The sequence below is a fragment of the Magnolia sinica genome, chromosome 4, assembly GCF_029962835.1.
Source record: "Magnolia sinica isolate HGM2019 chromosome 4, MsV1, whole genome shotgun sequence".
Taxonomy (NCBI): domain Eukaryota; kingdom Viridiplantae; phylum Streptophyta; class Magnoliopsida; order Magnoliales; family Magnoliaceae; genus Magnolia; species Magnolia sinica.
In genome coordinates this window covers 74,456,560-74,600,738 of record NC_080576.1, presented here as the reverse complement: position 1 = coordinate 74,600,738, position 144,179 = coordinate 74,456,560, and the positions used below count along the sequence as shown (strand labels likewise).

The following is a 144,179-nucleotide window of genomic DNA, read 5'->3' as shown; positions in this document are numbered from 1 at the left end:
TCGGTGCGGTCCACCTGAAATTCGGATTTGCCCCTCGTCTAAAATAATCTGGCAAAATAAATGAACGGTGTGGATGAAACATATACACCATGGGAAGCGGATTGGCTGGTGTACCATACATCAGCTATATAGCTGGTGTAGGTACGCGTCGTGCGGAGACGAGCGCAGACGCTCCTCGACCTCCGAGTTGTACGAACGATTCAAAGGAGATCAAAATTACATGGCCCCGTAATGATATAATTATTATATCCGCACCGTTCATCCATTCTTTGAGATCATTTTAGAGTACTACCGTAAAAATGAATCATATCTAAAGATCAATTGGACCACACCACAAATAGCAGCACAGATAATGATTTTCACCGTTAAAAATTCGTAGGGCCCACCATAGCGTTTATTTTCCATCCAATCTGTTCGTAACGTCACAAAGACGTGGATGAAGAGGAAAAACAAATTTCATACTGATTCAAAACTTCTATGAACCCAAAGGGTTTCAAAGGTAGACGTTCAATCTCCCACTGTTTTTTCAGTGTGTGGTCCACTTGATTGTTAGATCTGTTTTATTTTTAGTTTAAAGCCTCTCGAAGAGCTAGCAAAATGGATGGACGGTTTGGATATAACACATACCTCGTAATAGGACCCATAACTTGCTGACATCAATACACCAGCTATATAGCTGATGTGTGGTACACCAGCCAATCCGCTTCCTACACCATGGTGGGTAACACAAGTGGGCCCACTCCACGCTCAAGAAGGGTGTCCACCATCTGGAATCGGATTGCGTAATGAGTTACTCAGTACACTGTTATCTTACTGGGTAAACTCTGTTGGGCCCACCGTGAATGTACATGGTTTGTCCCCGTCAATCCTTTTTTTTTTTCCTACGCATTTAAGGGATTGAGTCCCAAAATTTAAGCATATAAAAACCTCAAGTGGAGCATACCACAAGGAAACAGTGGGAATAATGATTTTCACCGTTAAAACCTCTATAACCCTACAGTGATGTTTACTCGCCATCCAAACTATTCATAAGATAATACATATATGGATAAAAGGAAAACAAAAATACAATCTTGTTACAAAACTTCTATGGCCCCAAAGAAATTTTCAACTGTGGACATTCAATTCACACTAATTCTTGTGGTGTAGTTCATTTAAGCTTTAGATATGCTTTATTTTTGGGTTCAAGTACTAAAATTATTCTAAAATAAAATAGAAGAAATTCCTACAACAATAAGAAATCGAGAATTAAAAAGAGAGAATTAGAAAGAGGTTACCAAATTAGAAGGTTATATGTTAAGATCCTACAAAAGAAGAAGGAAAGTAAATTAGATTTTAAAAATAGAAATAGAAAGTTGAGTTAGTTTCTAAAAACAAATCTAGAAAGTTTCTATATATATAAAAAAAAAAAAAAAGCAACATAGTTTCAAAAAACAAAAAAAGAAAATTTCTAAAAACAAATTAGTAAAGTTTCTAAAAAAAAAAAAAAAAGCAACCTAATTTCTAAAAACGAAAAAGAAAAGTTTATAAAAACAAATTAGGAAAGTTTCTATAAAAAAACGACCTAATATCTTAAAAATAAAAAATAAAAAAAAAAAGGAAAGTTTCTAAAAACAAATTAGGAAAGTTTCTAAAAACAAAAATAAAAAAAAAAGTTTCTAAAAATAAAAAGTAAATTAGTTTATAAAAACGGAAAAAAGGAAAGGAAATTAGTTTTTAAAAATGGATTAGAAAAGTTTCTAAAAATAAAAATTAGTTTATAAAAATAAATTAGGAAAGTTTATATCCTAGAATTAGAAAGTAAATTAGTTTCTAAAAACAAAAAAAGAAAAGTTTCTAAACCTAAAAATAGAAAGCTAAGTTAGTTTTTAAAATAATTCTTAAAAAAACTCTAATCTAAAAATAAAAAGTAGAAAAATCATAATCTTAACCTTATTCTAAAACTAATTAAATTCAGAAAATGTAACCGTCAATCCCTGGCAACGGCGCCAAAAACTTGTTCACAGCCCCAAGTGTAGGGTCGCAATGTAGTAATAATCTCGGTAAGACCGAGGTCGAATCCACAGGGACTGTTTTTGTGCGTTTCTGAAATTAACTAGAAGTATAACTAGAAGAATATGTAAAACTAATTTGAAGTGATTGAGAGAGTAATTGTAAATTAAGTAATTAAAACTAAGAATTTAAAGGTGGGAACTAAGGTGCTAAGGATCCACTTGTAGTAATCAGCGAACCCTCTTGCTTAATTCAAGTAACACAATTAGAATTGGATTCTTATCCTATCCAATTGAAAAATATATCAATAAAACCAAATTCGAACTTTCATCAACTTAATTCTCAATTAAGGAGAACTATAATAATTGGCAGGGATTCCATCACCAAACCATGCCCAGGAGACAATGGCAAACAATAAGATTTACCAATCCCATAATTTCAAAGCAGGAGAATTGTGAAGATTAGGAAGGATTCCATCACCCTGCCATGCCCAGGGGATGATGGTGAACAACAGGACTTACTAATTTCACAATCTCGAATCAAGAAAAGAAGATATTCAAAGTTATTGTAAGTCTACTATAATTGAGTCACAATAAACCATTGAAAACTGAAATATTCTTTAAATATCAAATTAGAATCCATGGAGTTCAACACAAACATGAATCAAAGCAATAGAAACATCTCATCATGCTACAAGCTTCACCTCTTAACCCTAGCTAAGATTTTTAGCCAACCATAAACATGATTAGACCAAAGTCTCTTAAGAACATGGAAACAACTAAGGAAGAAGAAGAAAAACTCTTGGCGACGGCATTTCCACCATTTTGCTCCACTCCTTAAACCCTAGAAGATGCCTAGGAACATCATAGGGAGTCCTATTTATAGTTGTGGAACTCCAACTTTTTCACCTAGTTGGAAAACTCTAGAAACCGCCTTAAATTTATGAATTTGCTAAAATAAACTTCACTCTGCGTAGTTTCCCAAAATAGACTTCACTCTGCACAATTTCACAAAATAACCTAGTGTTTCAAAATATGCTTTTTCAGGACGATTTCAGGACTCCTTTTCTTCACTTCAAATCTTTGATTCTCTTCATTCCTCACTTGATTTTTTTGGATCTTTGCCATGTGAATTCTTCAATCTTGGTCTCATAAGATCCATCCCTTGCCTTGGTGATTCTTGAGCATCAAATCCATGCTTTTAGCACCCTTTTCAATCCAAGCTCTTAAATTCACCTTGCAACACAAACATGAGTAAAATAGAACATTAAGCATTATCATGTTAATAAAACTAAGATATAAATGGGGGATAATATGTAATATTTGACCCTCAATAGTGGGAGACTTTAAAGAGCTTTTCATCAGGGAACATGTCATTAATGGGTGTCATCTCCATAAAATCTAATAAAACAAGCCATGTAAGATGGTTAGCCACTACGTTTTCTACTCATTTCTTATCTCGGATTATCAATCAAACTCTTGGAGTAGAAGGATCTTTTCAGTAAACAGGGCTTAACATCACTATTTAAAAAAAAACATACTTCAGAACTGCATAGTTGGTAAATATAATTATCTTAGATCCGATCAAGTGGGACCTAGAATTATCCAAAGTGAACACTACGACTAGGAGTTCCTTTTCTGTAGTGGATTAGTTCACTTAGGCAGGGTTTAGAATTCTACTCACATAGTAAATGACATAGGGCTTCTTTTCTTTTCTCTAGCCTAGCATTGCCCGAATCGCATAATCGCTTGTGTCACACATGATTTTAAAAGAGACATTCCAATCGGGTGGTTGCATGATGGAGGCGCTTGTCAATATGCCTTTGAACTTGGCGAAAGCTTTTTAGCATTTCTCACTCCACTCGAAAGGAGTTTCCTTTTGAAGAATGTTACACAAAGGACAAGAGATGAGACTAAAGTCCTTTATGAACCTTTGGTAGAATTCGGTGTATCCTAAGAATAATCGCATGTCGCGTATGCTCTTAAGTGGTGCTAGGTTAGAGATTAAGTTAAATTTTGGCTTTATCCACCTCAATTCCATTGAACGATATGATGTGTCCAAGGATTATTCCCTTTTAAACCATAAAATAACATTTTTCTCAATTTAGCACAAGGTTCTTTTCTTCTTATCTCTTCAACACCAATTCAACACCAATTTTAAGTGCTCAATGCAATTGCTAAAGGAACAACCAAAGATAAAAAAATCAACCATGAAGACCTCTAAAAATTGTCCCACCATGTAAGAAAAATACTTAACATGCACCGTTGAAATGTGGCAGGGGCCTTACACAATCCGAATGATATCCTTCGATAGGTAAAAGTGCCAAAAGGACATATAAATGTAGTCTAGTTGGCATGAATTCATTATTCGCATTAGGTATGATGGTAATTCCGGACTTCTTGGGCACCACCTAAGTTGGACTTATCCATTGGTTATCCAATATAAGGGTAGATAATACCCACATCCAATAGCTTTAACACCTCAGCCTTATTCACGTTTTTGATGATTGGATTTAGATGACATTATGATTGTTTAGATGTTTTTGCATTATATTTGAAGTGGATGTGGTGAGTACAAATCAAATGATCGATTCCCTTGAGGTTCGCAATAGTCCATCCAAGAGCTTTCTTAGGCTCTTTGAGAGTAGAAATCAACTTACTCCTTGTTCCTTATCAAGTAGAAAGAAATCATCATTGGATGTCTCATCTTGACCCAAATAGGAATATTTCAAATCAACATGCAAGGGTTTTAAGTCAAGCTTCGATGCCTTAACTAGACAATAAAGGTTCAAATTTAGGCCTCCACTAGTTAGTTTTAAGTACCGACATCGCATCAAGGAAGACATTCATATCTCGAATCATATCATAATCAAGATTAGTGGAGTGGGCTAAGCACGCCTTTAGAGTGTTAGAGTATAAAGTCAGAAGATACTTGTCTTCCACAAATGAGTCAATCAAGTTAATTTCATAGACCTCATCACCATCCACTTGTTACTTGCACATATTGAACATATTCAGCTCAACTGTTATATTCCCATAGGATAACTTCTTGATCTCGTTCCTACATTTGATTATGGCGTTTGATATGGCTAAAAATGGACAGCCAAGGATGATAGGAATTTGAGTGCTAGCATCAACAAATGTTGCATGTCCAAAAAAATAAAGTCTACTGAGTAGTAGAATTTATCGACTTGGACAAGCACGTCCTCTATCATCCCTCTCGTTATACAAATCGAATGATTAGCTAGTTGGAGTATGGTCTTGGTGGGTTTTAATTTACCTAGACTAACTTGTTCGTAAATTGAATAAAGAACCAGATTTACACTTTCCCCCAAAATAAGTAAGGCATGCTCAATCTGGTGGTTCCCAATTACGCATGAGATGGTTGGGCTACTGAGGTCTTTGTATTTTTTAGGCACATTTTGTTTGATGATGGCACTCACCTTCTTTATCAAAAATATCCTTTTCTAAACATTGTGTCATCTTTTGACCATACAAAGGTCCTTAAGGAATTTGGCATATGATGGAATTTGTTTTATGGCATCCAATAAGGGAATGTTGATTTTTACCTATTTGAGAAGCTCTAAGATATCCTAAGTATTGGGTAGAGGTTTGGGTGAGATCAATTGTTGTGGGAATGGAGCCACAGGTTTATAATCTTTTTTTATTCCTTCTCATGTGGGCTGTTGATAGGCTCATCATCTCCCTTAAATTATTTCGAGTCCTTAGGCTTCTCAGCCCTCATCAGGATACCTTTATCAATCATTTTTTCACTTGTAAGAGTAGTGATAGCCTTTACTTGCTCCACATGTTGAGTGGAATAGATATGGTCACTTATTTCACATTGAGATTTTAGGTTAGGTAGAGGTTGGGCTGGAAGAGTCCCCTTCTCCCTAACAGTTAGTTATGACTCCAATCTTTGAATAGACGATGTAAACATCCCTAAGGATGTTTTAATATGCTGGAATATTTGCATGACACTCTAATAAAAATACTCTTGATCGTTTATGAACCTTTGAACTAAATCCTCTTACGTCTTTTTCTAAGTTAACAATGGGATAAGGATCGAAAGAAAAGGCCCTTGAGGATTTTTATCAGCATTAGCCATTGGTCTATTCTTCCAACAGAGATTTGAGTGGTTCTGCCAACTAGAATTGTACGTCTTTGAAATTGGAGCACTGAAAGGCCGTTGATAATTGTTCATGGCATTGGATTGCTCATGTAACAACTCTTAGAATGCGGAAATTGTAGGACATTCCTATGTCAAGTGTATGTTACTTAAACAAATACAGCAAACAATTTCAAGGGTCTCCTTGGGTTTGACCATTTCCACCTTCTTTAATTCCATGGCCTCGACTTTTCTTATGAGGCTGGCTACCGTAACATTGACATAGTTTTCTTCCCTTAAGATGTACATTCCTCTCTTTTCCTTTGACTAAGTCATCTTTAGATGGGTCAACTTAGCTGAAGTATATCGGGATTGTGTGTTTTCAGCTAACATGTCAAAGTAGTCTCATGCGTCAGCAAGATACTTATTCACAAACTCACCATTTCACGAACTCACCATTACACATCATCTTTACGAAATGGCGCATGGGTGAAGTTAGTCCATCATAGAAAAATCTTATTACCCGCCAAATTTCATAGTCATGATGTGGGCAAGCACTTAGAAGTTCCTTAAACCTTTCCCAACATTGGAAAAAGGTTTCTTCCTCTTTTTGTGAAAAGTTCATGATGGCCCTTCTAAGGGTGTTAGTTTTATGAACTGGGAAGAACTTTTTAAGGAACTCCAGGGTCATCTCAGCCCATGTCCTAATTGATCTCGGCCTTAAGGAGTGAAGCCATGACTTGGCCTTCTCATTCAATGAAAAGGGAAACAATCTCAGTCTCAGGGTATCATCCGATACATTATTCAAGTGTGGGGTGGCAACAATCTTATCAAACTCTTTGATATGTAAATGTGGACTTTAAGAGCCTAGTCCATGGAATTTTGAAAGTAGTTGGATCACTCCCATTTTAAAGTTGATGTTTCCTGCATTATGTGGAAAAATCATGCAGGAAGGTTGCTTGTCCTAACTAGTTGTAAATAACCACGTAAGGTTCTAGCTAGATGACCATTGTGCACATTATTCTCATCTTATTATTCTTCAGCCATGTTCTCGGTCAATTTAGAGTATCTCAAGTCTTGTCTAACATGATGATGGATAGACAATCCTTCAACTAGTCATCCTTTACTTAGAAGACGAAGAGTGCTATCACGGACCCACTTGGGCATAAACCACTCAAAGCCTAATTCTAACCTACCTCTACTGTAATTAAAACTTCTACAACGAAAAAGAGATCTAAAATAATCTAAATCAAAATGGGTGAAAGGATAGTACCATATTAACGATTCTAGGTTAGATTTTACGAAACAGACAAAACAATGTTAATATCAGAAATTCTAAGAAAACCCTAACCTAAAAATGTAAAGAAAACTAATCCTAATCCTTAACCAACTCTAACCCTAAAGTGTTTTAGAAAAATACAACTAAAGTCCTTGGCAACGATGCTAAAAACTTGATCAATTTCAAGGGATGACAACCTTAAGTGTAAGGTTGTGATGTAGTTTTAACTCGGTGAGACCAAGATCGAATCCTTTGGGACTTATATTTGTGCATTCTTAAAAACATGTTAGAACTAAAATTAAACTAAAACTATAATGAATTTGAATTAGATGAAGTAATGATTAAAACTTAAGTAATATGAAGAAGAAATCAATACGAGAAAACACTAGAGTGCCAAGGATCCACTTCTAGCCATTCTAATACATAATTTACTTGATTCAGTTAGATAACTCAACTGGAATCGAAGTCCTATCCTATCCAGCCGAATAACAAAGCAGTTAATTCATCATTTACAAATCAAAATAGATATGAACTTCAATTCATTCAATCCCACATGAAGCAACAAATTATTAATCGCAGGGAATTCAAAGTATCCATCGTGCCCAATGTCCACGATAGATCAATGAATTTTACGGATCAATCCCTTGCAAAATAGATAAACCATCAATCTTAGCTTTCTTAAGCATCCAAAGTGCCTAGAGTTGACAATGGATCAAAGTAAACTAAAACTAAAGCTTTTTTTAAACCAAAATCATTGAATTGTTCAACATTCAAAGCATAAACTTGAATCAAAGTAAACTAGAACATTAAAAATAACTATAAGCTTCACCTCTTAGCCCTATCTAAGATATTTAGCTAACCATTATCACAGTTGAACTAAACTCAAAGAAAAATATGAAAAAGAACTTAGAACCAAAAGCTTAATGAAGAAAAACGGCTCCATAGAAGCTCCACGACTCCTTGCTCTATCTCCCTAACCCTAATTCATCTCTAGAAAAGTCCAAAGCACCCCTTTACATAAGAAAAACTCGCATTGACTTTCGACTGAATTCAGATTTTTACACTTTTATTACGCTTCGGTCGCACCGACAGTACCCTTCAGTCACACCAAACATCACTTCGATTGCAGTTAAATTAAATTTTGGTTGCAGTTGAATTTCTTCAAAATACATCTAAAGTCTTGGTCTCCCTCGGGTTGTATTGAGCCTGTTAGTGCACTGATTTGTGCATCTTGTTTGTCAATCATATAAGTCATTGTGTCATGAAAGCTTAAAACTGAAGACACGAAAGTACAAGAGCATCAAGGAGCAAAGAATAGGTAAATGAGGTGCCTTGGTGACCCTAACACTTGACCCAAAACAGCCTTTAAACCTCTAGATGATTTAGGTTTAATAAGTAAAAAAATTTTAAATCATCCTTTAGCCTTAAGAACCCAATTGGAACATGATAAGAAAGGCAAAAAAATATGCAAAGTTGATATGAAAACATACGTCCAAAACAACAGACTTCGAGTTGTGCTCAATCCCATCGAGCAAACCTCGAGGAGTCTTTGATGACATTGAAAATCCCCTCAATGGCATTGAAGGGAAGTTAAATATGTCCAGCAAGAATTTATCATTTTATCTTATTTTCTCAATGGCATCAAGGTCTCCTTCGATGGCATCAAAACTTACTTCAATGGCATCAAAGACCACTCGATGACATCAGGTAACTCAGATATGTTGTAACGCCCTGAAAATCGGGGGTTGAGTAGGAGCCTAACTCCCAAGTTCTAACACATCACTTATACAACATATATAAAGATGATTAAATGTTGTCCGTATTAGTGCATTAAACATGAGTGGGATTATACCAAATCACTATATCATACTTCAAAGACAGATTACGCATGCGGAAAACTATGATAGATATATAAAACATATAAGTAGCTATAAGTCCCCAGAGTATGAACATCTCACTAGGTCAAATAGTTGCATGTATAATTCCAAAATATACAAAAAAAAATGATAAAGTGTAACATCATCAATCCATATCCCTGTAGCCCCGATGCGCAACTCTAGATCTACATAGACCCGCCAGAGAGTTGCATGTAGGAGAACTCCTCGTCGTCATCATAAAAGTCAGGCTCCGCCCCGTAAGTATCGCCATCATCTGAAACTAAAACAGGGTCTGGTTGGTGTTTTAAAACACCGTCACAGAACGTAGGAGTGAGTGATCAACTCAGTGGAGCTATAAGGCAAAGGTTAACATGTTATCAATTCAGTCAAGCAGTAATGATAAAGCAATACAACAAGTATTCCTAGGTACTCTGGTTAATGCAAGGATGATATGAGTTAATAATGCATGCCCTTGCCTACACTTCCTCTGCGATATCATCTCACGATTGCGGCATGCACTCCTTCCTCTATGCTCAACTCCAATGCCAAAGGCACATGCAAATGCGGTGCATGTACGTGATTAGCCAAGTTCTTAATTAGACTTATTCATACAGCAGGTTTGGGAAGCTAAGGTACCTCCCTTGTATCATTTACCCAAACAATGATCCATCTAGGGTCGTCAATCCTAATTAATCACATACGTTGGGCAAGCTCAGGTCACTACCACCAACACCCTACCAACTGGCAGTCTATTTTCGAAGGCTCGTCACTAACCCGACTGGGGACCACAGCCAGGCTACGCCGGGGTAGGCCTATTTCATACTCGAGATCACTCCACCAACGCCCTACCAACTGGCAGTCTATTTTCGAAGGCTTATCACCAACCCGACTAGGGACCACAGCCAGGCTACGCCAGTATAGGCTGACAGCTCGAATACAGTGTCCCATACCACCGTATTCGGCTCACAAGTTTGGGTTGCTCACTAGCCACTACGGGGAGGCTCGTCACCCCAGCGTAGGCCGACAACTAGACCACGGTGTCCCATACCACCATGCCCGGCTCATGAGTCTTAGCGGATCGTGGTACCATGGTTGAGACAGGTCTTTACATTGGTAAGGGGTACCTTGGGTTCAAGCAGTAGTGTTCATACATGGTAAACATGCAGTGGGCAAATCGGGTTACTTGACAAGTTCGATTGGTATGAGCGTACGCTGAATTAATCGACATGGAGCGCTAACCACTGTCGACAATCATTGTACGACTCGGATTCCTCGAATGCATCAATAGTGGTGAGACTAGCTCGACTACTCAAACAGGAATTGTTACCGACTGTCTGGACTACGTCGTAGTCCCAATCACAGTCAAATGCAAGAAGTAAGCATACATGATAGTCATACGGCATTTAACAACCAATTCCAACGTACATATCATTTAAGCATATTATTCAACACATATAACATGATATTCTACATATACATTTGCTACATAAACATGCACTTGAAATTAAAGCTACATGAAGATAAGTACACATATAGCTAAGGTAGTTGAGAATGCTACCTCAACAACCCTCGTAAATACAAAGCATCAACCAATTACTCATACAGGCATTTTGTCAAACACTTAGACTACATATTACACATATGTGTAATATACTAGTTCCAATAGACATTAGGGCAAATCCTTTCACAAAGGAGCTGCCACTCATACAACAATCATATATTCTCAATTTACAAGCATGGCAAGCACAAATCATATTTCCATAGTCGTTTAGACATTTCAACAAACACATAAAGTGCATTATACTAAACATAGTTTATATCTATATGTAATATATGGAAAACATCGTATCTAAGCACATGTGACAGCAATCAAGTCAGTCATAAATCATTACTGCTATTAAAAGCCTTCAAAACCATAACTTAAACATTTATAGTCCGCACCTTTCGCCAATAGACCCGTAACGGACTCAGTTTAAACACTAAGTCCTCGCCTACAGCATAACGACAACCTATAGCATGAAATAGGTTAGCTACTTCACCATTTACTCTACTTGAATCCCTAAAATAGATTAGGGTTAGGATTCTTACCCAAGAACAGAGTCGGAATCGCCGGAATAGCTATAAGACATGTAATGACCCGAAAAATTTCGTGCAAAGACCCGAGTACTACCTCAGATTCTTGAGAAGTTTTATTGTGGGTTAATTAGCGCTAAACTCAATTGCTTGTGAAAATAGCATCAATCACTTTAAAATTGATCTGCAGGACTCAAAACCTATAGAATCGTTAGCGCTATGTTACCCCGAAATCTGGGATTCAACGCTAAATCCAATTGCCCTCGGGAGTATTTGAAAACTTTGGATCGGACCTGGACCAAGCGTCGAAAGTCCGATAGCGATGATCTTAGACAATTATAGTCACCTTGTTGGGCTTGACTGTCACCTTAGAAAGCAAGTCCAGATGATGTCCTGGGTCAATTTATTTGAGTCCGGAGTGAAGAGTGTGAGAAAGCTGAGAAATTAAATATGATTTTATAAAATCTAAGTCGTGTCACTTGTGTGACAATTTTAAGTAATCTGACTGTTGGATTCTGACCCAATTTCACCCTCAGATCAGGGAAGATGGCCCTGGCAGGTCATACTGCCGATGGACCTAATCGAGTTTCGGTGACCGTTGAATTGAGATTGGTCCGCCACGGCTGATCTGTATAAAAACTCAGTCTGACCTAGATCCATGGTCAGTGAGCTTAAGTCCGACCGCACGTGAAAAAAGGACCACCGAAAGCGCTCCGTTGGATCGAGAGAGACCCGATATGGTTATAGCCTAAGTATACCTTGGCCCTGGGTCTATTTTCATCAATGTTAGGCCTATATAAAGACCTTAAAACCCTAACTCTCTATTCCATACGAATTTTCTAACCCTAGCTAAGAGAGAGAGAAGAAAAGAGAGAAAGTAAGAGAGAAGTTGGTGAATCATCTTGAGATTCTTTCTTGTTACTCTGCATCCCTAAACTGTCACTTCTGAATCATTATCCCGGCGATTCTAAGTTCATTCTTAGGTAAGTCAATCAAACCCTAGTCTGTTTTAGAGTTTAGAATAGTCTAAGTGTTGATGTAGCTCATTTCTATTCATGCCTTAGGTTATCTAGTCGCCGTTGACGAAGACTTATCGTCTGAATCAAATTGGTGCACTTTTTCTGGTTTAAGGTGCGGACTATATTCGTATAGGTTATGGTTTTCAAGGCTTTCAATGTCAATTAATAGTTTATTCTTGTTGTGGGTGCAATTTCACATGCCAAATGCGATGTTTATATTGCATTCCTGATATAGTTTAGTTATGTTGAGATTTGTGTATTCCTTGTGTATGTAGAAAGTATCGTATACGTATGAAATACGAACATGTGTTTGCCATGATTAATTGTCGTGTACTTGTACTAGTTGTATGTGTGTCAACTCCTTGGTAAAAGGAATTCTCCAAATGTGTGTTATCACCAACATACGTCATGTATGCTGGAATATGTAGTCTATGTGTTTGTAGCAATGTCTGAATGGTCTAATGTGTAATATATTATCCTATTTACGGGCGTTGAGAAGAGATTCTCAACTCTCCTATTAGTGTGTATGATTTCCTACATGCAATTTACATTCCTTGTTGGTTAAATTCAAGCATTTCTTATATGTACATTCATGTTAAGTTGATAATCTTCAAATGCTCACATACTATATGATTTGAATTGTTGTTCCATTTCTATTCTAAATTGTTGATATGAATATCTGTTATAGTTGAATGTGTTTGGGACTATGGAATAGTCCAGGAAATCGGTAACAGACCTTGAGTTCGTGGCCGAAGTTGTTTTCACCACGTAGGACGTGTTTGACGAACTCGAGTCGTATTAGGGTTGTCGGCAGTGGTTTGGCCACACGGAGTGTTTGCGCACTCTATGTCGTTCAACTCAACGTGCACTCGTGCTAGTCGAGTTCGTCAAGTAACCCGATTGTCCCGATGCATGTTCACCATGTATGGATGTTATTGTTTGAATCTAGGGTACCAAACTTACCGATGAAATCCCGTTAACCGTTGTACCTTGATCCGCTAAGACTCATGAGCTGGACATGGTGGTATGGGACGCCGTGGTCGAGCTGTCGGCCTATGCTAGGGTGACGAGCCTCCCCGTAGTAACCAGTGAGCACACCAGACTCGTGAGCCGATTATGGCGATATAGGACACTATATTCGCGTTGTCGGCCTACATTGATTGGTGACAAGCCCTTTGTAGTGACCTCGAGCATACCTTGATACTGCATTAAGGCGACGAGCCTTAGAATAGTAACTAAGGCATGATAGGCGTACATTGATTGGTGACGAGCCCTTTGTAGTGACCTAGAACTATATGATCGTATGAAATTGTCTAGGATTGACGACCCTAGAATGGATCACTGTTTGGGAATTTATATGGGGAAGGTACCTTAGCTTTCCAATCCTGCTGTATGAAAAGGACTAATAACAACTTGGTAATCATGTTCATGCACCGCATTGCATATGCGTAGGAGTTGTTGGCACTGCAGGAGGTTGTCATGTGTACCGTAAGATGAAGACGTTGAGGGAGTGCAGGCGAGGGCATGCATCATTTCTTCACACATCCTTGCATTAACAAGATACTTAGGACGTGTTTGATTGTATTGTCTTATCATTACTGCTTGATTGATTTGATATCATGTTAACTTTTACTGTATAGTTCCACTGAGTTGATCACTCATTCTCACATTCTAGGACAGTGTTTCAACACCAACCAGACTCTGTCTTAGATGCAGATGATGATGAGACCCCTAAGGCAAAGCAGGAGTATGAGGATGATGAGGACGCGTTTTCTTTCATGCAATTCTTAGGCGGGTTCATGTGGGCCGTGTCCTGATCTACGGAGATTCTGAGTTTTCTTTTGAAATAGATAATTTCATTTTGATACTTGTATTTTGAAGATAAACACTTGTAATTATGACCTGGCAGAGCATACATATCACAGGGACTTGCACATGTACACATATATTTCTTTAAGTCTTCCGCTTACGACTTCCACTTATCCCTGGATTACGTTTGCAGTTTGACTTAATCTATTCCATGTTTTATGCACTCATACAGACAACATACATCCATCATTAATTATGTTGCATAAGTGATGTTTTGAAACTCAAGAGCTGAGTTATGCTCGACCCCCGAATTTCAGGGCGTTACAAGACAGGGTGGTTAAGCACGTGGAGCGATGGGATCGAATCTCAGGAACTCTCTCCCACGTTCTCTCTCTTTCCTTCTCTCTTTGCTCTCTTCTCTCTCCTAGGGTTGCAAATTCGTATGTGAAGGGAGAGAGAGGGTTTAGGGCACTTATATAGGCCCAGAACTGATGGGAATGGCCCTACACTACGTGAAAAATGGGAAAAAATGACTTATTTAGAGACGGTTTTGGACCGTCTCTAAAATTGCTTGGTTTAAAGACACTTTAGAGACGGCCCTAAACCGTCTCTAAATTTTTAGACGGCCCTTAACCGTCCTTATTATTGTATTAAAAATTTAAACGTCCGCAAATCATTTAAGACGGCCAAAAACCGTCGTTAACTGCAGATAAAAGACGGCCATTGACTGTCTGGAATAAGAGACGGTCCCTGACCGTCTTATATGCCAAAATTTGAGACTGTCGAGGACCCTCTCAATTAGAGACGGTTATTGGCCGTCTCTTACTGGTGGTTTGAGACTGTCGAGGACCGTCTCAATTACAGACGGTCGTTGGCAGTCTTTTCCTGGTGCATGGGACTGCCACCCTGTGGACTGTATTATGGACGGTTTTTAGCTGTCTCTGTTTGAGACTGTCAAGGACCGTCTCTATTAGGGACGGTCATTAACCGTCTCGTATGGGTAATCAGAGACTGTCATTGACCGTTTCAATTATAGACGGCCAATGGCCGTCCTTCTCACCCAATCACAATACCCATTGCCAGCGTCTAATAGAGACGGTACTAAACCGTCTCTAATGCTCCAATAAACCTTTACCCATAAAAAATTTATGAATTACGAAAAAAAAAAATTTTAAAAACTAAGAAAAATAACTAACAAAGTTTAATAAAAAAATTTATATTTTGTTAAAAAATGTAGTTTTATAAACATCTAGAATTTGCTATAACAATTAAGAACTTTTAATACTGTTGATAATTTTGAAAAAAACACCTTTTGATAAGAAAATGATATTTTGAAAAAGAAAATTTTAAAAATTAAACAAAATTGTCATATTGCAAAAAATATATATATTTGAAAAAAGAAAACTAGATTTTGTATTTTGAAAAGAAAAATTAAAAAGTTGTATAACAAGAGTGATATATAAAAATGATTATTTTTAAAAGAAAATATAAAAAATTAAACAAAATTGTGAAAAAATTGACAAATTGTAAAAAAATATATTTTTAAAAAAGAAAACTAGATTTTGTATTTTGAAAAGAAAAATTAAAAAGTTATATAACAAAAATAATATTTAAAAAATGATATTTTGAAAAAGAAAATTTAAAAAATTGACAAAACTTGATTTTGATAATGTAAAAAATATATATTTTAAAAAAGAAAAGTAGATTTTGTATTTTGAAAAGAAAAATTAAAAATTATATAACAAAAGTGATATTTAAAAAATGATATTTTGAAAAAGAAAATTTTAAAAATTAATCAAAATTGTGAAAAATTTGACAAATTGTAATATATATATATATATATATATATATATATATATATATATATATATATATATATATATATATATAAAGAAAATTAGATTTTGTATTTTGAAAAGAAAAATTAAAAAGTTATATAACAAGATTTCGATAAAAAAATGATATTTTAAAAAAGAAAATATAAAAAATTAAATGAAATTGTGAAAAAATTGACAAATTGTAAAAATATATATATATATATTTTTTAAAAAAGAAAACTAGATTTTGTATTTTGACAACAAAAATTAATAAGTTTTATAACAAAACTGAGATTAAAAATTGATATTTTGAAAAAAACAAAAACTAAATTAAACAAAATTATGAAAAAATTAAAAAAATGTAAAAATATATATTTTTTAAAAAAGAAAACTAGATTTTGTATTTTGACAAGAAAAATTGAAAAAAAAAAAAAGGATCTATACCAAATTGAATGGATGTGGCCTACAATACACAAGGTGGGATTAAAAACATGTAAACGTGAAAAGAAAAAAGAAAAAGAAGAAGAAGAAGAGTGTTAACTCGAGGTTAAAAAAATATATATACATGTTTAAGAAACAGAAGTGCAAATCAAAGTTCCTCAATACCTTGGTAAAAAAGAAAATGGTCTAAATTCAACGGTAATATCAGATGGTTGAGATTACCCAATCATCGTGATATTAAAATAAGTGTTCTACCCAACAGAATAGATGTGCCTTTCAACAAGTGCAGACCAAAGGAGATTGAAGCATATAGATGTTTAAAAAGAATAATACAAGTCAATATTATTCATCAGGATAAGCAAAAAGAAAATGGTCTAAATTAATCCAACGGCAATTTCAGACAGTTAAGATCATCCAGTCAGTGTGACCTTTAGAGAGGTACAGGTATGCCAGGTGTTGCCAACATTAAGAATTGGTACCAAATGCATACATTAATATGGGTCATTCTCATGTTATCATTTTTCGACTATTAACTCGGCTCAAAAGCAATGAGATGTAAACTTGCACAGCTTAGATATAGTTTAAGCTGCTCGTTAATTAAAAAAGAACTAGAATATAGTTTAAGCCAAATGGAATCTCAAAAAAAAAAAAAGACGACCGACATCCATCTAATCGTACTAAGTCCACCAATCAGGTAGCAGAGATTGTTCCATGAAAGGCATTCCCTACTCTCCACCCATCCACAATCGGCCCCTACATATTAGCTCCAAGGACTCCAAAACAATAAAACACAATACATAAGTCTCACTAAAAATTCTAGAACTTGCAGAAACACAAGACAATGACACAAACAGAATTTTTCTCAAATGGAATTAAATTAATATCAGAGGTTAGTTTCCAAACACCACTAGTAGAATCAAACAATCTTTGACAAGAAAACAAAAGCAAACCCTACAACACCTAAAATTCAACATACAGCCTCATCAAAACAGCAAAATCCAAAGGTGAAAAAATTATCATAAGAGTGATTTCATGACCCACCTGAGATTATTGAGTTCTTATGATTCGAAATCACATCCTAAATATATGATGGAAAAATATATGGACGATGTCAATACACATAAAATATATCAAGGTGGGCCATACACGGTTAGAGTAACACTCATGAAGGAGTTATCTAAATAGTGAAATGGTACTATAAGGTCACCTCTTGGGAACTTCCCATGAGGTTAATTTGTGTGTGCCCCACCATGATGTATGTAGAACATCAACACCATGCATTTGATGTGTCCCATTTAAGTCCAAAAATCAGTCGTATACAAAACTCAGGTGAGCCATAGTATCTAAAACCATGTGAAGACATCACTAAAACATATAAAAGTATTCAATTGGTGGGGCCCACATGAGTTTTCGATGTTTGTGAAACTTGGGTTTGACTCCTCTCAACTATAGTGAATGGGCTGGATCTATGAACCACAACTAGGTGGACCCAATAAATGATTGTGAATGTTTTAATGGGAGGGTAACCCTCTCAACTATAATATGTGGGTGTGGCCCATCCAAGTCATGGATTGACTTTATTTTTAAGCTTGTGGCCCAAAGTCACGGTTTATGATATCCACATCGTCAATCCATTTTTCCAGATCATTTTAGGGCCCGTTTGGACAAGTAGATTGGAAGGGATTGGAAGTTAAATCCCTATAGATTGGCCGAGCATGCCAAACAAACTGGGTGATCTGATCCTGGGATATACAATCCCATGGATCTTAAGACAATCTATTGACAACAACATCATTACCTTTAAATCCCATCCAATCCACCCTAATCCAGTCAAATTTGCCTGGGACATGTTTGGTTCGAGGAATTGGAAGGGATGGGAAGGTTTAATCCTGGGATTGGGTGAGTGTGCCAAACAGACTTAATATATAGCAATCCGGGGGAATATAGCAATTCCATGGATCTTAAGACAATCCATTGACAACGCCATCGTTACCTTGAAATCCATGCCATCCACCCTAAAACCATTCAATCCCTTCCAATCCACCCATCCAAACAGGCCCTTAGTGGTTGAGTCCACAATCAAAGTATATCTAAAGCTCAAGTGGACCATACCACATAAACAGTGGGAATAATGATTTCCACCGTTGAAATCTTCCTATGGCCGACAGTGATTTTGATTTGTCATCCAACTTGTTCAATAGATCACAAATACATGGATGAAGGGAAAACTAAAATATCAACTTGATCTAAAACTTCAGTGGCCTCCCAAGAAATTTCAATGGTAGACGTCCAATTTATACTGTTTCCTATGATGTGGTCCACTTAAAATTTTTATAGGGTTCAATTTTGACCTTACGTAATAAAATTATATGTTAAAATGGATAGATGGAGTGGATAAATTGAATAAATCATAGTGGGCCCCAAGGATGCTTAGGGTATGAGGGCCATATAGGGCCTAAAAATGTCTTATCTAAGCCGTCCATATATTTTAAAATATTATTATAGGGCATGAAACCAAAAATCATCTAGATTAAAGGTTAAAGTGGACCATACGGTAGGAAACATGGAGATTAAATCACATATATTTGCTATGGTGGGGAACAGATTGGCTACTCCACCTGACAATAGCTGGTGTCGGTGCTCTATGGGGCCCACCATGATGTATGTGTATCATCCATGCCGTCCATCTATTTGTTATATATATCATTTTATGAGATGATAAAAAAATGACTTATATTTCAATCTCAAGTGGACCACATTACAGGAAATAGTGTTGAATGAATTTTGACCATTAAAAATGTTTTGGGGGCCATAATAGTTTTGGATCAAGCTAATATTTTTTTCCCCTTCATCTGGCTCTTTATGACCAACTAAACAGATTGGATGTCAAATAAACAGTACAATGGGCCTTAGGAGGATTTTAATTGTGAATATCCATTCATTAATTTTGTCCTGTGGTGTGGCCCACCTAGGATTTATATCCCTATCATTTTTTGCATCAAGCACTAAAATGATCTATAAAAATGGATGAACCGAATGGATGAAACATTTACATCATGGTGGGGCCCACAAAGCATCGACCACCAGCCACCGTCCCATCCCCAAATTTGGGTGTGCGCTCAAAACAGAGTCGCGCGCCCAACCCCCTCCCCATTTCAATAGCCCGCGCGTCCCTGCGCCTCTCTCTCTCTCTTTGTTTCTCTCGCCGTCCCGGTCTCTCTCTCTCGCCGGACGGCCTCTCTCTCTCGCCGGACAGCCTCTCTCTCTCTCTCGCCGTCCCGGTCTCTCTCTATCTCTCTCGCCGTCCCGGTCTCTCTCCCAGACCCGCGCCACTCTCTCTCTCCGTCCCGGTCCCAGCTTTTCCCCACCCCGACTCTCTCTCTCTCTCTCTCTCTCTCTCTCTCTCTCTCTCTCTCTCTCTCTCTCTTCCTACGGTGGTGTGTGGCCCACCTGCAGCCCCTGCCCTTCATCTCTTCCCCGGCCAGGTACTCATTTGTTGTTAATGTTTAAGGTATGCACAACATGTGTTTGATGAAATGTCTTTGCGGGAGAAGGTGGATTGGAAGGGTTTGAATGGTATTAGGGTGGATGGCATGGATTTCTAGGTAATAATGGTGTTGTCAGTGGATTGTTTGGAGATCCATGGGATTGATATATCCCTGGATTGCAATATCCAGTCTGTTTGGCGCGCCCGACCAATCCCGGTATTAAACTTTCTCATCCCTTCTAATCCCTCAAACCAAACACGTCCCAGGCAAATTTGAAGGATTAGGGTGGATTTGATGGGATTTAAATGTAATGATGGTGTTGTCAGCGGATTGTCTTGAGATACCTGGGATTGGGATCAGATCACCGACTCTGTTTGGCACGCCAGGCCAATCCCAGGATTTGACTTCCAATCCCTTCCAATACCATCCAATCCCTTCCAATCCGACTGGCCAAACGGGCCCTAAATGGAAGCATATCCAGTGCTCAAGTGGGCCCACCACAGGAAACAGCTGCATCTCAGACTCACTGTTGAAAACTTCTTAGGGCAGCAGAAGTTTTGAATCAGGCTAATATTTGTGTTTTCCCTGTCTGTGTCAGCTTATGAACAAGTTGGGTGATAAATAAACATCGCTGTGGGCCCTACGAAAGTCTTAACGGTGGATGTCATAATCCCCACTCTTTCCTGTGTGTGGTCCAGCTGAGCTTTGGATAAAATGAGGATTGCTGGTCTCTGCTGGTCTCTGCCATCTATTTTTCAACTCATTTTATGGCATGAGCCTAAATGGAAGCATATCCAGTGCTCAAGTGGGCCGTCTGTTTTGACAGTTTAGTTGGGAAACAGTGGGAAACAGTGGGAATTGAACACATGTGTGACATGTTCTGCCATCTATACTTCATGTTAGACCTTAGGAAGGTTCCAACAATGTGCAAACTGTCCATGTCATGGGACAAAATGACAACTGATGGTTGAAAAAAATCAAACTGATAGGACAATCCTAGCTGCCTAACATTTTCCCACTGAATGTGATCCAATGCCATTTTATTTAACTGCTCGTTTTAAGGCCATTAATCTGACGAATAGGAATAACCACATCTATTTTTCTCATACATGTGGGTCCCACCTGATAGTAGACCATCGTTCTTCATTTTTTTTTTCCAAGGCATGTTCTCAGCAGGTTACACCTGATGAATAGGCCAAATACTTTCAAGTTGTAGAGACAGAGGATGACAGAAGGATTGAGAAAAAATGGCCTTTTTTACAAACATTTTTAATGCCAGTGATCAAGTAAATCCTAGCCCTTATGTTCTATTCTTAGAAACTTGCCGATATTTAGATGAGGATCCATAAATTTAGGTTTATTATAAACTAGGAAATTTTCAAAAATTCTAAAATTTGCATCGTTTCAAAAAACTCTTATAGTGGGGAGATAATATACCTACAAAAGTATGGAAGATATTGGTTGAAATCGGATTAGTTTGGTGATTTAGCCTTTTCTATAATTTTTTGTAGACAACATGCTAGATGAATGGAGGACCGTAATATCTATTTACAAGCACAAAAGAGATGCACAAAGATGCACAAACAGTAAGGGGATCCAACTTGTGAGCCATACTATGAAGCTTTGGGAGAGGGTAGTGGAACAAAGATTACAACCAGAAACAAGGATATTGTAAAATTAATTTAGGGAGATCAACAATTGGAGCTATTTTTCTATTTAAACAATTGATTGTGAAGCGTAGATATTAGAGAAATATCTAGACATGACTTTCATAGATCTGGATAAAGCAAATGGTGTAGGGAGGTCTTAAATATTTAGAATTAAGAAGTCTCAAGTCCAACTAGTTGGACTGCAATTTATTGCATCCTAAACATTTTTACAGATCATTTTATAAATCATTTACATCTTTGCTATCAATTGTATTATTAAATGAAATTCAAACTCTTTGTTGGGGTTAACTGTAAATCATTTACAGTTGTTTATAATAATATGAAAAAAATCTGTTTTTGTTTATAATAATATTAAAAAAATCTGTTTGTAAAAAAATAATTTCATTTGATTTTTTATTTTTTTTTGTATGGATGCATCATGTATGGTTTTATGATAAAACGTATGTATGTATGTGTGTATATGCATGCATGTGCACATGAATGGATGAAACGTATGCATGCATGCATGGATGGACAGATTATGCATGTGTGTATGCATGCATACATGCATGGATGGATTTATGTGTGTGTATATGTATGTATGTATGTATGCATGCATGGATGGAAGACTGGATGGATGGATCATCACGCCTGTGTGTGTATGTGTGTATGCATGCATGGATAGATGGATGGATTGTTAGATCATGGATGGATGGGTCATCATGCATGTGTTTATGTATGTATGCATGCATGGATGGATGGATGTATCATCATGTATGTTTGTATGCATTTATGTATGTATGCATGATCCCAAACCTAAACCCAACCCCAAACTCGAGCCCGATTTCCTAAACCTAAACCTTAACTTATCCTCAGTTCCCTAAAGCTATAACCTACAACCTATAACCTAAAACCTAAAACCTACACTTAATCATGTGCATATATTTGTGGATATATATAGATTTATATTTTTTTGTGATTGGTGACTTTCATGTGTGACATGTTTTGACAGTTTATGAAAAGTTTCTTTTTTATTGTATCTCACTTTTTATATGCTACATGCACGTGATATCAGAAATGGATTTGATGCCCCCGAGCAAGAATTGGATGACGAAAGATATATTGAGTGATGAGTACATTAAAGGCGTTGAATCGTTTATTATTTTTGCGAAAAGGAATTCGAGAGGTGTTGATTGGTATAGTTGTCCTTGTGCTAGATGTCGTAATGTGCGTGGGAAGAAAATACTAAGTACAGTTTCTGAGCATTTGATTATGAATGGTATAGATCAGACATACACAACTTGGTTTTTTCATGGAGAACAACTTCCCAATATGGGTGTCAATGCCAAGGCTCCTAGTACATCTGCCACTGATTGTAATGAAGAGCTATTGCCCAGAATGGTTGATTTGGTTAATGATACTTTTGGTCGTGTTCAACCCGATGACTTAGATGCATGTATGAATGAGGTCAATGAGGAACATGGTAGTCAGCCTCAAGATGACATAGACAATGATACTTGGTATAATAAATTAAGGGAGGATGCGGTACAACCCCTATATCCATCGTGTAAACGTGAGTATACAAAGTTGTCAGTGACAGTTGAGTTGATGAGCATGAAGGCTAGATATCAGTGGTCAGATAATAGCTTTACGAGTTTGCTGCAACTGCTTAAGAAGATTTTGCCAAGCGAGAACTCTTTGCCAGATAGTACCTATAATGCAAAGAGATTGATCAGTTCGTTGGGTATGAACTATGAGGTGATACATGCATGTCGTAACGATTGTATTCTGTACTGGAAGGAGCATGCCAATAAGGAAAGTTGTCCTACATGTAAAGCAAGCAGATGGAAAGTGAATAGTGTTGTAAGATCAAGAGTCTCACATATACCATGGAAGGTGTTAAGATACTTCCCATTAACACCAAGGTTAAAAAGACTTTATAGCATATCATGGATTGCAGAGAATATGTTGTGGCATTCAAAGGGGGCTAAAAATGACTCGTACATGCGTCATCCTGTGGATTCTTCTATGTGGAAGTTTGTAGATAGAAAATTTAGTGATTTTGCTGCGGATCCACGCAACGTTCGGTTGGGACTTGCAACAGACGGATTCAACCCCTTTGGGCATATGAGCATCTCATATAGTTGCTGGCCTGTTATGGTTGTTCCATACAATCTTCCACCTCATTTATGCATGCGAAAGCAATTTATTATGTTAACACTTTTAATTCCCGGAAAAAATGGTCCAGGGCATGACATCGACGTATATTTACAACCATTAATCGAAGAATTAAATGAATTGTGGAAAGGGTCGATAACATATGACTCGTTCGGGAAGAACAGGTTTACAATGAAGGCGATTTTATTATGGGCAATACATGATTTTCCAGCCTATGGACATCTTTCTGGGTGTAGGACAGGAGGAAAGTATGCATGTCCTGTTTGTAGTGAGGAGACTGACTCTGTTTGGCTAAAACATGGAAAGAAGTTTGCTTATATGGGGCATAGAAGATTCCTTCCAAGAGCTCATATCTTTAGGAGACAAGGATCTCGATTCAATGGGAATGATGAAAATCGGCAGGCTCCAAAGCGTTTGTCTGGAGAACAGGTATTGGTTAAAATGAATAATATACAAACCAAGTTTGGAAAGTATATAGGAAATAAGAGGAAGAAGACCACAGATGAGGATTCTAACCTTACTGCTTGGTCGAAGAGATCAATCTTCTTTACATTGCCGTATTGGGAGCATATGCCCATTCGCCATAATTTGGATGTGATGCATGTCGAGAAAAATGTTACTGAGAACCTTATTGCAACAATCATGGACATGAAGGACAAGTCTAAGGATGGTTTATAAGCCCGTCACGATCTTATGGTTATGAAGATAAGATCAAAATATTGGTTAGAGGAAAAAAATGGTAAGTTGTTATTGCCTAAGGCTCCTTTCACATTATCCAGATCTGAAAGAGAACTCATTTGTCAAATCTTGAGTGATTTAAAAGTTCCGATAGGGTCTAGTGCAAACTGGAAACATCATATTAGTATGCATGACTATCAACTCAAGGGCCTTAAGTCACATGATTATCACATTCTATTGTAGCAGTTACTACCTGTATTATTGATGCATTCATTCAAGAAAGAAAAGTCATTGCACGCCGCCATTATACAATTGTCAAGATTCTTTAACGTCATATGTTCTAAAGAAATTCATCATATGGAGCTTCAAGAAATGAAAAATAAAATAGTGGAAACATTATGTATTTTTAAAAAGTATTTTCCACCATCGTTTTTCGTTTCTATGACACACCTTGTTGTGCACTTGGCGGAGGAGGCACAAGTTTGCGGACCTGTCAGATATCGATGGATGTATCCTTTTGAGAGGTAACTTTAACTGTTTTAATTTATTAACCTTTTCAAAATACCATATATTTTTTCATCAATACTTGATTTTAATATTTAGCAGGATGATGAGAACATACAAGAAGTATGTGATGAATCAAGCTTACCCAGAGGGGTGTATTGCGGAACGCTACATTATAGAGGAATCTATGATGTACTGCATGGAATATTATCCTGATAATACAATAGGAGGTCATAAGCAAGGACTAAAGATATTCAATGATGATGAAAATGCTGGTGATTCCCAGAATGATAAGAAAGGAAAAGTTCATGATCTTACTACAGTGCAATACCAACAAGCACGTAGATGGGTTTTGCAACATCACGTTGAAAATCATCAATGGAAGGAGTAAGTTAATGAAGTATATTATTCTTTTTTTATATTTTTAAACGGCTTATGGTAATAAATATTGTTATATATATATATATATAATTAATTGTTATGATGTGGAATTTGTAGGAAGTACCAAACATACATCCAGGGCCAAACACGTACGGGACAAAATCGAAAGGGTAATCTGTCAGCAGGAAAGCTAATGGAATACATTCCTTGGTTAAGACATCAACTACAGACTCAAGAAATGTCTCCATTTAAGAGAATTGCCGATGGTCCTGACTTCAAATGCATATCATATAATACTTACTCAGTAAATGGATATGTTTTTAGCACTGCGAATTCTGAAATGAACAGAACAACACAAAACAGTGGAGTCTCAATGAAAGCCCTAACTAGCTTTAGGGCAAGCGCCAGGGATAAGAATCCTATAGAAGAAGAAGTCACTTATTATGGCATCATTAGGCAAATTCTTGAGTTGAACTACTTCGACTTCAGAGTAGTACTCTTCTATTGTGATTGGGTGCATATTGAAGATAAAATGAATGGATGTTTCATAGATCCCGAAACAAATTTGATATTTGTCAATCTAGGAAGGTTTAGACGGAACTTAAAGGAAGACGATGAGCCGTTCATTCTTGCATCTCAGGCAGCTCAGGTCTTCTATTGTAAGGATCCAACTAGAGATGATTGGCATGTTGTACTGGATGCTCCTAAGAGATTGACGAAAGATGCATATGCATTTGAAGATCCACTTGAGTTTGAGGCCAGAAGGAATGTAGGTTCTTCAGCACTTTCATTAATCGATGATTTAAATGAAGAAGAAGATGTACAGAAAAATCATGGGTAGAGAGTGAGCCGAGTACCTCAGGTCATAGGAAACGGAAAAGAAACTAAAAAGATTCAAATCAGTTTGAAAGTGAGTTGAATTCTATTTAGTAATGATTGTTACAATTTTTTAGTTATCAAAATATTAATAGAATGCCAATTACATAATAATGAGATGTTGTTTTGTTTTATAAAATTGCAGGAATCATGTCGGATTTTGGTGGTTCATCAGCTTCAGCCCAAGGAAGCAATACAAGGAAGAGACTTGAATTGAATGAATATAAACAACCAGTTGGAGAAACATCAGCGCCTTTTAACACATTTTTAGGGCAACTTGGCAGGACACATTGTCCAATTTCATTTGCTGATTGGCGCAAAGTGCCTGGTGCAATTAAAGACAATATCTGGTCTATGGTTTTGGTGAGCATGTTTGTTCTTTATTTTATTTCTAATTCTTACTCGATAACATTGTTTGATTATTAATTTAATGAAATAGGCCACGTATGACATCAATGATGAGTTAAAAGAATATGCATTTTCAAAAGTAAGCAAAGCTTGGAAGGTATGGAAATACAATCTGCGAAAGGAATATGATAAATTTGATAATGATGTAGAAAGAAGAAGAAATTGTCCCATTGGTGTGAAGCAAGAGGATTGGGACATTTTCATTAATCTACAATCCACAGAATTATTAATCAATCTTCGTAAGAAGGGAAAGACTTCCAGAGCACAGGTGAAATGCCCTCACACGACTGGAAGACGAGGTGCTGCTAGGACATTAGAGAAAATGGTAATTTATACTACATTTTTTGACAATTTAATTGATGAATATAAATTATTGTTGACTAATTTGCTTATATAATTACAGCGAAAAGAAAATCCAAATACTATCATCACGAGGACTGATTTGTTTGTCGCCACTCATAGCAGATCTGATGGGTCTTACCCAACACAAACACATCTTGAAACGGCGGTGAGAATATTTTTTCAATTTTTAATCATTTTTTTATTTAAGTACAATGAAGGATTTATTTTAACAATTATCTTCTAACAGGAAAGAATATTATCGATAGCTGGCAGTGATCCTTCTAGTAAGCACAAGGATTTAGACCACGACCCAGTTTCACAGGTTTTCCATCAATTCTACTCACTTTACAAACATTGTCGTTGGTTTTTTTTAATAATAATATACACACATCACTAAACTCAAAAATTATTGGTTAGGTTTGTGGTCGTGATAGCAGAGGCCGGGTTAGGGGCATGGGTTTGGGTATTTCTAAGACTACTATGAAGGTTGCCACCCCCTACATCATAGAAGCTCGGTCGGAGAGGAATGCACGTATGTCCATTGAGGCTAAATTTGAAGCATCAATGACTCAAATGCAAGAATTCTGTACGATTGTTGAGCAACAATTTGCTGAACTTAGGCAACAAATTACTTATCAAAGCCAACTGCTTCACCGCTCCCCTGATACAGCTGCATCTCAGGTGCTGCATTTGCCGTGATCAAATGATATAATTATTATTTTTAAAGATAAAAGTAGCATTATTATTTACATGAAACCAATATTTTATTTATAGGCCCACTGTCGATCTGGTAAGCCCTCAAGTATTTGAGAAGACTCTATAACAACTCCATCGATGGAACAAATTTGCCAATTGAGAGATATCTGTGGTCAGACTGTTGCTAGTGGGTGGACAGTGTTAGATAATACAGGCATCTCTCCAGAATGCATCAGAGTTGTAATAGATGATATTAATGTTCACACAGCAGAGTTGTTTAATGATGACAGGACATTTGAAGATACTCAATTGGGTGAAATTGTTGTTTGGCCCAAATTCCTGATGAGAATTTGAATATTCAGTAGTTTTGTTTAACTTTTTGAACTCTAAGACATGCTTTGGTAATGTGTATGATGAAAACTTGATTATTCACTGAAATCCTTTTTTTATCAAGTTGCCTTTTTTATTTATTTAATCTTTAGCATCCTTTTTTATTAATTATAGCTTGTTGTCATTTCTTTTTTATTAACCAAGTCACTAAAAGATTTCAATTTAAAATGTAATTGAAGTATTGATAGAACGTTATCTCTTGTTGCAATAGGAGATGTAACAAGAATATACATTGATTGTGTATTTGAATTTTTTTAAATGCACCAACCAGAAATAATTTGAGAAGACGTTCAATGATACTTTGTTAGATATGAAATTTATGACCTTTAGTTACTTGGTTAATTAAAAAGAACTACGTAGTGGCTTGATCCCAATCTGACTTTTTGGGTACGTAGGCAGCCGTTCATAATGTACTAGAATATCGGTGCAGCCACAAATCTTTTTCCTCCTTTGAATTGTAACAGACTGTATCGGTTGCATTTTTCTCTGTCATTCAAGTTGTGGCTATCAAAGATATAATATCATCTTCTTATAGGGAAACATTTAATGATGTGCGCAGGTAAATTCATTTTTTTATTATTCCTTATATTGTTTCCCAGTTATATTTGTGTTGGTTTCAGAGTACAGGTAGCAATAGAAAATGTTGGTCGATTGTGGCTTGTGGACAAAGGGATGAGTAACCAACAATACGAATATGGGAGGCCTTCCCTAGGTATCTAAATGCATTTAGATATAATTTTGTTGTTTTTAAATGTATTAGATCGAAATTGATCGAGCAGACCCGGATGTGCGTCGGAGCTATCCGGATGTTGAGCGGGGGTCTCTGGAAGGTGGGAACCGCTGTTATGACTATGATGAAGCTGTCCATTTCCTATGGACAGCATTGGAGTGGCATGACCATTTGGACAGGCCATGTTTATGTATTAACTCGAAATTGATGGAGCAGACCCGGATGTGCGTCGGAGCTATCCGGATGTTGAGCGGGGGTCCATAGAAGGTGGGAACCGCTGTTATGACCATGATGAAGCTGTCCATTTTCTATGGACAGCATTGGAGGGGCCTGGCCATTTGGACATGCCGTGTTTATGTATTTGATCGAAATTAATGGAGCAGACCCGGATGTGCGTCGGAGCTATTCGGAATAGCGAGGTTCCCTGAAAAGAGGGAACCGCTATTATGACCATGATGAAGTTGTCCATTTTTTATGGATAGCATTGGAAGGGCCTGGCCATTTGCGCCGGATGGCCATGTTTATATCTGTATTTGCAGGGACCATACCCTTAACCTAAACCAAAACCTAAACTTGAACCTACACCTAATCCTAATCTTAACTCCCTAACCTAAACCTATACCTAAACTTGAAAACCCAATCATAAACCCCATCCCAAACCCAAACCCGATATCCTAAACCTACACCTTAACCTATTCTCAATTCCCTAAACCTAAACCTAGACCTAAACCTAAATCTATAGCCTAAACTTAAATCCCTAAACCTTAACCTATAACCTAACCCAAACCTTAACCTAAACCTTAACCTATAGCCTTAACCTAAACCCGTAACCTATAACCTAAACCTAAACCTAAAACCTAAATGTATTCTCAAATCCCTAAACCTAAACATACACCTAATCCTAATCTAAACTCCCAAACCTAAACCTAAACCTAAACTTGATAACCCAAACCTAAACCCGATCCCGAACACGAATCCGATTTTCTAAACCTAAACCTTAACCTATTCTCAATTCCCTAAACCTATAGCTTAAAACCTAAACTTATACCTAAACCTTAACCTAAACCTTAACCTAAACCTATAACCTATACCATAAGCCTAAACCTAAACCTAAAACTGTAACCTATAACCAAAACCTAAACCCAAAACCTATATGTATTCTCAAATCCCTAAACCTAAACATACACCTAATCCTAATCTCAACTCCCTAATCTAAACCTAAACCTAAACTTAAAAAACAAAACCTAAACCTGATCCTGAACCCGAACCTGATTTCCTAAACCTAAACCTTAACCTATTCTCAATTCCCTAAACCTATAGCTTATAACCTAAACTTAAACTTAAACATAAACCTTAACCTAAACCTATAACCTATAGCCTTAACCTAAACATGTAACCTATAACCTAAATATAAACCTAAAACGTAAATGTATTCTCAAATCCCTAAGCCTAAACCTACACCTAATCCTAATCTCAACTCCCTAACCTAAACCTAAACCTAAACTTGAAAACTAAAACCTAAACCCAATCCCGAACCCGAACCCGATTTCCTAAACGTAAACCTTATACTATTCTCAATTCTCTAAACCTATTGCTTATAACCTAAACCGAAACCTAAACCTATACCTAAACCTAAACCTATAACCTAAACATAAACCTAAAACCTAAAAATGTATTCTCAAATCCCTAAACATAAACCTACACCTAATCCTAATCTAAAATCCCTAATCTAAACCTAAACCTAAACTTGATAACCCAAACCTAAACCCGATCCCGAACCCGAATTCGATTTTCTAAACCTAAACCTTAACCTATTCTCAATTCCCTAAACCCATTGCTTATAACCTAAACCGAAACCTAAACCTATACCTTAACCTAAATCTATAACCTATAACCTAAACATAAACCTAAAACCTAAATGTATTCTCAACTCCCTAACCTAAACCTAAACCTAAACTTAAAAACTCAAACCTAAACGTGATCCAGAACCAAAACTCGATTTCCTAAACCTAAACCTTAACCTATTCTCAATTCTCTAAACCTATAGCTTAAAACCTAAACTTAAACCTAAACCTTAACCTAAACCTTAACCTAAACCTATAACCTATACCATAAACCTAAACCTAAACCTAAAACTGTAACTTATAACCAAAACCTAAACCCAAAACTTAAATGTATTCTCAAATCCTTAAACCTAAATCTAAACCTTAACCTAAACCTATAACCTATAGCCTTAACCTAAACCTGTAACCTATAACCTAAATATAAACCTAAAACCTAAATGTATTCTCAAATCCCTAAACCTAAACCTACACCTAATCCTAATCTCAACTCCCTAAACTAAACCTAAACCTAAACTTGAAAAAAAAAACCTAAACACGATCCTGGACCCGAACCTGATTTCCTAAACCTAAACCTTAACCTATTCTCAATTCCCTAAACCTATAGCTTATAACCTAAACTTAAACTTAAACATAAACCTTAACATAAACCTATAACCTATAGCCTTAACCTAAACCTGTAACCTATAACCTAAATATAAACCTAAAACGTAAATGTATTCTCAAATCCCTAAGCCTAAACCTACACCTAATCCTAATCTCAACTCCCTAACCTAAACCTAAACCTAAACTTGAAAACTAAAACCTAAACCCGAACCCGATTTCCTAAACGTAAACCTTATACTATTCTCAATTCTCTAAACCTATTGCTTATAACCTAAACCGAAACCTAAACCTATACCTAAACCTAAACCTATAACCTATAACCTAAACATAAACCTAAAACCTAAAAATGTATTCTCAAATCCCTAAACATAAACCTACACCTAATCCTAATCTAAACTCCCTAACCTAAACCTAAACATAAACTTGATAACCCAAACCTAAACCCGATCCCGAACCCGAATCCGATTTTCTAAACCTAAACCTTAACCTATTCTCAATTCCCTAAACCCATTGCTTATAACCTAAACCGAAACCTAAACCTATACCTTAACCTAAATTTATAACCTATAACCTAAACATAAACCTAAAACCTAAATGTATTCTCAACTCCTTAACCTAAACCTAAACCTAAACTTAAAAACTCAAACCTAAACGTGATCCCGAACCCGAAACCGATTTCCTAAACCTAAACCTTAACCTATTCTCAATTTCCTAAACCTATAGCTTATAACCTAAACCTAAACCTAAACCTAAACATAAAACCTAAATGTATTCTCGAATCCTTAAACCTAAACCTACACCTAATCCTAATCTCAACTCCCTAACCTAAACCTAAACCTAAACTTGAAACTCAAACCTAAACCCGATCCCGAACCCGAACCCGATTTCCTAAACCTAAACCTTAACATATTCTCAATTACTTGAACCTATAGCTTAAAACCTAAACCTTAACCTAAACCTATAACCTATAGCATAAACCTAAACCTAAACCTAAACCTGTAACTTATAACATAAACCTAAACCCAAAACCTTAATGTATTCTCAAATCCTTAAACCTAAATCTAAACCTTAACCTAAACCTATAACCTATAGCCTTAACCTAAACTCCGTAACCTGTAACCTAAATATAAACCTAAAACCTAAATGTATTCTCAAATCCATAAACATAAACCTACACGTAATCCTAATGTCAATTCCCTAAGCTAAACCTAAACCTAAAAATGAAGACCAAAACCTAAACCCGATCCCGAACCCGAACTCCGATTTCCTAAACCTAAACCTTAACCTATTCTCAATTCCCTAAACCTATAGCTTATAACCTAAACTTAAACCTAAACATAAACCTTAACCTAAACCTATGACCTATAGCCTTAACCTAAACCTGGAACCTATAACCTAAATATAAACCTAAAACCTAAATGTATTCTCAAATCCTTAAACTTAAACCTACACCTAATCCTAATCTCAACTCCCTAACCTAAACCTAAACCTAAACTTGAAAACTAAATCCTAAACCCGATCCCGAACCCGAACCCGATTTCCTAAACCTAAACCTTAACCTAAACCTATAACCTATAGCATAAACCTAAACCTAGACCTAAACCTATAACCTATAACCTAAACCTAAAACCTAAATGCATTCTCAAATCCTTAAACCTAAACCTAAACCTTAACCTAAACCTATAACCTATAGCCTTAACCTAAACCTATAACCTATAACCTAAACCTAAACCTAAAACCTAAATGTATTCTCAAATCCCTAAACCTAAACCTATACCTAATCCTAATCTCAACTCCTTAACCTAAACCTAAACCTAAACTTGAAAATTCAAACGTAAATCCGATCCTGAATCCGAACCCGATTTCCTAAACGTAAACCTTATACTATTCTCAATTCCCTAAACCTATTGCTTATAACCTAAACCGAAACCTAAACTTATACCTAAACCTAAACCTATAACCTATAACCTAAACATAAACCTAAAACCTAAAAATGTATTCTCAAATCCCTAAACCTAAACCTACACCTAATCCTAATCTAAACTCCCTAACCTAAACCTAAACCTAAACTTGATAACCCAAACCTAAACCCGATCCCGAACCTGAACCCGATTTTCTAAACCTAAACCTTAACCTATTTCTCAATTCCCTAAACCTATTGCTTATAACCTAAACCAAAACCTAAACCTATACCTAAACCTAAACTTAAACCTATACCTATAACCTATAACCTAAACCTAAACCTAAAATCTAAATGTATTCTCAAATCCCTAAACCCAAACCTACACTTAATCCTAATCTCAACTCCCTAACCTAAACCTAAACCTAAACTTGAAAACTCAAACTGAAACCCGATCCCGAACCCAAAACCGATTTCCTAAACCTAAACATTAATGTATTCTCAAATCTCTAAACTTAAACCTACACCTAATCCTAATCTCAACTTACTAACTTAAATCTAAACCTAAACATGAAAACCAAAACCTAAACCCTATCCTGAACCCGAACCCGATTTCCTAAACTTAAACCTTAACCTATTCTCAATTCCCTAAACCTATTACTTATAACCTAAACCTATACCTTAACCTAAACCTATAACCTATAACCTAAACATAAACCTAAAACCTAAATGTATTCTCAAATTCCTAAACCTAAACCTACACATAATCCTAATCTCAACTCCCTAACCTAAACCTAAACCCAATCCCGAACCTATTGGAAGGGTTGAATGTACCATGCATGTGATAGAATAGAAGATATTTGTCCAGGTAAACCAAGTATTTTAGTCTAAGTCCGTTTCTGTTGAGAGACAGAGAAGCATGCCCACCTGTCCACCTTTGCACATGTGTTATGGACCTAAACTCTAAATGGTCGATGGGATGCAACACTCCATGATAACTCTTAGGGACCAATTTTCATCTTAATCCAAAACTTTGGTGGGCTATAGAAAAGAGAAATGCAAATTAAGGGAAGAAATTATTTTCTTTGGCCATGGCCACCAAAGTTTTGGATCAAGGTAAAAGTTAGGCCGTAAGAGGTTTCATAGGGTGCTGAATTACATGGACCATTCAGATTTTGGGATGACAATCACATGTGATGAATTGGGCTATATATATAGTTTAGCTAGCAAATAACTTCTATTTTATTATGTGCATGTGATATCCAACCCTTCTAATACTTATATATGGTGTTGGATTTTTTTTTTTTCAGGTGAAAGACAAAAAGAAAATTGCTGTTGATTTTTTTCCTTTTTTAATTTATGATGTTAAACTTATATGTATTTATGTGTGGATGAATGCAATGTGGATAAGATTGCTTGTGTTTGGATGGATGTAGTTTATGTTTGGATGAATGTAGTTTATGTTGGATTTACGTAGTTTGGGTTTAGATGGATGTAGTATTTGTTTGGATGAATGTAGTTTATGCTGGATTTACATAGTTTAGGTTTAGATGGATATGAATGTGAATATGATGAAATATATTATATAACAGTGTATATCGGGAAGAATATGATGAAGTAACAGTGTATATTGACCCTCTTATAAGGGACGGTCCATGACAGTCCTTTTTAAGGCCGTCCGTGGCCGTCCTTTAAAGGCCCATAAGAGACGGACCATGACAGTCCTTTTTAAGGGCGGTATATGACCGTCCTTTTAAAGGGCAGTCTATGGCCGTCCTTTGAAGGACCATAAGAGACGGACCATGACAATCCTTTTTAAGGACGGTCCATGAGTCCTTTTAAAGGACGTTCATGGCCGTCCTTTGAAGGCTCATTACAGAGCGGTCTACGACAGTCTTTTTTAAGGACGGTCCATGGCCGTCATTTGGCAATCTTTTTAAGGACGGTCCATGACCGTCTTGTAAAGGCTCGTAAGAGACTGTCCAAGACCGTCCTTTTTTAGGACGGTCCATGACCGTCCTTTTTTCGTCAATAAAAATGACTGTTTTCAACCGTCCTTTAAGTAATACGACACGTCAAAATTTAACGGCCCTTGCGACGGTCCATGACCGTCCTTTTTCGTCATTTGAGACGGTTTTGGACCGTCCTTTTTTTGCAGTTTTGGCGTAGTGCTAGGGCCATGGTATACTTAGGTTATAGGCAAAGACTAGCCGTTTCGGTCCAACGGAGCTGATCTGGAGGCCCCTTTTCTACATACGGTTTGGAATAAGCCCCCTGACGATGGATCTATGCCAGGTTAAGATCTCGGTCCGATCAGATCAGTGGATCGAACACGGAGGACCTGTTTCAGTTCAACGGTCACCGGTACTTGATCAGGGCCACAAGTATAATGACATGTGTTGAAAATTTTTCCTGATCTGAGGGTATAATTGGGTCAAAATCTAAGGTCTGAAACCTTAAAATTAGCTTGCAAGCGAATGGCTTAATTCACTTAAGTTTCAGTTCATATCCTAAAGATATTCTTGTTTCTCACACACTTCGCTCCGGGCTCAAGTTGTACATTTTTGGACACTATCTGGATTTGATTTCTGAGGTGATAGTCAAGCCCAATAAGGCAGTCATAACCATATAGTTTCACGGTCATCAGACTTTCGACGGGCAATCTAGGTCCGATACGGAGTTTCAAAGTGCTCCCGAGAGCAACTGGGTTTTGAGATTGATCCTAAGTTTTTACGTGATATATTGTTAACGGTTCTACTCGTTTTGGGTCTTACAGATCATATTTGAAGTGATTAGTGCTAATTTCACAGGTAATCTAGTTTAGCGCTTAATAATTTTCGTCTAATTTCTAAAGGGTTCAGTCCTTAATGATTTCTGCCTGATGTGGTACTCAGGTCTTTGTACGGATTTTTCTAGGACGTTATAATCTACCACCTTTAAAGAAAAATTTCATCCCCGAAATTGCCTAAGGGTAATAAGTAAGGTTTTATTATTTCATTTGCTTAGCTCTGATGGTTTCAAATTTATATACGTGTTAGGGCATATAATAACTACACTAGCCTAGCTCATAATGGTGTACCCCCCTTAAAGGGTTTCAACCTTTAAGGTTTGAAAACAAATGTCCAAATCATCATTATCATGCTAAATGTTTGATGATAAAGTTTACCTAAGGGTGGTATAAGTTTAAGAAGGTGACTCGAACTCTGAAGTCTATCCTGTGTTGTCTCCAGGATAAGGGTGCCCCGCCTCCATCTCCTGATTCTGACGAGTAGCTGTAGTTTTAGTCGTCCTTTACTTTGTTTTATGTTTGCCGTTGTTGGCATAGTTATTGGTAGTTGTTTGTTGTTTGAAGTTTTAGATGTTGTAGTTCACATGCTTTCTCTGTCGCGATTCATGTAATGCTACACTTCTTGTATTGCGACAATTTTGTTAAATGAAATGCATGTTGTTTATTGTTGAAGTTGTGCTGTGAATGCTGTGTGGGTGGATTATGTGGATGTTAAATATTACAGGTTACATCCTCTGTTGAATGTAGGGTATGCCTCCTAAGGGTTCAAAGACTTCAGCCCGTCTCTCTTTGATTGAGTCGTTTGTTGGGGTTTCTCCCCTAAGCGATAGCCAGACGGATCCACAGTCGGGCCCGTCTCATTCTAGTGTTGGGCCGACACCTGTGATTTCACCTATGGCTCCTCCAGTCACGCCTTCTGTTCCTGAGCCGAACTGTGCATCTTCGTCTGCTCCGCCTCCTGATAGGTTTGAACAGATGATGTTGTTGATGCAGCAGCAGCAGATTCAGCAGCAGCACCACCACCACCACCACCAGCAGTTTGTCTTCCATGGCTGACATCTTTGCTCAGTCGGTAGGGGCGACTCCACCTGCTTCACCCATGCACCCATTTGGGAGCGCTAGTGCTAGCAGTACATTTGAGCAATTACAGCGCTTACGACCTCCCACATTTGCGGGTTCTCATAAACCCGGGGAGGCCGAGTACGGGATTAATCGCATCTCTAAGATGCTGAGACCGCTGCATTATTCTGAGGTTGAGTAGGTCGAGCTTGCCTCCTTCATGTTTGAGAAGGAGGCCAGTTTATGGTGGGACAGTGTTCTTCGCACTGTTGAGGAAGGGTATCAGTGGTCGTGGCAGGCGTTTAAGGCACGCTTCCAAGAGAAGTATTTTTCGATTGCGTACCGACACGAGAAGGAGAGTGAATTCCTTCGCCTCCGCCAGGAGGGATTTTGGTGACGAAGTACGAGAACCGGTTCACTGAGCTAGGTCGCTATGCTTCCTTGATTCTAACGATCAGCCGATGAGGATGCGGCGTTTCTCTGAGGGATTGAGGCCTGAGATCCGATCGAAGATGTGCTGTGTTAGCATATCTTCCTATGCAGAGTTGGTAAGCATATCCTTGCGAGCTGAGCAGGACGGGGACAGGTCGTCCCGTATGCGAACACCTATGGTTCCCAGACCTGCACCTTTTCTCGGCAAGAGGCCGCGGGCAGATTCTCCTCCAAGGCGTTCAGCGCCACCCGCTCAGTAGGTGCGAGCTGATCTTCGCTGTTCGTACTGTGAGAAGATGGGGCATTTGGATCATTCTTGCTTTTCACGTATGCGGGATAGTAGATTTACTCCACCGCAGAGGATCAGTCGTCCGATGCCTCAGGTTATTTCACCTCCACCTCTTCATTTAGTGCCAGCTCATCCATCCTTCAGACCTTCTGTACCTAGCTTAAGGCCACCTCAGCGGCCCATGGTTCCTCCGCCAAATCGCCAGCAGCAGGCTCGAGTTCATGCGCTTTCAGCTGAAGCGCCGGTGGCTGACTTAGTGCCGAGATCTTTCGAGGTTACAGCGCACATTGAAGGTATTCCCATTTCTATGTTGGTGGATACAGGGTCCACTACCTCTCTTATATCGTATACGGCAGTTAGGCGTCTGAGATTGAGCACTGTTTCTATGCAAGGAGTGACGCTTACTACCGTTACAGGGATCTCCTCTACTATGAATAAGCGTTGTTTGGATTGTTTGATTGATCTAGGGAGTGGATCGATTCTTGTTGATCTTTTTGTCGCACCTCTTTTCCATTACGATGTTATTATGGGTATGGATTGGCTCACGAGGATGCGAGCAGAGATTGATTGTGAAGCAAGGTCGATGACAATCCATAGACCTGAGGGCGAGGCAGTTACTTTCCCAGTTCAGGTCAGTTACCCTTTTTGTCTTGGTTATTATACTTCTCTGTTAGAGAGTATGGCTGAATCGGTGTTTGAAAGCATGCCTGTAGTTCGGGAGTTTGAAGATGTGTTTGAGTCGATTCCTAAATTACCCCCTCATCGCGAGATTGATTTTACTATCGATCTTATGCCTGGTGCGGTGCCCATTTCTTTACCCACCTATCGTATGCCTCCAAGCGAAATGGAGGAATTGAGGAAGCAGATAGATGGTTTATTGAATTTGGGCTTTATTCGGCCTAGTGTGTCTCCTTGGGGAGCACCCGTCCTGTTTGTTAAGAAGAAAGATGGTTCCTTGCGATTTTGTATTGATTATCGCAGGCTCAATCTAGTGACTATGAAGAATAAGTATCCTTTGCCCAGGATTGATATCTGTTCGATCAGTTGAAAGGGGCACGGTACTTTTCGAAGGTTGATCTGCGGTCAGGGTATCACTAGTTGCGCGTCAAGAATGAGGACGTGCAGAAGACCGCTTTCAGGACTAGCTTTGGTCACTATGAGTTCCTTGTGATGTCGTTCGGTCTCACGAACGCACCGGCCGTGTCATTGGATCTGATGAACAGGATATTTTGGCCATTCTTGTTCCGATTCGTCATTGTCTTTATCGATGACATTTTGATTTATTCTGCGAGTCGGGAAGAGCACGAGGAGCACTTAAGAGCGGTCTTGGATACTCTTAGGAAGAATCAGCTTTTTGCGCAGTTCAAGAAATGCGATTTCTGGAAAGAGGAAGTCAAGTTCCTAGGACATGTGGTGTCCAAGGAAGGGATAGCTGTCGATCTTGCTAAAGTAGCTGCAGTGCAGGACTGGAAGCCACCTGGTTCAGTTACTGAGGTAAGGAGCTTTCTGGGTCTAGCAGGCTATTATCGACATTTCATACGAGACTTCTCGAAGATAGCCAGACTGTTGTCTCAGTTAACACGGAAAGATTTGAAGTTTGCTTGGACTAAGAGGGCGGAGATAGCTTTTCAAGAGCTGAAGGTCAAGTTGAAGTCCGCCCCTGTGCTAGTATTGCCAAAGCAAGGGGTTAAGTATATTATATATACTGACGCCTCTCTCGTTGGCCTGAGTTGTGTCCTTTTGCAGAAGGACAGGGTGATTGCTTATGCTTCGAGGCAGTTGAGGAAGCACGAAGAAAATTACCCTACACACGACCTGGAGTTGGCAGCTGTCATTTTTGCATTAAAGCTTTGGAGACATTACCTCTATGGAGAGGAGTTCGAGCTCTTTTGCGACCATAAGAGCCTTAAGTATATTTTCACACAGCGTGACTTGAATATGAGGCAGCGCCGATGGATGGAAACATTGAAAGACTTTTAAGTTCGATGTTTCTTACCATCCGGGCAAGGCGAACCCTGTGGCAGACGCGTTAAGTCGCAAGAAGGCTATAGAGTTTGTGGCTCCGCTAATGATAGCAGAATAGGACATGTTGGAGTTTGTGCGAGACTTTGAGCAGAAGCTTACGGTGGAAGAGCCGTATGAGGTTATCACACACATTCGTGTACAGCCCCTCATTAACGAGAGGATCATTGCAGCTCAGGCAGATGATGAGCTTTTAGCAAAGATGAGAAAGCAGGTTAGTACAGATGAGAACTCCGAGTGGAGTGTTGGTTCAGATGGGGGCCAACGATTTCGTGGCCAGTTATGTGTCCCAGACATTCCTGACTTGAGACGGGAGATTCTCGAGTTAGCCCATAATTCTAAGCTTGCGATGCATCGAGGTAGCACGAAGATGTATCAGGATATGAGAAGATCATATTGGTGGGACAACATGAAGGTCCATATTGCTGAATTTGTATCTCGTTGTCTCACGTGCCAGCAGGTCAAAGTAGAGCATCGCTGACCTCCTGGGTTGCTTCAGCCCATGCCCATAGAAGAGTGGAAGTGGGACTTCATCTCTATGGACTTTATTTCTGGGTTGCCGAGAACGAGGAAGGGACATGACTCTATTTGGGTGATCATCGACCGATTGACGAAGTCGGCTCACTTCTTACCTATCAGAGTCACAAACTCTGCAGACGAGTTGGCTAGATTGTACATCAAGGAGATTGTACGTCTGCATGGCGCTCCCATGGAGATTGTGTCTGACAGAGACACGCGTTTCACATCTATCTTCTGGACTCGCATCCAGGAAGCGATGGGTGTGAAATTGAAGTTCAGCACCGCGTTTCATCCGCAGATAGATAGGCAGAAGGAACGTGTGAATCAGGTTCTGGAAGACATGTTGCGAGCTTGTGTTTTGGATTTCAAGGACAGTTGGGATGATTGTCTCCCTTATGCAGAGTTCGCGTATAACAATAGCTTCCAGGCGAGTATCGGCATGGCTCCCTATGAGGCGTTGTATGGTCGCCCATGCAGAGCACCGCATTGCTGGGCAGAAGTTGGCGAGCGTAGTTTGATTGGTCCGAAGTTGGTGCAGGCGACTTCAGAGAAAGTTAACATTATTCGACATCGACTTCTGACAGCCCAGAGTAGGCAGAAGAGTTATGCTGATACGAGGCGGCGACCACTTGAGTTTGAGGTTGGAGACCATGTATTTCTTAAGGTTTCCCCTATGAAGGGAATTCTGTTGTTCGGGAAGAAGGGAAAGCTCACACCGAGATTTATTGGTCCATTTCAAATACTGGATCAAGTGGGAGTGGTAGCCTACTGCCTTGCTTTGCCCACACCTCTTGCGGGCATGCATAACGTATTTCATGTTTCTATGCTGAAGAAGTACGTTCCTGATCCTTCGCATATTATTAGTTGGGAGCAGGTGTAGTTGAGAGAGGATGCCACTTATGTACTGCGACCGATGCGTATTCTAGACAGGAAGGAGCAGGTATTGCGTAGCAAGGTCATCCCTCTTGTGAAAGTACTATGGACGCATCATAGTGAAGAAGAGGCTACTTGGGAGACCGAAGCTGAGGTCAAAAATAGCTACCCTCAGATCTTTAAGGAATATGAGAAGGTACAAATTTCAAGGACGAAATTTTCTTTAAGGGGGGTAGATTGTAATGACCCAAAAAATTTTGTGCCAAGACTCGAGTACTACCTCTATTTTCCTTAGAAGCTATTTGTGGGTAATTAGCGTTAAACTTGATTGCTTGTGAATTTAGCATCAATCACTTTAAATTTGATCTGCATGACTCAAAACTTGTAGAATAGTTAGCGCTATGTTACTCTGCAATCTGGGATCTATCGCTAAATCCAGTTGTTCTTGAGAATTTTTAGAAGCTTTGGATCGGACCTGGACCGCGCGTCGAAAGTCCGATAGCGATGATCTTAGGCATTTTTGGTCACCATGTTGGACTTGGCCATCACCTTAAAAATCAAGTCCAGATGATGTCCTGGGTCGATTTGATTGAGTCCGGAGTGAAGAGTGTGAGAACGGTGAGAAATTAATTGTGCTTTTATGAAATCTGAGTCGTGTCGCTTGCGCGACGATTTTAAGTAATCTGACTGTTGGATTCTGACCCAATTTCACCCTCAGATCAGGGAAGGTGGCCCAGGCATGTCATAGTGCTTGTGGACCTGATCGAGTTTCGGTGACCGTTGAATTGAGTGTGGTCCGCCACGGCTGATCTGTAAATCCAATCAGTACGAAAACTCAGCCTAACCTAGATCCATGGTCAGTGAGCTTAAGTCCGACTGCACATGGAAAAAGGACCACCAGAAGTGCTCCGTTGGATCGAGAGAGGCCGATTTTGGTTATAACCTAAGTATACCTTGGCCCTAGGGTTATTTTCATCAATGTTAGGCCTATATAAAGACCTTAAAACCTTCACTCTCTTTTCCATACGAATTTCCTAACCCTAGCTAAGAAAGAGAGAGGAAAAGAGAGAGAAAGTGAGAGAGAAGTTGGTGAATCATCTTCAGATTCTTTCCTGTTACTCTACATCCTTAAACCATTACTTTTGAATCGTTATTCCAGCGATTCTAAGTTCCTTCTTGGGTAAGTTAACCCAACCCTAATCTGTTTTAGACCTTAAAATAGTCTATGTGTTGTTGTAGCTCATTTCTATCCTTGTCTTAGGTTATCTTGTCGCCGTTGACGAAGACATATCGTTTGAATCAGTTCGGTGTGCTTTTTCTGGTTTAAGGTGCGGACTATATTCGTATAGGTTATGGTTTTCAAGGCTTTCAATGTTAGCTAATGGTTTATTCTTGTTATGGATGAAATTTCACATGTCAAATGCTATGTTTATCTTGCGTTTCTGATAAGTATGTGTTATATTGAGATTTGTTTATTTTATGTGTACGTAGGAAGTACCGTATATGTATAAAATATGAACCTGTGTTTGCCATGATTATTTGTCGTGTACTTGTGCTAATTGTATGTGTGTCAACTCCTTGGCAAAAGGAATTGTCCAAATGCGTGTTTTTCAACATGCATCATGTATGTTGAACTATGTATTCTAAGTGTTTGTAGAAATGTCTGTATGGTTTAAAGTGTAGCATACTATCCTATTTGCGGGCGTTGAGGAGCGATTCTCAACTCTCCTATTGGTGTACATGATTTCCTATATGCAAGTTACATTCTTTGTTGTTTAACTTCAAGCATTACTTATGTATAAATTCATGTTGAGTTGATATTCTGCAAATGCTCACATACTACATGATTTGAATTGTTGTTCCATTACTATTCTAAATTATTGATATGAATATCTATTGTAGTGGAATGTGTTTGGGACTATGAAATAGTCTAGAAAATTGGTAATCGGCCTTAAGTTCGTGGCTGAGGTTACTTTCGCCACGAAGTATACGATTTGACGAACCCGAGTCATATTAGAGTTGTCGACAGTGGTTTGGCCACACGGAGTGTTTGCGCACTCTATGTCGTTCAACCCAACGTGTGCTCATGCTAGTCGAGTTCGTCAAGTAACCCGATTGTCCGATGTATGTTCACCATGTATGGACATTATTGCTTGAATCTAGGATACCAAACTTACCGATGAAATCCCGTTAACCGTTGTACCTTGATCCGCTAAGACTCATGAGCCGGACATGGTGGTATGGGACACCGTGGTCGAGCTGTCGGCTTACGCTGGGGTGACGAGCCTCCCCATAGTGACCAGTGAGCAACCAAACTCGTGAGCCGATTATGGTGGTATGGGACACTATATTCGTGCTGTCGGCCTACATTGATTGGTGACGAGCCCTTTGTAGTGACCTCGAGCATACCTGGATACCGCATTGAGGTGACGAGCCTTATTGTAGTAACGAACGTATGATAGGCGTGCAATGATTGGTGACGAGTCCTTTGCAATGACCTAAAACCATATGATCGTATGAGATGTCTAAGATTGACGACACTAGAATGGATCACTGTGTGGAAAGTGATATGAGAAAGGTACCTTAGCTTCCCAATCCTGTTGTATGAAAAGGACTGATAACAACTGGTAATCATGTTCATGCACCGCATTGCATGTGCCTAGAAGAGGTAGAGCACTTGAGGTGATGTTATGCGTAACGTAAGATGAAGACGCTGAGGGTGTACAAGCGAGGGCATACATCATTCTACATACATCCTTGCATTAACAAGAGTACTTAGGACATGTTTGATTATTCTACTTTATCATTACTGCTTGATTGAATTGATAACATGTTAACCTTTGCTTTATTGTTTCACTGAGTTGATCACTCACTCCCACGTTCTGGGGAGGTGCTTAAACACCCACCAGACTCTGTCTTAGTTGTAGATATTGATGCGACCCCTGAGGCAGAGCAGGAGTTCGAGGATGATGAGGCTGCATTTTCCTTCATGCAGTTCTCAGGCGGGTTCTAGTGAGCCATGTCCTGATGTGCGGGGAAACTCTAGGTTATTGTAATAGATGAATTTCATTTTGATACTTGTATTATTTTAATAGCAACACTTGTAATATGATCTGGTGTGTATACGTACTTCAGGGACTTGCACATGTACACTTATGTTTCTTTAAGTCTTCCGCTTGCGTCTATCACTTATCCCTGAATTATGTTTGTAGTTTGGCTTAATCTATTCCATGTTTTATGTACTATTACAGAAAACATACATCCATCATTTAATATGTTGCATAAGTGATGTTTTGAAACTCGGGAGCTGAGTTATGCTCGACCCCCGAATTTCAGGGCGTTACAATCAAACTATGAAACTCAATCGTTCCCGAGGGTCCTAATTTAATTATACAAAAATAACTATATATATATATATATATATATATATATATATATATATATCTTTACGTAATCAAATTTAATCACAGGATAATTTCCTAGTATGATTACAAATAATTCCTAAATAGACACCACATACTAAACTTTAATAAGAAAAGATATGACCAGTCTATTGGTAACTCGAAGTTATAGAAATTTTTCTGTTTCAACCCTTCTATTATTTATAACATATTTGTCACCTCTAGTTACCATATTATTTTTATAAGTTTTATAGTAATCCATTGTTAGGCCTATTCTTTCACATGAATTGGTTTAATACTTGGATCCTAATTGCTTTCCTTCAACGACTTCATTATTGACCTTCTAAGGAAGATCCAGCTCCTGCTTAGTGACCTAATCTTAAGTATAACTAGGATCAATTTCCTTCGATCCTGAGCCAGTGGGCTATTAGTCCATTAAGCTCCCGTCGCGCCTATGAGCGGTTAGACTATCAGGTCAATGTGCATTGTTCTATTTCCTAAGACTATCGAGCAATCCTTACAAGGTTTGATAATGTTGGAGAAGGTCCCTGTCGTGATAAGGACTCTCAACACACCCATAGGAGTAGTGTTCAACCCCAAACGCTTGACTATAGAGCATGACACTATCAAAATAGTTAACCCAATGTCTACTAATAGGAATACAGGTGTACCTTGACCATGGGCAGTGACCTCAAAGGTCAAAGGCGCTGCAGTTGCTGACTCAGGTGTTTTAGCTGCAAGTGCATGCACATGGGCTTATTGAGGATGATTTGGTTGCGCTGCCATAGGTCGTTGAGGTGGCCTATTCTGAGGTATAGGCGATTGGTAATATGGCTGCACTGGTGGTGCAGATCGTAGAGGTGGAGTTGTTATACCACGTGGTGGCTGACGGTCGATCTTTTGAGGCGGCATGATACCATTGTTTTTCATCTTGGTAAAACAGAAGGGGTCAGTGTGTCCCCCTTTGTTGCAATATGTACACCAACGTTTTGTTCGCCTTTGCTGGGTCGGCGGAGCCATGAGCCTGGGAGGTGAGTCTACAGGTGGCCTCTTACCTAAGACTGGTCGGTGCTGCAATTCGGGCTAAGGCCTCGGGCCCATTGGTATACGTGTCTAAGAATCTCTATCTCCATCTTGTTCTTCTTGTATAGATATGTTGACTATCTCAGCATAGTTGAAAATGCTAGCGCAACACATCTTAGGGCGGATTTCAGGCCGCAGACCATCTGAAAAATGCCACATTTTCATCGGCTCATCTGGTAGGATCAAAGGAGCATATCTAGCTAGCTCCGTGAATTTATTCTCATATTCTGACACGGTCATCCCTTCCTATCGGAGGTGAAGAAACTCTCCCTCTTTCTCATGGCGGTACGTGAGAAGCATGTCTCGAAGGCCTCACATGTCCATACGTAACCAACAACAATGGTCCGAAGAACGCTATCCCACCAGAGGCTGGCCTCCTTCTTAAACATGTGGGTGACCAACTCCACCTGCTCTGCCTCATTGCAGTGTAGCGGCTTCAGCATTTTAGAGATGCGGTCAAGCCAATACTCGGCCTCATCGGGTCTGTGAGTACCCATAAAAGTAGGAGGTCGAAAGTGTTGGAATCGCTCAAATAGGCCGCTAGCGCTCATATTGCTCGCAAACTGCACAAGATGTACAGGTGGAACTACACCCATGCTCTGGGCAAAGACCCCTACAATGGTGGTCAAAAACTATTGTTGCTGCTATTGTTGCAGCTGTTGTTGTTGCTGCATCAAGAGCATCATCTACTCCAACCTATCATTAAGGGGAGCCAACTGAGGCACGTACAGCGTCGAAGTAGACGCACGGTTCTGCTCAGGAACTAGTGGTGCAATAGGTGTCGGCCCATTAGTGGAGCCAGTGGCCGACTGAAAATCCGGCATAGTATCGTGAGTCGGACCCAAAATGGGGTCCGTCTGGCTATCGCTTAGGGGAGGTGCCCCATCAATCGAATCGCCAAGTGTGAGACGTGTCGTACTACGTGTGGCCTTAGGTGGCATTCCCTATATACAACATAGGGTGCAAACCAGGTCAGATTCAGCATACTCATAAACTCAACTACACAGCATTCACCTTTCAGCTCAAAGAAACTACATGCATTTCATTTAACAAAATTGTCATAGTACATGAGATACAGCATTACATGAATCATGACAGAAGATGCATGTGAGCTAATCTAAGCAAGGTTCCTCACATTAAAACCTACAAACCGCTCTACCACCTTACTAAGCCTATCAAGGCTATACATGGAAACAAGCAAACAGGCAACAAAGCAAACTAAAAGACGATCGCATGTATGGCTAGTCGTCTGAATCTGGTGATGATGGAGGTGCATCCTTGTCCTGCACACAGCACAGGATAGCCCTCAGGGTGCGAGACACCTTCTTGAATTTTCATTTCATGAAGGCTTCGTTATCTTCAAGCTTCTGCTTCACTTCGCCCCAAGTCTCCTGGATCTCCTGTCTCAGGGCGACTTGGCCCTCCTCGAGTTGAGCCAAGCGGGCTTCCATGGCAGCCCAATCATTGTCACGCACCTGCGTAGCAGGAGGAGAGCCCTCATCAGTGTCTTGGGCCTCCTCTTCTTCTTCCTGCTCTTCTTCTTCCCTTATCTCATCTCCTTCTTCATCACTCTCCTCTTCTTCACTCTCCGTCTCATCCTCACTCTCATCAAGTTGGACTTGACGCTGTCATGGCCTAATCTCCATATTGTTGAGAGTAGTGTCGTTGATGAAATGGATCGGCACAGGAACTTCTGCACCAAGTCTATAACCGAATTCACGTGCAAGCTTGCATATGAGTCGGCCGAATGGGAGTGAAACGGTCATCCTAGTAGAGCGTACAGTCAGAACTATCTATTATAGTACATATATAGGCACGCATAACTTCTCTCCCTGCCCAGCACGGTACAGAAAGTCTACCATCAGGCACGTGCACTCGCTACGATTGCTTCACCCGGGGTACACGTTGTACGTGAAGATGTGGTGGAGCAGGCGGAAGTCGTTGATCATATTGGACGCTAGGAGGCTATTGTTTGGATTCCAGTGGGCCAGTTGGCCACAAAGGAATCGCGTGGGACAATCCCTTTCACGTGGACTCCAAAGACTCTTCTCACTAGCATGGACTTCGCCAAGCGGCATCCCCATGAGTCAGGCTATTAAGCCAACATCAACTGTGGCTTCCCGCCTTCCCACGGGAATTCTGAATTGCAAGGGCTCCAGTGTTGGCTCTCGAATATGGGCATAGAAGGCTCGGACACTGCCCACATTCGTACAAGACTTACCCTCAAATATGGGACCCCACCAGGCATCCACCAGGAGGTCCATCACCAGATATTCCCCAAAGAGCTTCCCGTCCACGTGTTCCTCAAAAAGGACCCTACGGCCCTTAAATCTTCCATGGGACAGATCCGCCAGTAGAGCTCTCTTGAGGGAAGCCTAGAGATCGAGGTCTCGCTTTGTCTTTATCTCTCGATCAATGCTTGTACCCATGGCGGCGCTTTTCGGTCTCCTTGAACGAGTAGGGTGGGTAGGCCCGGCTCCATCCGTGAAAGTCCTCTTCTTCCCCATGAGAGAAAGAAGTATGGAAATTGAGAAAATCGCCGCCACAAGCTCAAAAAGAGCCATGAGAGTGAAATGGAAAGGGGAGATAAAAGGGATTGTTGGACTTGAGGTTTTTGAGACGCAAAGGAAGGGTTGTGCACTCAAATGAAAGGAAATGAGGGAGATAGGAGAGGGTTTTTGATAAAAACGGCGGAGGGGTGTATGAAATGAAGGAAAAAAGAGAAATTTTGAGAATGAAAGGGAGATTTGAGAGGGAAAAATGGGTTTTTAGAGAAAATAGAGAGCTTGGGCGTGTGTAAGAGGGGAGAGGGGAGCAAATGAAAGAAATAGAGGGGGTCCCATGAGATTTCATGGGCCCCACAGCATCCCATAGGCGTCGGCCCGCCCGGCCCGTGCCAACCCGACAGGCCCGATCCGCCCGACCGGTGAGGCCTCGCCAGTCCCTCGCCTACACTCCCTCTGCGACATCATCTCACGATTGCGGCATGCACCCCTTCCTCTATGCTCAACTCCAATGCCAAAGGCACATGCAAATGCGGTGCATGTACGTGATTAGCCAAGTTCTTAATTAGACTTATTCATACAGCAGGTTTGGGAAGCTAAGGTACCTCCCTTGTATCATTTACCTAAACAATGATCCATTTAGGGTCGTCAATCCTATTTAATCACATACGTTGGGCAAGTTCAAGTCACTACCACCAACGTCCTACCAATTGGCAGTCTATTTTCGAAGGCTCGTCACCAAACCGACTGGGGACCACAGCCATGTTGCGCCGGGGTAGGCCTATTTCATACTCGAGGTCACTCCACCAACACCCTACCAACTGGCAGTTTATTTTCAAAGGCTCATCACTAACCCGACTGGGGACCACAGCCAGGCTGTGCCAGTGTAGGCCGACATCTCGAATACAGTGTCTCATACCACCGTATTCGACTCACAAGTTTGGGTTGCTCACTGGTCACTACAGGGAGGCTCGTCGCCCCACGGTGTCCCATACCACCATGTCCGGCTCATGAGTCTTAGTGGATCGTAGTACCATGGTTGAGACGGGTCTTTACATTGGTAAGGGGTACCTTAGGTTCAAGCAGTAGTGTTCATACATGGTAAACACACAGTGGGCAAATTGGGTTACTTGACAAGTTCAATTGATACGAGTGTACGCTGAATTAATCGACATGGAGCGCTAACCACTGTCGACAATCATCGTATGACTTGGATTCCCCGAACGCATCAATTATGGTGAGACTAGCTCGACCACTCAAACAGGAATTGTTACCGATTGCCTAGACTACGCCGTAGTCCCAATCACAGTCAAATGCAAGAAGTAAGCATACATGATAGTCCTACGGCATTTAACAATCAATTCCAACGTACATATCATTTGAGCATATTATTCAACACATATAACATGATATTCTACATATACATTTGCTACACAAACATGCACTTGAAATTAAAGCTACATGAAGAAAAGTACACATATAGCTAAGGTAGTTGAGACTGCTACCTCAACAACCCTCGTAAATACAAAGCATCAACCAATTACTCATACAGGCATTTTGTCAAACACTTAGACTAATATTACACATACGTGTAATATACTAGTTCCAACAGACATTAGGGCAAATCCTTTCACAAAGGAGCTGTCACTCATATAACGATCATATATTCTCAATTTACAAGCATGGCAAGCACAAATCATATTTCCATAGTCGTTCAGACATTTCAACAAATACATAGAACGCATTATACTCAACATAGTTTATATCTATATATAATATATGGAAAACATCGTATCTAAGCACATGTGACAGCAATCAAGTCAGTCATAAACCATTACTGACATTGAAAGCCTTGAAAATCATAACCTAAACATTTATAGTCCGCAACTTTCTCCGGTAGACTCGTAACGAACTCAGTTTAAACACCAAGTCCTCGCCTACGACACAACAACAATCTATAGCATGAAATAGGTTAGCTACTTCACCATTTACTCTACTTGAATCCCTAAAATAGATTAGGGTTAGGATTTCTTACCTAAGAATGGAGTCGGAATCGCCGGAATAGCAATATAGATAGGGTGGTTAAGCACGTGGAGCAATGGGATCGAATCCTAGGAACTCTCTCCCACTTTCTCTCACTTTCTCTCTCTTTCCTTCTCTCTTTGCTCTCTTCTCTCTCCTAGGGTTGTAAATTTGTATGTGAAGGGAGAGAGAGGGTTTAGGGCTCTTATATAGGCCCAAAACTGATGGGAATGGCCCTAGGGCCATGGTATACTTAGGTTATAACCAAAGACTGGCCGTTTCGGTCCAACGAAGCTGATATGGAGGCCTCTTTTCTGCATACGGTTGGGAGTAAGCCCCCTGACGATGGATCTACGCCAGGTTAAGATCTCAGTCCGATCGGATCAGTGGATCGACCGCGGAGGACCTGTTTCATTTCAACGATCACCGGTACTCGATCAGGGCCACAAGTATACCGACATGTGTTGAAATTTTTCCCTGATCTGAGGGTATAATTGGGTCAGAATCTGACGATCTAAAACCTTAAAATTAGCCTGCAAGTGAATAGCTCAATTCACTTAAGTTTCAGTTCATATCCTAAAGATATTCTTGTTTCTCACACACTTAGCTCCGGGCTCAAGTTGTGTGTTTCTGGACACTATCTGGATTTAATTTCCGAGGTGGTAGTCAAGCCCAGTAAGACAGTCATAACCGTATAGTTTCACGGTCATCGGACTTTCGACGCGCGGTTTAGGTCCGATACGGAGTTTTAACGCGCTCCCGAGAGCAACTGGGTTTTGAGATTGATCCTAAGTTTTTACGTGATATAGCGTTAACGGTTCTACTCGTTTTGGGTCTTACAAATCGTATTTAAAGTGATTAGTACTAATTTCACAGGTAATCTAGTTTAGCACTTAATAATTTTCGTCTAATTTCTAAAGGGCTCAGTCCTTAGTGATTTCTGCCTGAGGTGATACTTGGGTCTTTGTACGGATTTTTCCGGGACGTTACATATGTCCAACAAAAAATATATCATATTATCTCATTTTCTCGATAGCATCAAGGTATCCTTTGATGGCATTTACAGAGCCATTATCTATCCATTTTTTTTTATCGTTGGAACTCAAATTTCTAATAAAACGCCTTTGCATGGGTTTTTAATGTAATAGAAGCTTAGATGAATCCATGTTCATATCCCTCGTCGTAAGCCTCTAAACCAAAGAATTCTAAGTCATCTTCCTTGATATTAACGCTCCAATGAGGATTTTAACCTCCATCTTGGAGATGTGCTTAAACTCCTCTATTTTCTAGAGATTAAACTCTACCTCTATATGCATACCATTGTCCAAATCCTCTAGAAGACCCATTTAGGTAAATCCCCTAGAAAAAACTACTCATTAGTTGTAAGATATTCAACTAACCTCCCATCACCTTGGTCACCTCAAAAGAGCACTACATGCAAGGTGTTTAATCTTGGAGCTAGAGCCTTGGCGACAAGGAAAACACCTAACAGTGCCACCATTACACCATTAGTCAATAGAGTCAGCAAGGTTAATTGTCAAAATTTATGCCCAAGATAGAGCCTAATGTACGGTTGAAGTTTTGTATGCCACATGTTACGGGATCGGGCTGCTTAATACAATGGATTTCATCGACAAGGCATCTAGATCGAAGGACCACTCGATGCTCATCTGAATCCATCGTGGAATCAATGAACAGTGCACCTAATGGCTCCAGATCTGACCCTAAAAGTCCACATATGCAAAGTCTAGATCTAGCCTTAAAAGGTCCATGAATGAACAATCCAGATCTGACCCTAAAAGATTAGGAAAGGCAAATCCAAATCTGACTATAGAAAATCTTCCTATGTATTTGCCAATGTACATTGATCCACACGATTGATGCCTAACCTGTCTCTAATACCAACTGTAAGACTAAATGCAAAATATGTGAAATAACGGACCATCCATGTATCAATTATGAAAAATCATAAAACTAAATAAATGAATCTTAAACGTATACCTGAATAGCGTCAAATTGTTTAGACGTGGATCAATGAACTTGGCCTTCTACACCCCACACCCATTCTGAGAAACTTTTCAATGGGACTAGTTCACGAGTAAAGTTTGGAGACTTTAGTGTATTTGTAGAAGAGCGTCATAGAGTACCTTAATCCATCACAACTACTCTGTCAGGAGTCCCCACTATACTACTATGGATATGTAACACAGTCCAAGCAACTCACTCCATTACGTATCTCAATCGGTCACATCTATAGTAGGGCCCACCGGTATGCCCAATCTAAATATCCACCGGTCGAACATCCAAACCATTGATCACGTGGCGCCCACTTAATAAAAGTATTACATAGGATTCATATACTTCATCTCAGGTGGAAACTACAAGAGACGCACTCCTGAACCTCTAATATTCTCCATGTCACTCTTAGGAGTTTCAACACCTGATCAAGGGTTCAATTACCCATAGGTGGTGAAATCCCACTAAGGCGTGAGTGTGTGGCGGTGTGTGCCCGTGTGTTAAAAAAAAAAAAAAAAAGTAAAAGTAAAAGCATGCACATTTCATGTCAGTCCTTATGATCAGCATCTTACTCGATGAAATACAAGTATTCTTTGAGCTGTAATTTCCAGGAAAGATCAGATAAGCTATTCTTTAAGCTGCTTGTGAACTCATCACTAGCACAAAATACAACAACAACGGATGTTTTGGTTTCCCTTATTGATACAGATGCTTGTAGGAGTGTCATAGCCTTCTACTATGAAAGCTCAACAGATTACATACAGATTATATGATCAGCCAAGCACGTTTGTGTATGTGTTATATGAGTATGTTTACTTTATTCATGCCTGACTAATGCTAGCTATCCCGCTATAGGGAAATTTATTTGTGCCATACTGCGTATCTGTGGCCACTGGTTGCTAGTTTCCATTCTGGTCCACTTGGACACCATGAGCCATCTCCTATCTTCATGCATACTTTTTCCCCAATGATTGCAGCGTAGAGATCCGGACGGGCCTCTAAAATTCTGATTGAAGAACGGCTGTGAATATCTTGATGTCTCCGAATGTCCAGCTGCACAGAACTCGAGTTTAGGAAGGAATTTCAGTTCAGAAGCTGCTTTAATGGAAATTGTTTGTACATTACCAGCTTCACAATTTGGTTGTGGTTGGAATCACCCCAATCATAAAAATGGTCATAGAATACAGTGGGTATTCCGGGATGTGTAAGTATGTACGCATAGCCCTGTTGGGGGGGAGGAAGAAGAATTAGTGCCAGAAACTAATGAAGTTGAATAGACAAGATAAAGCTGTAAGAAATCTCAAGACCTATCAAGAGCTACTAATTTAAGTGTGCATGGGGTTTACCCGCAGCATGCACTAAAGAAGCAACCCACATTGGCACACATTTGAGATCCAGGCCATTCATAAGACGGGCCCTACTATGAACTAGCCCAAAAATCAGGCCAGTCCACTTATCTAATGAGCCACACATGCTTCAAAGTGGATGGTTGGTTATTCTTTTTAACTGTGTCACAAACCTTAGTAGACCAGCCTGATTCTTTATGCAGGGAACATTTGTGGGGCTCATATGGTGAACAGCCCTGATCATCGGTGCCACTTTAGCATGTGTGGCACACTTGCAGATAGGCATCATGGGTGCCACTTTAGCATCTTCTTGTGCCTTCTCATCCTTTCTTTTTATTCCAACTGAGTTTTAAACACCAAACTCTACCTGATGAACTACATGCATCCCACGCAAGAAGGGTAGCATAAGCATTCACAGGCTTTATCTTCTTCATTTGGCAACTGAATAGAGGACCACAGGGTACATTACTTGGCTTACCATAAACCCTCTTGCTATGAAGGTCCCAACAAGACTAATCAAACAAGCACTTTTATTCATAGGGCTCTACATAAATTACTCTACCTATCTTGTTCAATTTTATTTTTTATTTATTTATTTATTTAAGAAAAAGGAGTTTTATAACAGATCAATAAAATAAACAACATGTGTAACATTCACAAAAACAGTCGATACATGGAAACGGTGCCGCCTTGAATAGAGAATCCATAATGATCATGAAATTAAAAGCTTGAGAATTCAGCCTAGAGCTGTTTGATACACAATAGCTTTTTGTTCTTGTTTAACTATGTTAGGGACTGACAGAAGCAAGCAATTGGAGGACCTGACTTTCTCCATATGTTACTGCAAACGGCATCCATTGCAAGCCTCGATAAAGCTTGACATAATAAAGGACGATATGGTCAAAACCACATCCCACAACTATCCTTGAAGTCCCATACAAGAGCCAGTATCATCTTTGTGTCGATACCATTAGTGCACTGATTTGTGCATGTTATTGGTCAATCACATGAGTCCATATGTCATGTAGTCAGTTGAGCCTCTAGAAGCTGAAGACCGAAGGCACAAAGGGACGAGCATCAAGGAACAAAGAACAGGTAAATGATATGCCTTGGTGACCATAACCCTTGAATCTCTAGATGATCTTGGCCTAATAAATAAACCTTGTTAATCATACGTTAGCCTTAGGAACCTAATTGGAAGATGATAAGTAAAGCTAAAAATGTGCGAAGCTACTGTGAAAACATATGCCCAAAACAGCAGTTTTCGAGTACTGCTCGATCCCATCGAGCAGACCTTGAGGGGTCTTCGATGGCATCGAAAACCTCTGAATGAAATCGAGTAGGTAACTCAGATATGACTAGCAAGTTGTCTGAGTTTCTTGATGAAATCGAGGAACCTTCGATGACATCGAAGGATATCCTCAATGCTATCGAAGACCACTCAGTGGCATCAGATAGCAGAGTAAAAACTGTCCAATAACAATTCAGCTGGAAATCCGATTTCTTCGATGCCATCAAAGCCCTGCTTAATACCATCGAAGCCCTGGTAGATGTCATCGAAGGAGCCGTTATTTGCCCTTTTTTACCGTTGGAACTCGAAATTTTTATAAAAAGCATTTGGTTCTTGTACAAAAAAATGAATTTTTGGTGCAATAGAAGCTTAGGATATTCCATGATCATATCCTTCATCCCAAGCCTCTAAACCAATGAATTGTAAATTATCTTCCTTGATATTAACACTCTAATGAGGATTCCAACCTCTACCTTGAAAATGTACTTGAACTCCAATATTTTCGAGAGATTAGACTAAACTTCTATAGGCATACCATTATCTAAATCCTCTAGAAGACCCATCTAGGTGAATCCCCTAGAAATTACAACTTTTCATTAGTTGTAAAAGATTTAACCAACCTCTCATCACCTTGGTCACCACATCGAAGTACTACATGCAAGGTATTTGATTTTGGAGCAGAAGTCTTAGCAAAGCATCGGCATCATGATCGGGGGAGCAAAAGGGAGTTAATTAAAGCACGGGAGAGCATCGATCAAGCAACCCGAGAAGGCGCTACAATAGGAGCTTAATCCGACAAGTTGTCAATTGTAGAGTCTATGTGTACTCCTTCCTTGTGTAGGATTGAGTGCAGAATTTGAACTGCCAAACTCGACTAGGTTCTTGCGTAGGACCTTGGCTCTTATATAGGGCCTAAATCCAGGTTCTTGTGTAGGACCTTGGCTCTTCTGTAGGACCTAAATCAAGTCCTTGTGTAGGCCACCGGGCACGAGTGTTTGCATGTCAATCTCTATGGAAGCCTCCGGCAAGAGTAAGCATAGGTCCTTGGATTAGGACCGAGGTTGTTGGTTAGCCTAAGGAAAACCAACTAAAGTCTCTTGCAGGAGCATCCGACGAGAGTGTATGTCAGTAAGTTCTTGTGTAGGATTGAGGTTCAAGGTGAACCTATAAAAAACCGCGCAAAATCTCTTGCGGGAGCTGCTCCTTGTGTAACATTGTAAAGGTTAGAGGTCCACCTGATTTAAAACTTCTTATAGTGAAATCCGGTACACTCGTGGGTTGAATGCGTCCACTGGTAGTAGAGTAGGAAAACCAAACCACTATACCTGCTTGTGATTGGGATTGTTATTTGAGGACTTATTTGATTATGCTTATGTGATTGAATGTTTAATTATATGTATGCATGATTAGACGTATGTTACGAGTTAATAGTTAGCACATCCCACGTACACATGTACACTATAGTTTATAAACTAGTTGCTTAATTGGCTTATCATTTGTAATCTATGTGATTGGACCCTCTATTGGCTTGGAAGCCTTAAAGTTCATTGCCTTGCTTAGCGTATAATTTGCATATTTGCTTAAGTAGGCAATTGGGTTTGAAAGGGCGAAAATTTTATTTAGTCCTAATCACCAACCACCCCCCCAAAAGGACATAGCCATCATTCCATAGCCCCGCATAGCTTCCACAGAGTGACCATGGTAATCCCATTACACCACGTGTGAACTTTTAGATACTGCTACAACGTTTAAAATATTGGCTAAAGACAAGTCTACTTGACCGAGTTAGCTTGGTTCCAGTAGTGAAGAACCAAGTAGCCCTACTAGACCAAGTCTAGATAAGTCTTACCACTTTCAATCCCTACGTGAGTCACATTCCAAAACTGATATTTAGAAATATTACCAACACACTAAGCATATATCTAAGTATCATGCGACCATATCATTTTACGGGTTCAGAATTATCACAATGTGAAGACATGCCAAGTGCATTACTATTATCTACTAGAGATGAGTAAAGAGAATCATATATTAGGAATATCAAATTTGAGGTCATGTTATTGTTACACACCATCTAAATTATGTCAGCCATTGATCAGTAAAGGTGTTCTTCATTCAAGGGAACGGCCATGTTTTCTTAAAGCATACTTCCAGTAATAATATCCTCTTGAGACCAAATTTTGATACTCCAAAAGTAACTATAATTGTTTGATACTTGTGAACGCCTCCCCCCACGCGCAAACGTGGCAGCGGTGCCCCCACTTCCTTGCTTTGGTATCGATTTGTTACTATAGCCAAAGTATGTTATTTCACTCGGGTGTAAAATTGCATTTGATTCGGAATCGCCACTAGTCAAATGAAACTTAAAATCTACGGTCGGCTAAAAACCGTAGAATCACTTGAGGGTCGGGGAATCTCACGATTCCCTAACTCAAGTGATTCCCGCGGTTGGTCTGTGACCGTAGATTCTAAGTAAGGGACTTGGTGATGGAAAAGGAATGGATTAAGCACCATTTTTCGCCCGCACAATGTGCAGTCTCTACTTCATAAGATTTTTCAATTTTTGAGGATTCAGCGGAGTTTCAACATTTTTATATTTGGTCGTGCTTCGCAAAACCTATAAGGGTCAGGCAGGCGGAAAAAAGAAAAAAACCTATCTAGTTTTACATTGCAGAGCCAATTGGCCCTAGGTTGGCAAATAAAGTAAAAATGCAGTGAATAAAATAAAATGCCAACTAACATTGCTTCGCATGATTTAAGATCCTAGGCAATCAAATAAAGTAAGAGAAAATGGAAGAGAGAATAATGAAGAATGATATATAAGGAAATATGGATATAGTTGATTCACTTGGAATATGTGGAGTGGAATGCGAATTAAATAAATATAGACAAATTCTTAGGTTCAACAACTTCTTTAATGCCCGTTTTTGTATCATATATCAGACAGCATGTCAACGTATTGGAATCTTTAAGACAATCGAGCAGCACCTAGCGAACTCCTACCCTCGGACCATCTATATATTTTCTCTCTTTCTGCTCTCTATTTTTTTCTCTCTCGCTCTCTCTTTATTTCTCTCTCGTTTTCTCCCTCTTTGGCTCACTTCCCTCGTTCCTCTGTCTCTCTGCATCTGTCCCTTCTTACAAGTGGCGAAGGCGTCTATTTATAAACTTTATAGTCGTAATCGTAGATGACTCTGCGTGCTGGGAGCCACAATTTTTTACGGCTCCTATTGGCATAACAGGGTTTTTATTATTAAATTAACATTTTGTTCTCTCACTCCTGACATCCCTACAGGTAATAATTATTATTTTTATTTATATATGTTTATTTTATATAAATGTAATCATTACGTGTGTGTGTGTGTATCGTTATATTGGTTTTTGTCTTTTTATGCAAACCATTTAAACGTTTATATCTTATTTGTTGTCTGTCCGTTTTCGATAATCTTAATCTCGTTGGAAAGATAATCAGATAAGCTTCCTAACAAGACTAGAATCAAATTTATCGGACCCCGTTTGACCTGCCAAAGGTATGACCGTCCGGTATATGAAATCAGTTGTCTGCAATTTGACTGATGGTATGTTTTCAATGACCTTAGGGTCATTGGAAATTTCGCCCGATAAACTTTAAAATGCAACTAAAATCGCTTCAATCGGGTCCCATTTGACTAGTTTAAAGTGCGGCTAGAGTTTTTACGACTTTGTTCGCTCGACAATGCGTGGTTTTGATAAACGGGCCGGATCTTTCCTCATCATACCCGGATTGGAGGAAACTTAAGTTTGTTAAGAATATCATTTACCCACATTTCCAATGAATCATAAATCATCATGATTGATTAGAATTTGCTCTCAATAATAACATGACCACTTTGTGGAAAAGGATAACCATAATTTTCTCAATCTTTAAGATATGACCTCTCACGCCTCAACACACCATTATCCGGGATGATTAAGTAGTACAGAGAGCGATCCATGGGTAGAGAGAGATCATTTTATCCTTTTTTCGCACATCAGTTGCCAGGTACAGAGAGTTTCCGGGGTTTTGGAGTTCAGATGTACGGCCGTGACCGAATCGCTACTGAATTTAGTGCTAGCCGATCAGGTCCATTAGTTGTCTCCGGGAAGTGCCGAGTATGCTCCCAGTTCGACTCATTTGGATTTTCAATGATTTCTAAGTCAATAGGAGACAAATTATTAAAGTCAAGCTGAAGCTCAAAGAGTGGCTTGTCCTCATTTTAGGAGGGGTGTCTACAATACTCCAAAAGTAACTATAATTCTTGTCATCAAAGCCTTGCCCGAAATATTAGAGGTTGGTTTAACTAAACCTATTTCTCCAGTCACTTGTAATAGGAATTCCCATGATCTCTTGGCAAAGTTAAATGACAGCTACCTACTAGACATCAACTCTCCTTCATCTGTGCCGAGACCAGCTGAGGCATCACACTAGGCAAAGTTTAGTAACTATGAGTTTCAATACATTGTATTTGAAAATTAGAACACCTTTCTCTAGTTTTGCAAACCATCATGATTAAATTAAGCTTACAAAAGTTAATTACTAAATTATTAGCCACAAGTTATATGATTGCATAACAAACTTAAAAATAAAATGAAAAGGAGAAAAAAAAAAAAAGCCAAAGGCACAACTTCTATAAATTTGAAAGGAAAATAATATTTATTTATTAATAAAGATTAACAAAGAACAATAGAAGCAGGTTCCATAAAGATGAGAAGCGTGTGACTAAATGGAAAAGAAACAAACCATTTAATTATTATGTAATAGATAGAAAAAACAATGTAATCAGAAAGTACTCATACCTCCATAATGTGTCCAGAGGGGAAAGGCCAATGAGCCTGAAAGAACAAAACAACATTATTACAGGAAATTAACAGGTACTAGAAGATTTGAACTATAACTGTGGTGTAGTTCTGTCAAGAAAATATGCTGAATTTTTTTGTTTAGCTACTGAATAGAAAAAAATAGATCATCTTAATAAATGAATGGGAACTTGCTGGAAGCCAGTTTCATCGAATTTTTAAAGCAACTCTTGAAGCAAATAAGCATGGAACTAATTTTAATACCTGTGTAGACCCTGTGTCATGGTTGTCAATGAATGTGACAGCCCTTGAAGACCACCAACCCATGACACCAGGGGGCTTTCCTTGAGGATCACGCAAACGCCACAGTTCTCCCTTAACAGCTTCCTGTGGGAAAAGATACATTTTCAGCTGTCTTCCACAAACAATTCATCGTTTTACCAGCTGGTAGAATATTAATGTTTTTCTAAACAAAGTCTAATTCAAATTCCTTTGGAATCATCACGATTTTCTGCAGCTAGATACCTGAAGAATACCCTTCGTTGTGAAATCGAATGCGGCACAATGCCCTCCCGTGTTGTCTATCCAATTGATAATCCGTTGTCTATGACTATCTGTGTAGTATTCAATTAATTATTGACAAAGGGACCGCTAAGGTTCATACAAAGATATATAATGAAATGAAACTACAGTATTTTAATACAGGAACAATGGAACAATAGGATAAGAGTAGCTGAGGAACATTTTCAGACAAGTGAGAGAAAAAAAAAAAAAAATTGTAGCATTGCTAAAAATGGTTATAGTTACAAACCAAATTTAAGAATAATGATGTGGCATGTAAGGGTGGCAATGGGCTGGGTAGCCCACCTGACTCAGCTTTGAGCCAGGCTCGGGCCTACTAGCTTGGGCCTCACATGCATGGCCAGATTAATTTTTGGATCGGGCTTGAGCTCGCCCAACCTGACGCAGCACAGCCTGGCCTAACCCAACTTTATATTTGCATGTCTTAAATCCTACAAATATGGCATTCCAGTCCTCAGTTATCCTACAGATATGCCATTCCAGTCCTCAGGCATTCATCTTGAATGTAGACTGTCGGTTTTATTCCTCTAAAATGTCTATTTCCTTGTACATGTATGGCCACTTGATCAACGGATAGATTTGGAATAAACAGGAAATAGGGATTTTATCAATTTTCGAGCCAGAACAGGTTGGGTCAGGTCAGGCCCAGGACCAACAAATTTTGACGGGATCAGGTTTGAGCCTGCTATGCCCAGCCACTGCTGGGCATGGGCCTTCAGTCTTAAGAGCCAGGACGGGCCAAGGCCTAGCCTGGCCCTGCCCAAACCAGCGCATTGCCACCCCTAGTGGCATCTGACATAACTGTAGTCAAGTTTTCTAGTCCTAAACAAGGTTCGGGATGTTAAACTTCAGCCTGGGCTGAGTCAACCATCCAGTTCATATACCTCAGGCAAAACCCAAAAGCAGTTATATGTTTTGGTTTTAGAAGTGTTTCTTTGATATTAAAGCCATGCCACATGGCATTGAGGTGCTCTCCAAAATATACACAATCAAAATTGAGTGAAGAAAAATTGCAAAAGTTGGCATTTAAAAGGAGCACGACCAAGGAATTTCCGAAAACATCATTCCCTTGTATAAGAGTTTAGAAAGTTTTACAACGCAGTTACAACTTACAACTCAATAGTCTATCGTACATGTTTATTCTTATTATTGCTTAAATACTGGTTTCTTGTATTTAAACTTCTACATTTCTTTTAGTTCTTTGCAGAGAATTATAGGAACCACTTGTAGACTCAAAGCTATGATTCAACATTTCTGGATGTGAGACCCTTAACCTTAGTATCCATTTTGTTCCGTCGGGTCCCACGGTCCTACCAGTTGAATTCTGGCGTCCCGCGACCTACGATTTGCATTTGCGATGACCCTTAAATCCCATCATATAAACCCGACCCAGATCAACCCGAAACTAGCGCCATAGCGACCGCATCGTCGCCGCGGTTCCAACGCCGCGTCTCGTGCAGCAATTCGAGTTGTACATCAAAAGATGTAGGTCGTGCTTGTTGTGGACCGTTGATCGTGATTTATGGGGCCCAACTAGGGTGTACACGTTTTCCCATGCATGACATCATCCTATGTTTCATAATTGCCTAGCTAACCTAGGCCATAGGTCCATAGCTAGCATCTCATGATGAGTTCCCTTCTCTAAGCTACCACCTTTCCCTCTCTCCTATAGCAATCATGCCTTTTTCTCTATCCTAGGCTAGAAAAGTCTGAAATTTCTCTTCTCAAGGAGAGAAGAGTCATCATTTGCTTCTAGTTTCTAACAATTCATGATTACTCTCCCTAAAACCACCTATCCTAGCAACTTCCCTCCCATTTCTTCTCATCCTCTCTCCCTCATTTCTCACTCTCTCTAGCTAGAGGAGCTTAGACGTCCCACCTTGCTCCCCATTCTCCAGCCCCATTTCTCTCTAAAATCTCCTCATCTAACCATCTACCTTCAATCTCAACCTTAGATCCTTGAAGCTTGAAGCATATGGAGTTCCTTGGTAGAAGTTTGGTCAAGATCCATTAAGGTGGGTGTCTTTTAGCCTAGGACTTCTTTTTTTCTTTCTTAGACATTCTCATTCCGCCTTTAGGAGCTTGTGGGCCCATCAAATGATGGTGGAGGCCCCAAAGTCTCCATGGATGAGGCCTATGGCCCATCCTTCTTGCATACATGTTCCATGGATGGGGTCATTCTCCATGAACCCCATCATGGCTTTTTCCCTTTGATGCATGTCCTTGTGGGGTCATCTAGACCCTAGATCTTAGTGGGGATGGCATCCCCACCTTAGATTTGAATTTTTATTTCATGCATGTCTATGATTTACATTGTAAATGGATATAGTGGATAATGTGAATGTTTGTGATGAAGGGAGGGCCTCAATAGCGGCGGAGACCCTCTCTTGTGGCCAGATCTAAATTTTTCCTTTCCTCATTATCTGATTCCTGAAGTGCGTGGCCCACTTAGTGACCTTGCAATGTCCAGACCGTCCAAATATGGTTGACGCCTATTGCTGTCCACACTATGGACGTTGGTGTCCCATTCACCCCATATGTGATGCATGCAATGGATTTTATGAAGGGGGTATGGCCTGGATAATTGTGGGGCCCACTAAGGTGGACCATAGCACCAATTTTATGGGGTATTTCCCTTTTTAATTAAGAGTTTTGGGTAGTTTTATTCAGACATATATTGCTATCCAGAAAATTTCTGAACTGATTTTGGACTGTTTTGAGCATGGATTATGGGGTGATTAGAGGAGTGTTTTACCCCCATTATTGGGTTATTTCTGGAGGTGTGGACCCCACCTAAAGGTGTACCAAATCCCACCTCCATCTGCACTTGTTTGAGCACCCAAAAGAATGGGCCAAGAGGGCTAGATAGTCCAGATTTTTCTGGACTATCCAGTCATTCTGCATGATGAAAAACTTAAAATGTTAAATTGTTTTTGAAATAGTGGCTCACTTTTGTGGATCCCACCTTAATGTATACATATTAGGGGACATTGGCCCCATTTTTCCCAATTTTTGGTAGACCTAGGCCCACTCTAATGGGGGCACAAGTAGAGGGCAGCAGCATATTTTCTGCAGCAGAAATTTCTCTGGACCTATTTAATGCGAGGGCATTTTCATACCGGGCTCGAGTGGGGTAGCCTGTGAGATGTAGGGGCACACTCGGGTGGGCGGCCTATGTGTGGCAGGTGGCTCGTGAGATGCGGGCCCCACCCGTGTGACTCGGGTGGCTTGTGTGAGGCTGTACCCATGTGATTTGGGGCCCACGAGGAGGGTTCGACCGAGAGCCTAACCCATGAGATGTGGGGCCTGGTCAATGAGATAAAGGAATTAATTCTCCATACTCTAACAGTTCGAGCTTTTAGAGCAAGTGGTTAATTGTCCTACATCAAATTGGTATCAGAGCCGGAGGTCTCGTGTTTGAGACTCCTCACCGGGGGTGATTAATGGAGGGGCATTTTCACACCGGGCTCGAGTGGGGTGGCCTGTGAGATGCAGGGGCACACTCGGGGTGGGCGGCCTGTGTGAGGCAGGTGGCTCGTGAGATGCGGGCCCCACCCGTGTGACTCGGGTGGCTCGTGTGAGGCGGTACCCATGTGATTTGGGGCCCACAAGGAGGGTTCGACCGAGGGCCTAACCCATGAGACGTGGGGCCTGGGCAATGAGATAAATGGATTATTTCTCCATACTCTAATAGTTCGAGCTTTTAGAGCAAGTGGTTAATTGTCCTACATCGAATTGGTATCAGAGAGGGAGGTCTCGTGTTCGAGACTCCTCACCGGGGGTGATTAATGAGGGGCATTTTCACACCGGGCTCGAGTGGGGTGGCCTGTGAGATGCAGGGGCACACTCGGGGTGGGCGGCCTGTGTGAGGCGGGTGGCTTGTGAGATGCGGGCCCCACCCGTGTGACTCGGGTGGCTCGTGTGAGGCGGTACCCTTGTGATTTGGGGCCCACGAGGAGGGTTCGACCGAGGGCCTAACCCATGAGACGTGGGGCCTGCGCAATGAGATAAATGGATTATTTCTCCATACTCTAACAGTTCGAGCTTTTAGAGCAAGTGGTTAATTGTCCTACATCAAATTGGTATCAGAGCGGGAGGTCTCGTGTTCGAGACTCCTCACCGGGGGTGATTAATGAGGGGCATTTTCACACCGGGCTCGAGTGGGGTGGCCTGTGAGATGCAGGGGCACACTCGAGGTGGGCGGCCTGTGTGAGGCGGGTGGCTTGTGAGATGCGGGCCCCACCCGTGTGACTCGGGTGGCTCGTGTGAGGCGGTACCCTTATGATTTGGGGCCCAAGAGGAGGGTTCGACCGAGGGCCTAACCCATGAGACGTGGGGCCTGGGCAATGAGATAAATGGATTAATTCTCCATACTCTAACAGTTCGAGCTTTTAGAGCAAGTGGTTAATTGTCCTACATCACTATTGCTGTCCACTTTTAAAAAATTGGTTAATCATGATTGTATGGCTCCTAAATGTCCCTTTTTGGTGACCCACCTTGCTAGGACTCTCTCCATGTGCATCAGGACATCCAGACCATTCATTTTGGGGGGCATATTTGTTGGGCCAGCAGCCCTGCTGGACGTTCCAAGTGGGGTTGACGTCCAGCATGGGCTAGCCGTCCCACCCTCCTTAAATACCACTAGCCATCACAAGGCTAAGCAAATGCAAGGCAGGAATACCATCTACCAATCAAGGGCTATGCAACTCAACGCAAGATACCATCAGCCAATCCAAGGTTGTGCAATGCGAGGCTATACAGCCAAGTGCCAGATGCAATATGCAATGCGATCATGCTCATCCTTATACCAAGTCCACAAATCAATACAGTTCCTCTCTAGGAAATCACCGAGGTCAAATACACTACCTACCAACTGCCGCTCTCCTAGTTGCATAGCCCAGCGAGCGTAAGAGACCTCGTTACCCGCCTGTGGACAGCCAACACCAACAAGGTACGACGGTAGCGGACCCATTTACGAGCTGGTCAAACTCAGCCTACCTATTGCCCCCTCACTCAGGTGGGTAAGGCCACGCCCCCTCCCAACCGACCACGATACAGTGGGAGACGTGGCCTAATGGTAAAGGCATCGGTGCTCATGTTTTCCACTCGGTTTCGGCGTTGGAGCATCTCCTGGTACCACGAAGGTTCTGGGACTTTCACTCAAGGACATCCTACATCCCCTACAGTGCTCAATGAATATTTCCGGTGTCCAAAACTCGGCCATCCATGAGGTGTCTGTGGAGGCTACGGCCTTGATGAAACTAGGGCGAATAACAACGTGCTACAACAATGCCAGATGCATGCACCACACTAGTCAAACATGCATTGATCCTGCGTATCCATCACGCTCAAGAGGGGCAATCCCATCTCCCAGGGAGTCCCATAACAGCCTACTCAGAGGCATAATGCCATGACAAAGCAACCATCTACCAAGCACACATATGATGCTCATGAGTCATGAAAATGACTAAGTATGCCATGAGATATACTCTCCTCGGGTCTAGGTGTACATGGGGATGAAACATGGATTAAGCTATGTACGCCGTATGATGATGTTATACTCTCCTCTTAATCAAGGAGGGGTCTAGGTACTTAGACAATTTCTACATGATATGAAAGGAGTACAACTACTAGTGGGGCCTAATAGTTTGGGGTAGCCCAGTAAGCAATAATATCATGGGCCTAAAAGATAAGGACGGGCCTAAGGGTCTAAGGTGGACATTCAACCACACTTAGATGAGAATAAGCGTAACAAATGGGCCTAGAGGGGTCCATAATGGGGACATTTAATCACCATTATCCCCCAAAGGCGGCCTAACCATAATCTATCTATAAGTAAGGCCTAGGGCCCAAATCCACTATAAGAATGTAAGGGGTGGCCACATACATATATTCCACATAATGGGCCTTAAGAAAATGGCCCAACCTACATACAACAACAAAGGCCAAAAGAGGCGAGTCATGGCCCAAGTCTTAATGGCCACCGAATCCATGCATTATGTTGGACTTAGTGGGCAGCCAATAAGCCCAAATACATAGGCAAAATCATGTCAAGTTGGGTTAAACAAGCTTTGCAACATCAGCCCAAAAACTGGTAATTTTGGTGGGCAATCAAGGACCCAATCACATTTATAATTCAGCCCACAAGTCCAGCAAAATAGTGGAAACAGCCCATTCATGTAACTGGGCCAAGCTTGGACGTCCCAGCCCAATCTGGGCCTGCTGGATGTCTTAAAAATCTGGTCTATAATGGGTCCTCATAATCCAACTAAAGTGGGCCTCAAAGAGCACTAATTAAGCCCAAAATTTTCAAGAATAAAGGCATGGAACATACACACAAGTCTCTCAATATGGTGGGCCCCACATCCTTTAAAATTCCAGCCACATACAATGTATTTTAAGGCCTCTTGCTGAAGTTTCAGCCCACCCAACTTCCTGGGCCTGCTGAGGTCCAGAAATTTGGTGGAACTGGGTGAATAATAATCCCATGGTAGCCAACAATACTCACAGGGGGCCCCACCAGATGGAGAGTGGATATACATCACATAAAACAAGTGGGCCCGCTGCTGGACTGCAAGTCCAGCAGCAGCCCAAAATGTTGGGGCGTCCCACATGGTTGGGTGGTCCAAGGGCCCAGACGGCCTGGCTAGAAGGACACCAAGGTGGGCCCCACGTGTGAATGTACACCAGGGGGTGGGCACGTCCACGTGGGCCATACCAAAAGGATGAACGGATGGATGAAACATTACATCATGGCGGACTCAAGGGGGGTGGGACGGCCAGCCCATGCTGGACGTCAACCCCACTTGGGACGTCCAGCAGGGCTGCTGACCCTACAAATATGCCCCCCAAAATGAATGGTCTGGATGTCCTGATGCATATGGAGAGAGTCCCAGCAAGGTGGGTCACTAAAAAGGGACATTTAGGAGCCATACACACATGATTAACCAATTTTTGAAAAGTGGACAGCAATAGGTACAGAGAAATTTCTGCTGCAGAAAATATGTTGCTGCCCTCTACTTGTGCACCTCATTAGAGTGGGCCCAGGTCCACCAAAAATTGGGAAAATATGGGGGATCCACAAAAGTGGCCCACTATTTCAAAAACAATTTAATATTTTAAGTTTTTGATCATGCAGAATGGCTGGATAGTCCAAAAAAATCTGGACCGTCCAGCCCTCTTGGCCCATTCTTTTGGGTGCTCAAACAAGGGCAAAAGGAGGTTGGATTTGGTACACCTTTAGGTGAGGTCCACACCTCCAAAAATTAGTGGGGGTAAAACACCCCTCTAATCACCCCATAATTCATGCTCAAAACAGTCCAAAATCAGTCCAGAAATTTTCTGGACAGCAATATATGTCTGAATAAAACTACCCAAAACTATTAATTAAAAAGGGAATACCCCATAAAATTGTGCTATGGTCCACCTTAGTGGGCCCCACAAATATCCAAGCCATACCCCCTTCATAAAATCCATTGCATGCATCACATATGGGGCGAATGGGACACCAACGTCCATAGTGTGGACAGCAATAGGCATCCACCATATTTGGACAGTCTGAACATTGCAAGGTCACTAAGTGGGCCACACACTTCAGGAATCAAATAATGAGGAAAGGAAAATTTTAGATGCGGCCACAAGAGAGGGTCTCCGCCGCTATTGAGGCCCTCCCTTCATAACAAACATTCACATTATCCACTATATCCATTTACAATATAGATCATAAACATGCATGGAATAAAAATTCAAATCTAAGGTGGGGATGCCATCCCCGCCAAGATTTAGGGTCTAGATGACCCCACAAGGACATGCATCAAAGGGAAAAAGCCATCATGGGGTCCATGGAGAATGGCCCCATCTATGGAACATGCATGCAAGAAGGATGGGCCATAGGCCTCATCCATGGAAACTTGGGGGCCTCCACCATCATTTGATGGGCCCCACAAGCTCCTAAAGGTGGGATGAGAATGTCTAAGAAAGAAAGAAAGAAGTCCTGGGTTAAAAGACACCCACCTCAATGGATCTTGACCAAACTTCTACCAAGGGACTTCCTATGCTTCAAGCTTCAAGGATTTAAAGTTGAGATTGAAGGTGGATGGTTAGATGAGGAGATTTTAGAGAGAAAAGGGGCTGGAGAATGGAGATCAAGGTGGGACGTCCAAGTTCCTCTAGCTAGAGAGAGTGAGAAATGAGGGAGAAAGAATGGGAAGAAATTAGAGGGAAGTTACTAGGATAGGTGGTTTTAGAGAGAGTAATCATGAATTGTTAAAAACTAGAAGCAAATGATAGCTCTTCTCTCCTTGAGAAGAGAAATTTCAAACTTTTCTAGCCTAGGATAGAGAAAAAGGCATGATTGCCATGGGAGAGGGAAAGGTGGTAGCCTAGAGAAGAGAACTCATCATGAGATGCTACCTATGGACCTATGGCCTAGGCTAGCTAGGCAATTATGAAACATAGGATGATGTCATGCATAGGAAAACGTGTACACCCTAGGTGGGCCGCACAAATCACGATCAATGGTCCACAACAAGCACGGCCTACATCTTTTGATGTACAACTGGGATTGTCACATGAGACGCGCCGTTGGAACCGCGGTGACAATGCAGTCACTATAGCGCTAGTTTCGGGTCAATTCGGGTCAGGTTTATATGATGGGACTTAAAGGGTCATCGCAAATGCAAACCGTAGGTCGCGGGTTGCCGGAATTCAACCGGTAGGACCGCGGGACCCGACAGAACAAAATGGATACTAAGGTTAAGGGTCTCACAGCTCTCCCTCCTAATAAAAAATTTCGTCCTCTAAATTTACCATAACCAGGACAAAATGAAGGAAAAAGGCAAAAGCATCATCATATATATCAATCATCATCATATGAGAAGGTAATACAATCAATCAAGCATCAAATAAATGGGGATAATGATCCTGAATCTCAGCCTCGCGCTCCCAGGATGCCTCGGCCTCGGAATGGTGACCCCACTGAACTTTCACCTGGGGAATTGACCTTGGTCCGGAGAACCTGCTCCTTCCGATCAAGGATGCGAATCGGCTACTCAATATAAAAAGCATCCTTACGGACCTCAAGGGGCTATTAATCAATCACCGGAATAATGTCCGACCCACACTTCCCAACATTGATACATGGAACACATTGTGGATACCGAACAACTCAAAAGGTAAGGCGAGCCTGTAGGCCACGGCGCCCACGTGCCCGATAATCTCAAAAGGTCCTATGAATCTCGGGGCAAGCTTGCGATTCGCTCTAAACCGCACCATGCTCTTCATGGGCGAGATCTTGAGATAACCATGTCCCCTACTACAAACTCTAGAGGATGACGCTAACGATCAGCAAAAATCTTCTGCCGGCTCTGAGCTGTGCGCATCCTCTTCCTAATGATGTCGATGACCTCTGATGACTGATACACAAGCTCGGGACCTAGGAGACGACGCTCTCCAACCTCGAACCAACAACTAGGAGATCTACACGGTCAACCATATAGTGCCTCAAAAGGAGTCATGCCAATGGTCGCCTGGTAACTGTTGTTGTACGCGAACTCAGCCAAGCGCAAATGCTTGTCCCAGCTACCCGCGAAGTCAATCACACAAGCTCTGAGCATATCCTCTAGGATCTGATTGACCATTTCGGTCTGCCCATCCGTCTGCGGATGATAAGCGGTGATGAGCTGCAAAGTAGACGCCATCGCCTGCTGAAAGCTCCTCCAAAACTGAGACGTAAATCTGAGGTCTTAACTAGAAACGATCGAAACCGGAATGTCGTGCAGTCTCATTATCTCCTCAATGAATACCTTTGCAAGCCGATCCAATGTCCAGGTCGCACGAATCGGAATAAAATATGCCGACTTTGTCAGACGATCGACGACAACCTAGATGGCGTCGTGACCACGCCGAGTCTTCGGCAAACCCATAATGAAATCAGTCAACATATGCTCCCACTTCCACACTGGAACACTCAACGGCTGCAAGGAACCAGGGGGCCATTGGTGGTCGGCCTTGACACGCTGGCATGTGTCACACTCGGCCACAAAGCTAGCAATCTGGCACTTCATCCCCGACCAGAAATATTGCCTCCTCATATCTTTGTACATCTTCGTGGAGCCCGGGTGGATTGTAAGTCTCGATCGGTGTGCCTCGGTCATCAGATCTCTATGTAACTCTGGCACGTCCGGAACACACGATCGGCCTCTGTAGCGAAGTCCACCGTCGGAACCAATCTACCAGTCTAACTGCTCCACGAATACTGCCTCTGCTCGGTACTCCTATAGCGACTCGTCCGTCTGCTGAGCCTCGATCACCCTTGTGACAAGAGAGTTAAATCGACAAGCTCAATAGCTGAACAATAGAAGAATACATACCAAACTCGAAGTTGTACACTGCAACATCCTTAGCATCTTCCATTCACAAACCATCATCTGCGCCACTAGGCCACATGGCTAACGGCTGAGCGCGTCCACCACCACGTTTGCCTTGCCCAGGTGGTACTTGAGGTCGAAATCATAATCCTTCAGGAGCTCCATCCATCGCCTCTATCGCATATTCAACTCCAATTGCGAAAACAAATACTTCGGGCTCTTATGATCCGAAAAGAGCTCGAACATAACCCCATAGAGATAATGCCTCAGCGCCTTCAGTGCGAAGACAACAGCTGCTAAATCCAGATCATGCGTGGGGTAGTTCAGCTCATGGACCTTGAGCTGGTGCGAGGCATACACCACTGGCTTCCCGTGCTGCATCAGGACAGCACCCAAACCAATTCTGGAGGCATCGGTAAACACAACAAACCCATCACTCCCAGAGGGAAGAGTGAGGACGGGAGTGGACATGAGGCGGTCCTTCAACTCTACAAATGCCTCCTCGCAGGCGTCACTCCAGACGAACTCGGCGCCCTTCCATGTCAACCGAGTCAACGGTGCTGCAATGCGAGGGAATCCCTTGATAAATCGCCGATAATATCCTGCTAGACCAAGGAAACTACGGATCTCGGACGCGTTAGTGGACTAGTCCCACTGATGCACTGCATCAATATTCGAGGAGTCCACAGCGACACCCTCCCTCATCACCATGTCACCAAGGAACTTCACCTCCTCTTGCCAGAACTCACACTTCTCCAGCTTCGCATACAGCTGGTGGGCACGGAGGGTCTCTAACACTATCTGCAAATGCATCACATGGTCCTCCCGGGTCCTCGAATACACCAAAATATCATCGATGAAGACTACAACAAACTGGTCGAGGTAGGGCCGGAAGACCTCATCATCAGTTGCATGAAGACGACGGGCACATTGGTCAACCCAAAAGACATGACCAGAAACTCGAAATGACCGTAGCGCGTCCGAAAAGCTGTCTTCAGAATGTCCTCCTCTTGGACCCGAATCTTATGATAACTGGAGCGTAAGTCAATCTTGGAAAAGAACTGAGCACCCTGCAGCTAGTCAAACAAATCATCAATCCTCGGGAGTGGGTATCTGTTCTTAATAGTGACCTTGTTAAGCTCGCGGTAATGAACCCTCGTGGTACCAGAAGATACTCCAACGCCGAGACTGAGTGGAAAACATGAACGCCAGTGAATTAGGCCGCGTCTCCCATTATATTGTGGTCGGTTGGGAGGGGGTGCGGCCTTACCCGCCTAAGTGAGGGGACAATAGCTAAGTTGAGTCTGACCGGCTCGTAAATGGGTCCGCTACCGTCGTCCTTTATTGGTGTTGGCTGTCCACAGGTGGGTAGTGAGGTCTCTTACGCTCGCTTGGCTGTGCGGCTAGGAGAGCGGCAGTTAGCAAGTAGTGTATTCGACCCCAGTGATTTCCAAGAGAGGAACTGTACTGATTTGTGGACTTGATATGTGGATGAGCATGATCGCATTGCATATTGCATATGGCACTTGGCTGTATAGCCCCGCATTGCACAGCCTTGGATTGGAGGATGGTATCTTGCATTGAGTTGCATAGCCCTTAATTGACAGATGGTATTCCTGCCTAGCATTTGCTTGGCCTTGTGACGGCTAGTGGTATTCATGGTCTTACCGCATTTTCCGCATATTCTGATTTCGCATTCATGGCACCTGTCCTACACACTTATATCGCCCTCTAAGCTTTCTATAAGCTTATGCACGATTGATGCGTGCAGGTGATTCTGGGCCAGTGAGTGGAGCAGGAGCTGGAGCGTGCCGCTGATCTTTTTGGAGTTTTCTTTATATAGACCTTGTATTTCCCTTTTGAACCTTGCAATGTAAAAGTTTAAATTCTTAGTGGATTTTGTAATGGTGTTCCTATGGTTATGATGTTATGATCTTGGGTATACTCTTTATGAATCAGACTTATATTATAGAAATCCTCCTGATAAGATCCCAAGATCGGAACCTGGTGAATGGGCGCCAAGAGCCGAGAATGGGGTACTACGGAAGCTTTCGACGCTGGATTTGGCGATCAGGAATTCTGTGAACCCGGTTTCCGAGTCCAGGGCGCGACACTGGACATGCCCTCAATGCATACACCCACAATGCATCCAAGTGGCATTTAGTGACCCATAGCACCATAACTCAAAAATAGGGTGAGCCGAAATGAGCTTGGGACCACACACATACACCACCTTGTAGTGGGTCCACCACTAACCTAGACCTCCCTGGCTAACAAAACCAATTGCCAGCCAAACATCGAACCAAACACTAAATTACGAAATTAATTATTTATTTATTAAAAAAAATAAAAGAAGCAGATTTTAAATTTTAAAAAATTGCCAAATTCATGAGGTTTGTACCTCATGTGAGACATACACCCCAAAGTTTAGGGATATGACTTGCCTATAAAAGGCTTGAGCCTCAAGAAACAGCATCAAAGCCTCTCTCTTTTTTTTCTTTTTCTATTTTTTTTTATAACACCATCTTGAGGCATGAACCTTGGGGCTAGAGGTGCCTGCCTTTAAAAGCTATGGCTACCACATCTTCTAGTTAGATGCAAACTAGATAACTACAAGCAAATTGCATCACCAAAACAAAGTTAGAACAGCAATGTAACTCAGTATCATTAACACAAAATATTCACAAGATATGACATTATCTTCTCAACAATAAAGTCTGCAAAATTACAACAAATATTCAAAACATCACTTCTGGGGGCACTAACATAATTTTGAGACAAATAAAGGAGATTATTAATGATGGACACCAATACTATACAAATTATGCTGCACAAGTATATTATGCTAGATGATGCCAATGATCGAAGATCAATGGTAGGGTATTGTGCATTTTTAGGAAAGAAGCTAACTCCAAAGAGCAAGGAGAAGCAGAAAACTTTAGGGCCTCTTTGATTTCGAGGGAAGAGGGAAATACCCTTGAAAAAGGTCATTATTACCTTTTCCCCTGTTTGAAATTTCAAATGCATTTTTGTTCGGAAATTGGTCCAAAAAAGATAACTTACATTTGTGGACCCCACTGTGATGTGCATGACATATCCACACCGTCCATCTGTTTTATCAGAAGATTTTAGGGCCTTAGTCCAAAATTGAGACAAATGTAATGCTCAAATGGCCCATACCACAGGAAACAATGGTCTTAAACGTCTGCCAATAAAAGTTATTTTGTTTATTGGTCCCACATTAATGTTTATTTGTCATCTAACCTGTTCATGAGGTCATAAAAACATTGATAAGGGGTAAACACAAATATCAGCTTCATCAAAAACTTCTGAGGGCCACATAAATTTTTATACAGCAAGTATTCAATTTCCACTATTTTCTATGGTGTGGTCCATTGGAGCTTTGGATCTGCCTCATTTTTGGGCTCATGGCCTAAATGAGGCTGACGTATAAGATGAACGGTGTTGATACATCACGTACATCATAGTGGGCCCTATATTCATTTGGCAGCCATCCTCGATTTTAACGCCGATAAGATAAGCTGTCAACGTAGGCGCAAGAAACGATGGGGTAATTCCCTAGTAAGTAATTATTACACATTTACCAGGTAATTACCTATTACCTCAAAAATCAAACAGGCCCTTAGTGAGATCAAGCCCAGCAGTTGAAAATCAGGCCACAACATCATCCCTCACAAATTTAAAATTGTTAAGAACAAAAGATATGGACAGGCAATATTGGCAAAGACAATATTTAACATCTACACTTGATCTCACTACAGATAGTTTAAACAATTTAAAAGAACCCATTTCTCTACAATCCTAATCCTCAAAAACAGATTTTCTATCCAAAAAACTTTATAGCACTGTGATAGCCTTCAGACACTTCAATCAGAATTTTTGGATCATTTAAAATTTTCTTATGATATACTATCTCTTTTACGTGATTCAATGTGTATTTTTGTTTACGGGAAAATTTCGTATTATTGGTTGGCTAAGAAATCTAAACCATGGTAAAATTAGTAGTGCTTCATGTTTATTACCTTGATTGTAATCCAGGCGAGGTCCAGCAGTATAGTTACAAGTATCCCAATACTCCCCAACAGAAAATATTGGTTTTGCCTCTTCAACATATTCTTTCACAAATTTTGCTGCATAACTAAACATTAAGAACTTTGAATGAGAAAAGAGCAGTGAGCCCGAAATGACAAGCAAAAGATACAAGTAGAATCTAACAACTAAAGTTATAAGAAAGTCATCTGGCAAAGGGTCACTTACCCTTTTGCAAAATCAAAACGAAAATCCTGGAATCCAACGCTTTTTCGAAGCCATTGCAGCCACCCAATAATATCTCTTCGAACAAAAGGTTGACAATGATCTATATTTGGGACTCCATGGAAGTTATCACCAGTGCTTAGGTTTCCCTAAAAGCAAAACATACACACTCTGAGGCAAGAAACAACATCCGGAATACATATGAAAAAAGCATTCTAAAGTACAATGAATGTCATTAAAGTTTCTAACCTACAAAAGACAAAATCTTGTACAAAAAGAGACGAAATTCATAAATAAAAGAGAACAAAATACATTAAGTGAAATGATGCAAAGTTAGATGAGTTAGAAAAGCCCAACTGTCATGAGAAAACAACAAATGGCATCTTGAAAACATCACAATTTGGCATGGTATTCAAAAACAGTTATGTAATAGCCGTAATGTAACGGTAGCAGTGGGATCTGGGATCCGTTACGCATTACAGGGCTGTAACACCTATTCTGAAAATTAAAAAAGGTCCATCACGGCCATTTCAGGGTTGTAACGGACCAATATGGGCCTATAATGGTCTGATACATGCCCTTTAAAGTTTCTTCCTTGAATTTTTTCTTCTTTTTTTTCTTTTCTTTTTTTTTTTCTTTTTTTTTTTTAAATGTTAACAGGACAGTAACAGCCAATATGGCCCATATTGTAGCGGCCACAAGGCTGGAAATTACCGCCACCATTACCATTATTGAATACTTTGCAATCTACCTCAAGGAGGGAGATAAAAATAAATGATACTACCATTATAACGCTATTGAGGAATCCACCTATTTTTTTGGCCTGACAGATGAAGGGTCTGAACAGCCTGGACTCCATTTACAAAACACAATGGGCCCTCCATGCGGTGAACATCCCCTCCCAGATTGTTCCTTGCGTTTCGGCCCTCCTGAGTTTTGGATCAGCATGATTTTCAGGTCTGGAGGTATTTTGCAGTTACGCATCTGATAGACTGGTTGGATGTTGAAATACATCACATAGGCCGCACATCTACTTGGTACCACTGTATGCACATCTGCTCAAGACCAATGTAGCTAATGGTGGTACCAGTACCAACAGAGCATGCTACATTTTTTTTTTCTTTTTTTTACACACACACACCTATCCACACACACCCCACATGGACACTCAAACCCATGACCACAGTGTTGAAGTGTAGTGCGTCTACCACTGAGCCATGCATTGAGACATATCTACCATCAAAGAATGCTAAATATTGTGTGTGCGCGCACGCACATGAAAATGATTCACTGCAAATATTTTCACCAAAATTACAGTGTCATTGAATAATTTGTGGGCCCAACGTGATGTGTTGATGACATTCACTCTAGTCATCAGACGAGTCACCCCTCATTTTGTTATGGCCCCAAAAATCATGTCGGTCCATGACTCAAGTGGGCCACACAGCAGGAAAATACAACAAGAGTAGGGATTTTATTTTTATTTTTAGTTTTATTAGACTATTAGACCATAAAAAGTCAACTAACAACCATTGTTGTCATGTGCGACCACACATTCGCATATGTGCACAATGGAGTGGAATCCGAATACGCGACTGCATATGCGACAGTGGCATATGCGATCGCATATGCCATGCGTGGGAGAATATGCGATCACATATCAATATGCGATGTATGCGATCGCATACAGCATATGCAATCGCATATTGGCCAACAGTTATAAATCTGACCGTTTTCTGACTGTTGGAATTTTGTTTTATTTTTTCAAAATTCCGTCTTTTTTCCCTATAAAAAGGCATTTAAACCCTCCTATTTGCATACTACATGCACTCAAACTCTCTCGCTACTCTCTTACACTTTCGAAGTCTCAAATCTCTCATTCTCTCTTACATAATTCCAAGGCCCACCAAGCTCCATATTTCTTTCAAGTTTCAATCAAGGATTCAAGATTCAAGAAAGTAAAGCAAGCAAGAATACATCAAAATTGAATTCAAGTCAACTCAAGTCTCACATTTTATTTTCTAATTCTACTTCTATCTCTTTATAGTTTCTTCTATATATCATTTCATTTTCTAAATCTCATATTTCTCATTCATTTCATTTTCTACATTCTCTTATTTATTAATATTCATTCTCTAGTTATATAATATTCATTCATAAATAAATCATAATCATACACCCACTCTCTATTTCTCTCTGTCTTTACATTCAAGAGTCAAGAGATTCAAACTATTTTTTTTATTTTTAGTTTGTTACAACTTACAACTTACAAGAAGATTCATAAGATTCAACTTTCAAGAATCAAGAGTTCAAACTCAAAGGCAAGAATTTACATTCTACAAGAGCAAAATGAATAGAAGACTACAAGTCTACAACTACGAGTCTACAACATTCAAGAGTCAAGAGTCAAGAGTGAAGACAAGAAGTGAAGAATATATTTCCGAATTCCAGATTGTGTAATTTGTGTTTTTGTAATTGTGTAAGTCTCTCTCTCTCCCCCTTCCCCCCTCTTCTCTACAAGTCTCTCTCTCTCTCTCTCTCTCTCTCTCTCTCTCTCTCTCTCTCATCTCTTTAGTCTTTAGTCTTTAGTCTTTAGTTTTTACTAGTTTATAACTTACAAGTATAACAAGAAAGAAGAATCAATACACACACCACACCATGTCTTCTTCCCAATCTTCCTCTGTGAAACCCAAATTGAATGACCTGGGTTGGAAGTATGGGCACTATCGTAGTGCTAAGGATAAGACTCACATAGTATGCGAGTTATATGGGTATGTGGGTTCCAGTGGCATTGCGTGGCACAAGCAACATCTTACACATTTACCGAGGTCAAATGCAAAAGCATGCAAGAAAATTACTCCAGAAATCCAAAGGGAGATTGTTGAGTATATAGATAAACAATTGAGAAAGAGATGCGATAGTGCCCTACGTCACGAGGAATATATGGAACAAGACGCGTATGAAGATATAAACGTAGTTAATGTACATGAAGCTAGTCCTACTCCCCCTAATTAAACAGGCCAGTCTAGACCACAACCAACGGCCTTGAAAAGAGCCGGAGGGCATGGGCCCATGGATAGATGGTGTAGACCACACCTCGAGGATGTGATTGACCAAAGGGGTCGAGGCAAAGGGCCAGCTCAAACAACTTTAGAAAACCAGTATAAACAAAAAGATAGGAAAACCACTATTCAATATATTGCTAAGTGATTTTACCAAACCGACATTGCTTTCAATGCAGTTAAATCGAGAAACTTTAAAGTTATGGTTGAGGCTATAGGTCAATTTGGACCTGGGCTTAAACCTCCTTCATATCATGAAATGAGGGAGACGTGCCTCAAAGCCGAAGTTGATTATACACGATCCTTTGTAGCCGAATATAAGGAATCGTGGAAAACGTATGGGCGTTCACCCATGGCCGATAGATGGACCGATAGATCCGGTCGATCTCTCGTTAACTTTCTGGTAAATTGTCTAACTGAGACAATGTTCTTGAAGTTTGTAGATGCATCGGGTCATTCGCATGCTGGAGAATACTTGTTTAGCTTTTTAAATAATGTAGTTGAGGAAATAAGTGAGGAATACATTATACAGGTAATTACAAATAACGCGGCCTCATATGTATTAGTCGGTCGTCTTTTTTTGGAGAAGAGGCGTCGTTTATTTTGAACCCCCTATGTGGCCCATTGTGTTGATCTGATGTTAGAAGATATAAGTAGGTTACTTTTAAATGTGATTGCAAGGGCCAGAAGAATTACGGTCTTTATGTACAAACATGCCCTTCTTCTCAGTCGAATGAGAAGACAAATTGGGGGTAACTTGTTATGTTCAGCAGTCACCCATTTCGCTACAGTCTTCTTAACATTACAAAGATTACATGCAGAGAAATCAGAACTTAGAAACTTTCTAGTGTTGGCTGATTTTATAAGTGGGCATTGGTTAAAGAAGGCTGAAGGGAAACTGATGAGGACATCAGACCCTTCAAAGTTTATCAAAGACGAAAGCGGCCAACGAATACATCCTTATGGCTCGATGATGGTTCGAGGCACAACCAAGGAGGATTTTGAAGACCTTACACGTGTCTCTGTATTAATTGAAGGCCCCACATTATGAGGACACACGTGTAGGATGAGTTAAAAGACTGATCTGGTACGCAGGATTTTTATTTTTTAGAAAGCTTTATTTTGCACATTTTATTCTTTTGTTGTAGGGGTAGTTTAGTCATTTTTTTTTAAATCCGAAGTTTATAAAGAGGATGTTTTCTACCATAAATTTAATGATGTTTTTTTAACGAAAGCTTGGTGCCTCCTCCTCTCTCTGTGGTAATTTCTTCTCTTCCTCTAATCTTTTCTTTTCTTATAAATTCTATTTCTAGCCCTCCAACCTTCTTCTTCTCTTTCTATGCCTAGTATTCTTTGATTGCTATTGACCCTGAAAATTTGAGAATTGATCCCAACCCTCTCTCAGATTTTTCAGCCGTCACTATTCCAGAAATCCTTTGATTATTTTTTACTAGAGAAGCTGCATTGATTGTTGGATTGAAACCATGCAAGATCGGGAGGTCTCATCCCTTACCGGATCCAATCCAGGCATGATTTGAATATGGTACCACAAGATTGTGATGATGGTCTGCAACCATTGCATGTTTCCTTTGTTATTATCTTTACTATGATGTACAATGTTGAATATTTTAATTGATTTGTTTAGTTTATTTCGCTAGATAATTTCTGTGCTCACACATGCATTCTAGTTTAGACCGTCCGTATCAAATTTGGTATCAAGGCTTTAGGTTTTGCATGGTTTTTGTTAGATCAAGTTATCTGAACTTAGGATCATCTGTTTTCTCATCTAGGATTGTTTAGATAATTCCAGATCTACATCCCACAGAACTTGCGAACTTGATTTTTTAGATTCACGGCCCTGTGAGATACAAATCTAAATTTCCAGATTTGTGTTTTCATTCTAGTTAAATATGAAAATCTGCAACATTCATACATCATATAAAAATAGGATCATACATTCATATTGAGGTATGTTCAAACCTTAGAGTGGAGCTTAGGAAAATCGAGTTCACGTTTTTGATGTATGCCCACTAGAAGAGGTAAGGGTTTTGGCTGACACCCCATCATGAGTCACGAGGAATTAACTGATCACCTCACTCAATTACTCCAAAAGATAACTGCCATAGAGACATCCAACAAAAATATCGAATGAAACCTGACCGCCACCGAAGCTAGACTTAAGCGATTAGAGGCATCCCAAAGAGAGAACTCCACTGTTGGGGAAGATGTGCAATAGCTAGAGCTGTACACGAGCAGAGTTACCTCGGTAACTTGCTCGACTCGACTCAATTAAGCTCGAAATGAGTTCGAGCCAAGCACGAGCTGATTTTTGGTGCTCGAAATGAGTTCGAGCCGAGCATGAGCTTGACCCTGCTCGACTCGGCTCGACTCAAATAGTACTCGAAATCGACTCAACTCAGTCCAGGGACCAGGGTATATATACCCTTCTAATTTCCAAAACAAAAAACCCCAAGCCCTAACCCCATCGCCCATCCCTCCCAGCGGCCGTTCAAAAAAAAAAAAAAAACCCTCAGCCATCCCATCAGCCATCCGGCCCATCCCAGCACTCGTTCCCCTCTCTCCCATCGGCCGTCCCAGCCGCTCGATCGCCCTGTCCGACAGTCCCTCTTCTTCCCTCACCTGTCCGGCAACCTTTCTGGTGGCCACAACGACCGTCTAGCGCTCCCTCTTCTTCCCTCTCTCTCTCGCGCTCACATTGCCCTCTCCGGTGCCGGTCGTCCCTACCGCTAGTCCCTGCCCCGCCCGGTAAGCACCTTTGATTCCTAGTTGTTCTAAAAATCACTTTGATTAGATAATTTAATCAATAGATTAATGGCTTATTTAACAAACTAGAAATCCTCTATAATCAATGGCTGTCATTCCACCATATAATGGTTGTCTGATCAATGAAGTTTTTCCCATTGAGTATGATTGACTGCAATCCTGTTGGCTGCTCGAACTCGGCTCGAAATCTGCTCAAACTCGGACGAGCCGCACACGAGCTACTGTTCCAAGCTCGAAGGCTGAGCCGAGCTGAGCACTGAGTTGGGAGTTGAGCAGTTCGAGCCGAGCCGAGCACAAGCTGGGCAATACTTGGCTCGGCTCGACTTGACTCGTGTACAGCTCTAGCAGTAGCAGGCAGGTGGTGTTGGTGAGGAGCCAGCCCGTAGACAAACCCCCAACAATAGAGGGCATGTGAGCAGAGAACGGGCATATCAAGACCACTTTGATCCTAACGAAAGGGCCATAAAGAATATTGGGATTAATGCCCTAAGCTTTGATGGTAGCTTTGACCCTAAGGCATTCCTTGATTGGTTAGCTGACATGGACCACTATTTTGAGTAGCATAAGATGTCAGAGAACCGACAAGTGTGGTTTGCCAAAATGAAGCTTGTGGGGCTAGCGAAGATGTATTGGATCAATAAAGAGCGTATGATTGAACAGGTGGGAGGAGCTCCCGTTACCCAATGGAGCGAGATGAAAACTATACTAAGAGAGTACCTCCCTCTCTCTTATCGCCAGAAGCTCCTGGAACAATGTCAATCTTTACGCCATGAATTCATGCCCGTCACAAAATACATCACAAAATTTGAGGAATTCATGAGGCAGTGTGACATTGAGGAAGACCCTCTAGTAATGCTCATGTGTTTCAAGATGGACCTTCGATCGGATCTTCAGCATGAGCTTTAGGCTCGTCCCGTGATAAATTTGGACAAGATGTACCAAGTGGTGCAAGAATTAGAGCAGTATCTGAAGACTCCTATCACAAGATAGTTCGATTCTCGAGACTCTAATGTTATGACTAGTTCTCAGGGAACTAGACCCAACATTAGTAATCAACCTAGGGCACAGACGAATGTTAAAAGGCTTAGGGATGACAAGGGAAAAGGCGTCATTGGTGTTGGTCCAGGTGGAGGACAGAATGTGCAATGCTATGAATGTGGGAATATTGGCCATTTTGCAACTCAGTGTCCCACTAAGAGCAAAGGAAAAGCCTTAGTTATAAGCGATTACCAGGATAGCAAGTATGATCAGGGTGACTCTGAAGTAGAAGATAATCAGCTTGTAGGATCATTGAGTGATGAGGATGAGGTGGGTGATGCCACACTAGCAGTTGTCAGGTGTGTGCTAGCCCAGACTAGAAGTAGTGTTAACTGGCGTCACAACACTATTTTTTACACGATCACCAAGTGTGGCAAGAAAAATTGTAAGGTGATAGTGGACAGTGGGAGTTGCTAGAATGTAATTTCCACTAGCACCCTAGGTCGTTTAAAGTTAGAGGTCACCCCTCATCCTGACCCGTACAAAGTCTCATGGGTAAACAAGACTTCCCTTCCTGTCACCCATCAGTGTCTTGTACCCATTGAGCTCAGGTCTTACAAGGAGTCCCTGTGGTGTGATGTATTATATTGCCCATGGATGTAGGTCACATCATCTAGGCACCCCGTGGCTATTCGATAATGACGTCACGATCTATGGTCATTCTAATGCGTGTACCTTCATGCAAAATAGCAAGAAGATCAAAATTTATCCTATGCCACAACAAAACACTGCACAGAAGAAAGGTGAGAAGGCTAGTGAGCCTAAAGAAGTGAGGAAATCCACACCCGAGTCTCTCCACATCATCACAGCTAAAGAGTTTGAAAGAGTGACTGAGGAGGAGTCAACGGCGTATGCCTTAGTGGCTAGAGAGTCTACACCAAAAGTACCAATAGAGTTACCCCACGAGGTAGCCCCGGTCTTAAAGGAGTACAAAGATGTATTCCCTGAGGATATGCCAGATGAGTTGCCACCCATGAGGGACATCTAGCATGCCATTGATCTTGTCCCTAGGTCAACTCTACCAAACCTTCCTCACTATAGGATGAACCCTGCAGAGCATGCAGAGTTGAAGAAGCAAGTAGATGAGCTCCTGCGAAAGGGTTTCATCCAAGAAAGCATGAGCCCGTGTGTCGTACCCGCTTTACTAACACCTAAGAAAGACGGCACTTGGCGCGTGTGTGTGGACAGTAGAGCCATCAACAAAACCACGGTCAAGTATAGGTTTCCCATACCTAGGCTTGATGACATGTTAGACATGATGGCTAAATCCACCATTGTCTCCAAAATAGATCACAAGAGTGGGTATCACCAAATTCGTATACGCCCCGGTGATGAATGGAAGACAACCTTCAAGACGAATGATGAGCTATATGAGTGGTTGGTCATGCCTTTTGGCTTAACTAATGCACTCAGCACTTTCATGCGGGTGATGACCCAGGTCTTAAGACCGTTCAGGGGGGAATTCTTAGTGGTGTACTTCGACGATATCCTGATCTATAGCACCACTAGAGAATCACACCTTGAACATTTGAAGTTGGTCTGTACTGTCCTTAGGGTAGGGAAATTATACACTAACCTTAAAAAGTATTCGTTCATGTCTAGTCAGGTTGTGTTCTTAGGGTGCATAGTGTCAGCAGAAGGGATGCATGCAAATCCAGAGAAAGTCAAGGCCATAGTTGATTGGCATGAACCGAGGAACATCCATGAAGTGCGAAGCTTCCATGGCTTAGCCACATTCTTTCGTCAGTTCATTAGGAGTTTTAGCACGATTATGGCTCCTATTACAGAGTGTATAAAGAAGGGAGAATTCGTTTGGTCAAAAGCCGCGGCTAAGGCTTTCAAAAAAACTTAAGGGCAAGATGGTCGAAGCTCCCGTCATGTGCCTTCCTAACTTTTCTAAAGTCATTGAAGTTGCGTGTGATGCATCTAGTGTTGGTATAGGTAGAGTCCTAAGTCAAGAGAGTCATCTTGTTGCCTATTTCAGTGAGAAACCAAATGAGGCAAAACAAAAATACTCTACCTATGATAAGGAATTCTATGCGGTAGTGCGGTCTTTGAGACATTGGCACCACTACCACCTACCACAGGAATTTGTCTTATTCTCATCAAATCATGAAGCCTTAGGTTATGTTCACTCCCAAAAGAAACTTCACCCAAGGCATGCTAGGTGGGTTGCATTCCTTCAAGAGTATTCGTTTGTCTTGAAACACAAGGCCGGAATAGAGAATAAACCAGCCGATGCCCTTAACCGTAAATTGGCGTTGCTCAATTCTTTGATTGTAGAAGTTGTCGGCTTTGAGCAACAGAGAGACGAGTACCCCACATGTCTAGATTTTGGGGGTACCTATACGTCACTCTCGAGTGATCAGCAAAGTGCGGGGGATTTCGCGTTGAGAGATGGATTCCTTTTTAAAGGAAATCGTTTATGTATTCCCCGTACATCCCTCTGTGAATTCCTCGTATGGGAGCTTCAATCGGGAGGGATAGCTGGCCACTTTGGCTGCGAGAAGACTATTACCCTCGCAGAGGATCGTTTCTACTAGCCAAGTCTCAAGCGAGATGTCGCCAAAATTTTAAAACAGTGTAGAACATGTCAGATGGCAAAGTAGTAAAATAAAAATTCTGGATTATATACGCCATTACCTGTGCCGCATGCTCCGTGGCAAGACATCAGCATGGATTTCGTGCTTGGGCTTCCCAAGACGATTAAAAAGCATGATTCCATTTTTGTTGTTGTGCATAGCTTCTCTAAAATGGCGCATTTCATCACATGTTCTAAAACTTCGAATGCGTCTAATATTACTACGGTCTTTTTCGATGGTGTGGTCCGTCTCCATGGTTTACCTAAGACCATAGTGTCTAATCGTGATGTCAGATTTACCAGCTATTTTTGGAAGACACTATGGCACATGATGGGAACACATTGCAGTTTTCTACGGCATACCACCCTCAAACTGATGGCCAAACTGAGGTGGTTAATCGCAGCCTTGAAAACTTCTTACGATGCTTAGTGGATGAACATGTGAAAACTTGGGATTTTATTCTAACTATAGCCGAGTTCGCCTACAACAATTCACTCAATAGATCTACGAGGTTGAGTCCATTTGAAATTGTTAGTGGGTACAAATCTCGGATGCCCATAGACTTGTTACCCATGTCAATTACCCAAAGATCTTTTGAGTCAGCCGATGCATTTGCACAACACATTCATGACATGCATGCACATGTTAGACAGCAAATAAATGCGAGTAATGATAATTATAAATGTTCAGCTGACCAACATCGTAGGTGGACAGAATTTAATGAAGATGATTATGTAATGGTTAAGATTATACCAAAGCGGTTTCTTCCAAGAAATTACAAGCTCACAGTAATGGACCATTCAAAGTAATGCGTAAAATTGGGTCTTATGCGTACGGGGTAGACCTTTCACCTAAAATGGGAAAAAATCTGACGATCAATGTGGAAGATCTAGTCCTCTGTCCTAATCCTTCCATTATTTCTTCTTCCCACCCTTTTCTGACTTTACTTCTCAACCCACTCCACCCCTTCCACCATCAATTGACCGTAAGGAAGATATTGAAGGGATAGTGGATGAGGAGATTGTTTCCGCACGAGATGGGGGCTTCAAAAAGTAACTTGTCAAATGGAAGAACAAGCCACCATCCGATTCCACGTGGCTTACAAAAGCGGAACTGCAGCGGATTGATCTGGACCTTCTCGAGACACAAAAGTTTTAACTTGTCGAAGCCGAGTTCTTCTCACCCGAGGGAAGTTGATGAGGACATCAGACCCTTCAAAGGTTATCAAAGACGAATGCAGCCGACGAATATATCTTTACGGCTCGATGATGATTTGAGGCACAACCAATGAGGATTTTGAAGACCTTACACGTGTCCCTGAGTTAATTGAAGGCCCCACATTAGGAGGACACACGTGTAGGATGAGTTAAAAGATTGATCTGTTACATGGGATTTTTTATTAGAAAGCTTTCTTTTGCGCGTTTTTTTTTCTTTTGTTATAGGGGTAGTTTAGTCATTTTCTTTTAAATCCGAATTTTATAAATAGGGTGTTTTTTACCCTAAACATAATGATGTTTTTTTAATGGAAGCTTAGTGCCTCCTTCCCCTTTCTCTCTGTGGTAATTTCTTCTCTTCCCCTAATCTCTTATCTTCTTCTAAATTCTATTTATATCCCTCCAACCTTCTTCTTCTCTTTTTATGCCTAGTATTCTTTAATTGCTATTGACCCTGAAAATTTGAGAATAGATCCCAACCCTCTCTCAGATTTTCCAGTCGTCCCTATTCCAAAAATCATTTGATTTCCTGGACCAGATAAGCTGCATTGATTGTTGGAGTAAAACCATGCAAGATCGAGAGGTCTCATCCCTCATCGGATCCAATCCACACATGATTTGAATATGGTATTGCAGGATTGTGATGATGGTCTACAACCATTACATGTTTCTTTTGGTATTATCTTTACTATGATGTAGAATGTTGAATATTTCAATTGATTTGCTTAGCTTATTTCGCTTGATAATTTATGTGCTCACACATGCATTCTAGTTTAAACCGTTATGCATCAGAAACAAGTTCAATAAATAATCCTTTCGCAAAGTTTTTGGACACAAGTGGTAAAGGCACTAAAAGTATCTGAGCCTTTAGTTACTGTGTTGCGATTGGTGGAAGGGAATGAAAAGCCTCCAATAAGTTACATATATGATGGGATAGAGAGGGCGAGATATAAGATCATGGACCATTTTAACTATAAAGAACGTGATTACAAACCAATTATAGATATTATAGATAGAAGATGGGGCAGTCAAATGGCATCTCCATTGTATTCAGCTGCTTACATCCTTAACCCAGCCTATTTATTTACTTCTCTTGATCCAGTAGAAACACTTACTATACATATGGTTGGATTTACTGATGCATTGGAAAGAATGATTCCAGATATAGAAGAATAGGACAAGATCTCACCCCTACTGGACTTCTATACAAAGAGTGAGGGCATATTCTCAAGGGATATCGTCATCAAGCATCAGACAATGAAATTGCCCAGTAAGTAATATGAATGTCTCAGCTCTCTTACAAATATCTTTTTTACAATGTAATTTACAAAGTCTAACCTACTTAAATTGTTTTTCTCAACTGACTGGTGGGCTACCTATGGAGTGGACCCGAATAGGAAGGATCCAGCTCTAAAGAACCTATCTATGAGGATTCTTGGACTCACGTATTCTACCAACGGTTGCGAGTGCAACTGGAGCACGTTTAAGGCGGTAAATTTTAAATGAGAATGTTAATATGTTAGTATGTTACAGACTTACAATTTAGTAATTATAACTTTAATTTATAAGTTATAAGTGTAAGCTAATTAACTAAATATCTAATGTCAAATGCGCTTTCTTTCATGCAGATTCACACCAAGAAAAGAAATCACCTTGAGCAAAAGAAGCTCAATGACTTGGTCTTCGTCCAATACAATCAAAAATTGGGAGAACAATTCCAAACTAGAAAAAAAGAAGTCTGGTTTCTTTGACCCCATCTGCTTAGATGAGCTGGATGCAGATAACGAGTGGCTCCTAGAGACGGAGGACCTAGTATTTGCTGGGGAGAACCTGACATGGGCGCAAGCTGAAAATGTCGCATACGGATCGACACCTAGAGAAGGTACTTCTACTTCCACTCGAAGGTGAGATTGAGGAGATAGGCAGAGGAAATGATGATGATCAAGCTGAAGATCCACCGTTGGATGTTGATGAAGTATTAGTACATACACATGATGAAGAAACAAAAGAAGAAGTGTATGTGGAAGAAGGAGATGACTCGGATGATAACGGTGATGATGACGATGGTGGTGGTGAGCAAATGCCACAATGACAAATAGATCAATGTATATAGTAGCATTTACCATTTAGTATTATTTTGTTATGAACTTATAATAGTTATAGATCAATACTAAATAAATAGCTTCTTCATATGACAACACTATCATCCTTATAGTTAATAATTGTCCTATTTTTCCTATTATTTTATGATGATTTTGTTTGCACAAAATATCATGAAATTTTCTTATTAATTTGTCTAATTTGGTACAAAATATATCATGATATTTTGTGCAACCAAGTGCAAGCTTAATTAAAAAACTAGAGGCAGCATGTAGCTTACAGTACACACTATGTAGCTCATGCCTCATGCATCAGACGGGTAAATGCTACGCTACACACTATTCGCCATTTAAAACATTCTCGAAATGTTGCTATTAGAACATTTCCACAAGTTTGAGTGTGTGAAGAGAGAACAAAAATTACAAACACACAAACAGAGAGAAATGCATGAGAGTGGAATGCAATGAAGAAAGCAAGCCCTACCAATCCACCAGAGCAAGATGTGACAGCATGTTCATCCCATGCTAATGGAATCCAATCATAACGATTGTATCTACCTCCATGGCCTCGAGTAGTTCCAACACGATGATTAATAACTATGTCAGCCATTGCTCTCACTTTGTACTGCTGCATCTTTTCAAGTAAACCTTTTAATAGGTACTCAGACCCATATGAAGAGTCGAGAGAATAGAGGTTTTGCGGTAGGTAACCTGTAAGTAAAGAGAAACTAACAAAATTTTAGAAAAGGTGCATGCATAAAGTACAAGTATAATCCTGAGCAACTGTATGTCTGCTGACCCTGAGGTGAGAAGGAATGAGTTGCCGGCGGCAACCATGCTGATGTAAATCCAGATTTTGCAATATCAGGAATCTTCCTTTCTAAGTTCTTCCACCAATCATGTTTATGAGATTCCCAATTGAAAGCCTATCAACAAGAATCCGACTTAGGCACTGTTAATATTATAATGCTTAGAAGACGCAATGCAGTTAGAAGTAAGATATTTTAGATCAAACCATATCTATCTACAAGATAACAAAAACTCAGTCAACTGATGTTCGTTAGCTAAACAACAACATTCAAAAGAATAGCTAAACTCTGTTTGGAAAACTTGAATCCTATCCAGTGAAGGTAGAGCACTCCAGTAAGCTGGCAGCCATAATGCAACTCCCATAACTGCAGTATCCTTGCCAATGACCCAATGCAATGCATCAAGAGGCATGTCCTAAGCCCTACACCCAGATTGTTTACAAAGAAAGAAAAGGCAATGAAGAAGAACAAAACCAACCCTCTATTATAAAAATTCAACTCTATGCATTGCTGCAGAATAAACAGCTTATATAACCGATTGCAAGATGCAAAACCAAGTTTCACATAGATGAGAAACCCACTGAATCAGCAGCATGGTTTAGTCAGTCCTATCTTTAAAGGTGGACAATTATAAAAAATAGCTCAACACATCAGTAGCCTAATTAAAATGTTCAAAAGTAAATTGGATTCTCTGGAATTGAAATGATTAGATGTCAAAGGGGATAAAACTTACATGGTCCAATACTCTAGCTCTTGCTTGAACTCACCCAACACAAGGGGTTCCATCAGGGTTAAATCTAACATCCTAAGAGATCTCCATTGAAAATATATATTTTGCACAGAAATTAAGGAAATCAAATTGTGAAAAATGTATAACATTACTGATTGCTAAAATAGTTGTCAGTTTTTTCCCTTCATGATATACACTTTTGTTTTTTGTATAAGAAGCTAGCTCCATTGTTATCCAGAATATTATTTTATTGATTTTATGATGAGCATGTTAGTAACGGTCATGCACCTTTTGCATACTCATCTATCCAAACGATGAGTGCATGGTTTGAAAATACCTCTTTAGTAGTGTGAAGAGCCTTAGAACTCCTATAGCTAGGTTCAACCAAACAGCCTTCTCAGTGATCTCTTTTCATGGCATTCTCTTTTCCCTTCCCATTTATGAATTCGGTACTTAGATCATTCTTGTTACCTTGTCCATTAATTGGTTGGTAGCTGGTAACTTCACAGCATCTTGAGCAGATCTATTTGAGGCAGAGGTCACGTACGAGAAGAAGTGTAACTGGTTCAATGGAGTTGAATGTACTAAGGAAAAGGACAATCTGGTGATAAGAGACAAGGGACTTAAAAGAGTTACTTGTCTGGGGAAGCAGTGTTGGAGATGGTAAATGCTAATTTGCACATGTTGTGTTGTGTCATTCCCACACATAAATACATGAGAAGGTGTTCTCTGCTCTGTATTGAGAACAATAAGAGTCAATTTCAGTAATGTGTAATTGTTGAAGTTTGCGTTTAAAGATTGAGTAAAAGAGAACAGGGATTGAGAATGATTCTTGAATCTTACTTGGGCAGGATTTTAGAACTGGGATGCACCCATGGACCATCCTTCCTGAACAAATACTGCAATATGTTTGGTGATGACAGATACTTCAAGCCCCAAAATACAGAGAAGGATTGATTGCCTTGGAAGAGTGCATAACTTCTGACTCAAAGGTTTGAAAATGGTTGTCATCTTTTATGGGTGCTTTTGCTGTTTGTGTTGGGGAGTCTGTTAAATCTTCTCTCTAGGATTTTGGCTTCACGAGTTTGGAACCATTTCTACATTCACTGGCTTTCACATCACTAGGCTCGAGAGCAAGCAATTGACAAGGTAAAAGAAAGTTTTTTTTTTTTTTCAATTGAAAAGCCAAGACCAGACTTAATCTGTAGACTGTAACATCAGTACCCTTGCATTTAATATATATTCATATAAACTAGGATCAATGCAGAAAGAAACACTTGAACTCAATATCAACCTAGTTGCTAAAAACGTCCCAAGAATTGGTGAATATTCTCCAAGCTATATATGAAATTCAGAACAGCGGATGCTAATTTACCTGGATAAGGATCTCTCTTCCATTCTGTAGTGCTGCCCCTACAAATGATTCCAGAAGCATATTACAGCCAGCATACAATATTGAAAAGATTAGCAAATGATATTGAGATCCAATAGTATCTAAGATTGCGTGTGTGTGTGTGCGTGTGCATCTACATATATTATATGCATCAGAGTAAGCTTCCCACTCCCACTCTTTCCAAATAAACCACGCATTGTTTATTATCCCAAAAGCTCAAATTCAATCTCTATTGAGTGCCAAAAAAGTGTGCAGCAAATACATATTCACATTATTTGTCATTGTGAACATCTCCATAACATGCTTATCATTGGTTATTTATATGAAAATTTAGCTCTAAATGACTTTACAAAGTACAATTTCTCTTGTATAATAATCTATTCAGGGGAAAGAGTTTAGTAAATTGATCTGACTAGGTAAAATAAATTGTATCAATTTTCTGAATCAATAATATTTAACAGTGGCAAGTCTTTAAACCAACTCCAGGTTTCTAAACCAGTTCCACTAGAAACACTCCAATAGAATTTTCAAAACACTTGCATTGGGCATGCTGCAAACATGCCAGGGCCACAGACATGATAAACACATGCACAAAAAATGATGGATAAAAGGAATTGCAATATTGAGCAGACCCACACGAAAAACATTTAACGTTAAGCAAAATTAAGCCCAAAGTCAATAGTTGAAACTTCATACGTCATACAAGATGGTGCCTTATTATTGTGTTGACCTTAGCAGCAAAGACCACTTCAAATGGGAGAACATATATAGAAGAATTTGATGCAGAACCATGGCCCACCATAGGTCCCAGCATGAGCTGGTTTTGAATTATTTATTAATAGATTTATGGCCTAAATATCAAGAGCTGCAATTTACTATTTGTGGAAGAAATAGGGGCAGATTTAAAGATGTGATTGATGATTTTGAGAATTATTTCCATATTTGCTTTTACTATTATTGGGCTTATTGCCATCTTAAGTAGATTAGATTGATTTGAAATCAATCTAATAGTTGGGTAGGGGGTCGTTAAAGATTCACTTATGGTCTATAAAAGGGGAGATGGTGTACAAGTTAGGCATTCCAAATTTTATGTGTGAGTTTTCGTAAGTATTGTAAGATATGAAGTTTGATATCAATAAGGTTATTTCTCCCTCTCTACTCAAATATTCTTGTGGGTGTACTCTTGTCCATTTCTTTGCAATTCAAGTATTGTGATCTCATTAGCTCGATAATTGGGTTGTACAAATCTGGTATCAAAGCGGGTGATCATTGGAAGATTTTTGACTCTACGCCATCTCCTAATAACATCGGGGTGACACACGAACAATTTGTGCAACCCAAGTGATCCGTACTCACAAAGCGAGTAGATCAACTCATGCATACAGTTGGCAATCCCACAAATTAAGTGGGAGAGCTCCGGCATTGAGGGAATATAGAGACTGAAGTTGGAGCACGTGGACACGTAGAGGAAAGTCCCCACTAAAGTTTTAACCAACGATGAGCGACCTCAATGATGCAGGACAATTACCCACTAGCTCTAAAAGCTCGAACTGTTAGAGTATGGAAAATTAATCCATTTATCTCATACCTCAGGCCCCACATCTCATGGGTTAGGACCTTGGCCAAACCCCCCTCATGGGCTCGTGGGCCCCAAATCACATGGGCTGCCCAACTCGAGTGTGTCCCCGCATCTCACGGGCTACCCCACTCGAGCCCGGTGTGAAATGCGCATTAATCACCCCCAGTGAGGAGTCTCGAACACGAGACCTCCTCCGTGGGCCCCAAATCACATGGGTCACCCACCCCGAGTGTATCCCTGCATCCCACGGGCTACCCCACTCGAGCCCGGTGTGAAAATGCCCCTGCATTAATCACCCCCGGCGAGGAGTCTCGAACACGAGACCTCCCGCTCTGATACCAATTTGATGCAGGACAATTAACCACTTGCTCTAAAAGCTCGAACTGTTAGAGTATGGCGAATTAATCCCTTTATCTCATAGCCCAAGCCCCACATCTCATGGGTTAGGACCTCGGCTGAACCCCCCTCGTGGGCTTGCGGGCCCCAAATCACATGGGCCGCCCACCTCGAGTGTCCTCGCATCCCATGGGCTACCCGACTCAAGCCCGATGTGAAATGCCCCTGCATTACTCAGCTTGCAAAAACACCAGTGATCAAATCGTTCGATTGTTGGAATGCAACAGAAAGCCCATAATTAAAATAGAAATTCCAAAATTCCATGATTAGTTGCATGTTGACGACTTCATTGATTTGGCTAAGAAGGTGGAGAAGGTGTTCAAGTACAAGGAAATCATAGACAACCAAAAGGTTAAGTTAGTTATAAAGTTTTCCAATCACGTGTTAACATGATGGGACAATCTCAAAGCCGAACGAAAACTTCTTGGGTAAAGATGAAAAAGAAGTTAAAAAGAAAGTTCCTACTTATTGCTTATGCCCATGACCTCTATCAAAGATGTCACAATCTATGTCAAGGGAACAAATTGGTAAATAAATACACTGAGGAATTCCATACGCTGATAACATGAGCAAGGTTTCATAAGTATGAAGACCAAAAGATTTCAAGATATCTTAATCGTCTTAACCCGGACATAAATGACTTTCAAAGATGTGTTATGCATACACAATTGCATTAAAAGCAGAGGAGATAGGTAATTGGAGACTTGGGAGACATTTTGTTGCCCCACGAGAACCGTCATCAACATTAGGGCAGTATTTTAACTTCCCGCAAAAGGGAACCACAGTGCCTCCCATAGGTCAAGGGATGATAAGCCAATTTCCAACTATGAAGCCAAATTCCAACCTGATGGGAGGTTGTTATGGACAGGGGCCAAGTACGCCGACTACGAAGCAAAAAAAAAAAAAAAACTCATTTCACGTGCTTTTAGGTATAGGCAACAGGGACATCGTTCCTTTCACTATCCTAAACATGAGCCCACAATAAAAGTAAATTTGGTCAAGGACGGAGAATATATTAAAGACACTCCCGACCGCATGCAAATGAAAGCTAGAGATGACATGGAATATGAAGAACATGCATATGAGGATGGGGCGCATGTTGCAAAGATGTAGCAAATGAGTACGGCCATAGGGGTGAGTCGCTGGTTATCCAGCAAGCTATGCCATCAACACTCCGGGTGATTGATGAGAGGTGATGGTTGTGACACAATAGCTTTAGAACCACTAGCACTTCTTATGGAAAATATACACAATTTTGGTAGACATGAGACTACCGAGAACATTGTCTCACAAGAAATTGTGGATAAATTAAAACTCGGAACATAACCATCAACATCCATACCAAATTCCTTGGTTCAAGAATGGGGGAGAAATTTTTGTTTACTCCAAGTGCTTCATTCCCTTCTCTATATGTGTTGACACTGGAAAAAAAAAAAATGCCTTTTCAAGTTATGTTGAGGCTAAGATTAGTACAATGATTCCCATACACTCAATCAAGAGATGTAAGCGGGGTTAACACTGCAGAAGGTATACTTAGAGTTAGATGATCACAAGTCAAATGATTTCTAATTGAGGTGGTTTACAGCTCATTAGAAAGCTGGTTATTTTTCCATCAAGCCCAAGTTTACTCCGATCCGAAGTATAAGGAAGAAGATTCGATCCATTTACTGACTTCACGGGTAAAGTGGGTCACACCAACAAGGAGTTTGGCCTCATTTTTGATGAGTCAAATGATCTCCAATTAAAGTGGCTCCAATCATATTTGAAATATTATCGAATTATCTTTCCAACAAGCCCAAGCTCAGCCTGATCCAACTTGTAATGAAGAAGTTATGGCCGTTCTGGTAAGATCGTGCACTGTTGCCAAGCAATGAGATTGCACCACATGTCCTCTTTGCTAAGTGTGGTACAGCTATCATCTTGACCCCACTAGCAAGGTACAACTGTCGCCTGAAAACCTCCTCCATGGTGTGTCGTAACGGCTGCATCTTAACCCCACTAGCAGGGTACAACTGTCGCTTGAAAACCTTCTCCATGGAGTGTCGTAACGGCTGCATCAGCCATTACATAATGGTGACGATGCCAACCGTTACGCGTTTTGGGTCATAACGGCCTTTACAAAAAAAAAAAAAAAATGATCCATATTAGCCCGTGTCATAACGGCAACGATGGTAGTTGTTATGGACACCGTTACCATCACAACACACCTCGAGCTTTGTTGCCTATAATTACCCCTTGAGGGGGAGCACATTTGAGATCAGATTGGATAAAGCTCCAAAAATTCATCTTTGAGAAACATTACTGAAAGGGATTTTCTCTTCCAGGCCTTCATTAGGACAGTGTATTTTCCTTCCGCACCTACAACAAGATGTCGCACCTCCTGTCATGCCTATAGCAGCATGGCACGTCTAACACCATTCCGTTAGGGGAGACGGTGCATCCCAAAACAATCCATCATCCAGCATGGCACAGTCCAGCCTCTCATCTTGACCATCCAACATGGCCTAACCCAACCTCTCATCTTGAACATCCAACATGGCTTAGCCCAACCGGGACCATCAATTAGATGGGCCACACTAAGATCTTCTTAAAGCAACTATCCAAGATAAACTATAGGTCCAAGGCCCGAAATAGTTGTCTAAGATCATTAGCTACGAGTTTAAACCATGCAACAACTATCCATGATCATCAGCTACTTGTTCAAGGCATGCAACAGCCATCCGAAATCTCCACCACGTATTCAAAGCATGCACCGGCTATTCATGGCATCTTGTGACTTACGGCCTCATCACACTTTGTGATCAACGTTGTCCACACATCTTGAGATCAGTGTCATCCACACATCTTGAGATCAGTGTCATCCAAATGTCTTCAAATCAGTGCAGTTCACAAGTCTTGAGATCATTGTCATCCACACATCTTCACGATCAACATCGCCCACCACGGCTCACGATCAAGACCGTCCACACGCATAACAATCAACACTCTTTTGTGAGGTGTGCACCTTCATCTCAATTCTCAACCCTCCATCATCATGAGGCCCGCACCTTCATCTCAACACCTTTATCATCGTGAGTGCCTTCACCACATGGCCAAGCACAACCAATCCTCACTACAAAAGAGGGCATGGCCACCTCCATCCACACGTGATGTCATTCCCTTGCATGGGTGAACATGTGACGCCACTCCCTTACATGGTGCAACACATGCCCAACCTCCCTTGCATGAATTAACACGTGCCCAGCTTTGCATTGATGCCACATTTTCATCCTATGCTGCCACTTATCCTTGCGATTAGCGCCACTAATCACTCGGGCCTTCATCAGCGCCTTCCATTATATGGGCTCATCTATATTGTCTATGAGGTGAGAGCCACACTAAGTGAATGGCTTATCTTCCATCAAAAAGCTCATTGTATTGTGTCATCATCATCACATGCAGGCACCATCTGTTTGAGGAGACATGATGGCTATTCGTCATGTAGGCCATGTCATTGAGGTGAATGATCAGCCGATAGTCGCAATTCATGCCGTCATCACAACCCATCATTGGGTTGCTCCTTCATCAGACGGCGTATCAACTGATGCCCTCACTCAGATGGTTTAGATGATCAACAACCACTCATATGGTGGCCTGAATGGAAAGTTACCATGTGGCATCCCATAACACGCATAGTAATGTGGCACCATCCTATGCCATGAGTTGTATTGGTTCAATCACATGTGGGCCACTCCATAAGTCACCGTGCTCTCCTCTCTCTCCATGGTCGTGCCCTCCGTTCTCTCCACAACCGTGCCTTCCATCCTCTACATTCCAGCGCCTAGCACCTCCCTATTGCTTGTGTTGTACTAAGATGCCTCCAGTGCCCTCTCAGACTGAGATGCCTCCAACACCTACATTCATGCGTCGATGTCTCCAGCGCCCTCTCAAACCGAGATACCTCTAACATCCTCTCATGTTGATTCATATATCATCCCATGACCTTAACAGAGCCCTAGTTGATGTCCTATATAGTTGGGACAAAGGGACACTTCATACTTGATTGCCTCATAAGAAGCCAATTTGATAGCTCAACACGCTATAATGCTCCAAGTAGAGTGGTCTGTGCTACTATGACTATTCTAACAAAGCTCACCGTATATGAGTAACATCTATTATTGATTTGAGCATGTGCCAGCTCACATGCTGATCAAACCATTACAACTCTCGTGAGTGCATAAACCATTGTTTGGTGCTTTCTCTCACATATAGCATTTGTGATACCCTGGCTACATTGTTGGTGTTGTGCACTGTCCATATTACCCTCTTACTATGCAGCAATCTGGGTTGCTTGCCTTTCTCTATGTCATGGTCATGTTCTGTCATAGACACAGCTCAATGCTACCTGTCTCGGAAAGACATACACAAAACCACACATAGTTCCATATTCCCTCCTCGGTCCATCCTATACTGATGACATCACAAACTATGTCGGAGAAAGAGCATCATCGATACAATGCACTTGCACAATTTATTTCACAGTGTGAGAGGGTGTGGAGCCCACATCAATGGGTCACAGCTGTCCTATGAACCATTCGAGTATGCTCTACACACGAGAGTTCCGATCACCCTTGCATTACATGCATCATGCATTTGCATTGCATCTATTCATTGCATTGCATTCTTTCTTTTCTTTTATTTTATATGTGATTTTCCTTGCTATTATTACCTTAGAATCAAGGGTTATTTTATGTAGTATAAGAAGAGCCCGTGTGATGCCACAGCCTAGAATGTAATAAAAATCCAGATTAATAAAAGATCTAATAAAAGACTTCCAACTATATGTGTTCTTGTCTCTCTTTTGTGGATGTAATAATGTCTATGAATGACTGTGAATGTGAACATCTATACAATATCAATACCAATAGCAAATCAATGTCAACAATAGGATCTAAGTAAAAGAATGAGGTGTAGTATGATGTGAGCCCTATGGGCACATGCTACATTTTATTAGGGAGATCATGGTTGTGGGAACGAGATATGGTGCATTTGGCTCGGGCTAATACCTATTCCTTCATCAAAGACGGTTTAATATCACATTGCACCCAATGAAACATCTTCCAACACCCAAATCTAATAAAGACAAGGGTTAGATATCACTTAGAGTGGAAAAGTTTGAAGAAGAGAGCAAGGAGACTAGCATCATTATGTCTTAGTTACCAAAGAAGACACAATAGACAAATGCTCCTATACAAGAGCTCCTTCATGAAAACGAAGACTTGGTTCCCAAACAACTCCCAACTAGATTTCCTCCTATGAGGAATATTCATCACAACATTGATTTGGTGTCGGGTTCATGTCTACCAAATCTTGCGCACTACCGAATGATCCCACCCAAACATGCCGAGCTCCACAAATGGGTTATTGAGTTGCCACAAAAGAGTTTAATTAGGGAAAGCATATCACAATGTGTTATTCTTATATTATTAACCCTTGAGAAAGATGGATCTTGGAAGATCTATGCGAGCAGCCATGCGATCAACTAGATTATTACTACATACCAGTTTTCTATTCCTCGCTTAGATGATATGCTAGGCATGCTACATGGAACGAAGGTTTTTTTTTCAAATATCAACCTAAAGAACAAATATCATTATATACGTATCCTGCCCTAGGATGAGTGGAAAACCACATTTAAGACTCAAAAAGGGTTGTACAAGCGGCACGTCATGCCATTAGGCCTTTCAAATGCGCCAAGCACTTTCATAAGGCTAATGACAGAGATATTTTGCCCCTTCATGAAGAAGATCCTTAGTTTTTTATTTCGATAATATTCTTGTTCTTAGTCTTGATTCATCCATTCACCTCAATCACTTACGAATAGATATTTAATGTAATACGGAGGGAATTGCCATTTGTTAGCTTGAAAAAGTGCTCCTTCCTTATCGATAGTGTTATGTTTAGGGGTATTTGTGTCTATAAAAGGGATTAACATTGACCAAGAGAAAATCGAGGCCATTGCAATGGGCCACCCCGTGAACAGTTTTGGATGTCTATTCTTTCCATGGCCTAGCCTTGGCGACATTTTGCCAATGATTTATCAAGAATTTCAATATAATTATCGCACATGTCACTGATTACATGTGTAAAGGCAAGTTCGAATGGACTAAAGTGACGGACCGAAGCTTCAGTACCATAAAAAAGAAGATAATAGAGGTTCCAATTCTTGTACTTCCAGACTTCAATAAAGTCTTTGAAGTGGAATGCGACACTTCAAATGTTAGCATTAGTTACGGTATTAAGTCAAGAAGGAAAGTCGATTGCTTTCTTTAACGAGAAGCTTAATAATACATGGATGAACTACACGTATATCTCGAGTTCTATGTTGCATTACCTTATTCATCGAGAATTCATTCTACACTTAGGCCATGAGGCATTGAAATATCTCAACTCCCAAAAAGAAGTTAAGTTCTCGTCATTCGAAGTGAATGGCTTTTCTACAAGAATTATCACGCCCCAAACTCACAAACCAGGCTCACTAAATTCCCGGCTGCCGAATCCGATGCCAAAAGCCTCCATAGTACCCCATTCTCGGCTCCTAGCTCCCATACGCCAGGTTCCGATCTTGAGATCCTATAAGGAGGATTTTCAGGGTGAAATTTTTTGTAAATGAGCATAACCACAAGTGTACCCAAGTCACAAAACATCATCACCACATATCCACTAATAAAATCTTGGAGTACAGTGCTAGAAAGGAAATACAAAATATAACCAAAACTCAAAATAGCAAGCTCACACTACGAGCTTAATGCTGCTGATATGCCCTAGCATCACCTGCAGCGTAAACAAACATGCATAAGCTTCCTACGAAGCTCAGTGGAGTGCGTGTGTGCGTGCACAATGCATATGACAATAATACAGATATCAAAGTATACAGAAGATGTAGGGCTAAGCTGCCAAGTCCATGAATGTTGTAAGCCATACCAAAGCTATGCAATGCGAGGCCTACGTAGCCGAGTGTCATATGCTTGGGATGCAACGCAAACATGTTGATCCTCAGCTAGTCCACATATCAGAATAGTTCGTTACTGGAAACATCACCAAGGTCTAGTACACTCCAACACTAGCTGCTACCCCATCACGCACAAGACCGAGTGGAAGAGACCTCACAATCCGCCTCGTCAGTGGTATGCCAATGCCCACCCGACTCATCGATAGTGGACCCATTTTACAAGCTGGTTAAACTCAACCTAGCTTACAACCTCATACCCTCGGGCGGATAAGGTCACACCCCTTTTCAACCAACTTTGACACAGTGAGAGATGTGGCCTACTGGTATTTGGCACCTGGGCACTCATGTTATCCACTCGGTATTGACATTTAAGTATCCTACTAGTACCACAAGGATTTAGGGACTTTTACCAATGGGCATCCATAACGCCCAAGTGTTAGAACAGATATTTCTGTTATCCAATCCGGCCATCCACGATATGCCTGTGGAGGCCACAATCCCAATGTCGTTATGGTGTAAAACTGATCGTGACATACAAGATGTGAAATGCTTGAGTCATATTATCAAAGTCATGCACCAAACCTGTGCATACCACGCGATCATATGAGGCGACCCTATCTCATATAGAGTTCCCTAAGTGTCTCAGGCCGAAGGGCATATGCTATGAATAATCGTCATCCACAACAGGCATACAAATGATGCGTATGGGCATATAACTGGGCATGATATCATTACACTAAGCATGTTATCGATGTGTCCTATCAGGTCAAGCACACTAGCACGTTATCAAACATATCATGAGATAATCGGCCCTAATTGGGACATCATATACAGAGAGTGGGACTTGAACGGGAGGCCCCCACTAGAAATATAGAGGTTTATGTGGTGTGGCCTACGTTAGACTAACATTGGCTCCTCATGTAACCCGCACATATAAATCTAGTAACTAGATGTAAAGCATGGATAAGATACATATGCCAAGGCGGGGTCCACTAGGAATGACCCGGATGGACACCCACATGTGCAACATGTGTGCCACTAGGCTATCAATCTATTGGGCACGTGGCCCACTGATGATATCCCAAAACGATTAGATTATCATCGGCATCAATAGGATGATCTACACCATTTGAACATTGTAGATGTAATCGACGGTTATAAATCGTTGGTTAGTCACTAGGATGTGATCATGTGCTTGTGGCCCATCTAAGTCTTGGGATTTCATCATTTCAAGCAAAGTATATGCTTCAACGGATTTAATACAACCATAGCGTCAACATTAGGGATTTTAAAATTGATTTAATAATTAATTTCAACCCTTGCAAATACACCTTGTATTTAACTTAGAATTATAGGGATTTTAAATTTAGGGTGTCAAGGGATTCCAGAAATCTAGGAATCCCAAGTCCAAGAGAGCCCCAAAGCCAAGGGATCCCACGTTCAGGGATTCTCAAGTCCAAGGGATCCCAAATCCAAGGGATTCCAAGTCCAAGGGGTTTCCACCCCCACAGTTCCCTGTGATGCGGCCCACATAAGATCTGAATCGGCCTGAACCTTGGGCCCTTGGCCTAAAACAGCCTGAAGAAGAGGATGAACGGCGTGGATGGCACATAAACATCAAGGTGGGTCCCACGAGTGGGCCCCATGTGCTGCCCGAAATGGGTAGCACCACCCAACCACTGTTCCCCTCGGTGCAGTCCGCCTGAGATTTGGATCGGCCTAATAATTGGCCCCATGGCCTAACGTGATATGGAAAAACGGATGAACAGAGTGGATAATTCAATACATCATGGGAGTCCCATGAATGGGCCCCACTCCATGCCCTTGGCTGGGCATCCGCCCACTCCTTGGACGTTGGCAGCAGTGACCTTGCTACTGGCGTGTTTTTTTGTTTCCACCATCAAAGCGGACCCCATTGGTATAATATACTCTGTCCACCGTCTCGGTCAGCTTGAGCAGGGTCCAATGGGCCCTGACTTGGACTAGTTTGGATGAACAGGGACCCCATGGTGGGCCTTGGAAGGTTTCAGCAGTAGGAATTTAATTCCCTTGGTGCGGCCCACTCAAAAATCAGATCTGCCTCATTTTTCAGCCCATGGCCTAGAATAATCTAGAGAAACAGGTGGACTGCGTGGATTGCGCATATACATCAATGTGGGGTCCACGACTGGAAGCCCCCCCCTCATGTGCATGGCTGACATGAGGGGGTGGGGAGCACCCCCACCGTCCCCTGTGGTGTGGCCCACCTGATAGTTGGATCAGCCTGATTTTTGTGCCCAAGGGTTAAAATTCCCTGGGAAAACAGATGGACGGTGTGCATGTCATGAATACATCATGGTGGTCCCACGAGTGGGAACCCACTCCCAAGCTCCCCAATGCAAAGCGTCATTGACACAGGGGCTTTCCAGCCACCTTGCACCTCACGGTGTGGCCCACTGGAGATATAGATCGGCTTTATTTTTTAGGCTCAACGCCAAGATATGCAAAAACGGTTACGTATGGCCGATATGTAACGGTAGCGGATAGTACTATTACATGTTACGGGTTCATAATGGTGAGCCCCTCACTTTTCTACTCATAATGGCCGTTATGGGGCTGTAACGGCCGTTATGGCCCATAACGGACATTACTAACTTGTGACGATCAGGACCATAACAATCACAAAACGGGTATATTTTTTTGGCTTTTTAAGTTCCGATTTTTCACATTTTTTGATATTTTTCTCTTCCAAATTCTTCCTAAACTATTCTATTGCAAATTCCGACCACTCTTAGCTTGAAATTGAGGATCAAAAAAAAAGTTATTTTAAAGATTTTGTTTATTCGAAGTTTCGTGGGCCATTTTTCAAAAAATCTTCAAAAATAGGTATTTATACATTTTCTTTCAATGTATTTCTGTTTTAATGGTTGAATATGATGTGTTAATCATAGTAGAACATATTAATGTGCATTTAACAGATTATGCTAGTCAATTTTTATTTTTTTTATTTTTTTATTTTTGGACTATTTTCGACCAATTTTAAAATATTATGAAAAATCATTTTTTTAAATGTATTTCTATTTTAATTGTTGAATATGATGTGTTAATCATAGTAAAACATATTAATGTGCATTTAACATATTATGCTAGTGATTTTTATTTTATTTTTTTATTTTTTATTTTCGGACTATTTTCGACCAATTTTTAAAAACTACAAAAAATCATTTTTTTCAATGTATTTATATTTTAATGGTTGAATATGATGTGTTAATCATAGTAGAACATATTAATGTGCATTTAACAGATTATGCTAGTGATTTTACATTTTTTTATTTTTTTATTTTCAAACTATTTTCGGCCAATTTTTAAAAATTACGAAAAATCATTTTTTCAATGTATTTTTGTTTAATGGTTGAATATGATGTGTTAATCATAGTAGAATAGATTAATGTGCATTTAACAGATTATGCTAGTGATTTTATATTTTTTTTATTTACGGCCAATTTTTAAAAATTACGAAAAATCATTTTTTCCAATGTACTTCTATTTTAATGGTTGAATATGATGTGTTAATTATAGTAGAATATATTAATGTGAATTTAACACATAATGCTATAGATTTTATTTTTTATTTTTTTTGAACTATTTTCGGCCAATTTAAAAAAATTATGAAAAATCATTTTTTCAATGTATTTCTGTTTTAATGATTGAATATGATGTGTTAACCATAGTAGAACATATTAATGTGCATTTAACAAATTATTCTAGTGATTTTATATTTTTTTTATTTTTGGACTATTTTCGGCCAATTTTTTAAAATTACGAAAAATCATTTTTTTTCAATGTATTCCTGTTTTTATGGTTGAATATAATTTGTTAATGATAGTAAAACATATTAATGTGCATTTAACAGATTATGCTACTGATTTTATATTTTTTTGTAGTTTTTAATTTTCGGATTAGTAGCTTTATGTTTATAGTTCTTATTTTGTACAGGTTTTGGAGCTTCTTAGGGTTTAGAACATAAATTCTTCTTTATTGATTAGATTCAAAAGTTCAAACTTTATTTTATTAATCTACTTACATTAAGTTTCGAGATTTAAATTAATTCATTCATTCTCCTATAAAAAGTAAAAATTGTATATAAACTTAGATAATCAAGTAGACTCTCACATGGGTCATATCTACCTAAGAAAATGTCTGGGTCTAACCAACAAGAAAGTTAGGATATTGGATGGCAACATTGTTAGAGGGTAGGTGGTACTAGGCACCAAATGAAGTGCAACTATTGCGAGAGACTAATAACTGGTGGAATTATGCGTCTCAAACAATATTTGGCACATCGAAAGGATCAAGTTGTGGAATGTACTAAAGTACCAAAAGAGATAATGATCTTAATGCAAATCAATTTGGATGAGTCGATGAGTAAACATGTTGCTGGGTAGAAGAAGAAAAATGAGATTTTGGAGGCGGCCCGACAGGAGATGTTTGGTCCTGAATATATGGACGTTTGTGATGAAGATATTATTGATTCTGACGAAGATTCAGATCGGGAAGTAACTATAGTTAGGAGAGAGATTGTGTCTTGCTCGTAAAGAGGAAGAACGTCAGCGCATGTTTGCCGTGAATGGGTTAGGGTGGATTATGATGTATGTTTGGGAGCCGACGGGAAGCATCTTCACGTGATGCCCATATACATTTGGACCAAGTAAATGAGCCAAGGAGACCCTCTATTGATCCAATCCTGTTTAGGAAAAAATCAACTAAACAAAAGAAGATAACAAATGTAGAGTAGAACTTCCATTGAGAAGCTAGGTAAGGCAGCAGCAAAGTTATTTATACATGCCAACATACCTCCTAACACAACCAATTCTCCATATTGGCAGGTGGTAATTGATGCAGCAACAGAAGCAGGTGAAGGAATTAAAGCTCCCACAGCTAGGGAGATTAAAGGAAAATGGACAGATGCAGAGAATGCGGATGTGAAAGCATACGTAGCTACCTTTAAACTCATATGGCAGGCCAGAGGATGCACGATCATGTGCAATAGTTGGACCGGCCCAACCAAATACAGCATGATCAATTTCATGGTATGTTGCCACTTGGGAATTGTGTACCATAAGCCATTTGATGCCTCGGCCAAAACAAAAAATTCTAATTATATTTTTTCCCTAATGGATAAAGTGGTGGATGAGATTAGAGGAGAATATGGTGCCCATTATGACAGATAACGAAGCATCATATAAGGCTACAGGACATAAGTTGATGATAAAGATACCACAAATATTTTGGTCAGCATGTGTGGCCCATTGTATTGATCTTATATTGGAAGATATTGGGAAGAAGAAGAAGAGTGTTAGGGAAATGGTCGAAGGGGCAAGACAAGTAACAACATTTATTTACAACCATAATCAAAAAGTCACAATAATAAGGAAGTTCACGAAGGGAAAAGAGTTGCTGAGGCTTGCGGCGACTAGATTCGCAACAAACTTTATAGCCTTGGAGAGTTTCTACCGGCATAGGGGAGAGTTGAGTGAGATATTCGCTTCCCGAGATTGGCTCAACACAAAACATGGGAAGAAGACATTAAGGACACCAGTTGAAGTTGTGAACACCATACAAGACAACAAATGTTAGAAGAATGTCAAGAGGTTCCTAATGGTGATAGAGCCACTAATGAGGGTACTCCGTCTTGTTGAAACTAACAAAGCACATACCATGGGCTTCCTCTACGATGCCATGGATAAAGCGAAGTTGGCAATTCAACATGATTGTACAAGCTGGGAGTCTTATTTGAAGATGATCAACAAGAGATGGACAACACAACTCCATCATGATCTTCATGCAGCAGGTTACTACCTAAATCCTAGGTATAGATATGCCCAATCATTTGTTGCAGATAATGAAGTTCGTGTTGCACTGAAGAATGTGATAAAAAGAATATATAGCCTGACTTAGATATGCAAATAAAGGCGTTGAATGAATTAGATACATTTGGAAATCACCAAGGTAGCTTTGGAGATGCTCTTGCACAGCATACAGTATCTATGCTACAACCGGCTGAATGGTGAATGAATTTCAGAGAGAGTATAAAGGCTCTCCAAAAAATTGCAGTAAAAGTATTGAGCCAGACAACATCTTCTTTTAGCTGCAAAAGGAATTGGAATTGTTTTGCACTAATTCATTCAAAGAATAGGAATATATTGCAAACTAGGACGTTGGATAGATTTGTCTTTATGAACTACAACATGAAGCTAAGAATGCAACGACATCATAGGAGCATTACAGTCGTCGGTGACACGGACTACTGTCTAATAAACTTGGACAATATTTATGATGAGGACGACCCGCTTCTACCTTGGTTGGAAGCAAGGGAAAAACAATTGAAGAGGATAGTAAAGAATTGGAAGTTGATGACCCAATAATACGCACGGCGCAGCAAGAGAGTCGTGCAGCTCTGTTGGACTCAGAAAAAGGGGCAGCTTTCATGCGAAGTCTAGCTCAAGTTCAACAGAAGAGTATGAGTACTAGTAGCAGCAAAACCGAGTTGGATGATCATGATAGTGATGGTGATGACGCCCCTGATGAACATCGACAAGGAGGTACACGGGGTTGGACTTACGAGTGTTTTGAGTCATGATACGGCCAACAAGAGGATGTTAGGTCTAGTGGTGTACCAGGGGGTCCGGAACATCAGCAGGCCCATGATCCCGGGCATTATGATGGATATTCTTATGTACAATGGGATTATGGTTATAATGTGCATGTTCCGTCACATTTATGTTGGAGTAGCCCTCCTGATCCATATCTATATGATTATAGATATCCAGATCCAAATGCAAGTTACTACTCATCACAGACATATTCTCAATCTCAGGATTCCCAATAGCCTGAGTACGAGCACCAATACGGCTATTCGACGGGCACTAGTAGATATCCTTACTCGAGTTCAAAGTCAGGATCAGTCATCGCCTAGTCAGGATCAGTCATCATCCGGTTTCGTTGACCTGGTCTTTCCCTCTAGCACTAGATATTATGGATATGCAGTACCTATTCCACAACCGCAGCCTAATGATGACGATGACGTGGAGGTGGAGGTGGAGGTGGAGGTCGAGCAACCACAACAAAGCAGATTTTCATTTTGGTGGTAAGTCACGATGCGAGTGACTGAGTGGTGAATCATGATTTTTATTATGGTAACTGTAAGTAATATATATTTTTATTAAGGTAAGTATTGCTATATACCCATTAGTTCATTACCCACACATTCACCAAGCAAGCACACACTTGACACTACCGAACTTATACTTAAAATAACTCCCCTGACAACCAATCAAGTAATCCTTAATAAAGTTGCAGGGGAGTATATCGGACACAACTATTTTTTTTATATTCTTGACTTGAGGATAACAGGACAGGAATCACAGGATAGGAGGAGAAGTCTCTAATATGTTGAAAACTTTTAAATAGAATGAACATTGTAATTTATATAAGTCTAGACTCAGGAGACCTCACTTCTCAAGTATGTTAATAACTTAATAATAATATAGAATAAATTATGAAAAATAATTGCAAACACCTACACGTGTAAGATATTTTGATATTAAATTCATTTTAATATATCTATCATTAATATTAGACAATTAGAAAATTAAATGCAGATTTTGTAGTCAATTCCAAGTTGTCAGGTTCATAAATTCATCAGATAGCCCGATACAATTTCTCACCAAAGAGTGGACCGTTATACCACCATAAACATGTTCGAAATTATAAATGAATGCGTATTTGGAATATTTAGAATATTCTGGATTTTTTAGATATTTTTCTAGATTTTTCTAACAAAAAAAATTCAACCGTTACAGCCCCATATCGGCCGATACGGGGCGTATCCGTATTGGTAACGGTGAGGACCGTTACGCCCACCGTTACCGCAATGGTACACCTTAGCTCAACTCCTGAAATTAGATGGAGAATCAGATGGACGCCATGGATGAAACACATACATCATGGTGGGGCCCACGAGTGGAGGCCCCACCCTTCCCCTATAACTTCTGGGCGTCTAGAAGCTGGACAGTTCCAGCATCTTTAACGCTAAGAACGTTCAACATCTGGACTTCTTTATTTGTTTTTTTTTTTTTTTTTTTTTTTTTTTTTGAAAATGGGCATGTAGTTGGGGTCCGCATGAGAGATCCGAACCGTCCATCAAGTTGGCCAGCTCAAGATGCCCCAAGGAGCTGTGGATCAACTTGGTTTTTGTGGTTCTCCCACCATCCAAATCTGTATGACCAAATCCACATGTTAAATGGCAAATAAACATCAGGGTAGACCACACAAGGTGGTCCATGTTATGATAGCGTGCAGGGCACTCTCCAACAGCATGGCCCACTTGTGGGCCCCACAACATCATAATTTTTAGAAGAACGAAGGAAAAGGAAAGGAAAGGGAAGAAAAGCATGAGAAGAGATCCGGCCATCGAGGTGGACCCCCGCCACTATGGGGTTTCACCATACACTCCATACATGATCAAGGTCGGTCCCACCCTTATGGGCCCATGAAAATGGAAAATTTACAAAGAAAGGAAGGTTTTTTATCCTCTCATGCACTCACAACGTCAGATGAATGATTGGATCGGTTCGAATCAGCGATCGGACCATCCTACCAAGCTCCTCTCCGCCCCTAATCTCCTCTAATCTTTCTTCTCTCCTTTCTTCATCTTAACCTTTTGATCTCTCCTATTTCTCTCTCAAGCTCTCTCTTTTCTCTTAAACCGTCTCTCTAATCTTTCTTTCTTTTATCTGTCTCTTAATCTCTCCCTAATTCTCTTTAATCTTTTTCTTTCTCTTAATCTCTCTCTATTCTTGCTAGCAAATGGTGGTAAAAATGAGAGGGGATTAAGGGATTTGTGGTTGAATTTTTCGGACATAGGAGGCAATGTTTTAAATATCATTATCGCGTAATGTATCACACCCTTGGGATACGGATACATATCGGTTATCGCATGGGATATATCGGTGCGTAATGTATCGTTGTTGTTGGAAAACATGGGAACACCGGGAAATTGGTCGATTTTTTCAATGAAACTTCACGGATTGTTGGAAAAGACATCAATACACACTTAGAAATCAAAACATTACAAATAAAAAGTGCACATAATAGGGGTTTCCTTTGTATGGGGTCCTAATATATGCACTTTCCAATTGAACTGATGCAAGTATATTCAAAGCCTATTCATATAATTTATAAATGTAAGAAGACATGTATGGAAACACAAGCAATACATTCAAAAGTAAAAGAATCACTAGATCAAGTTACATATATGTTGAATCTTATGTTTGGATACAAAGATTGTAACTGATTTGCGAGAAATTGAGAAATTTCAATTTTTCTCAATTTTTCCGCAACTTGACCCATCTCCCCCAAATCTCAAAATTGAAATTCCAAATCCATAATTTTTCATAGAAAACATGAAGAATCATAGATTTGTAACCATTTGACATTGGTTTAACGTGATTTATAACAAAAACATTAATTGAAAATCGAAAATGATCACTGGATCAAATATGTGGGATATATCGGCATTCGGCACTACTTGTGCATTTCGTATCGCACAGGTGGGATACAAGAGAAATCGTGGGATATTTCGGATGATATCGTCGATATTTAAAACACTAATAGAGGGATTAGGAAAAGATGGAAGGGTAGAATGGGGAGAGAAAGAAGGAGAGGGATGGCTTAGCATGGGCAAGGCATGGGTTGCATGATGGGAGGCATGGGCTTATTTGACTAATGAGGAGAGAGAGCGAGAGAGACATGAGTAATGGATGGCTTGATTGATTGATTGATTGGACAACCTAGGGATTTGTGCAAGTAGGGCCCGCGTGTATTGCGTAGCTCACTTCGAATTATGTCAAAACTGCAACTTCTAATCTAGGGGTCATAATGGGGCATACCACGCGGCATTGGAATCGTAATGCCCACATGGTCGCTAAGGTACAAGTCTCAGGGTGATGCGATATAAAAAATAGGGTAGCAATCAAAACTTATTGATTGGGTCCGTTAGGAACATGACGGTGCCAAAGTAGAAGCGTGTGGAAGGTCTCGCGAGATTACAAGTCTTACAAGAATACACTTTCCTTTTGCATCAAAGTTAGAAGTCAGAACAAAGCGGCGGATGCTTTAAGTAAAAGGGCGGTTCTACTAGGAAGAGAAAACATTAGCCAAAGTGTGAATTCATCTAACATGATGGATACTTATTCAAATATTCTTGGTTATCCGAACGATCGTTGAGGGAGAAGATTCTATTTGGGCTACATAGAGGAGGACTAGATGGATACTTTGGAAGAGAAAACATTGGCCGTAGTGGAGAAAAAATAATGTTGGCCTCTTATGCGCCGTGACATTGAATAGTTCGTGGCACAATATCGTCAATGCCAAGTCTCCAAAGGCCATGTGTAGAGCATTGGCCTTTATATGCCGCCTCCCATTCCAGTCGCACTGTGGGTGGACATTTCCATGGACTTCGTTCTGAATCTTTCTAAGACTCAAAGGGAAGCAGATTCAATTTTCGTTGTGGTGGACCATATTTTAGAAGATGGTTGACTTCATTCCATGCCAAAGGATGACGAACGCTATGCATACCGTCAACATATTCTTCACGAAAATTGGTACTAACAATAACTCGGACGGCAATTCGAAGTTTGTGAGCTACTTCTAACACACTTTATGGAAGCGGTTGGATAGTAGGCTTTAATTGTCTAATACATATCATCCTTATACAGACAGCCAAACTGAGATAGTCAACAAAAGCCCGGGTAACCTCTCAAAAAGTATCATAGGCAACAATATATCTCAAAGAGACTTGGCTCCCCAAGCCAAGTTTGCCTACAACAATTCAGAAAATCGTACCATCAAAAAATCCTCATTTGAGATCGTAAATGGAAGAAGTCCATAGCACGTACTTGACCTAATACCAATACCAGTACAAGATCAAGTGAACGAAGATACTAATGCTTTCACCAAAGCACATCCAAGAGTTACAAGCTTAAATAGAGAAGAAGATTGAAGATAGCAACACCAGGCACCGGGAAGCTGCGAATAAACATTGGCAGGAGAAGATAAGGTGACTTAGTTATGGTTTATCTCTACATAGAAAGGTTTCTGAGGGGAATTTACAACAAGCTTGAGTCTAAGAAGATTGGTCCATGCCGAGTCAAGAGGAAGTTGGGTGACAATGCCTATGAGATCAAGTTGCCAAATGGCTCAAATATCGCGTATACTTTCAATGTGGCGAATTTGTTCAAGTATCATAGCAAGGTGTTTAACGTGCAAGACGAGATCATTATGGATAAATGGCTCCCAAAGGAAAAGAAGGAAGAAGTGAAACAAGTGTTATGCATGAAGACTATTGACACTCAATGGAGCTAAAATACTTGGTGAAATGGAAGAACAAGCCCTATTCTAAATGCATATGAATCAAAAGCGACGAATTGAAAAGAATGGAACCAAATCTCTACTACTTGAAGGGTCCAACTCGCCGAAGTCAAGTTCTTTACAACCTAGGGGGAATAATGCAGGGCCATGACCTGCATTATTAATAGATTTAGGGCCTAAATATCAAGAACTACAAATTACTATCTATAAAGGATACAGGGGCTGATTTAAAGATTTTGAGGGTTATTTCCAAGGTTGCTTTTGTTATTATTAGGCTTGTTTCTGTCTTAGGTAGATTAAATTGATTTGAAACCAATTAAGATTGATTTGAAATCAATCTAATAGTTGCAGGGATTTTCATTAAAGATTTACCCTGGGATCTGTAAAAGACCCGGGGGGGTGAGCATTCCAAATTTTCTAAGTATGAGTTTTCTTAAATATTTTAAGAGAAGAAGTTTAATATCAATAAAGTTATTTATCCCTCTCTACTTGAATATTATTATAGGTTTACTATTGTCATTTCTTTGCAATTCGGGTATCATGATCTCATTGACTCGATAACCAGGTTGCACTAGAATTTCAGTCGCATTTGTTGGCTAGATTTCATAACATCCTTATCATAAAGAATACTTCACCTGTTATGGTCGAGCCTCAAGAAGTGACAAAGCACAATGGTACATATGTGATGAATATTGATTAATGAGCTATATCCTTCACCTAAATCCTGGCATTGTATAATTTAAAGACCCAAGAGTAATATGTCTTTCTTTATTTTTGGTACCAAAGAGTAATAGGTGAACATATGATGTTCTTCATTAACTCCTAAAAGTGTATTATTAAAATACATTCAGTTATAAGTGTTCCACAATTCTAAGGCTCAATAATTTGTTTCCCATATACAGCCAAATGGATAATGGGTGAGCAGAAGCATCAAACTCTGCCTATCAAGCTCCAATCGGCTATTCATTGACTGCATGAGCATATTAGAGCTACGTTATCAAACTAAAGTCTTAAGGACTACAACAACTGAAAAAAATGGGAAAAAAAAAATTTTCCTTCATGACAAACTAAAAGAAGTTATGTAATCAAAGAAATTAGCTAATACATGACACCAAAAAAGTAAGTAAAAAATATTAGCTTATAACATGATGCCAAAAAAAGTGAGGAATATCAGAAAGAATAGGCATACCATTGAAAGAATCAGCCCCCTGAATCCTTTCATCATAAGCCTGCATTTCCAACAAAAATTGCATCAGTGGGTATGAAGAGATAAGATGTAGAAATCTAGAGATCATTCAAAGGAGGGAAAAACATCTAAACAGAACCAGGAATCATTAATGAGTCCAGATTCATACACTGTTCAGGTAACCCATATCCAATCAGGAGATGATGACTGTTCAGAAATCCACTAGAGATGGAACAGGTTTAGCACAAACTGCATCCATGATTAAGCCAAAATGTAAGGGGTCCACTCCATACATATGGATCAAAAGTAATACCAAAAAGAAATAAACATGCACTGCGTTGCCATTCAACAAAATAGAGAAGTTTTAGGCTGCATTTGGATGCCCTATTGAATATAATTGCTATTATTTGTTTAACAAAGAAGAAATTACTAAATTGTACCAAAACGTGTACAAATTGCAATCATGTTACTTTAATGTTGGACTTGAGAGGAATGTAATTGTGATTTGGAGGCTACTTCTCACTATGACTATTACGATATATCATTACAATTCAATCATCTCCTTTTCTTTATTTTCTTTTCTTCTTCTTCTTTTCTCTTTTTTTAATGCCTGAGGCCTCAACATTGAAACAGAAAGTCTACCATTGAGCTACAGGCTCAATCATCTCCTCTTGATTGAACTTAATATTTACAGATCGCTTCCTTTTCGTGTCTAAATGCTCATGCGCTGCAAGGGGGACTCACAGTTCACACCTGCCAATATGGTACATCTAATTCTATGAGAGATGCAAACCAATCATGTGGACCTGACCATCTAGACACGCTAGCCCAATATATCAAGCCAGTCCACTCATCAGATGGGCCACATGTGTACAAAAGATTTATTGATTTACCAATTTACTGATTGGTCACGTTAAACATACATAGGCGGCCAACCAGATGATCGACCAACTTTATATTTTAGCTCAAGAGATCCAACAGCCCATGTGACGAGAAGTTTGGATCCACCTTAAGATTGGCGTTTGTGTCTCATTCGCATTACTCATGGTTCATACATCATAGTAAAATAAAAAATAAATAAATATTACAATGTTCAAAATATTGATTGTTGGACCCTACATGGTTTCCCTGTATATTACTAGTTTGGCAGTCAACAGCTACATGATTCACGATCTAAAAAAATAAATATCAAACTCTTTGAAGACTGACAAATAAGCCAAGAGATTAAACTGTTAGTGAGAAGCCATCATGGCAATGCTGAAATAGCATTGCTCACCAAACAAGAAGTGGCACGTACAAATATGGTATAGTAGAAACAACAAAAATAACCTGGAACTGCCATTAACTATTGATTTTTATTGATATCATAAGCTTAGTTAACAAAAGAAGCAGCAAGCATAAAGTAGGATTTGACAAGGAACCATGATCAGTATTTAAAAAGTTCTAAATATCTTGAATTGTAGTACAACAACAGTTAGATCTTCAAACAGAAATAAAAGGCAGTAAGCCAGAGACTTTGGAAGCTGACTACGACAAGAAGAGAGACAGCACTGCCATTGCCTTATTAGTTAAAGGCATTCTTTCTTCATTACCACAAGATGATACTGACTTCTAATACAGAATATTAATTCCATAATAATTAATCTCTTCTCCTTCTTAACGATGTCCTTTTGAGATAATCAGTACAATTTTAACAGCATAATTAGATAACTACAAAACTACCATGATTAAATTCTTCCCAGTTTCATGTTTTCATTTTATCACGATTCACATCAAAGGGTCCGGCTGCATTTGGTTGCACCAAATATAATGAAATTTTATAATATTTCATGATTAATCTGTCTAATTTGGTGAAAATTTTCATTATATTTCATGAAATTTGGTGCAACCAACACACCCTTCAGAATTTCATCAAATTGCAATAATTAGTCTATTAAAGAGGAAATAACTTCTAAATTGCCTCATTGTCATTCTTATTGAGGGTCTTGACTCCAAACTTAACTTCCAAGTTGGAGTCATGTATCAAATGCTTGGAGATTTGGACCAAATCATTCAGTCCTGGGTCGTGTCTAGACTCAGCTGAATCGGGCATGTTTTCAATGCTGACTCGTGGGGCTGAACTGGATCAGACTGGGCCAAGCTTAATTCGACTTGAACGAGTCACATCCGACTCAGATGAGTTGTCAATCCGTGGATAAAAGGAACATAACTGCAATTTGAGGGCAATTCCCCATTATCAAATGGGATGGAAAACACAACTAATTCCCAGCATTTCCTCTTGACTAAACTGTATATTTAAATTTCAGTTCTCTTCTGCATCCAACCACACGATAAGCTACTCCGAATCACATTCTCAGTTACATCCTTTTGCAAATTAAACAATGAAATTAAACATGATAACCTTACAAAATAACATTCTCATAGAAGACCCGCTACTGCAATTTTAGGTGAATTTCATAAATCCTTAAATGGGATGAGAGAGAGAAGTTAACATTTACAAAATAACGTTTTTATAGAAGACCCGCAACTGCAATTTTAGTTGAATGGCAGAAAATCCGTAAATGGAATAGAGAGAGAGAGAGAGAGAGAGAGAGAGAGAGATGCAAACAGTTACAAAATAATTTTTTTATAGAAGACCCACTACCGCAGTTTTACTTGAATTTCAGAAATCCGAACAATTAGAGAGAGACGAATGCAAACGGTCGCAAAATAATAGAACACCCACTACCGCAATTTTACTTGAATTTCAGAAATCCGAAAAACTTGTATTAGAGAGAGACGAATGCAAACAGTCGCAAAATAATAGAAGACCCACTACCGCAATTTTACTTGAATTTCAGAAATCCGAAAAACTTGTATTAGAGAGAGACGAATGCAAACAGTCACAAAATAATTTTTTTATAGAAGACCCACTACCGCAATTTTACTTCAATTTCAGAAATCCAAAAAATGAATGTGTGTGTGTGTGTCTATATATATATATATATATATATATAGAGAGAGAGAGAGAGAGAGAGAGAGAGAGAGAGAGAGAGAGAGCGCAGATATAATACAAGCGCTTGTATTAGACAGAGAGAGAGAGAATGCTACCTGAGCAATCTGTTGATTTGGGAGGAGGAGGAAGACGAATGGTGAGGAAACCGCTTCCGCTTTCTTCGCCTCGGGCGCGCTCTAAAATGGGAGAAAAGCTGGAAATTCGAGCGCGCCCACTGGCGAGAATCATTGCCTCTTTCCATCCATGAGAAAACGATGGAAAGCTGGAATCATTAAAGTTTTTTCCTGCTGCTTTGGCCGGAAAAATGGATGCGAAGAATCAACCCATAGGAACCGCGGAACTCGAATCGAGGAATCGAAACTCCATTGGAAAGAGGGATCTCTTTTTGTCTCTGCTTTTTCTTGCTCTTCGTCCTCCGACTTTGTTCGAGATGCGTGGGATGAATGGTATTCGATTTCTGGCTCTCTTTTCGTGAGAAATTACAAGATACATCGGCTGTATCAGAACTTCTGATGCAGCCTATTTTTTCCCGCCAGCATTTCATACGTGTAGAATATCCAATCCGTGCAAATGGTGGGTTCTACAGCTATTATCACCTCGTATGAAAATCAGGCCAGTCAACTTGTTAAGGACAACATCAAAATCAATGTACAGATAAAAGTATGATTCATTGTACTGGTGTGGCCCACCCAATGAGTGTATCTAGCATCATTACTCAGCCCACTATTTAAATGGCTTGGATATTCCACATATGCGACGTTTTGGGCGAGCAAAATGGCTGTAGCAGAACTTCTGCTACAGCCGCTGCATATTATCATATCTACTCTTTTCGTTCTTTTGAAAAAACTTTGATACTCCGGGAGTGTGGTGCGATGATACGCAGGCACCTAGAAATTACTCGCGAATTGCACAGACGCGGGATACAAGTGATATAAAGTAAAAAACCCAAATTAATGTGCCCCCATTCTGTCGTATCATGAACCAAAACTTACGAGCATTTGGTAACTGGATTAGTCTATTGGTGGACACTGACGGGACGGTTTTAAATGCAAAACAAAATGCTGTGGTCCAGTTTCTGCAAACAGGTGTCCAGAAATCAGACTCGGAATGTTCAACCAAGCTGATTTTCGTGGAACCTACCGTTCAAAATCAGATTGTTTGACAATCGTAACAGCCGATTCGTGGCACTTATGTGTTGAATCATGACCATGGGATATTTTCATTTTTAATCCATCCAATAGTAAGATATTAATTAAAAAAGTACTCATAGTGTGGACAGTTCATTATGAATTACTAGTATGCCACGAATGCAATACGTTATAAATGCAAGTGTATCATCCATGCCACTCTGAAAGGGTATAAAATTTCTTCTCTTTTCTTTGTACGAAATCTCGGTATCATTTGATGAGCTCACACGAGCGTGGAATGTAGCTCAGGTACACGTTACATGTAGCAACATGGCATGATAGGTCCGAGATTCAGTCCATTTGTTAGAATTGATGCCCTAGTTGATCCACTTATCAGGTGGGCCATAGTTTGCAAAACAAATACATGGCTCCGAAAAGGTTAGCTAAAGTTTTCTAACCCATCCTACCGTTTCCAATATCAGGGCCAACGTGCTTAATGGACACACGAAATTTGGAAAAACATGTTAAATGTGGGACCAATCTGATGTACGGATTAGATCGCCATGCTGGCACATGCATGATGTGTGCATGAGCTTAAGCTTTGTTTTCATACTTAGGGCTTGTTTGTAAATCATTATATTTGTTAATGTTGGATTTGAATGAAAATCATTTATTCCATGTATAATTATTTTACATTTTCACTTTTAAAATATTCCTGGGCATGGAAACTCAAGTAACCATTACATGGCCATTGCGAGATGGAGCGAAGATTTTCAAGCGTGTTTAGTTTTTCACATCGAGCAGTAACGCAGAGTAAATGAGTCATCCTTATTGTTTTAAGGTGTTTGCTTACATAAGATTTATGTCCGGTGATTTGAAAGTCAAATACCCTTAAAAGGAAAGGAAATAGGTATAAAACTACCGTTTTCAAGATAATTTTTAATTAAACAACCAACCAATATCGTTGTGGGAAAAACAGGAGTGGACTATTGCATGAGATATACAACTAATCATATAAGGGGTATCTTTAAGTTGTGCCCAGTGAGAATAGCTAAACAAACTCCCCAGCTTATTGAGGCACCAATTGTGAGATAAGTCATAAGCCAACCTTGAGCTGACCTATTTAAGGTTAAAGCTCGATAACATGACTCACCTTCCGAGTTGATCATATCGACCCCAACTTGAGAGGTGGAATATCCAAAGAGAATTCCACCCTAAACCAAGAAAGGAAAGATTTAATGTGATTCTAACCAAGGATCATGTTGATTGAGGCGCGCTCAACGAGACTTTCGGAAGTAAATCCCCATCCAGATAAAAACCCTTCAACGGATCTAGTATATCCCACTAGGATACGCAAGCCCATTATATCCCATCAAGATACGTAAGCTCATTATATCCCATCAAGATACGCAAGCTCAGAAGCCACCTAAGTATCCTATAAATACACCCACTGCCATTAGAAAAGGGTAAGCATAAAAAACCTTAACTCAAATCCCGTTTCTACTTTAAGTCGAGTCGCCTGACTTAGGCATCAGAGGGTCCCCGATCACAGCTGGCGCCCGCATTATCCTTTACATACTATTGGTGCAGGTACATGTACGTCTAGAGGTGTGACACCTGTCCATTTAGATTCAAGCAACAACAATTTGGCACCGTCTGTAGAAACGACAATAAAGCCATTTAGAAGTTCCCCTCAACATCAATGCGGCTCGCCATTCTTCTCATCGCCTACCCCAAGTCGCACGTTGTGAAGGCCCAACCAGGAAAAAGTATGCACGTCCCAATATAAACCCTGGAAACCACCAAGCTTGATGAGTCGGACTTATGGCATATACTATAAAAAAGAAGGCAAGCTTGGGAAAAGGCCCCAGAGGTCATGGCATAAATTGAGGTTCCCTAGGGGAAAAAATGAAAGAAATCTTAGATTAACTTAGGGATATTCAACAAGCCTGTTGAGCAAAGGTCCCGCCCTCCGTCGATGCCTTACTTGAGCAGATAGAACCACCGTCTACGGACAACATCATGCAAGCCCAATTACCATCCAGATTTTAGATGTTCCAAACAACTCCCTATTCAGAGTCGGGGGATCCGACCAAACATCTGCAATCTCTTCAGAGCATAGATGGAGCTTCCAGACCTATGATGTATAGGGCATTCTCCCTAACGCTGACTAGAGCTACTCGGAAGTGGTACAGGCACTTAAAGCTTAAATCCATTGTCTCATTCACATAACTCAATAGGGCATTTGCTACCCAATTCATTGGGTAAAAAGACATAAGGAAACCCGCGACCCACCTCTTAATGATAACATAAAAAGATGACAAACTCTTGAAATACTATATTGTGTGATTCAATGTTAAGGCTATCTAGGTGAACGGCTGATTAGGTCGCTCTCACAGCCATGATAGTCGTTCTTAAGCGAGGAAAGTTAATTTTCTCGATTGGGAAGAATCCCTCATCAACTCGGGCTCAAAAGTATTCTAACATAAAATAGTTCTTTAGTGCACGCAGAACTACTCAAGGTGAAAGCAGCTCGGCAAGAGACAGGAAAAGAAAGGAAGTGAAGGAAACACCCGATGCAAGCTCTAAGAGGAGAAAGGACAATGACTAGAGTAGTGTCCCTCGATCTAACCATCCTCTGGAAAGCTGATTTCATAGGAATACCTTACCAAAACAAGTAATCATGGAAATCAGAGACAAGATGATCCTAAGGTGGCTAAATAAGATAAGAGTTAAACCAAAAAAGAGGGACAAGAAGAAATATTGTTATTTTGATCGGGATCATGATCATAACATGGCTGAGTGTTTCGACCTCAAGGAGGAGATCGAATCTGAAAAAAGGCGAGCTTAACAGTCCTTTAGGGGGGAGGTGAATAGGAGTATGCCAAATAAAAATTAACTTGCTAAAATAATAAATAAATCAAAAATCTCAATAGCACTAGTATTGAAAAATTGATTCAAACTTAGTTCGTAGGACAACCTTCATCAAAAACAAAGTTTTAGGTAGGACAACCTTATTTCACGAGTGTTTATAAGGATCAAGATCTCAAACCAAGCAAGAGATAATAAATCTATCTATTACAAACATTCACCTTTTTTGCATAAATAAAATTACAATCATTCACCACAAATGCAAAAAAGTAAACATTTACCATAACACCAAGAATTATAGTGGTTCGGTGTGTACACCAACTGTTCTCAAACAGCCACACCTACTCCACTCCCAATAATCACAACTCACGTGATATTGGCTTTCACTATAAACAAGGCTTTTATAGGGTCACCTTAAAACCTGATACAGTTGTGATTTTAAAGGGCTATCACAAACAAAAACCCCACACTGGGATTTTCTAGCTACCTCATACAAACCAACAATTAAGATTTTCTGGCTATCTCAAAGAAACCAAAATACAAAAGATAAGGATATAATTATCTTCACCTTGAAGATGTATTTCTTGATGTGGCCTCTAGAACTGTTTCTCTTATAGTAGAATGTTCAATGTCCAATCATATGAATGAGGGTTATAGGTTTTAAATAGATTTTAAAATCGATTTAAACCAAAGGCTACTTGTTTGAATTCCTCGGGATCTCAAAGAAGAGTATCTACTCTCTTTATAAAATAAGATTTATAAAAAGGAGATCAAAGAAGTAAAACAAAAGCTATTAAAGAATTAAAAATATCATGCAACAGCTTAACAATAATAGGGATTTCTCTCTCTTGATGAAGACTTTTCTCAGCCTAAATTGGTAATTTCGGATTGAGAGAAGACTTTTATTTATAGGCTGAAAGGTTATTGCTTCGACTCGTCTAAGGTTCAACAAATTTTTAAAATTTGAGCGCGATTGGATAAAACCGAACTACGACTGATCGAAGGCCCTGCTCGACTGGTCGAGGGCCCTATTCGACTGGTTGAGCATGGGCTTCGACTGGTCGAGGGTGCCATATTTTTAGTTGCTGGACTTCGAGTCGAGCAACCCTTGACTGGTCGAAGGTCCCTCTTCGACTGGTCGAGCAGTCTGCTCAACTTGTCAAGGAAGTAACAGAAAAATTCATTTTTTGGAATTTAAACTTAGACTGGTCGAAGATTTTCTTAGACTGGTCGAGCTACAACTTAGACTAGTCGAACCTAAGCATATACTAGTCGAAGTTAAGCCTATATTAAGTATAAAAACCCATATATGAATATGTTTTGAAAGGACCTAAGCTTAAGGTCTTTCCTAGGTCTATTTTACCTAAAAAGACTGAACATTAAAGTAGCTTGAACCTCTCGGAACTTGTTCTTCTACTTGAATCTGTAATAGAGCTTGAAGATGGAACTTGATCTTCTACTAGAAGTGTAGTAGAACTTAAACTCAGTTAGCTTCAACTTCAGTAGATTCTGAACTTTCTATCTTGATCTACTTCTTGACTTGAACTTTCCATCTTGATCCACATTAGGCAGACCACTTTATAAGTTGTTTTGTCTCAGCAAAATTTGACAAACAAAGATGTGCTTTATACACTATAGTACTTACAGAATCCCTCATCCAGAAGGGGCATCTGCACGAGTTTGTTGACAGAGGCAAACAAGATTGACCACACTAACGTGTTCACCTGGTCACACTTAGATATTCCTAAAATATATCTAAGAGTTGCGGTCCATCGACTGAATGTGGACCCCAACCACAAGCCCGTAAGGCAGAAAAGATGAACATTCGATCCTGAAAGGTATGTGGTGATCAATGAAGAAGTCGATAACCTTATTGAAGTTAGATTCATCGAGGAGGTACATTACCCCAACTAGTTAGCTAATGTCATGCTAGTTAAAAAAAAACAATGAGAAATGGCGAGTCTGTGTAGACTATACCGATCTAAATAAGGCTTGCCCGAAAGACAATTTTCCTTTCCCAATGATTGACAACACTTGTGGACGGCATTGTTGTAAGACCCGTATCCTAACTCGTACCGTTCCGTAGGCTTCCGCGGTCTTCCCGGTTGAATTCCGGCAACCCGCGATCTGTTATCAGTATTTGCGAGTGATCATGAGTCGTGTCCCATATATCAGAGTCGGCTCAACTCGAAACTTATATCCTTGCAATCGTGCTGTCGCTGTGGTTCCGACGCCACATATTACGCGCCAAGGTGATACCCGGGCCAGGAGATGTGGGCCCACGTTCAGTTCGAGAAAAAATGCCGTGCATTGCAAATCCCAAGAGAGCATCACATCAATCCCATCAATCAAGTACACATCACATATTAATGTCAAGTACAACCACCTCTCCTCTAAGTCAACTCTTTCTTACAACAAGTACACACCCTTCACCCATCACCATCCCTCTCCCCATCACTCACATCACCTCCCTCTCTCTCTTACATCTCTCTCATTCTCCAAAAAAAATAAGCAACCCACGCTCAACCCTCCATGAGAAAACTTGGTGTGGCCCACCTTTCTACCATCCTATCCCACCCTTTATGATCGATCTCAACCATTGAAGCTCATCCATTGGGGTTCTAGCATGCATTGGCGGAAGAAGGAAGGGAAGATCTAACTGTGGGTGCTTCTCTCTCTCTCTCTCCTTCCTTTATTTTGTGGCCCACTCAATGAGTTATGTAATGTCCAACCATCCATTAAATGGACCCCATGGCCGTCCAAGCCATGTGGGCCTTACCTTCTGGGTGATGGGAAAACATAAATATCAGATTGATCTTAATCAAGTGGGCCACATCTGCGTGGGACCCACCTTGAATGTGTGTTATATTCAAACTATCCAGTGTCTAGGGACGCTGGACATGGTCACACACTTTGAAGTCAGTGGGTGTACTGACAAACAACAACAACAACAATAATAATATAAATATAATAATATAAAGGTTTTAGGTGGGCCGCTCATGTAGGCCCCACCTAGATGTATGTGGTTAATCCACACCTTCCATTCCATTCCTCAGCTCATTTCAAGTGTTGAGCCAAAAAATGAAGCCAATCCGATCCCCTGGCGGGCCGTAACATAGAAAACAGTGGGTTTCACCATTAAAAATTCACTCTAACCTTTGTACACACTAAAACATACCAAATATTGGGCTTGCCTAGCTTGTCTTGAGCCATAGGAGCCAGTGAACAGGGTGGATTCTCCTGATGCGGGCCCCACCTAGGAAAAATTGCAAAATTACACTTTAAAAAAAATTACATTTAACAGCAGTGCCTGCTGCTACCGCTGACACCAGAGGACACAGCAGCGTCCTACTGCTGCGTGGACGCCGGATGGGCAGGGACCACGGATCCCAGCCGTGGGCCCCACAATGATGTGTGAGAACATCAACGCCATGCATTGGGTAGGTCCCCTTTGGGACAGTGGGCTCTCCTAAAATCAGCCGTATTTGGAACTCAGATGGCCCACGTCACAAGAAACAGTTGGATTGAACGTCTACCATTGAAACCCCTTTTGGGTGTCCTAGAAGTTTGAATCATTATGAAATTTGTTTTCCTCTTCATCCAGGGTCTGTGTGACCTTATCAATGGTTTAGATGGCAGATAAACGTTACAGTGGACCCTGCATGGGACCCACTGATGTAAGTATTTTTCCCACACTGTCCACCCATGTGGACCCTACCATGATGTATGTTTTGTATGCACATCATCCAGCAGTGGACGGTGGTGCCCATTATGTATGTGTTTCGTGTCCATCGTCCTTGGACGGTGGGACCCACCCCACGTGTGGGGCCACCTTGGTGTATGTTTTATATCCCATTGTCCATGAGCTAAGACGGTGACCACCCCACATGAGGTATGTGTTATATCCTTCACCGTCCACTTGATTAGGACAACAGGACCCACCTTGATTAATTTATTATAATCTACACCATCCAAATTATGTTGGACGGTGCTGGATGATGTTTGTACGGTGTTGTCCAAAGTTTAGACAGTGCTGATCATCATTGGTGGACCGTGTGCCCCATGAAGTGATTGTGCACAGTGATACACATGTTGCAACCTACAACTATTGAAATAATCTTGGATGTAATCTAAGCCCCCATTTGTCAGGCCCACCTTGATGTATTTTGTGGCCCATTTGTCGGGCCCACTTTGATGTATTTTGTGGCCCATTTGTCGGGCCCACCTTGATGTATTTTGTGGCCCATTTGTTGGGCCCACCTTGATGTACTTTGTGGCCCATCCGTCAAGCCCACCTTGATGTATTTTGTGGCCCATTTGTCGGGCCCACTTTGATGTACTTTGGGGCCCATCCGTTAAACCCACTTTAATGTATTTTGTGGTCCATTCGAGGTGCCCACCTTGATATACTTGTGACCCATCTGTGAGGCCTACCTTGATATATTTATGGGGCTCATTAATATGGCCCAATGATGCGGCCCACTTATTGTACATGAGGCCCATTGGTGCGGCCAATTAACACGGCCCAACTTGATATGATGAGGCCAATGTGTAGAGCCCACTTGTTACATATATTAGGCCCATGTGCAGAGCCCACTTGTTACGTATATTAGGCCCATGTGCAGGGCCTTCCTGTTATGTGTTTGTGGCCCTTTTTGGCGTGGCCCATTAAGTTATATTCTAGATCCATATGATGTGACACACTTCATGTATATTGGCCCATATAGTGCGGCCCATTTGATGTATATGAGGCCCATATAGTGCAGCTCCTTTGATGAATATGAGGTCCATTTGTTGCGGCCTATTGAAATGTATTTTTGGCCCATATGTCGTGGCCCATTGTGATGTAGTCGAGGCCCATGCGATACGGCCCATCATGATGTGTATTAGGCCCATGAGATGCGGCCCACCGTGACGTGTATTAGGACCATGTGATGCGGCCCATAGTGATGTGTATGTAGCCCTTGTATGAGGTCCATTGCAATGTGTATTAGGCCTTCGTGTGAGGCCATGGGCCTACGATATGTTTAACCCTATGTGGGCCACTCCTTGGGAGTAATGTTGGTTGAATGTCCACATTGATGGGCAATGACGGTTAGATGTCCTCATTGAGACCTTCCCTTAGGCCTTGTTAGGCCCATTCTCTTTGTGTATTAACCCAAATAAGTGGGCCCCATTCGACATAGACGGATGGCTCCGTATTATCGGATTTTATATAACCACGGTTGAAAGCCGATCTTCACATTATGGTTGATTGGTTGTCCATCTATAGACCTCGCCTTGTTTATATATGCTGGTTGTCGGTGCCCATTATCGATGCTTATCATCGGTGCTGATTATCGATATTAATCTGATTGTTAAGGCCGATTATATAGGCCGATTTCGATTGTCGAGGCCGAGTATCAAGGTCAATTCCAAGTGTCGATTCCGATTGTTGAGGCCGATTTCAATGGTTAAAGCCGATTTTGAATGCCAAGGCCGATTGTCGAGACCTATATGATATATATGCGACCCGTAGTTGAGGCCCATTGTGATGTATTTGAGGCCCATGGGTAAGGCCCAATGTGATGTATTTGTGGCCTATGGGCATGACCCATTGTGATGTATTTGAGGCCCATGGGCAAGGCTCAATGTAATGTATTTGTGGCCTACGGGCAAGGCCCATTGTGATATGTATTAGGCCCATGATGCATGACCCATTTGATGTATTCGAGACCCATGTGTAAGGCCCACATGTCATGTATTTGAGGCCCATGAGCAGGGTCCACCTGTTATGTATATGTGGCCCTTGAGTAAGGCCCATTGTGTAGTATATTAGGCCTTTGTGTGGGGCCGTGGGCCCATTATATGTTTGGCTCTATGTAGGCCATTCCTTGTGAGCAATGTTGGTTAAATGTCCACATTGTCGAAACTGATTGTTGATGCTGGTTATTGATACCGATTATGAGTATGTGACATCATAGCATCATCATACATGCCCATACGCATCATCTACATACTTGTTATGAGATATGGTTGACCATTACATATGTCATTAGGCATGTTATTATGAGACTCCTTGATAGGAGGAGGTTATCTCACATGAGCGCATGGTATGCGCAGGTTCGATGCATGATTGGATTGTATGACTCATGCATCTTGCATTGTGTTATGATTACTGTACACCCTAGCGACATTAGGGCTATAGCCTCCACATGCATGTCGTGGATGGCCAGACGGTACACCGAAAATTTGTTCTGACATCAAGCTGCCATAGATGGCCCTGAGTAAAAATTTCTAAACTCTCTTGGTACTATATGACACCCCAACGTCGAGATTGAGTGGATACATGAGCGCCCGAGTGCCGAATACCAAGAGGCCACATCTCCCACTGTGCCGTGGTTGGTTGGGAGGGGGTGTGGCCTTACCCGCCCGAGGGTAGGGGGCATAGCTAGGCTGAGTTTGACCAGCTCGTGAATGGGTCCGCTATCAACGTGCCGAATAGGTATTGGCAGACTATTAGCCAGGCGGATAGTGAGGTTTCTTACGCTCACTTGGACTGTGCGGCTGGGAGAGAGGCAGTGCCATTTGGAGTGTACTAAACCCCGGTGATGATCCCAGAGAGGAACTGTACTAATATGTGGGCTTATTGAGCAAGAGTTGCATATTCATTCATTCACTATCCATGTGGGCTGGTGGTGCGCAACTATTTGTTATCTGTACCTTCGCAATGGCCAGGATTTTGGTTGGGGCGCACGACTAACCTGAGATCAGGAGTTTACCACATTGAGTCTGACTATCCAAATTAGGTATGAGACTAGTTTGAATAGAAGTCCCTTGTGATGGACCCTGTAGCCTGTGATACTACGTACTATCATCCCGACTCCACACTCCAGCATGGCCATTCCATTCGCATCGTATATCGCATTACATCCATGACATATGACATTTCGGGTTGCTATATTTATGTATTTATATGACCTAGATAAGGCCGATGGTTTTAGTAGCTCTTCCGAATTGCATATTGTATTGCATCCTTGATATCTGATATCTGGTTCATTATGTTTCCTCATTACATAGCCAATTTACATTATTTTCTCCATATATGACATTGGCTTGCTATGTCTTTTTATCACATATCCTGGATGAGGTTGATGATATTTTTACGAACTTACAGTATTTCTACTTACTCTGATATCATATGATTCATGCCAGTATTTCCGATATTGTATAATTACGGCATTATTTTGAATACTTGACACTTACCTTGTACACACACTTACACCACCCTCTAAGCTTTCTATAAGCTTATGCACGATAGATGCGTGCAGGTGATGTTAGGTTGCAGCAGTATTGAGCTTGGAGCATGTAGCGGTCTTCTGGAGCCTTGATGTTTTTTTTACGTATGTATTTTCCCTTTCAGCATTGTATTTAAAGTTTATATTAGTGGATATGTGATGATGATGTTGCTTTTGTGATTTGGGTAAACTTGTGGTTATGCTTCTTATGAGATAAATGTACGTTGGAAAATCCTCCTTATAGGATCCCAGAATCGGAACCTGGCATATAGGCGCTGGGAGCCGAGAATGGGATACTACTGAAGCTGTCGGCACCAGATTCGGTGATCGGGATTCCTGTGAATTCGATTTACGGGTTTGGGGCGTGACAACTGCTGGGCATGCACTCCTTAGCTTCATGGACGCATATTTGGGGTATAATCAAATTGTCATACATGAACACAACAAGAAAAAAAAGGCCTTCATCACCAATAGGACCCTCTACTGTTACTGAGCAATGTCATTTGGGTTGAAGAACACTAGAGCAATGTACCAATGCTTGGTGAACAAAATATTCAACAAGCAGATTGGGAATACAATAGAGGTTTATGTGGATGTCATGCTCATTAAGAGCTCTAAAGCAAAGAACCATGTGGCAGACCTGAAGAAGATGTTCGGAATCCTAAGAAAATATCAAATGAAGCTAAATCCAAGCAAGTGCTTCTTTGGCGTCAACTGAGGAAAATCCCTATGCTTCATGGTCCACTAGAGGAGGATAGAGGCGAACCTTGATAAAATTCGAGCTCTCCTATAAATGAGTTCACCCAGCATGATGAAGGAAATTCAACGCCTTATGGGTAAAGTGGCGGCTCTAAATAAATTAGTCTCCCGAGCCATGTACAAATGCTTACCTTTTTTAAGTAGCTGAAAGGATTTAAGAAGCTGATCTGGACAGAAGAATGTGAGCAAGCATTCCAACAGCTTAAAACATACATTAGGTCTCCATCATTACTCTCCAAGCTAGAACCTGGGGAAGCATTATTGTTGTATGTAAATGTATCACCTATAATGGTCAAGTTGGCCCTAGTTCGAGAAGTGTACAATGACCAGTCTATTACATGAGCAAAGCCATGGCTGATTCAGAAATATGATATCTAAAAATAGAAAAGCTAGCTCTAGCATTGATCGTATCATCTTGACGTCTCTGACCTTACTTCCAGGCTCACACCATCATTGACTCGACCAATTAGCCACTCCATCAAGCACTGCAAAAACCTAAACTGTTAGGGTGACTCACCAAATTGGCAATCGAGTTAGGTGAATTCGACTTCGTATATTGACCAAGAGCGTCAATTAAAGGGTAGGCCATCACCGACTTTATTGCAGAATTTACTCACCCTGTCCTCTAGTAGCAAATAGAAGTTGAGCAAAACGAAGGATCATATGCGTGGACCTTCTACATGGATGGGTCATCAAACACTCAGGGGAGTGGAGCGGGATTGATCTTAATTTCACTCGACAGGCGAACGTCAAGTATGCTTTAAGATTTGGTTTTGAAGCCTTCAACCATGAAGCTGGATATGAAGCACTACTCGTCAGCTTGAGATTAGCCAAAGCAATGGGAGTCACGACATTAAAAATCTATTGAGATTCCTAGGTGGTGGTAAACCAAGTCACAACAAAATATCAGGCTAGAGGAGAGAAAATAATTGTGTAACACCCTGAAAATCGGGGGTCGAGCAGGTACCCAACTCCCGAGTTCCAATGCATCACTTATGCAACAAATATAATGATGATTTGATGTTGTCCATGTTAGTGCATAAAACATGAATGAGATTAAGCTAAATCAACGAATCATACTCCAGAGACAGTTGAATTCTTGCAAGCGGAAGACTATGATAAGGGGAGACCATATATATATACCATTATATGTCCCTAAAGTATGAACTCATTGCCAGGTTAAATAGTTACAAGTACTGATTCAAAATACAAAATGTCAAAAGAGTGGTAGTCCTCTATAAGCATAAACCCTGAAGCCCTGTCGATTTAGAACAGTCTATGTAAACCCGCCTGAATACTGCATGTATGAGAATGCCTCCTCGTCATCCTCAAAGTCCGGCTCCGCCTCGCAAGCTACGCCATCATCTGAACCTACAATAGGGTCTGGTTGGTGTGTACAACACCATCCCGTAACGTGGGAGTGAGTGATTAACTCAGTGGAACAATAAAGCAAAGATTAACATATTGTCAATTCAGTCAAGCAGTAATGATAATGCAATATAATCGAACATCCCTAAGTACTGTGATTAATGCAAGAATAGTATGTAATAATGATGCATGCCCTCGCTTGCACTCCCTCTGCGATCTTCATCTCACGGTCACGGCATGTCAGTCACTTCCTCAGTGCTCTACCCAAAACCAAACGGCATATGCAATGCGGTGCATGAGCGTGATTACCAAGTTCTTATTAGGCCTTTTCATATAGCAGGATTGGGAAACTAAAGTACCTCCCTTATATTATTTCCCAAACCATGATCCATTCTAGGGTCATCAGTCCTAGCTAATCTCATACGATGTTGTGGTTACAGGTCACTACAAAGGGTTCATCACCTCGATGCATGCCTGGTTTATACTCTTGTTTACTACGGTAAGGCTCGTCACCTCAACGCAGTCTTAGAGTATGCTCAAGGTCACTACGAATGGCTCATCACCTAGTCATAAGCCGACAGCTCGAATACAGTGTCCCATACCACCATATTCGGCTCACAAGTTTGAGTTACTCACTGGTCACTACGGGGAGGCTCGTCACCCCAGCGTAGGCCGACAGCTCGACCACGGTGTCTCATACCACCATGCCCGGCTCATGAGTCTTAGCGGATCGAGGTACCAAGGTTACAAGGGTTTTCACTGGTGAGTTTGGTACCTTAAATTCAAGCAGTAACGTCCATAGATGGTGAACATACATTGGGTTAATCAGGTTATTTGACGAGCTCAACTAGTACGAGCGCACGTAGACTTAATCGACATGGAGTGCATAAGCATTCCGCGTGGCCTAGCCATTATCGTCAAGTGACGTATGACTCGGATTCGTCGAACGCATCTGTCGTGGCTAAAACAGTTCAGCCACTGGTCATAAATCATTACCGATTGCCTGGACTACTACGTTGTCCCAAACACATTCCAGATCAATAGCATTCAAATGTAATAGCTAAGACAGCATGTAACAACACAATTAAATATAGATCCCATATCAGCATCTCAATAAACACATAGAATACATGTTAACATACATGAGCATTTAATTCACAAATCACATAGTAGTAAAATAGACTACATGAAGGAAACTGTAACCCTAGATAAGGGGATTGAGAATCCTATCTCAACACCCTCATTAAGCACATTACGTTAAGCATTTTCTCACAGCGGCATTTTATCAAACACTTAGACTACACATATTACGTACATGTAATAAATTTAGTTAAAACACACATTGTAGCAAATCCTTCCACATAGGAGTTGCCACGTACAACTATCATATATCCTCACACATAAATCATGGCAAGCACAAATCATGAATTCATATTCATTCAGTCATTTCAACAAACACTTAGAATGCATTAAAATCAACATAGTTTACATCTATGTGTAATATACGAGAAACATTGTGTCTAAGCATATGAGATAGAAATCAAGTCAGTCATAAATCATTACTGACATTGAAAGCCTTGAAAACCATAACCTAAATGTTTATAGTCCGTACCTTACGCCATTAAACGCGTATCGAACTCAGTTTGTATACCGAGTCTATGTCTACAGCACCACAACAACCTATAATAGGGAATAGGTTAGTTATTTCATCTATTACAATAGTTGAAAACCCTAAAACAGGTTAGGTTAGGATTCCTTACCCAAGTATGGAATCGGAATCGCCCGTATAGCGATACAGATAAGGTGGCTAAGTGCGTGGAGCAATGGGATCAAATCCCAGGAAGAATCGCCAACTCACTCTCTCACTTTCTCTCTCTTTTTCCTTTCCTTTTCCTCTCCTCTCTTTCTTAGGGTTTAAAATTCGTATGGAATATAAGAGAGAGGGTTTAAGGCCCTTATATAGGCCCAGGTCTGATGGAAATGGCCCCAGGGCCAAGGTATACTTAGGTTATATCCAAAGGGCGTCTGTTTCAGCCCAACGGAGCACTTCTGGTGGCCTCTTTTTCATGTGCGGTTGGACTTAAGCTCCCTGACCATGGATCTAGGTCATGCTGAGTTTTCGCTCCGATCGGGTTTACAAATCGACAGTGGCGGACTAGTTTCAGTTCAACGGTCACCGGCACTCGATCAGGGCCACAAGTACATTGCCAAGTATGGGCATTTTTCCCTGATCTGAGGGTGTATTTGGGTCAGATTCTGACAGTCTGAATCCTTATATTTGGCCCGCAAGCGACACGACTTAGTTTACTTAAATTCAAATTTTATTTTTAAAGATATTCACGTTTCTCACACACTTTGCTCCGGGCTCAAGTTCTGCATTTTTAAACACAATTAAGACTTAATTTTCGAGAGGGTTGTCAAGTCCAGTAATGCGGTCATAGCTGTATAGTTTGGCAGTTATCAGACTTTCGACGTGCGGTCCAGGTCCGATATGGAGTTTCGGTGTGCTCCCGAGAGCAACTGGGTTTAAGGATGGATTCTAGATTTCAGGATAATGTAGCGTCAATGATTCTGCATGGTTTGATTCTTGCAGATCATATTTAAAGTGATTAGTGCTAATTTCATAAGTACTCTAGTTTAGCACTTACTAATCTTAACCTAATTGCTAAAGGTTCTGGTCCTGGGTGATTTCTGCCTGAGGTGGTACTTGGGTCCTTGTACGGATTTTTTCAAGACGTTACAAATTGCTTATATAAACAAAGCCCAGGAATTGTTCAAAGGATTTGATAAGTATGAGATCAAACTGGTCCCGAGAATAGAAAATTCTAAAGTCGATGCCCTAGCTAAGTTGACCTCAGCCATTGATGACAACCTTGGTATGATTGTACCACTCGAATTCCTGCTCAAGCCAAGTATTGGCCAGCCCAACCAAAGGGAAGCTCTCCCGATCGACTATCCGCCGAGTTGGATGGACCCAATTATGTGTTATATATGACAGGGTGAGTTACCTGAGGACAAATTGAAGGCTTGGAAAATCAAGTATTGATTTGCTTGATACATGATATTAGGAGATGTCCTATATAAAAAGGGATTCTCACTACCATACGTAAGATGTTTAAGTCTATATGAAGCTAAATATGTACTAAGGGATATCTACAAAGGTATATGCGGAAACGATTCAGATGAAAGGACCTAGCCAATAAAGTAATCCTACAAGGATACTATTGGCCCACAATGCATGAAGATGCAAAGCAGTTCACGAAGAAGTGAGACAAGTGCCAATGCTTCGCAATAATACTGCGATAACCACCTGATTAAATAACCCCAATGAGTGGCCCCTGGCCCTTTGCACAGTGGGGGGTTGACATCATATGACTCTGTCAGTTGGTAGGGGACAGACCAAGCTCGCCATCAGTGTTGTCGATTACTTCACCAAGTGGGTAGAGCTGAGCTCCTCGCTCGGATCACTGAACAGAAAACAACCAAATTCATTTGGAAAAACATTGTTTGCAGGTTCATCATTCCCCATATCATCGTTACTGACAATGGTAGGCAGTTCGACAATGCTAATTTCTGAGGTCTATGCGAAAAGCTCGGCATTCGCAATGCTTTCGCCTCACCTTGACACCTCCAAGCCAATGGCCAAGTAGAGGCAGTCAGTAAAATCATAAAAAGCTACCTCAAAATAAGCTCGAAAGATTCAAAGGAACCAGGGCAGAGGAACTGCCACATGTCTTATGGGCATACCAAACCACCGCTCGTTCAACAACTGAGGAGACCTCATTTTCTCTAACCTTTGGTGCAGAAACAGTAGTCCCAATAGAGATCGAGATCCCATCAGGACGAACTGAGCTGTTCGACATAGAAGAAAATAGTGCACAAATAATGCTAAATCTCGACCTGCTTGAAGAACCTAGGGAAAAAACACAAGTGAGGGTTGTCATCTACCAGCAAAGGGTTGCTCGACATTATAACACAAGTGTTAAAGTATGAAGATTCAGAACAAGAGACTTGGTACTCTGAGATCTTTCAGAGTACCAAGGAGCCTGACTCCGGAGCCCTAAGACCGAATTGGGAAGGGCCCTACAAGGTCATTGGTATAGTCCAACTAGGAACATACCAGTTGGAGGACATGTAGGGGCGACCCTTACCGCATCCATGGAATGTCGAGTACCTAAAGATCTAATATTAGTAAGAATAAACCTAAGGAATTCTACAAATACGTTTTAACATATTAAGTCGAACCTTCACCTTAAGTGTTAAGTACTTACCAACAAATGATTGCTACTTGTAAACTTCCCTTTATGAATGAAAGGAAAAAGTTTTTCGTGCTCAACTATTAATCTACTAAGATTACGTGCTCGACCATCAACAGATGAAAAAATGCAAGCTACACCATACATCGAAACATGAGACAACAAGCTGAGCAAAAATTCCTTTTTTATTAATAAAAGAAACTATTACAAAGCTACTAAAAAAATACATAAATACAAAGATAAATGAAGTGTAAGCCTATGGGAGTTCCTTGGCCTCAATACAGAGGCTTCAGGGACCTCGGCGGCATCCTCATCCAGATACCCCAAGTCAAGATAAGGATATCGGCATTGAATGTCTTCCCGATAGTTCTGAAAGCCAACACTAAATGTCTCCTCCAGTTCAGCTAGATGCCTTGAAGACTTCCATGACAGCTGCCTCTCTAGCAGGAATCGCGGCCTCAACTCTTGCAAGTCTAGACTCAGCTTCGGCAGAGCGTGCCTCCGCCTCAGTTACCTGAACTCCTGCCTTGGCCAGGCGGTTCTCTACTTATAAGGCCCTTGCCTCTAGCTAAGTGACCCTGGTCACCAGGTCGACCTTCTTGTGTTGCTTGGTAGCTAAAAGAGAAGCACTGGCCTCGCAGTCCTCCAGTGAGACCCTCAAAGCTTCCTAAAGAACCTTGACTTTGGTGTGAGCTACCGACTGCACCTACACGGTCGCTTCCATCTCCAAAGTCTTCACCCGCAGCTTAGCTCCAGCGGCCCAGAGCTTCCGGTTTACGTCATCTTACTAGGCTTTCAAATCGAGAGAAAAATGGCTGATGGCAAGAGCCCCAAGTACACCCTACAAAAAAGTAAAGGGGAGAGGGTATACATAAGAAAGAAGAAAAAACAAGTAAAAAGAAAAGAACATGAATGAAAGGAGCCCACAACTACAACCAATACTCACCTTGATATGTATGGCAGCCATGGTTGAAAGGATGAGGTCAGGGCACAAGGATAACAACACATTGACCTCTTCCTCGGGAACATGTCCTTGCTTCCAGTTGGCCAACATGGTCATATGCCTTGGAAGGGAGGAAGACGACTCCCTTGCCATAGTAGCCCCCTCAAGAGTCGAGCTCTTGTACATAGACGCACCCTCAGGAATTCAGGCAGCCTCAACCTGAGTCTCTTTAGTGGGGGCAGGAGATGATTCTATGTCAACTACCTCCCTTAAGGGCATGCTTAGGGAGTGTAAGTGCTTGTATTTAAAGCTCACATATAGTTGTTAAATTTCGTAGACAAAATTCTGGTTAGATCTCAAGTATACTCCAGTCCTGTATGGCACCTCATGAAGATTGGCTCAACATCACAAGACTAGAAGACTCAACAAGATTTCAACTTAAAGATCAATGTGTATGCCAACCACCAGGTTAAATGACCCTAGAAAAGACTCTATATTAGGTGTTTTTGAAAAATGGCCTCAAATATTTAAAATGAATAATTTAAAGTGTAAATTTACTAAAGTTCGGCCAGCCCAACTTCAGGTTTGGCTAACCCAACTCAGGTTTGGCTAAGTTTTCAGATATAACGAAAAATCTGTTGTAAGTTTGGCCAGCCTAACTTTGGGTTCGGCTAGCCCAACTTTAGGTTCAGCTAACCCAACTCAGATTTGGCTAAGTTTTCAGATATAACGAAAAATTTGTTGTAAGTTTGGCCAGCCTAACTTTGGGTTCGGCCAGCCCAACTTGGCATTAGGTCAACCTGAAGGTGTCTCGGGTCAAGTTTCCAGCAATGGAACTTTCAGATTTCAAAGGCCGAACCTTAAATTCTTCATTCGGGCCAGCCAAATTTTTTATCAATCTTATCCCATGCAATCCAATAGCCGTTCGAACATAATCATTGAAATCCGTTAAGCCAAACATATTTTTAAGCTGACCGAATTTCCAAATCTTTTAGGTATAAATAGGGTCATTCTCGCATTCATTTCAACAACGAAAATTGGTGATAAACCTTCTTTAAGTCAGAGAGAAACTCAGGTCCTCCCAAAGCTATCTGTGTGGTAATTCTCATATATTTTAGCTTATTCAATTCCTTTTCTCAAGTTTGTTTTAAATGCAATTAGAGAGTAATCTATATACTACTTGAGAAATAGAGAATTGAATCTGTAATAGTTAGGGTTTGTATTCTTTGATAAACATTAGCTACCTATATTTTTTCTAGTTAAGCATATACTACTTCATCGACTCTCAAGAAACAAGATCACTACTCAAAGCCTTGACTTAATCTTTAAAGCGACACTCTATCTTCTAAAGATAAGTATTGTTATTTTATTTCATTTGGGTTTGTTGAGATAGCTCGGAAATCTCATTTGGGTTGATTTGTGGTAAGCCCATGAAAATCATAAAGGGGGTTAATTTGTGGTAAGCCCATGAAAATCACAAAGGGGATTTTATTGTGGTAAGCCCATGAAAATCACAAGAACTATAAGAGGTTGCTAAGGTGAACCTATGAAAACCTTGATATAGTAAAAAGCCAAATTTAAGAGGGTAATAATTTTGGGAGTGGAGTAGGTGTGTGTTAAATACCGAACCACTATAACTCATGCATTTATGGTAATTGATTTATTTGATTATCTGCCATTTACCGTTTTGAAATATTGATTCAAAGGACATTGTGAAATGAGGTTGTCCTGCCTAAAAAAAAAAAATAGGTGAAGGTTGTCACGCCCCAAAATTTAGGTGCCTGAATAGGGTATCTAGGACATGAATTCCGGACCCGTGACTTGCGAAAAAGGTAAAATATGACAAGTAAATATGCATTCCATTTCCTCCCACATATCCCACAAATTTTAAAATCCAAACCACATGCTATGATAAATAATTCCATAAATGTTACTACATAAATGCATAGTTATTTAACTTAACTTGAATTAAGAAAATTTTAAATCAAGTTCAATGCTTTATTACATTCATAATTCTAAAATGAATTTAAACTGATTCTATGCAGAATGACGTATTATGTGCATCCAATCACATCCAATGCTCCCACTACTAACAGTAGTATCCCGCATTTTCAAAATATTCATAACATGAAATGGTTAAAACATAATGAGTTGACAACTCAATAAGATCGCATCAATCCTGAGTTGAAAGGTTCAGAAATGTTACCAAATGTAAGCCTGACATATTAATCAAAATTTTAAATCAAGTTCAATGCTTTATTACATTCATAATTCTAAAATGAATTTAAACTGATTCTATGCAGAATGACGTATTATGTGCATCCAATCACATCCAATGCTCCCACTACTAACAGTAGTATCCCGCATTTTCAAAATATTCATAACATGAAATGGTTAAAACATAATGAGTTGACAACTCAATAAGATCGCATCAATCCTGAGTTGAAAGGTTCAGAAATGTTACCAAATGTAAGCCTGACATATTAATCAAAATAAGGCAAATATTGGATAATTAATCATTTCTCATTCATGAATATAAATGAATAAATTATTTTAAGATAACTTTCCTAAAATAATAAGATTAGGAGTGGGCAAAACACCTGTGTGCTGATCCTTTTAGGGGATGACCAACGGTAGAGCACCGGTGTTGATCCTTTCAAGGTATGACCTTTGGTAGAGCACCAGTATAACTTTTTAGGGACAAAAGCCCAGGGCAGTGCACCCATGTATGCTAATCTTTTTAGGGAATCACCCAGGACAGAGCACCCATGCCGATCCTTTCGGGAATGACCTTGAGCAGGGTACCCGTGAGAATCATTAAATCTTTCCATTAAATTAAAATAGCTCACATATGACACATTTTATAAGTTTACAACTTACATGTCGATTCACCATTTAAGATTTCTATATAATGACGTTTACAATACACAACATATCAAATTAGCAACATCAAATAAACATATGATTTTAATTCAGATCATGCATTAATATCTAAAGGTAATAGTGTCTATACTTATTCATATTTAAACTATGATAGGAACGCATCTAACTCAGACTTACATTTTCACATACAGTAACAAAAATTCAACAAATATAGTGTCCAGGTTTACACAATTAATATTCATTTTAAACACTGGATAGTTTAAAATATTAAATGAAAAAATAATATTTGTATCAGCTCAATCCAATCAAGAATATCTCAATGTCTAACTCATATAGGATAATTATTTATAAAGTTTCCAATAGGGAATGATCACCTACCTAGTTTAGGTGTTAGAGGCTAAGTAGCTTGACTTGAACTAGCATGAATATAATTTGTTTGAATCAGTCGGTCAGACTGAAGAACTAAACACCTCAGTTGGGTGATGACTTTGGAGAAGATTTGTCCAAGCTCCCGATTGATCTACACATGACAAACTGAGGCTAAGATCTACTGGAACCTCTAATGGTTATTTATGAATTGATGCTTCTCCAGAGGTTCTAGCTTATCTAAATGATGAAGATTGATATCCAGGAACTTGGTGTAATGAGTGATGGAGCTTTAATGGTGATTTTCTATTGGGTTTGGTAGTTCATGGCTTTGTGGTGGCTAACACACGTTGTTTATTATCTTATCTTATCTTTTTTTTTTCTTTAAAAAAAAGAAATTTACTAGATGGATGGTTTTAATAAGATTGGTGTGAAACAGTTATGTTGTTGAGCGACATAAAAGGAGAGTGGGAAAGGAAGTTGATTTTACCGATTTTATAGAAATGTGCGTTGCACATCGAGTGTGTGTGTGTGTGTGTTTTTTTTTTCATCTCTCTCTCTTTTTTAAAAGATAGGTTAAAACGACAAGATCCACTGAATGAACGGTTCAAATCAAGAGCCTGGGCCCACTTTCCTAATGGTTTTGAGGTAAAAGATGGTTCCAGGAGCCTTTTGTTGTGAACAGAGAAAACATAATTTGAGAGAAAAACTCAGGAAGGTTGGTTTGACAATAGCACGTCACTTGTCCTATATTTTTTATTTATTTATTTACCTTGTGGGCTCCAAAGTGGCATTGCAGGAATCCATTCTGTTCATCTGTTTTGCCTAGTCATGTTAGGGCATGGGTTCAAAAATGATGGCGATCTAAAGTTATGGCGGCCACATCAAAGGGATCAGCGAGGTTTGGAATACCCACTATTTTAAAAACAAAACAAAGGTTGTCCTATAAATTAATTGAAATCAAGGTTTTAATACATTGTACGATTGAGAATATATTTTCCACATTTTATTATAAGGAATTGGTATTGTCCTATTCACCCCCCCTCTAGGACTCTGTAGCTCATCTTTCAAGGAGGGAAAACCCGATACAACTGGAATCGAGGCTGCCCCTTGGCACTCTATTGGGATTGATGCAGCATTTGCCTTTGCCCTCGCCTAGACAGACGGGGGAGGAACTTCGGGGGCGACCTCAGTCACTGCCCTCTCTATCACACGCTCAGCAGACCTGCCCGCAGAGGGACTGATTACAGAATGTCGAGCAGGGGTTGGCGGGGCTATCCTCCTGGTGATGACCTTCAGCTGTTTCATCTCGGCAGTGGATGGAAGATTCCTCCTCTTCGGTTGTGGATGATTCGACATCTCTACACAAAGTTAAAAAAAATCAAAATCAAAATCAGTCAGCACTACAATATTAGCAAAAACTAAACAGAAGAAAGCCAACTTGTTGTAGGATCTAAGGAGAAATCAACCTCCTACAATCTCGCCAGGTGGCAGGTCACTCTCTGTCGATCCTGATATGAAGAAGAAGAAAAGCAGAGAGTCTAGACTAAGACTTAGGAAAGGTTGTAAAGAAAAGAAGTAATGAAACAGGTCAGACATCTATAAAATACAATCAAGCAAAAACTGAGTACAACAACATAACTCAGGTTCCGACTTAGAAGAGTGAAGGAGGTAGGAACTTGAAATTGTGATCCACCTAGCTCTGCTGTAGGGGCCTCCCACTCTCCTTTAACGAAAAATCACTTATCCTTCTAGCCCTTATTGGAGGACAGGTTGTTTGTGATGATGGCTTGACCCTTACCTGACTAAGAAGAAAAGCAATACCAACCTCGAGAGCCCTAGCTGTTATTGGCTTGGTATAAATAAAGGAGAACATCCACGGAGAATTTAAAGTTGCCGACATGCTACCACAAGATGTAGCAAGCAAAGATATCCCTCCATATATTAGGATTGATCATGGGGTGACCCATGGATGGTAGAGCATTTCTCTCACCATCGGATGAAAGAGTGGCTGCGAGCCACACGAAAAGAAAATGGAGTATAGGGCCACCTTCCTGGTAGGAGGGTGGCCTGGGAGCTCTCCTACCCGTGGAAGTTGAAGCCGCATCGAACTCAGGTTCACAAATTCTAACCAGAGGGATTGCAAGTCCCCCGTTCTTAACGTAGAGCCAAAGGTGATGGCTGTAAGGGCCGCATCCCTGAAAGATGAAGAGGTTGGCTCCGTTTGGGGCAAAGAGGCCTCCCCTATTTAAGGGATCATTATTGACGATGGTTCCCCAGGAGGAGAGGTAAAGATGGGGTGGATTGGGAGTCTGTGTTGTTGCTCACATGCTCCCCATGAAAAGCTATATAAATAGAGGCAACCCCAGAGTTCTCTCTAGAAGACATATAAAAAAGGGAGGGGGAAGATATAAAGAAAAAGGAAGAAGAAAAAAGGACTCAAGCAAGGGCCAAGCATATTAGAAGAATAGAGATCCCTAGTTATAATAGGCTGACGGAGAAGGAATGTACAAGATGGAGGCTAGCAGAGGACCAGGTCAACAGAGCTCGAGCTTCGTAGAATCAAGTAGATGAACAATAAGGGGGAAAAGCCCATACTTATACAATCTTTGTGGTAGTGCATTTAATGTTGGCTAAAGCCACATAGGCTCAAGGAGACGCTTCAATTGATGTGTCCCTCCATGTGCCAATACAGGGTTAGCCCAAGCAAGGCCATGATGACTCAAGCGAAAGGTGTCCGTTGGTGAATCACGTAAAGGCCGAATGACGCTTATCAATTAATGGGCGTCCCCTCGTATTGTGCAATCACCATCATATCTTTTTTATTCCCATTATGGATGACACCTTTTTGCTTCCCGCCCTTATCATTAGATGACAAATTTGGGGCAAAAAGATCAGGCTACTTAGAATTTGGAATTCAGTCCCCGCTCCTCTAGATTAGTTCAGTTTCCTACTTCCCAAGCTCGCACATGAAGAGCTCAGAAGTGGGGGGCAATTGTAAGGTCTGTATCATAGTCTGTACTGTTCCTTAGGATCCTGTGGTCCTTTCGGTCGAATTTTGACAACTTGCGATGCATAGATAGTATTTTGCACATGACCTTGAGTCGCACCCTGTCAACCCAAATTGGCTCGACTTGAAACTTGTACCCTAGCGACCGCGCCGTCGTCGCGGTTCCAACGCCGTGTCTCACGCGCCAATGCGATACCCACGTTAAGAGTTGTGGGCCCACGTTTATTTTGAAAAAAATACCGCGTGTTGTAAATCCCAAGAGAATCTCTACAATCCATCACATCAATCAATTAATCACAAGTCAATTACACAACCCATCCCTCTCTTACACAACCTTACCCAAAGTCAATTCTCTCTCTCTTCACCCATCCCTCTCTCATCCAAAATTCAACCAAGCCCATACCCTCCATGTCATTTTCTTACAACATTCATTCCCTCCATCCTTTTTATCCCATCACCTTCTCTCTCCATCTCATTCCATCCCAAGTTCCATGAGAAAAAAATTATAAGGAGAGAAGAACTCAAGAGAAGGCTCACCTCCCTACCACCCAATTTCACCATCCAACCCTCTAAAATCAATCCCAACTATTAAATCTCATCCCTTGGAGCTCTAGAACTCATTGGTGGAAAAAGAAGTCTAAGATCTAAGGTGGGTGTTTTTTTAAAAGGATTAGATTGTACTTTGATGATGGGCCAAGTGGGGCCTACCAATTAATGGATGGATCTCACTTTGGACTCTAGGTGAGGCCGATGACCCACCATGATTCAAAAGATTATCCCATGATGGGGCCAATCTCCATGGACCCCATCATGCATGATGTTTATTTTCCCATTGTGAATGGTCATCTAGACCCTGCATTTCTTTGGTGGAAAGGGATTTCTACCGTTGATTTTTATGATGTAAGGCCCACTTGTGATGGGACCCATTTTGATGTATGTGTTGTAAGAAAGAGGGGCCCATAGTGGCGAGGTCCCTTCACCACGCTGTCTCTCTTTATCTCTCTCTCTCCCTCTCTCCATTTTGTATTTAATGGCCCACCTATGATGTATGTATTTCATCCATGCCATCCAATCAAGTGGACCAAACTGGGGCCCACCTTGCTGTCCACTCATTACCGGTCTTGGATAGACCCTGTTGAGGGGAGTTACAGATAACAACTTGATCCAAACACGTGTGGCCCACACACGTGGGACTACCAAGATATATGTGATTTATCCACACTGTTCACCTCGATGTATGTATTTGCATCCAGGCCGTCCAGGGCCTGGACACTGGATTGTATTAAAATAATAATAAATATATATATATATATATTAATATATAACATGATATATATATATATATATATATATATATGGCCACATGTGTGATCCACTTACTGTGGGGAGATGGCTGGTCACACAGCTATATAGCTGCTGTATCACGTCAACATTGTCCATGGGCCTTTATTATGAGGTATATGTTATATCCCAAACTGTCCGTCCATTTGTATGGGGCCTTGCACGTGTGGTGCATCCACACCGTCCAGACCTTGGATGGTGGGACCCACCCTACACGTGGGGCCTACCTTTATGTGGAAAGCGGATTGGCTAGTGAACCTCATACTAGCACTATATGATGTTGTCATCAAGTAATGTTGGTCTGATCATGGGATATGTGTTATATCCATGCCATCCAGCCCACTCTTGTGGGACCCACCTTTAATGCATGTATTCTATATCGGCACCGTCCATCTGGACGGTGCCATGTGGAACCTGTTGTGATGTATGTGGTTTATCCGCACCGTCCACTGCTTGGGACATGGGAATCCCACCTGATGTATGGTTCTTATCCACACCGTCCAGATGGCTGGACGATGGGACCCACCGCTAATGTATATGTTATATCCACACTGTCTATCAAGTGGGCCACACTGCAATCCAGTGGAGGGTTAAACGTCTACCATTGAAACCCATTTGGGATCACTGAAGTTCTGGATTAATATGAAATTTGTCTTCCCTCTTAATTCAGGTCTTTGTGACCTTGTGAAAGATTGGATGGAAATTAAACGTTATGGTGGGGCCCACCTTGATGTATATGTTGTACATCCATGCTGTTCATCTGGTGGGTCCATTTGGAATGTGTAGGGTCCACCCCAATATGATGTATATGAGGCCCAGGTGATGTCTTTGTGGCTTATTTGGCGAGGCCCAATATGATGCATTTGGGGCCCATTTGATGAGGCCCAATGTGATATATATTGGCCCATATGTTGAGGCCCAATATGATGTATTTGCGGCCCATTTGTTGAGGCCTAATATGATGTATATGAGGCCCATGAGTGAGGCCCAATGTGATGTATGAGAGGCCCATGGATGTGGCCCATTGTGATGTATTTGAGGCCCATGAGACGTGACCCATTGTGATATATTTGAGGCCCAATGTGATGCATATGTGGCCCATGAGTGAGGCCCATTGTGATGTGTATTAGGCCCTTGAGTGAGGCCCATGGTGATGTATATTAGGCCCTTGTGTGAAGCCATGGGCCCACTATATGTGTGGCTCTATGTTGGCCACTCCTTGGGAGCAATGTTAGTTAAATGTCTACATTGATGGACAATGATGGTTAAATGTCCACATTGTGACCTTCCCTTAGGCCTTATTAGGCCCATTCTCATCATTCTCTTAGTGGGTTAACCCAAATCATTGGGCCCCATCGATGTTGCATGGTCTATCCTCACCGTAGACGGAGGGCTCCATGCTACCGGATTTGATATATCCATAGCCGAGGGCCGATCTTTATATTATGGTTTAGATTGGATGTTCATTTATGGACCCCGCCTTGCATATGGGCCAATTATCGATGCCGCTTATCGATATCAATTATGAGTATGTGACAACATAGCATCATGATACATGCCCATACGCATCATCTGCATGCTTGTGATGAAATGAGGTTGACCATTGCATAGGCCTTCTGGCAAGTTGTTTATGAGACTCTTTGATAGGCGGTGTTGTCCCTCATGAGTGCACGATATGCGCAGGATTGATGCATGACTAGATTGTATGACTCATGCATTTTGCATTGTATGATGTGTTTACTATACGCCCTAACGACATTAGGGCCGTGACCTCCACATGCACATCGTGGAGAGTCAGATTGGATACTAAAAATATTATTACTAGCATCGGGGCGCTATAGATGTCCCTAGGTGAAAATCCCTGAACCCGATGGTACCAGAGGATGACTTCAATGTCGAGACCGAGTGGATACATGAGTGCACGAGGGTCAAATACCAATAGGCCGTGTCTCCCACTGTGTCGTGGTCGGTTGGAAAGGGGTGTAACCTTACCCACTTGAGTGAGGGGGCAATATCTAGGTTAAGTTTGACTACCTTGAGGAATGGGTTTGCTATCGACGAGCGGGCCAAATATTGGCAAGCGGATAATGAGGTGGGAACTGTACTAATATTTGATGCTCTAATAATGAGCTACATTGATATGTGGATTCGGATGACGATTGGTATGCTTGAGTTGCATTTTGTATCGCATAGCCTTGGTATGGCCGACATCATTTATGCCTTGCATCGCATAGCCTTGGTACAACTGATTGCATTCATAAACTTACCAGTATATTCCACATTACTCTGATATTGCATTCTGAGCACGCTTATATTGCGCACACACTCTCACCACCCTCTAAGCTTTCTATAAGCTTATGCACGATTGATGCGTGCAGGTGATGCCAAGACGCAGCCGTAACTTAGTAAGAGCAGGAGCGTGCAATTGAGCTTCAGGAGTTTCCGTTACTATTATTTTGTATTTCCCTTTATGCACATTATACCTTAAAGTTTTTTATCATAGTAGATTTTGTGATGGTGTCTTGGTTATTGTTCGTGGGTTATGCTTATGGTTATGCTTGTTACGAAATAAATTTATGCTAAAAAATTCTCCTTATAGGATCCCAGGATCGGAACCTGGTATATGGGTACCGGGAGTCGAGAATGGGGTACAACGGAGGCTGTCGGTGCTGGATTCGGCGATCAGGAATTTTGTGAGCTCAATTTTCAAGTTTGGGGTATGACATCAATTGTTGTGGGAAAAACTGAACTGTCTTTCTACGTAAGATCTACAACTGATCATTAAAGGCATGCCTTAAAGCTGTGCCGATTAAGAATACCTGAACGAACTCCCTGAGCTATCAAGGCACCAATTGTGAGATAAGCCTTGGGCTGATCACAAAGGTCAACACCATGCTAAACTGTTTAAGGTTAAAGCTCAATAAAATGACTCATCTCCCGAGTTGA

At 40.6% G+C, this 144,179-nt stretch overlaps 1 protein-coding gene and 1 non-coding gene across 3 annotated transcripts; one reads left to right on the top strand and one right to left on the bottom strand.

The window, feature by feature from the left end:
* Positions 1 to 6,636: 6,636 nt before the first annotated feature.
* LOC131244911 (small nucleolar RNA R71) lies at positions 6,637 to 6,742 on the top strand. The gene has a single exon (XR_009170680.1). It is a non-coding gene; the product is annotated as a small nucleolar RNA R71 (small nucleolar RNA).
* Positions 6,743 to 52,611: 45,869 nt separating this feature from the next.
* On the bottom strand, positions 52,612 to 115,481 carry LOC131243231 (probable alpha-amylase 2). 2 transcript variants are annotated; one of them, XM_058242425.1, is made up of 13 exons: positions 115,128 to 115,478; positions 112,207 to 112,286; positions 112,041 to 112,080; positions 90,459 to 90,496; positions 88,344 to 88,470; positions 88,029 to 88,255; positions 74,769 to 74,914; positions 74,534 to 74,649; positions 60,067 to 60,155; positions 59,806 to 59,928; positions 59,542 to 59,577; positions 53,215 to 53,313; positions 52,612 to 53,142 (listed from the first exon to the last, which is right to left on the bottom strand). In XM_058242425.1, exons 2-13 carry the CDS (start codon positions 112,222 to 112,224, stop codon positions 52,951 to 52,953), a joined length of 1,251 nt encoding a protein of 416 aa, XP_058098408.1. In that variant the 5' UTR covers positions 112,225 to 112,286; positions 115,128 to 115,478; the 3' UTR covers positions 52,612 to 52,950. The 2 variants fall into 2 exon arrangements, with proteins under 2 accessions (XP_058098408.1, XP_058098409.1); XM_058242426.1 differs by lacking the exon at positions 53,215 to 53,313 and having other exon boundaries at positions 115,128 to 115,481.
* Positions 115,482 to 144,179: the final 28,698 nt, after the last annotated feature.

Coding starts and splice junctions, on each gene's coding strand:
- LOC131243231 (XM_058242425.1), bottom strand. Junction 90,497..112,040: donor GGGGGCTGATTCTTTCAATG/GTATGCCTATTC, acceptor AATCATTTGTAG/GGGCAGCACTACAGAATGGA. Junction 53,143..53,214: donor ACAACCAAATTGTGAAGCTG/GTAATGTACAAA, acceptor AGTTCTGTGCAG/CTGGACATTCGGAGACATCA.